This window comes from Crocodylus siamensis, chromosome 6 (assembly GCF_052110815.1).
Source record: "Crocodylus siamensis isolate JL-2025a chromosome 6, ASM5211081v1, whole genome shotgun sequence".
Lineage (NCBI taxonomy): Eukaryota > Metazoa > Chordata > Crocodylia > Crocodylidae > Crocodylus > Crocodylus siamensis.
The window spans coordinates 50,301,536-50,405,804 of record NC_143400.1 but is presented as its reverse complement, the minus strand read 5'-3'; the positions used below and the strand labels follow the sequence as shown (position 1 = coordinate 50,405,804).

The following is a 104,269-nucleotide window of genomic DNA, read 5'->3' as shown; positions in this document are numbered from 1 at the left end:
TGACACCAGCGGAGAAAGGACACAGAAGTCAAATTGCTGGGCTGAAGCCTGGACAATGGAACAATACAATATGCAGGCCCTGACCCAAGCTTAACTACTGCTGGGGAGAGAGGCACAGAGGAGCACAGTTCCAGGAAAGACAATGACCCCAGTCTGCTATTCAGGCCTTGTGCTGGTCTCTAATCCTATCAGGATTTAGAACTGTCAGCGGGGGCAGCCATGTGGTATTTGCTACTGTGTTTCTGTGTGTTCCTGCTTGCAACTTTGTTAAATCAGCCCCTCCTTACTTAAAGAGTAGCATCCCTGTCTAAAAGAAAGCAAAGTACAGCTGGATCCTCTTCCCTCTTCTCTTGTGAAGATTGATACTGTGTGTGAAATACTCAACCGAATGTTTTTTTTTAATGGAGCATTTACCAGTTCTAATGAGCTCAGCCTCTTTGACAAAGAAAAGCCATCAGCTTGCTAGCTAAGCAAATACCCCAGAAACCCTTTAGCTTGTTTCCTTCTCCCTAGATACCATGGGTGTTTGCTTCTGCTCTCCTTGTAAGCTTTTCTGAGGCTGAGGAGACAAGGGGTGAGTGGTGGTGCAGAGCAGAGCTGAACTTTGAAGTACAAGAGAGAGCAGATTGCCACCCAGAAGCTTGAACTTAGACCTAAATGCAACAACTATCTTTAAAGTCACTCAACGGACAAGAGGCCATCAGTTCTGAAACACAGAGTACAAAGCATGACTAGAAAAAAAGGGAAGGGTGGAAATAAACTAATACTTTGACTCCAAGCTCTGAGAAATGCACCACAGATTTAATGATTATCATAGGGTATGTCCATTTTGTAAACTAGATTTCATAAAAATAAACTTCACTGAGGGAAACTGTTGCTGAAGTCTTCTCCCACTCCTGAAGGCACAAGTATATGCCCTTGCTGGGATACTATCCAATAGACCAGTTACCGCAGCTAGATGGCTTCAGCTCAGCCTTGCTATGACAGGTTTGTTCCAATACCGGCTTTAGTAGATATGGCGTTTCTTACTGCTGGGAAGGCCCAGCCATTCCATTTCATTAGCACAAGTAGCAGCAGATACTAATTTCTCTTATTCCTCTTATATTGCTCACTTTTGCCTGAGGACTCCTAGCGAAGCCCTGAGCCAGCCACACAAATTACAAACACAGCAGAGCCTGTTACGCAGGCTAAAAGTATTCAATACGACTACATCAGATGCTCTGAGCATAGGCACAACATGCACGGCCAAGGGGAATGTCATGCGGTTATGAGAACTTGTTTCATCTTATAGTCAGTAGCATCCTTGCAAACCCACTCACAGGTAAAGTGCAGCAGGATACAGAGGTTTTTCCTGTAACCTGAAGTGCATGTAGGCAGCAGCAGGTGCTACTAGTCTGGTTCTGGTGCTGTGAACCCACCAAATGACTACTCTGGAGAGTTCTGCAACAGGCACTATCGTTCTTCCTGAAGCTCCTTCTTCTGTAAGGCTTGAAGTCTCCTTCCCACCGTCTGGTGGACGATTTCCAGTCCCTCTGTGTCCAGTTCTTTCATGAGCAGCAGGATGGCATTCAGGATGTTGTTCTGTTAAGACAGGACACATGTCATTAATTCAATGATATCTGGTCTCACGCCTCATGTCAGGCTGGATTTCCAGAGAACACTGGGCTGTGTTCCGCTGTCTTCTAAATTCCTGCCTCACTTTTTTCAGATATGTGACATAGTGTCCTACTGTAGAGATTATTCCCCACAGCATCAGGATGCACAGGATATTAGAGGGACAGCCACCTGCAGTTCTGTGGACAGCCCCAGTCAAACCCCTGGGGTGAGAGAGTAAGTATTGTGAAGGCAAAGGAGAGAAAGAGATTAATCCATGGAACACACCTAGAATCTAGAACTAAAGTCCTCTGCATTTGCTGTTCCCTGAAAGCCACTGACTGGCTTCTATTTCCTGGTAACCCTTGCAGTGGATCTCTACAGGGAAGAGAAAGTTTTGGCTAAACCAAGCTGGCTCCTATCTCTGCTCTTCTCCCTTAGGCTAATGTGGATGCGTGTTGAGGGGGGAGAGGGTGGCATTAGCAGAAGTCTGGAAGGTGAAAGGTGCTGTGAAAAATGGAAGGGTCTCCTAAAATTCACTTGTTCCCTCCCCCATCATTGGTCCTTTAGGGAATACCTGTATTCCTAGAGTACTCAGCCTCCAACAGCCCTTGAGGTATCACATGAGAACCCTGCCCACTAAAATAAAAGTAATCGGAAAATGCAAACAAACAAAAGGATGGAGAGGGCTTGCTGGAGGGATGAAACAGGAAAAGACTAATCTCAAGTTCATTCCAACCCTCCTTGTTCATCAAGATGAAGGCAGTGAGCCCACGCCACATTGGGAGGCCCATCCTGGCTGGATCCACACTGAGCAAGATTTAATTTCAAATAGTGTTATCACCATCCACTGGCTATAGGTGGTAGGGTGAATTAAGGCAAAGTTTCCTACATAAAGGTGAACTTTTATTATAATACAGGGCAGAAACAGATGTGTGATTGTGCAGTCACATCTGTCCTGACCCCTCTCTCTTACGGAAGGGGTTAAGTAACGAGCTTCTCAAGTGTGTGCACCCCTAGCACTAATGACGGGTGCCATGGACAATCTCAACAGCATCTCTTCCATCAATCCAACAGTCTGCAAAATGCCTATCAGACTCATGGACAGCACCCTGCCCCCCTCATCTGTGAGCTGTGTTGGAGGGATCTGCATTCACCTGCATTCTCCCAATGGTACCAAAATGCACTTTCCAGATCCAAAAGAAAAAAAAGGATTCCTCATCTTTAAATCCAGCCGAGTATTTGGTCGACACACACTGCAAATAGGTGATGTGGTCTTTAAGCACACTCACCTTCTTCTTCCGGCTACTGTCTGCTTCTCTTGGTGAAAAGGAGGAAAATTTATCTCTAGGGACAGGTTTCATGCCAAGCTGCTCTCGGATTTTACTAGGAAGGGGAGGAAAAAAAAAAAAAAGAGCACAATATAAGTAAGGACCAAGTGAGCATCATGCCACAAGATGCCTCTCCCCAGCACCATCAGGATGACAGAATCCAACTCTTACAGCTAAAAAGAAAGGCAAGAGGCTCCCTGGGACCATAGAAGGGCCAAAATTCTCCGTTGCGTGTTTGGGTAACAGGCAGCACACTTAAAAAGGACACGCGACATGGACCTTCGTTTGCAATCCTATGAATGCATTTGCACGTTTATCTTGCTGGGATCCCTGCTGACTTTCTACCCCTGGAGCAGGGGCTGGATTCGATGATCCTCCAGGGTCCCTTCCAGCCCGAATATCTATGAAATCCTATGTATCCTGAAACAGGTAGCTGCCTGTGGAAGGACTGAGTCTGTATGCAGGGAGCTGCTGTAAAACCAGCAGAGCTTTACTGGGGGACAATAGTGCTGCATGGGTTTGCAACCCCTGGAGACCCGGCCCACGGACCTTTGGGGCCAGATGCTGGGAGGATCCCCTGACATCACATACAGGTTTAGCAAAGGCCTCCCAGAGCCAATAGCCTCCCCTCACTTGGTCTCCTCCAGACTGAAGTGCAGAAGTTCATTCTCCGTCTCTGTTGTGGATTCAGTAGCATTGGATTCACTTGACCCTGGGCAGCAGTTCTCTATGGTTTGTTTGGCTGGGGGCGCAGTGATCTCCTCGCCATCTACAAGGGCCTGCGACAGCTCTTCTTCCGTCACAGCTTCAAAGAAACAAACAAGGGCCAGTTATAGGGCTAGTCTGATGCTCTAGGCTAGGGGTTGGGAAGCTTTAAAAAAAAGCAGGCTCTCACTTGTAAGCTAGCCCCCAACCCCTAGGCTGTGATCCCCTCTGTAGTGCAGCAGCTCTCCCCGTTGTGCCCCATTACTGAAGCCTCTCCTTACCCTCACCACCAAATGCCACTGATTCCCATTGCCAAAAGAAATGAGGAGCACAGAATTCAGAGGCAAAAGGGGAAGTGGCGATTGCGGTACTGAGGTAAAAGAGCAGTCCCAGCACAGGGCAGGGAGGCTAGGGTGGCAGCAGGTGGCCTGGGCACTGCAGGGGAGATCAGCAGCACATGGCACAGGGCAGGGAAAGCACACCCACTGCCTATCCCACCTGCTGTATGCCGGATCCAGCCTGTGGGCTGTAGGTGACCAATGCTTGCTCCAGAGAACACAATCCCCATGGAATTAATACAGCAACCCACTGGGAATGTATTACTGCAACAAGCAGACTATCATAACACAGGAGTGCCTAACTTGCAGGATGCTTGCTACAAGTGGCATACGCAGCCTCTGTGGAATACAACAGACAGGGGAGGGGACAGACAGCACAGTGGCAGGTAGGGCAGGGAGCAGAAAGCAGAACAGCAGATTGGACAAGGGAAGGGGATCTGAGTGGCACTTGGGGAGGATGTGAGACTAATTTGTGGCATGCCTGCTAAAGAGCATGGCCTCCCCCCTGCCATAAGGTATGCATGAGCGAGTGTGTACAGACCCCTTATACTGGAGAAGGGAGGAGAATATCCACAGAAGTCCAAGGCATGCTTACAGCTTACTTTTCTTCTGCAGTTGCCTTATGTGGGGAGAGGAGAAAGGCCACTGGCAGCCTAAATAAAGACAGATGCCAGCAAGAGGGAGATCACCACCTTTTTTCCTAGCAGCAAGATGCACAGACAGAAGCCACTACAAGCACAATACCTTGGCGAAAACAGAGAACTGCTCTGTCACATACCAAGGAACAGGCCTTACTTTCTGCACCCGAGCGAGCAGATTCTGTCGTAGCACCTGCATTTTGCCAGAGTAAATGCCAGTATGGTATGTACACTCTAATTAGTGGTACAACATCTGCTCTGACAGCTATTGTACTTTGATAAATGTAGATAGTAATACTCGCCTTATAATGGACAAAGGACCCCTGAACACACAGCTGCTGTGTGACAGGACAGCACAACAGCTAGGAGAGATGTTTAATTAAGTAACCAGGAATCAGCTTTTCTGTTTGAGGAAGTATACTTCAAGTTTTCAGTAAACCCAAACATATTCCTTAAACTGAGTTTGAGCCAATGGGGTGCTCTTGCTGCCAAAAAGTAATAATAAAAAATAGCATACTGGGCTATATTAATAGGAGGGTAATTTGCAAATTGAGGGAACTGATTCTTTGGTTCTATTCAACACAGGCAAGGCCTCATCTAGAGTGCTGTGTCCAAATTTGGGCCCCCCATGTCAGGAAGGGAAGGATGTAGACAAGAAAAAGAAAAGGAGAGTCAAGCGGACAGCAACAAAAATAATCAGAGGTCTGGGAAACAATGACTTACAAGGAAAGGCTGAAAGAACTTGGAATATTTAGTCTGGAGAAGAGAAGACTGAGTTGGGTGGGGGGAAGAGGGGGATATGATACAAGTCTTCATATACCTGAGGTGTGGAGGATGGTGAAAGATTCTTCTCTGTGACTGCAGGGGACGGGACAAACAATGGTCTTAAAAATTACATCAAGAGAAATATAGGTTGAGGATGAAGAGGAACTTTCTGACCCTGAGCGTGGTTAGGCACTGGAACAGGCTACCTAAGAGACTCTGGAATCTCCATCCTTGAAAGTTTAAGAACAGCTTAGACAAACAGTTGGCTGTAACTGCTTAGTAAGGGCTGATTCTGCCTTGAGCAGGAGGCTGAACTCGGTGACTGCCTGAGGTCCCTTTCTAGCCCTGCTTTTCTGGAATTCTAAGACTCTCTTCATAGGTTGGCATATTTCAGACCCTAGTTTCATTCTGAAGCTTTCCTGCCACTGAGTCTATTCTAAGGGACCCACCTTGGTTATCAAGCTTCTGCAGGTTGGGGAGGTTGCGTAGCACCGTCATTCTGTAGCGGTGGGGGTCCGAGCCACAACAAGGATTCTCAGACAACCACAAGACTCTCAGCCGGCGCAGATTTTTCAGGTAGAAGAGTTCAGTCAGGCTGGCAATGCTATTCTTCCTCAGGTACAGCTCACTCAAATTCTGGCACTGACTTAACGGCTCCAGGTCAGAGATAGCATTCACACTGAACGGAGATGATGAATACCAGAAATGAGACCAGAAGCCTAAAATTTATGAACCATCAGCCACCTACCTGCCTTCCCCTCTCCCTCTCCACCAGTAACACAGAGGCAGAAGCAGGACCCCTGCCATTCTGCAGTTCTTCCATCTCACTCTCTGAATCATTTCAACAGCAGACACCTGAAGCCACTCCAAGGGTGCGGTGCAACTAGGTACCTTGTTGCCAAACACAAATTGGTTACTATTTAACAGGTAATGAAATACAGTCTGGACCAGAGAAAAAGGCTTGTTGCGCCCTTTTTTTTTTTTGCGTTTTGGAGTGTCACCCTGCAGTCAGCCACCCAGAGCCAGATGCATATAGCTATGCAGGCCAGGCTACTTAACTTTTGAACTCTCTGCTCCATCTCACTGCCCTCAGAACTTCTCCCTTCCTCTTCCTCCAGTATCTTTAACGTAAGCATTACCACCTACTTACTCACTCTTTCATCTGTGCTGAGCTACAGCCTCTGCCACCTGACTCAGAGGCCTGCGTGGGTTTCAAAGGCTCTTGCTGCCAGGGAACAGGTCAGTGGGAAAAAGAAAACATTTTCCATGAAGGATTCACAGTCATTTTATTTGTTATTGCTCCCCGAGCTGTCACAGCAGGCTCCTCAAGCATCCACAGAACCAATCAAAGCTCACTACAACCTGATAAAATTCTGTAACCTTCTGTGGGGCCAGTGGGCACAGGAGGGAATCCAGTGTCGAGAGTGGAATGGGGTTTCGGAAGCAAGAATGGCAACACACATTACACTCGACCTCTACAAACAGAAATTACTTCCCCTAAAATATGTCATCTCCATACTTACTAAAAATCCAAGTTTAAGTATTACAGGGAAAGACATGGACAGTCTGGGTTGAAAATATATATGCCCTGCATCTCTACTTTCACAGCGCACTCACCTACATTCACAACACTGGATACCATGGTAGGGAAAGCCAGGTGTCATCACAAAAGTAGGAGAGAGCTAAGTACCAAAGAAACAGTCCTAGGTAGTAGCCATCTACAGGATCCAGGACTTCCCCTTCCTATGCTGCTGAGCTGAGGCTGGTAGTCTGATACTCACCTGAATGTGATCACCTCAATGTTGGGCAGCTCTCTGCATATTGAAATCTAGACAGAAAAAAAACAACAAGTTGTATTTCTAGAGATGTCTGGCCATAAACAGGAATTTATAGTTCCAATAGCTACATCCTTTAACAAACCCATCAAGAACAACAGGAGAGCAAGTCTGCATTAATCTAACTCGTCACCCTAACCAAACACATGAAAGAAGGAGCTTCCTGGCTTCACCCACATTTTTGATCACTGAGCACTGTGGTCAATAACTATTTCACTTTTGCCTGGTCATATTGGGAGACCAGAAATTCATCCTGCCCAGGGCAGAAGCAGCTGTACTCCCTCTCCCCACACTGCTCATATTCACTAGTTCCCTATTGTTGTTTACAAGACTCACTCTTCTCAAAACACCTTTTCCAACCAAGAATAGGGGCTGGAGTCCCCAAGCCGTCAACCACACAGAGAAACAGAAGACTAGTGACCTTTGAAATGACACTAAGGAGTTTAAACTGTGTTCCTGAGAGCTCAGAATGAATTTGCAGACTGCCTTAATTTAGTACTTCTTCATTTTCAATGAAGAGCGAAGCCAGTCTAAAAGTCCTTGAACTTCTGCAGCTTGTAAAGTTCAGAAAAGCGTGATACCTGACACACACAAGAGCAGCAGGGCATAGGGCAGGTGCCCTCCTTCTGCAAATGAGGTGAAAAAGTCTGCTTTGCACAAGGACTGTGAATGGGAGCCAGCATAGGTTTAATATATGGAGTTTCATAGATTTCATAGACATCAGGGCTGGAAGGGACCTCGGGAGATCATCGAGTCCAGCCCCTTGCCCAAAGGGCAGGAAGTCAGCTGGGGTCATAGGATCCCAGCAAAATAAGCATCCAATTTACTCTTGAAGGTGTTCAATGTAGGTGCTTGAACCACCTCCGCTGGCAGACTGTTCCAGACCTTGGGGGCTCGGACAGTAAAGAAATTCTTCCTTATGTCCAGCCTGAAACGGTCTTGCAGGAGTTTGTGACCGTTCGACCTCGTCATCCCTTGGGGCGCTCTGGTGAACAGACGTTCCCCCAGATCCTGGTGGTCACCCCTGATAAGCTTATAGGTGGCCATCAGATCACCCCTGAGCCTACGCTTTTCCAGGCTAAAGAGTCCCATGGCTCTCAGCCTGTCATCGTAAGATCTGTTTTCCTGACCTCTGATCATGCGCGTGGCTCTCCTCTGGACTCTCGCAAGCTTCTCCACATCCTTTTTGAATTGTGGAGCCCAAAACTGGATGCAGTACTCCCCTTTCCCATAAACATCCAAAAAACATTGGGTTTCCAGTCCTGTCATCTCATCTGGGGCCCATAAGGATACCTGGCTCTTCCCAGTTCCCAAATGAGACTTCAAAGCCCACACCAGCAGCTGGCAGCAACTTGCTATGCAGTGTACTGATCCCTGCTGTGTCCCTTTTGGGTTCAGCAATGAATGAGGGGTCCTAAAACTAAAGGAATGTGCCGTAAAGCGGGGAAAAAATAAAAGAACAAAGTGAGCAAATGCAGGAAGGATACTTACATCTGTGAGGCGGCTGCCCCTGAAAGACAAGAAGATAAATCACTGTGAAAAGTGGCAAGCAGAGAATTCAATTTTGAGGCATTTTCAATGAGGCCTTACATAAAGTGAAAGAGATGACAAGCCAAGGCTGATGGTGAGCATGAACACCTTTTTAAAATCCACATTATTTAGAAAGCTACAGTCTTGGAGGCGCTTTCCTCTGGTGTAACAGGAAACCCCAGGCATCTGAGCCTGTCCTGTCCTCCTCCCCACAATCCTTAGCCCTTAGGAACTGTGCACCAGAATCTCTGCTTCTTGCAAATGACCTTCCATGATACAAGACTGAAAGCAAAACAATACTTTCTACCAGGAGGCTGGAGTTGCAAATGACCTTCCATGATACAAGACTGAAAGCAAAACAATACTTTCTACCAGGAGGCTGGAGATAAAAATATAGCAACACCACAAGTGGGACAGAGGGTTGTGTTGCTTCTACTCTCTTCTTTCTCAGTCCTATACTTTCCTAAGCCCTATGCTCCCTAAAGCCTGTTCTTCCATGCACTCAGCAGCTACTCTCTCCCCCATTTTGAGCAAATCACAGCTGGGGAGGCAAACAAATACCTTCCAGATTCCTGAGAGAGTTCCAAGCCTTTACTAATACAGAAAGTGCAAAGCCCTATCTGCTCTGACCTTACAGGTATGTTTTAACAGCTCCCTGTAAAGCATTTGATAGGACAGCTTGAGCAGCTGCTGCCATTAGGACTGAGCTGTGAAAGAACGTGTTCTAGGTTTGAACATAGTTTCATAGTTTCTAGGGTCGGAAGGGACCTGAGCAGATCATCTAGTCCGACCCCCTGCCATGGCAGGAAAGATCACTGGGGTCAAACAACCCCAGCAAGGTGGTCATCTAACCTCCTCTTAAAACCTCCCAGGGTAGGGGCCTGCACCACTTCTCTTGGAAGTTGGTTCCAGACCCTAGCCGCCCTGACCGTGAAGTAGTGCCTCCTGATATCTAACCTAAATCTGCCCTCCGCCAGCTTGTGACCATTATTCCTGGTCACTCCTGGCAGTGCTCGGGGAACAGTGACTCCCCCAATGCCTGCTGATCTCCTCCGACTAGTTTGTAACAGGCCACTAGATCCCCCTCAGCCTTCTCTTTTGGAGACTGAACAGGTTCAGGTCCCATAGCCTCTCCTCATAGGGCCTGTCCTGCTGTCCCCTGATCATACAAGTGGCCCTCCTCTGGACCCTCTCAATGCTGTTGACATCCCTCTTGAAGTGTGGCGCCCAGAACTGGACGCAGTACTCCAACTGTGGCCTGACCAGTGCCACATAGAGGAGGAGGATCACCTCTTTGGACCTGCTCGAGATGCATCTGTGGATGCATGACTGCCTCCCCATGTTCATCTTGGAGTCAATGATGACCCCAAGATCCTTTTCCGCCTCCGTGCTGACAAGAGGGGAGTTCCCTAACCTGTAGGTATGGTGCCAGTTGTTCCTCCCCAGGTGCATCACTTTGTACTTGTCTGTGTTGAAACCCATCCTATTCTCATCTGCCCACCCTTGCAACCTGTCCAGGTCTGATTGTAGCCTGTTGCATCCTTCCAGCGTGCCCACATCCCCCCACATCTTAGTGTCATCAGCAAATTTGACCAGGGTGCTTTTCACCCCCTCATCCAAATCACTGATGAAGATGTTGAACAGTGCGGGCCCGAGGACCGAGCCCTGCGGAACCCCACTGCCCACGTCCTTCCAGGTTGAGAAGGACCCATCCACTACCACCCTCTGGGTGCAGCCCTCCAGCCAGTTGGCGACCCATTTGACTGTTTGGGCGTCTACACAACAGCCCCCCAGTTTCTTAATGAGAACGGGGTGAGAGAGTGTCAAAAGCCTTCCGGAAGTCCAGGAAGACTATATCCACTGCTATATGCACTATAACCACATGGCTTGGTTCTCTCCTGAATGCACTTAAATTCACATTTGGGAGGCCTATACAGGAGGTACAATTTCCTCCCAACACACAATAATACACAAGTAGTGCACAAACTCCATCAGGTGTGGTCATGGGTGAAGTAGTATTGGTCACATTAGGCTCCCTCAGCTTGGATGGTAAGTGAGTGCTCTATCAGGATACCAATGGCAATATTATACTACTATTCCCAACAACCTTGTTAGTTGTAATAGAGGCCACAGGCTCTGGTTCTTAGTAACGATGACTCTTCAGAGTTTATCATTCACAAACAGCACTAGACACAAACATCATGCCCCATTCAGGCATGGCACTAGCCACCTGTTGAATGCAGCACCAGCATAAAATACAGCTCCTAGCTCAGCACAAAGAATTCATGGTTTCCAGGCAATCAAAATAACTATGTTTAAAACATGCATCTCCTAATTCTCACCAATCACTAAATGTGCTTATGTGATATCATTCACATCCAGTTTTTGCCAGACATTGCATCTGCTATTGCGACTTTCTCACTGGATAGAAAAGCCTGTTTACCAGGGTGTTTTGGTGTCTTGTGCCCATCTTATCCACTGTTTTCCAGCCACTGACCTTTTGAGATGTCTAAAAGTTAATTCTCCTAACTTTCCCAGCACTTCTGCTTAGGGCATACATGGTCTGCTCTCCAGTCACCACGGTTCATAGCTAAGGCCCACTTTGGTTCATGCTGCTAATGGCCTCTGTATGATTTCTATAGGCACTGAGAAGTGGCTGCACAAATCCATGCTCCAGCAATGCCTACACACGTTTTGCTGAGATCAAGTCCCTTCTTACATGTAGGATAATTTCACAAGGCCAAACAAATTAATATCAAACTCCAATACAGAAACCCAAGAAAGCCACATGCAAAAATTATAAACACCTCTCTAAATATTTAGAGTTTCATCAGACATACAGACGTCAGGAAAACCTTAGGAAGGTCAAGTTGTCCATTACTTTTGCTGATGTGACTGAGTCAGCATTAATGTTTCTGGATTCCTTTGTGGCTGTTAAACTAGAAATGCACATAAATGCATCAATCTCTGCAAACGCAACTTAGACAAGTCAAAATAGCAGACATAAATAGCAGATGTGAACTTATGTTCATTCCACTTGTAAGAATCACCTCTGAACTGCAGCCCCCACGTCACAACGTGCTTCCAGGGAAGTGCATGTATAAATTAACCATATGTACTCTTTCTGCAGTACAGGATAGGATATCTTAGATCTTAAGGGGATTCTTAGTAATGGGTTATGCATGTAGCAAAGCCATTCATTTTTGCTACTTGTTGAATTTCAAGAAAAATAGGGAGAACTACTCTCTCAGCTCACTAACCTTTCTCAGCCTCACTTTTAATCTTATCAAGCTGCCAGGGCACAGAACATTTTTTAAATCACAAATAAGCAGTTGCCATTGCTGGCAGCAAACTGTTTCGTTTCACATATTTGATGCTGGCTTTGCTTGTGTGCAGCGGTAGGCAACAGTTTCCTCGGACTGACTTACATGTACATTGATGAAAGGAATCTATGTATAGTTTATAAACTCTGACTGACATAATGAGGTTATGATGAAGGCTGCTGTATGATGGAATGCCTCTGTATAAAGACGCAACAGAAACATTTAGCTTTAATGACTGTACTTTGAAAAACTGACACGCCAAGGAGGTTGGCTGGATCTGGGAGAAACTACTTTTACCTTTCTACAGGGAGGGGGCTTAAGACCTGGAAACTTCCAAAACAGGACAAGAGGAGATTAAAAAGTGAGACAGGCTAGAAACTTTAGGCTGGGACTGGGGAAGATGAGCATACGTTAATATGAAGAGCAACCCTGAGATGGAAGGATTCCACGGTTCAGAGGACAAAGAGCTCTAAAATGTAGTTCATATAGTTTATGAACACAATGGTATGATGTGGTGCCTGGGACAGCAGAAAAAGGTTCCTGGACAAACCCAAGAAATCCAGGCCTAGACTAATCATGGCAGGAAAACAAATGCCCGGTTTATTATATTTCTGCCTATACTATATTTTTGTGTGGTACTGAATGAAGAGCAGCAGGGCTCTGAAACAATCATCTACTTATACCAACACTGAATGCCCCAAGAGGGCTCAAGAGCCCCTCAAGAACACTCCTTTGACTGATGTTCTGGGAAAAATCGTACTAAAATTGGACAGAAAACTCAGGAGTCAGAGCGAAGCCCACGTACTTGCCTCACAAGTCCCAGCTCTCACACACAGGTTACAGCCAGAGGAGCTACACCGCACAATGTACCCAGAAACCCCAAGCCAGAACAAGTGTCAAAAGCTTGTTCAAACTCAAGAGGTTCAAAACACAATGATTCAATAACCTGGGACCCAGGACAAAAGTCTGGAGAATGAACACACAGAAGATGCTGGACCAGAGCTATGACACAAATTACATTAGAGACAGCCTGAGAAAATGGCTAAATTAACACTGCTACATTTAAAAACTTCTCTTTAACCAATTACATACTTAGGTGTGATACTGAAAAAATACTTGGATGAACACGAGTGTATTTACTGAGTGTGTTTTAGTGCAGATAAATAAGAACATTAGTTTCTGTAGACATACGTGCATCTTTAATCTGTAACACTGGGTACACTGAGAAATGAACTGCCAAAGTAGGACAAGGATGTCATCCTGCACACAACACTAGTCACCCCACCCAGAAAAAAAACAAAACAAAAACCCAGAAGTGCGCAGGTGTTATCGTCACAGGATGCATTTGTTTTGGCAAAAAACCTGAGAGGTGCTCTAAATCAGAACATGCTGGTCTATATACCCGCTAAATGAATGCCAAATATACCGTTCTCTGGAATCACAGCAAAAATGCATGCATGTCTGAGGCTGACAAATCAACCATGTTTCACTGCTGCAGGGAAACATAAGTGCATGGTGTTAGCTTGTTTAGGAGAAATGCATGCAGCTCTTGTTTTTTTTTAAATGAACCATGCTGTAATATTCCTAAGAAAATTTTTAGTGTTCCAACCAGGAAGGGAAGTTGTCAACAATACATTAAAGTTTGTAGCAACAAATGAAGAGAAGCCTGCTGCTTTTTGGAAAGTGTCATAACACTAAACTAGACAAAGCCTTGGCTGGGATGATCTAGTTGGGGCTGGTCCTGCTTTGAGCAGGGGGTTGAACTAGATGTGACCTCCCGAGGTCCCTTCCAACCTTCATCATCAATGATTCTATTAACTGTGGCTTTACATCTCCTCTTATTAATATCGTTTCCATATATGTCTTAAGCAGCACTATGCCCCAGAACCTGACTTACTCATGATGACATTCTCTTGATTGTTGTAGCTAGTTCCAAGAAACCAGGTGCGGAGCAGGGCACTGGGATGATGAGGTAAACGGAGTGTCTACTTTATGGGAAGAGACTAGAAAACCTTGGCTTTGTTTAATCTAACAAAACAAAGGTTGACAGAGGCCATGAATATTGTCTATACATACTTTGCATGATAAACACCAGGTGGGAAGAGCTATGCAAGCTCAAGGACAATTCTGCCACAAAAATAAATAGGCACAAACTTGCTCAACTTTACGGTAAAAATTACGTTTCTAACTATTAAAGCAAAAATGCTCTGGGACCCTCTTCCAAGTGGCACTAGCAGCGGCAACCACCCCCACGTCAAAAAACAACCCTTCCCCTGCAAGCTCTAAAATGTAGTTCATATAGTTTATGAACACAATGGTACGATGTGGTGCCTGGGACAGCAGCAGCTCCATGACACAGGCCTATCTGATGCGCACTGGGAATGTAGGCCAGCCCCCACCAAGTAAAGCTGAAAGCTCCCCTTAATATGGGGTCCTGTAGGTACACATCACATGATTACTGGGAACAACTAAGGCAGAAAATAGGTTAAGGTCAAAGGTTTGGAGCGAGCACACCACAGGAAGACCAGTGGCAGAGCACACTGGACACTGCCCCGCTGGACCTTGGATGAGTCCAAGGAGCCAGCGGACACGGCCCAGTGAAACTCTGCCTGGAAATGGAAGCAGACCATGCAAAGGGAACGGCCCCAGAGGCCTGGTGGATGCAGGCCTATTTGATGCGTAATGTTAACCTGGGCTTACCACTCACAAAGCAACCGTTAGCCCCCGTTGTTTGCGGAAGCTACTGGGTAGCGTCAACTGAATTCAGGGGACAACATAAAACAACACAGGGATGGGAACCAGGACCTGGGCAGAGGGTCATGTCTAAGGTTACCATGGGCTCCATGCCCTGACAGTGCTGAGCCCCAGGGGGCTGGAGGGCGCAGGGCGCTCCTTGGCGGCACGGCGCGCAATGCGGGCAGCACCTCCCAGTCCCGCAAGAGCCGCTCAAGGCAGCCGGCAGCTTTGCTCTGACCTGTAGCCCCGGCTCACACAGGCACTGCCAGGCACGTCTGCTCTTTGCTGGCTGCTGCGACCAGGCGCCAGGCAGTGCTTGTGGCACCTAATCATGGCGTGCCCCCTGACCTCGCACATGTCAGAACCACAGGCAGGTCTGCGCAAGGCTGTTAAGGTGACGGGAAGGAGCCCCGGCTGGCCCCGCCACCCAGAGCACCTGACGTCACAGCCCCCAGCGGTTGCTGCTCTGCTAACGTCAGGGCAGCGCCTATTCTTCAAAGTGGCCCCCGGTTTGCCCCGCCCCCCAAGGGCAGCAAATGGACGTCACACCTGGCGTCACGGCGACGCTGTGACGCGCGCGGGCCGCCTTGGCTGTCTTTCTCTGACGTCAAAGCGACGCCCACCCGCCGCTCACCAGCAGTTGAGTTTGCGGACGGCGTCAAGTTCGGCAGCCTTGGCGCGGGACAGCACCGCCTTGCGGGTCAGCTTCATGGCGGCTCCCTGGGCGGGGCCCAGCGCCGCCGCCATGGCAACGCCGCGCCAGCTTCCGGGGCGGGGTTTTGCGTCTCTCCCGCCAGGAGACCCTGGCCACGGCGGCTGCGGAGGGTCAAATCTCCTCACGCCGCTCTTATTGCTCCTTGGCTCTGCGGTAACGGCTCCGAGTGGACGTGAATGAAATACCACCGCGCGCGCGCGCGCACACACACACACACACACACACACGTAGTGTTTCATTTTAATCACAACAAAATGTGGGTTTTGGGTTACTTTTTTTGATCCAAAAATTACCAAGATCCGGGTCATCACATCACGTATGCCACGAGGAACCAAGACAAAGTGATGGGCCTCCCTGGTTTGGCAAAATGGCAGGCATTAAACCTGAAGTCATCCAGGACGTCGAGGGAAGGGTTATGACCCAGAGGAGAGGGGTTCACAGGGAGCCTGCAGTTTTCCTCCTCTCCCTTTGCGGTCTTTGGGAGCCGTACTGACAATGCACCTGGTCATCTGGAGCTGCAGCACAACTGATGGGAATGGTTCGGGTCTGCACCAGTCTTTCATTACACTTCTTCCTTGCTAAAAAAAAAGAAAAAAAAAAGCAAGCGCCTTTTGGAAGCTGCTTGTTCCCATTTGCTGAAGCTGTGAAGCAGCAGCCTACAGGAGATGACTGGAAGTAACATCAAGCCAGTTCCTACTCCACCTATTAGGCAATTTAAGTGCACATAGGACACGTCTACACATGGGCTTTAATGCAGAGTAGCCTGTTCTGCTTATTAAAGTGTTTGGTCAAAAATAGTGCTGATGCGCATTTAGTTTACTGCACAAAAAGTTTCCACCTGTGGGTGTAATGGCACTTGTGTTCTGGACGCTTGCATTGAGAAGGAAAGTGCTTTAATATGTGCACGGCACTGAGATAACATGATGCAAGCCACGAAAAGGTCTTTAATAAGTAAAACATCTGGAGTGCAATGTATGGCACAGGAGTGTGGCCAAGTTCCCTGGATCATTTCCTGGATAGAGCATCTGCAGGCAGAATTCTGTTTCACTGTTCATGCCCAAATGGCAGGTTTCCACCATTAGTGGCCAGTTTGACATGCACAGTTTGGGAGTCTACTGCCCATGCCATGTGGATAAGCACACATGGTAAATGTAGCACTTTCTAGGCAGGGACATGGCTTTCCATGCGCATACCTGAACATAAGTCCCATAAGATAGAGCTGGGTAGGAGGCACCCTCCCATGGTTTAGCCTAACTTGCTGATTGGCAAGGATACTTGCCTGAGAAGCAACAGACCTGAATCCTGGGTCCTACTTCACCCAGAGGTGGCACTAAACTACTGGCTTCCCAGTGTGATGCACTAAACACTAAGCATCACTAGTCCCCTTTCTAGTCCTCATTTAGACCCTGAGCCACTGCACCTTGCAGTGGATAAAATTTGTGGCAAACAATGCAAAAGTTTCTATCTCTCTGGGAACAGGGGTCCAGGCTAGAAGGTACTTTCTTCTGGAGGAGGCACCAGTATCAGCACCACCTTCACATTCTCCTCACTGAACTAGGTGCCTCTAGCTTGCTTACTTCTTCTTGGCCCTATGAATCTTTCTTTCTTGGCTGTCCAAAGGGTCAGCTTCCAAAGGATGGCTGGAAAAGGTGCTTGCTAACGCCTGACCTTTGGTCTGGTGATTTTACTGTGCTGAGAAATGCAGGTTCAAACCTCTAGATGAGACATTTAACCACTCCATTATTGGGTCCTAAATAAGTGCAGAAATGGTTTGGGGCTGGGGCAGGCACATGACTTCTGAGGACAGGCCGAGGAAACTGAGTGTATTTAGTTTAGAGATGAGAAGACTGAGGGGGGATTTAACAGCAGTCTTTAACCACCCGAAGGGAGGTCCCAAAGAGGATAGAGCTGGACTGTTCTCAGTGGTGACAGATGGCAGAACAAGGAGCAATGTTCTTAAATTGCAGCAAGGAAGTTTTAGGTTAGATATAAGGAAAACACTCTCACATGGAGGATGGTGAAGCACTGGAACAGGTTACCTAGAGAGGTTGTAGAATCTCCATCCTTGGAGGTTTTTAAGACCCGGCTAGACAAAGCGTTGCCTAGGATGATCTAGTTGGGGCTGGTCCTGCTTTGAGCAGGGGGGTGGACTAGATGTGACTTCCTGAGGTCCCTTCCAACCCTCATTTGATAATGCTGCTGCCGTCTATTCCAGCACTTAACACTTTGTATCTGCTAGTTTTTTGCAGTGGAGTTTTGTGACCTATATACACCCAGTATACATGTGTATGTAACTGCTCATCTGCCCAGCCAGTACATAGCCTACTGTGTGCTCAGTTGCTGTGCGAACACTTGCATGTCTGTTGCATGGGCAATAGAAATAAGATGTTCGTGATACCAAGAATGCCACTTATATGGCTGGAAAACCAGTATTTGGAGAGTGAAATGAGATTGAATTCTACGCTATGTTTTTCTAGACAGTCCATGCATGCTGTGAACTATGTGCACACTATGTAATGAGGAGAAAGGGCCAAGTGACTGAGATGATGGATGCCATTTATAAATCAGTAAATAAAATCTACATATGAATTTTTCCAGTTTGGTCACACTGAACTGGGTGTCACCACTTCTACTTGCACTGCAAAGGCATTCCATTATATGACATGTATGATTTACATGGGGCTTTAGACTGTAAGCTCTTTGGGACTTTTTGTTATGTATGCTCACAGCATCTAATGTAATTGGGGCTACTAGGTACAACTGCAATACAAACATAACAGCAGCAGCTAGAACAGGCCTCAACCTTCAGCTTACAGCCATGTGTAATACCTGACGGACTGTGAGAAAGGAAATCTGAGAACTGCAAAAGAGAGAAAACTAAAGTCTACAATGCCAAAGGAGACCTACAGCGAGTGGTGGACAGTCCATGAGCTGTGGCTTTGCAGGGCACTAGGAACAGCAAATAGTTGGGAACTGGATATGATGACATGGCAGAGCAGGGGTGTAGCAGTTCTGTACAAAATCATTCTTTTGATTACAAACAGCATTGACCTACGCCACAAATGAGTCTTTCACCTGCCCCACACACCCCTTTCTGAGACACTGTGCAGCATCCAGCCAGGAAGGACTGCAGTAAGAGCAGGTCTTCCTGCCTAAAGGAACCCTGAGACACATACCACAGCCTTTCCCAATCTGGCTGTGCATGAGGCATGTGGACCATTTTTACTTAGCCATGGTGGAAGCACCCCATTCAGAAGTACTGAGGTCAGATGAGGCAGCACAACAGCGATTCTCAGTTGGGGATGGCACCATATTCAAAGAAACTGGAGCAGGGTGCCCAGACTCTACAACCACTGAACTAAATAAAGGCTTTCCACATTGCAGGCCTGCTGCTCCCGTGCTATCTGGACAGAGCTATGGCAGAAGCGGTGCTTAGTTGGAGACAGACACTGTGCATAGCAGCAGAACAGGGTTCTCTGCTGATTTCCGTACACTGCTTTCCCAGGAGGATAGACGGCCTCTTTTGGTATCAGGGCTGTCTGCCCTAGGGATTTTACCAGCATAGTGAGCCTTTAATATCCCTACCTGACAGCCAGCAAAACCTCACTGCGCAGACCGGAGGTTTGTTCACTAGAGGCAGTTTTCTTCTCAGCTCTTTCCTGTAAGGTCTCTTGTCTTTTAAACCTCCCCCTTCACCATACTTGTTGAAACCTTGCCATATTCTCCAGCCAAATACCTGGTCTGCCACTTTTGTAAATAGGAAAACTCTGCAGTGGAGAGTCTGCAAAGTGCCAGCACGGCGCCCTGAGCTGCAGTGAGCAGGGCTGCTTAGTGTCTGATTAACATTGCTCTGTGCGGGAGCTGGGTCTAGAGCAGTAGCTGGTGCTGCAGTGTACTTTTCCTTGGCTACTTGCCTGCGCTTGGCTCTGCATTTTAGCATGGCTGTTCAATGGAAAAGAAGCTGAGTGCAAGCTTTGAGAAGCTGTGCTTCCTATAAAGCATAAATAGAGAGTCACTTGAGTTGGGGTAGGAAGCATCATGGAAATGCCAAGGAATAGGGATTTAAGACTTAGACTGTTTTTGGTCTAGAGTAGGAAGTGACAGCGAGACTCATTACTCCCTCAGCCTGTAACTGGACATACGTATTCTAAAAAATGTGGACTTTGCGGGTGATAAAGCAGCCACTGATTCAGAGTTGCAGAGAGTTGCTTTCTCAGGCCATTTCTGCCATCAAAATACAAGGCTACGGGGTGGAAATACTGCCTTTGCCACTCAGCAAGGGAATGCTTCTCACCAAGATCTAGCAAACTCTGGATTGATCCTTTATACCTCCACTCCCCAGCAGCTCAATAGACTGCTTTTGCAGTCTCATTTGCTGGAAAGCTGCCAGCAGCTGTGCCGGCGGTCTCCTCCTCCTAACTGCAGTCAGCTCATAGATGCCTCAGCTGATCCTTCTCCTCTTACTTGGTCTCAAGTCATAAAATGATCTGCCTAGAAGATGAAACAAATGTCCTTTTCCCATTTCTGGCCTGGAGCATCTAAGCAAGAGGTACAAAAGGAGGATGTTACAGGGAAGGTACAGACAGCTGCTTTGTTTGGCATGTATTTTTTATGCAGGGGGTTTCATATGGTAGATTTTTTTTGGAGCTCCAAGGCCCTGAAGTCCCTAAGCCAGGGAACTTCAATCTCAGGCAATGTCAGTACAACCTAGAGACCTGCAGAAATAGAGATCTGGAAGAATCTTCCCCAGATGCTATGCAGAATTGTTTGAGTCATGCTAACTGCAACTGTTTCTCTGCAGGGCAGGTCGTAAGGGATCTGATATTCAGAACATGTGCAGATTTCTTAGGAGCCTTCCCCCAGCTGGGTGCATATATGCGTGTGTATGCACAGCGTAAGAGGGTTTTTGTGTTTATGTGCTCCATGTGTGCATGTCCACATATGTAGGTTCCCTTGTGTCTGTGTGTTTTCTTCTGTCTTTGCATGACATGCCCATGGTGGGGCCTGGCAGGACTACCCTTCTGTAGGGCTTATATATGATATGTTTGTTTATTTATGGTATTTTGGTACAGACAGCTGCTTTGCTTGGCATGTATTTTTTATGCAGGGGGTTTCATATGGTAGATTTTTTTTGGAGCTCCAAGGCCCTGAAGTCCCTAAGCCAGGGAACTCTAATCTCAGGCAATGTCAGTACAACCTAGAGACCTGCAGAAATAGAGATCTGGAAGAATCTTCCCCAGATGCTATGCAGAATACCTTATGGTATGTTTATTTCATGGGTCAGATTTTGTTTTATTGGGTTTTTTTTGTTTTATCCCAGCCTCTTTTTCAGCCCGCAGGCTTATAAGAACAAATAATTAAGGGTGGATGTGCTGTAATTTTGCATACTACAAACTGGGTAGGTAGATAGGCAAACAGTAATATTTATACTCATTGTAAACTCCAAAGGAAAGCCGGGCTGTCAGAATTTCACCCTTAAATACTGTGGGAATTGTGCTCCCCAACTAGCTAGGTGCTTGTGTTCCTAAATCCCTTTATAAGTCTCCCCTGTGTTGCTGTGTTCCCTGCACTAATGGTACATTTTGGTAATACCTGGTTTGTTAAAATGGATTTGCACTGTGCTAACTCACCTGTCTTACAACAGCTTGTCTCTTGTGTCCTCCTTTTGCCAGGCACTTATTTTTATGTAGCATCTATAGCATACTGAAATCCTAGCATGATTTAGAAAGGATGCCAGACAGGCACTGAAGAGAAGGGAGTAGATCAACTGTGAGCAAGAAATGGAGGCACTGTCACAGCAATATACAGTGAATCCCACACAGATGAGGCAGCCCAAAGGATAAGGGTTAGTTTTAGCAGTGCAAGGAGCCCAATCCGGGGAAGCAGCAGGGGGGAAGCAGGAGACAAAGGTGATTATATGTGATGGGTACTGTCTACTCTATATAGTGCCTGGGGTACTATATATTCTTGGGGGCAAAGCAGGATGGTGGAGTGAGTCTATGGAGCACTTTATAGGCAAAAGGATGGGGCAGTACTCTGGTGGTTTGCCTGGAAAAGCTAGTTGAACAAATGGTAAATGATCTGTTGCCCTTGTCCCAGTTCTGTAGGCTGCCTCAGGGCCTTCTTGTTATACTGAGAACTGTCCTATCTGCAGTATAAGTGGGTTTCTGGGCTGAGTGGCCCCCTGCTCTTCCCCCGTTGTAGTGCCAAGGAGCTGTATCAGTCGTGTTCCCAGGTGGACACCCCAGTTGCTAATGTCTCTATCCCTCCCCTTTTACTGACATGCACCTCAACCTCTGCTTTATTATCTGCTGTAAATACTCTGTGTGCCCCAAGTCAGCCTTTTATAGATGAATACTTCCGCACACCTCCACTCAGATTCAGGTGAGGTAATTAGGGTTACAGCAGCTTGGGGATGGACTCAGGACATGGTCAAGGCTCAAAACTATTTTGCCTGAAGCTTGCTGGGGGAAATGGCTTGATATGGTTAAACCAACAAAAGACTGTCATAAAACATGATGGTTGATTACTTCCTGTTCCCCACTCCCCTGTTGTTTAAATTTTGTTTGTTTCTTAGACCTCTAACCAGAGGTAACACATGATTTGTAATAGGTCATCAATAAGGCTAAAGAGAGTGGTGGCTTTTTTCAAAGAATAAGAAACAACCCCAGACCTTTCTATGACTTTCTGGTTCCTACAGGTGATTCACATACCTCTTCACTCCTTGGCCACCTCCATTTCCAGTGTACAAAAGAGCTAGTGCCAAGAAATGCAAGGTGGGAGTGCCTTGAGCTATTTAAAGGAGATGCTGAGCAAAATATAGTGTAACCTGGGTGGTACTCCAAGAGGTACCCCCTCTCCAATTGAAGGGATCAAAGCAGGTGCACAAGTGCTGTGGGAGGCGTAGGGACTCTCCTCCCCCTATAGAGCAGAGCCAGATCACCAATGGTGACTTAACCATATACCTTTTAATACTGGGAACATAACAGGCATAAAATCAGAGGGTATAGTGGACACTACAGTGCCCCAAGGGGGTAGGATTCAACAAAGGTTAGACGCTTACAATCACTGACAAAAAAACAGAGTTAACAAAATATAAAAACACAAACAGTAGAACAAACAATACGGGTTGGTGAAATATAAAAAAAGGCACAAAATGTCAAATGACAAAGAAATATAGGGCCTTGGTACCTGGAGGGGGAGAAAACACAATGGCCCCTTTTCACTGCAAGAAAACTTGCTTCTTGTTAGCGCACCCAACAAGTCACCTGACCTGGAGCCTGACCCCAGATTTTCCATGTGGCAGACAGGAACACCACCACGCAGCCACCACTGGTGGCACTACTCCAGCCTGCTAGGGGTCTTGACCTTCCCGGAGCCCCGGCCTCACATCGAGCTGCCTGGCCTCTGATTGGAGGAGCTGGAAGCAGAGCTGGGAGCCTCTCAGGTCACTGCTCAGACCCTGCTGGAGCTGGGGAGCCTCTCCTGCTGGCTGCAGCCTCTCCCAGGGGATCCTGGAGCCCAGCAGGGAGCCTCTCCCACGCTGCTGAGGGTCCAACTAGTGCCTGCAGGTCCCACTCCTTCAGGTGCTTCTGGGGCAACTGCTCCTGCCCCACTGGCCCAGTTCTGTGAAGCTCCTTCCTTGTGGTCCCTCACTGGTTTCTCCTGAGTCAGCCCACGCTGCCCCTTTTATCTCCCTCCAGGTGACCCAAGGGGCCAATCAGGGGACACGGCGGGGGGGAGGGGGGAGTCTCTGGTGCCTGATTGGTGCGGAAAGGGGATCCCAAGTCCTCCAATCATCTTTTACCCCTTTAAAACCCCTGGGCCAGGTCACTGCCAGCCAGCCCATCACAACAGGATTAATTAACTTGATTGTGCTCATCGGACACTTCTGATGGCAGCCAGTGGGCCTTTTCTGGCCCACATACTGCTCTTTCCACAAGGCCTCTGCCTCACTCAGTGCACAAGGCAGGAAATGAAGCCACCATTCAGTATTTCTCTCGCTCCTCGCCATTCGCTGCATAGCCACAGACCTTATTTACTGCATACTAACTCAAACCACTGCTGAATGATGAATTAATTGGTTTTTGGGCCTCCTTGTGGTGCTCTTCACCCTTGAATTGGAGTACCACACTCCCACAGATGAACAGACCTATCTTCCCAGCTCCCCTGCTACATATCGGAATATTATTCCCCATCTTACAAATGGAGAGATAAAAGACCAAAAATTGTAAGCCATGTACACTGATTCTGAGTGCCTCAGCGAAAGGCTGCCCAGTGGGGGACACCACGGGTAACACTTTCAGAAGGGCCTGTGATTCAAGAGTCCAAATCCCATTTTCAAAAGTAATTTAGGTATGCAGGAGCCTCATGGTTTTAGGCTCCTATGCTCCCGAGGTACTTTTAGAACGAGGATTTAGGCTTCTAAGTTACATGGGCAAAACTGATGTCATTTCCTGCACAGCATAATCAAGTGCATGGGTATAACAATGCTCTTTTTCCCAAGGGGCAGTGTCACTAAGTAGCTGAATCTTGGGTTCATTGCATAAGAGATCTGGTTTCTGCTCTCAACTGTAGCAGAAATAATCAAACATTTCAGCAAGGGAAATTGTGACCTGAACAATTACAACTGGAAAAAGTCCTAAGAAGTTATAATAGAGCTTCTAATGAGAAGTGTTAAACAATTTTAGTAATAGAAATGTCAGACAGCTATTATTTTGCTGAGGATCAACCATTCTTCCCCTTGTCTTTTGCCTCTCTTACAGCTAAATCCTATTTTGCTTTATACACCTAAGAGGCAGTTATGTTGCTGTATAACTACTGTTTTTGGCACTTAATCACAAACTGTGCATCAGTTCTGGGCATGCGAGCATGACCCGGCTGGTATAGTGTCCAAGTAAGTCCCAGAATTATAGCTGGACAAAAAACAGAGGGAAGAGAGCATCCCTCCCATTTTTTAGCCTAGTGGTTAGGACATTTGGTCAGGGAGCAGGAGAACTTATGTGTAGGTCCCCCTAACCTAGAGGGTGTCTAATCTGCACCTCTTGCTTCCCAGTACAGTGCTCTAACTACCAGGTTAGGTCTCTCCAGACCTTCTTTTGAAACTGTCCCTGACCAGTCATGAGAGGGAGATATGTGCAGCAATGAGAATGACCACAACCTGGGAGGGAGAGGAGGGGTTCAGTAAGGTATTGCCCAAGTTGGGAGGGGGCCCTTGGTTCTAGCCTGGTTGCTCCCAAAGATCTTCTCTCTTTCTATCCATTGATGGGTAATGTGAGATGCAACGGCTCGGATTCAAGAGGAGGGCTGGTGTAATGTGTGCAAGAGCAGGAGGAACCAGGGGGGCAGTCTGCAGAGCTGGGTTGACTTAATTTGGACTACAACTGTCAGAAACCCCCAAGGTCTGGGGGATATGGTGGGAGGGTTGGCCCCTTGACTTGTGACTCCAACCCCTGTGATTCTCTCTATATCAGTGGGAACTCCCCCTTGCTGCTTGGGCCAGTCACTAGGGCTGCAGGATTGACATGCTGGCTAATCCCTGATCTATAGCTTGGCTGTTTTAGCATTTTGTTGAGGAGCACACAGTCCTGTCCTGTCCCGTCCTCCCCTCAGGTGAGAGAGACCTAGAAGTAGCTCTCCTGCCCCCGAGCATGTACTCCTAACCCGAGACACTGGAGCTAAAATATGAGCAGGTCTCCTCCCTTTTGCTCCCAGCAGGTTCATACACAGGCAGATTCTGCTTTGCTCTGTGGCAGAACAGAATCCAAAATGGCAGGTACGTGGCTAAACCTGCAACTCTGTATTTGTGTAGCTGCCTTGTCACTGCATAAAATGAAAACGGAGTTAGTCCTTAGGGCCCAGTCTGGGTTTTTCCATGTGTCTTCATGAAAGTTTCTTTTTAGACCAGTGGTGCCCAACCTCTGACATCTGACCCAAGGGTCTCCCACTGGTCTGGAAATGTGGTAGCAGGGATAGTATCAATTGCCACTCCCTTGCTGCCAAACTTCTGGACCTGTGGGGAAGCCCCCTAGGCCAAACAGCATAGCCCAGCATGCAAGATCACGCTGGCACACAGGGTCACTCTGTAGTGAGATCCACCATGCAGGGTCACTCTGGCCAAATCCAGCACAGGAGAGTCAAACCAGTGCATGATCTAGGCACCGTCAGGCTGTAGCCTTGAACCTGGATTCTTGACCTGACAGCACAGCTGCTTATCTTGGCCTGTCAGCCCATGGCTGGCCCTCTAGTTCTGTCAAAGCTACTGTGGTAACCTTCAGTAGGGTCTAATCCTCTGCCTAGTCCCTGTCACAGGACTGGCTGTTTGGGGTCAGCTGACCTTCCACTTCCCCCATATATAAAGCCCTGGCCTAGAACAAAAAGCATTTGGGGAACTTGATTTAAGATTGTCCTGTTACTTCCTCTGGCTTGCTCCTTGACTTTACTCTCTATTTGATGTCCTGGGTTCCTGCCTTGGATTTTTATCTTGGGTTGAACTCCTGGCTTTGACTTCAGATCCTATTTACCCAGCCTAGCTCTAGTTGGTGCTTTGATTCCCCAGTGGTCCCAGACCCAGCCACTTGCATCCTGTTGCGAAAAGCGTGTGGACTCAGGCTAGCACACACAGCTGGATCTGGCATGAAGGGCTGGGCAGGCTTGCTGTGCACATGGGCTGACCCTGCACACTGACCCTATGCTGGATCTGGCCTGCAGACTGGCCCTGTGCCACTCATCTGGCCCACGGCTTAGGAAGACTGAGCATTGTGGTCTTAGATGGTCAAATACAAGCAGAAGAGAAGAACCACTTCACCCAGTGCTGACTTGCTGCCATCCTGGGGGAGGAGCATGGACATGTTCAACAGTTCTAAACAACATGAAAAATGTAGTAACCACAAAAGCTCAGGGTTTTTTGATGTCTCTGGCTTATGTTAGAAGGATAAACAGGGAAGATGACATGTCTTCCAAATTGTATTATAGTTGAACACTAGCCCTGTGTGACCCTGGTAGCCATGAAGCTCCTGCTTGGCTCTCACTCTAATATTGCCCTCCCTCAATTGCTTTCCGGCCACGTCTTGATCTTGTTAAAGATTGAATAAGGGAGGCTTCCCCTGGGCCTTAGGGTGAGCCCCAGTCCTGCTAAACCTCTAATGGGGTCCTCTGCATCCCACTAGTCTCAAATGCATGCTCAGGCTCAGTAGGCCCTCTCAGCCTGCCCATGCCTCTGCAGGGCACCTGTAGCCTTAAATGCTAATTGCATGGCTCTGTTCCACCCCTATACCATACCCCAAGCATTGCAGATGTTACTGTACTATCACCATCACTGCATTGCAGGGGTCTCAGCCTTGCTGGCATCCTCCCCTCTTGCTCTCACTGGGCCCTCTTAGCACAGGCCCATGGACCTGGCTTCTAGGCTTCAGCCTCCTTGACTTAAGGTTCCACCAGTGACCCCCTGAACCTATGGCCCTTCCTGGGCCCTGACCCCACTCTTAGGCCAGTCGAGGTCACCAGGCTCACTGGCTCTGGCAGTCCCCAGCTACAGTCCCTCCTGGACCTTGATGCTGTCCTGAGCTCCTGGACCCTCGGGATCTCCCCAAGAAGCTCCTCCCTGAGCTCCTGGGCCCTCAGGGTCTTCCTGGGCTACCAGTTCTTTAAGTCTGCCACAAGTCACCCTCACTGGGGCTCAAAGATAAACCACCAAAATGCAAAGCATCTTACCCAGTTTCACTGTCTGTTCAGGATCTTTGCTGCTGTGTTGCCAGGTAGTCCTACTTTCAAGGCTCAGGTGCTGGGCTTATATGGCTTAAGCCCATCTGGTCAGGTGGATCCTTAATCAGCCCTCTTTGCCACCATGAAGCCCCTCTCAGGCTGCTTGCCCTCCTAGAGGGACAGGCGCACCCCAGTCCCCTGTCACACTCTGCTTCAGGGAAGATGGAGAAGTTCTTACAGCACTCTAAATATAACAATGACCCTATTAAGTGCTGTAACATCAGCATACTTTCTCTTGAAACTTTTGATGTGGCACATGGAGGGAAGGGGGCATAGAGCCAGTAATTCAAATTTAGGATCTGTTAAGCAATGTTTTTTTGTGGGTTTGGGGGGTTTTTTTTGTTTGTTTTTTGTTTGTTTTTTTGGGGGGGGGGGCGGGGGGGATACAGCCCTGTGGAAAAATGCATGTTTCTTAACATCTGCACATCCTACCAGCTTTTCTGGAGTACTGCTGGTCTGAAACCACAGTTGCAGCCATTCCCCAATGGATCTCAGGGCAACATTTATCCTCATTAGTGCAGGGCTCCTACAGCCCTGCTGAAACAAGATTTAAAAAGAGTTGGGCTCTCTGGATTAGCCTAGGCACACATGAAAAGAGACTGGCCAAAAAGGCTTCTAGCCAGGCAGTTTTCCCATGACCTAGCTGGTCTGGGGCAGTCTGCAGTGCTCTTTCAGTCTGCAGTATTCTCCCGCTATTTGTTAGCTTGAACTTCAGCCTCTGTAGAAAGTTGTATGTGTATTGCTATCATCTAGTGTGGGATGTCTTGAAGTGGGAGGAGAATGTAACTCAAGGGCAGATGATAATTCAGAAGCAGCACTGTTTTAAAAAACAAAAATAAAGGACACGGGCCAGTGTTTGCTGGGAGAGGAAGGAGGGTAGAGGGACAGAGTAGCAGAGGTGGGGAGTTTGAGGAGAAGGATAAATAGGGTTGGGTGACAGTGGAGGACTAGGAAACAATGGGCTGGGCTATAGAGGAAGGGAAAGGATTAGGGGTAGAGGGCCTGTCAAAAGCACATCTGCTCCCAATGGTGTATATGTTTGATTCTTGGTGGTCTTGGAGCCCTCCCGTGGGCTCCTCTGTGTCACAGGATTTGGGAGGTCCTGTCTGAGTTCCTTTTTCTGTTTCCCTTCCCCAACCCCATCTGGGGAAGCCTCACCCCTCTGCATGGAGAATAGGAGGGCTGGGAGCATGCACCCAATGGATAAATGGAGTAGGTGACACCTCTCAGAGCTAGTGACCCAGGTGCTGTGCATTTACATGGGATGTTCTTGTTGATTTGAACTACCATAGTGAGGTGAGGTCCACATCAAACCTATCTGACCAAGCCTCCTGTGCTGCAGATGATTTGCTCTGTCCTGCTACACCTCCCTTCTCCCTCCCCACCTGCTGATTTCAGAATCATTGGCAGAAGATTTGGAAATAGTCAGGAAAACTCTGACCATTTTCATTCAAATGCCAGGTCTCCTGTGGGTCAGGTAGAAAAGGCCCAGCCCTTAACAGAATGCTCTAAAATCTCCATGCTTATTTGGATTGTCACCAACTTTATCCTGCTTCATGAGGATGAGAGTTAGGGTTTGTGATTGAAAGTTGGGGTCATTTCATCCAACAGTTCTTGAGATACAGGCCCCCAACCTATAACAGCACTTTATGGAATTAACCGAGTCTGTCTTCTTTGTGCCCAAACAACAAAGCTCACATCAGAGCCCTGTTTGTTGTTCCCCCCACCCCCAGCACTCTCAGCTACTTACCATGTCTGAGCTAGTGCAAGTTGCCTGCCGTTCCATTAAGGAAGAAAGATTGAAATCTGTGTTAAAAGATAAGGTTCTTGCAGATCAGTCAGTGCTGAATTCTCATGTCCCAAAGAGACACTGGCAGATTTTCAGGCTGACTGTGGCTACATGACCTGGGTGGCCCAAAAGACCTGCATTGGCTATTGAACCTGAGTTCTGCCTGGACCTCCTGGTTTGCAGGAGTCTGAGTATCACTGGAGTCAGTCTTCTGGAAGGGCATCAGGGCAGCCTTAACTCTGTGTTAAGGACATTTTTTTCAGCAAATAGAGAGGCGGACTTGGAATTTTCATATTGGATAGGATAATGGTTTGGGGGAAAGGTGCTACTTCTGGTCTGTGTGTGCAAAGTGCTGAGATCTCCTAATGTGAGTAGGGGACGTGGAATCTGTGATTGATGTCCCGAGGCTAATGAGGAGGATGGTAGCATTTATGGCTAATGAGTGGCAGAAGTGGCAGATGGTCTGTGATGGTTTCTGGAGGTCACATGTGAAGGGTGATGAACAGACTAGCAAAACCTCAAGCCATCCATCTGTGGTAGAGAAATGAGCACGTATGTGGGTGTACACCTAGGCAAACATTAATTTATTCCACGTCCGCATGTTCTGCCATGTCTGATGTTCAAGATCTGGCATGTCAGGTTGCACAGTTTTTGGTATCAGGGATAAAATTCCTCAAATCCTGTCATGCAACTGATGGGGCTCGGGGAACCTGGCACTGGGGAGTGACTCCAGGATGCTGGACTGCATGCATGCCCTTTCAACTTGATGGTGTGGGGGGAGTTTGGGATCAGGGAGTTGCTCCATCATGGGCTCCCCACATACCTGGATCTTTAAAAAGCCCATAGGCTACTGTCTGCACACATGCTTTTTAAACATGCTGGTGCTCCTCATCCCAGGAGTCTGTAAGGAAGCAGCAGATGAATTTAGTTCTGTGTAAAAGGTGAGGTAGACCCAGCTCTTAGCTAACCAAAATCTCAAAGCATGCTGAGATGTGAGAGTGAAGACTCAAGGGCATTGACACTACATGGTAGTTTTGTGTTAGAGAGCACCAGTTGGAGTTTCCTGGTATTTCTGATTTGCATTCATCCTATCCTATTGGCTTGTGTTCAGGATGAAGATTTTTAGACTTCTCAGCCTAAAAACATGAGAAACAGCCCTGAGGGTATTGAGATGCTCACCTCGTGGCTGGGAGAGGCAGAACACTCCCCCCAAACTACATAAACCCCACCCAGACCAAGGAGGCAGCTCCACTGTGCAATCTAAGAAAATGAGCGACTTGGACATGGTTGCCAACTTCAGGCACAGCAATAGCGGCCTCTCGAAGGGCAGGAGGAAATCTCCCAGTCCCATGGGCACCAATGAAAAGGTAAGTCCACCCTGCACTGGAGACAGGATGATGATGCTAGCAGAGCGACTCACTATATTTAGGAGCGAGGTTAATGGAGACAGAGCAGAGTGTCACTAGCCCAGGAGTAAGTTATCTGGAAAACAGGTTGGGAGACCCTCAATCTCTCTCTATTCCCAGCCTTGTGATGGCGTTTCTGCTGGACTCTATGCCCTGTGATGCCTCCTGATCCTTTGGGTCTACCTAGCCTTAGCTTTGGGCACCATCTAATCTGTCTGGCATGCAGTGTCCAGTCTTGGAAACCTACCAAAGGGGTGTTGGGTTCCTCTTGGGTCCACTGCTGTCACGACCTATGTTTCTGTATCTGTGAACTAGGAGCTCCTGTGCTTTCTTGCCCTGAGTCAGTGAAGTACCCTGAGTAGTGTCAGTCAAACGTAGGAACATATATTCTCTAGTCTTTGGCCCCTTCCTCTTCCTCCTCTCTATCCCACAGGGGAACCTTGGCATGTGGATCCCTGAAAACATCCGAAAGAAGGAGTGCATATACTTCATTGAAAGCTCCCAAGTGTCGGATTCTGGGTCAGTTAAATGCTTTGCCATTTTCCACCCCTCATATCTGCTTTCTGGTTGCCACTCCCATGGCAGGCAAGTCAAGGCAACATTGATCTAGCATGTGACTGCATTGCAGCCTGCTCACGGGGCAGATGACATGCTCTTAGCTTTTCTCCAGGACACTCAGTACCAGAGCTGGTGGAAAACAGATATTAGCTGATCATCCCTCTGTCCCTATGAGACAGAAGTTTCCTCTGGGAAAATTTTGATTTTTCTGAAACTAAAATCGACATGTCACATTGCTGTGGATTGGGTGCCCTTTCCTATGGTTGCACATTGCCTCATGGGGGTGGTATGTTTAGGTGCCTCCTGCCTGCATTCTTTTCTATGGGCTGGGGTTCACGTCCAGATTACCTGACCACGGATGCTCTGACCTGGGGCACATCTGGGAGAGACTGTCTGGCCAGCCTTGCCATTAGGGAGCAAGGTGGCACAAAGTACTTACAACTGTAATTCCTTTGTGCTGATTTCATATTGGTCTGGCTGGAAAGGAAACATTTTGAATTTTCCAAATCAATATTTGAAACTTTCCATTCCGGAGACATTGTTGCCGTGTTGGTTCTTTAGTTGGATTTGGGATTTAAAACATGTCAGTTTCCCACAGGACGGAAATTCCTTTCTATCATTTCACTCCAGTCTGGACAGTCTTCTCACCCGGGTGACTTCTGGGTTGCAAGTACAACGTTCCCAGGCATTGGTGTTTGCATGTGTAAAGGAAATGCCCCTGCTTCCCGTCCCACATTACCCAAGGTTGCATCCCGGCTTTGCCTGGAAGGCACTCCCCTTCCATGCCTGTTTGTTCTCAGGCAGGTGGTGCTTCTTTTACAGGAAGGTGGTGTGTGAATGTGGCTACCCTAGGGAACAGCACCTGGAAGATGCAATAAAGGCATCCGTTTTACTGGGAAAAGAATGGGACCCCCGGAATCATGTCCAGGAAATGCCAACAGATGCATTTGGTGATATCAGCTTCACAGGCCTGGGACAGAAGGTGGGGAAGGTGGGTGTCCCCTCTGATGTCTAAGGGATTGGGATCCCTTATTTAAACCCTGCTGTCTTGCCTGATGAAATATGCCTCCAGTGAAAGCACTGAGCTGCCTCAAAGGGACCAGAGAAAGGGAGGGCCTGGATGGGAGCACTCATTTCACCTAGTCCTGACCTCACAGGGGCAGGGGAAGAAGCCCAGAGTAAGGTCTCAGACCTGAGGCCTCCTATGAAGCCTCCAGCTGGGCCTCACAGCCTGGAAATCACAGTTTGGTGTGTGACATTCTCCAGTTCCCCTGCCCCATGTTTCTAGGGGTTGAGTCCTACGTTGGTGGGAGAAACCAAGAGCAACCCCCAAAATGGAGTGCGATCATGTGGTGGGAGTTAGAGAGGGAGAATACGAGTGAGCAGGTGAACATTGGAAGGGAAATCTGCTGTGCGCCCCTTCCAGGGGAGCCATTAGAGGGAAGAATCTTAATTGTTCTGAGTCGGGAAGAAAGCACCTGTGCATTCGGCACTGAATCACCAGCCGCACACACTACATGTCATCCCAGCCTCTTCTACAGGAGCTGGGGGCCGGGTACTACATGACTTTTTGGGGGGTAGTTTGAGCTGTCTCTAAGTAGGTGGATAGGATGGAGGGAGAAGTTGCCCTTGGTACCACCTGGGTCTTCTAGGTAAAGGTTTGGGTGGGAAAGGAGGGGGCTCTTCTGCCCTGGTTCCTTGGGTGAAAGGTAAATTTTATTCCTGTGCTGGCTTGGCCAAGCTCCAGGATGGCTTTGCTCCAGGATGGATCTGGTAGTACACACAGGTTTTTGGTCTTTTTTTTTTTTCCCCTCTCTCCTCTCCCTACATGTTTCTTCCCCCACCCACAGTATGTGCGTGTCTCCTCCGACACCCCGCCGCGCATCATCTACCACCTGATGATCCAGCACTGGGGCCTGGACCCTCCCAACCTGTTAATCTCTGTGACAGGCGGAGCTAAAAACTTCAACATGAAGCAGAGACTGAAGAACATCTTCCGGAGGGGCCTTGTCAAAGTGGCCCAGACAACAGGTAAAACAGTCTTCTGGTGCAGAGCCCCTGGGGAAAGGCCCTGATCCTCTCTGCAGCTGGGAGGGTCCGAGGGCACCTGAGACTGACAGAAGGGAGTCTTGTTTTATCCCCTTGGGAAAGCACCAGGGAGAGCCTTTACTTGCCCCCGCCACCCCCTTCCTGGGTCCCAGGGATTCCTCCTTCAAGTCCTTATCTCTCTGCACTAGAGGGCATCTGTTACAAAGATGACATGATGACCTTAACAATATACCACCTCTCTTAGCAGTCTTTTCCAGTGGTTTATTCCCCTTGCTATTAACGATTTATACCTCGTTTCTACTTGAAGGTATCATAGAAAATGAGGGTTGGGAGGAACTTCAGGAGGTCACATTTAGTCCAACCCCAGCTTAAAGCAGGACCAGCTCCAATTAGACCATCCCAGCCAAAGCTTTGTTGAGCCAAACCTTAACAACCTCCAAGGAGGGACTTTCCACCACCTCTCTAGGTAACCTGCTCCAGTGCTTCACCACCCTTCTAGTGAGAGGGTTTTTCCTAATATCCAGCTTAAACTTCCCTTGCTGCAACTTGAGCCCATTGCTCCTTGTTCTGTCATCTGCCATCACTGAGAACAGTCCGGCTCCGTCCTCTTTTGAACTACTCTGCAAGGAGTTGAAGGCTGCTATCAAATCCTCTCTCAGTCTTCTCTTCTGCAGACTAAATATACCCACCTGCCCCAGCCCCCGAACCATTTTGGTTGCCCTCCACAGGACTCTCTCCAACTTGCCCACATCCTTTCTATAGTGGTAGGGACCAAAACTGGACACAGGACTCCATATGTGGCCTCACCAGTGCAGAATAGAGAGGAATAATCACTTCCCTTACTCTGCTGGCAGCGCTTCTGCAAATGCAGCTGCGAATGTCATTAGCTTTGGCAACAAGGATGCACTGTTGACTCGTATCCAGTTTATTGTCCACTGTAATCCCCAGGTCCTTTTCAGCAGAGCTGTTGCCCAGCCAGTCGTCCCCCAGCCTGTACTGATGGGTGGGATTGATCAGTCCTAAGTGCAAGACCTTGCACTTGTTCTTGTTGATCCTCATGAGATTTCTTTTGAGTCAATCCTGCAATGTTAGTTTCTAGCAGGTCTTGTTCTGCATTTGCCTGCTAGATTTTGAGGCTCACTACCAACAACAATCTTCTCCCCATGTAGATGCTTCTACTCCAGTCACCTCTTAGTCCTCTATGAATCTACAAAATATTTAAGCCAGATTCAGAGTGGTTGTTTAGGTGCCTCCCCCTGGATGTTACAACACTTGCATATCATGCTGTTTGCTTTGGACAGTGATTCAGTGTGGCCAGTCAAGGCACCTAAGACTCTTACCCAGTCAAAGGAGAGATTTGAAGGAACCTAAGAGCAGTTCAGGTTTGGGTGCTGAAGTGTTGTGTGCAGAGAATGAGGCACCTCTGAGGTGATCAGAAAGCCCAGGAGGCCCCAGAGATGGGTGAGCTTAGGGCGGTATTTGAACTCCTGCCTCTCAGGAGTGCAGGAGCCGGACCAATGTTGTCCATTAGGTGTCTCCGTTAACTTGCAATTTGGAACATCCAACCTCACTTCTCAGATCAGGAACATGTTGGTGCTGGTGACACTCGCCTTTTGACCAGTAGCCTAGTGATAAGAGCAATTCCTCAGGAAATAGGAGACCTGGGTTCTTGGCCTTCCTCAGTCTGAGGGGGTCTGAACCCAGATCTCATATGTCCCAATGAATGCCTTTGCCATCAGGCACTTTCCTCCCTTTCCAGGGAAGCAGGGCCACTGGGAAGTCACAAATACAAAAGTCATGGGGCTGGAAGGACAGCAAGTGGGAGGGAGCCTGGCTCTGTAGCCTAACCATTACAGCACTCCCCTGGGATCTGATCCTGCTACCAAGAGGGATCCCCTGTGGACCATGGAGAGAGGCTCCAGTGCTTGGATTAGGGAAAGCTCTAAATCCCAGGCTGACAGACTGAGGTCTCTCTGGGTAGAGCATTGTCCTTTCCAACCTTTGCTCTGTCCCTACAGGTGCCTGGATCATAACGGGTGGGTCACACGCTGGTGTCATGAAGCTGGTGGGGGAGGCTGTACGAGACTTCAGCATGAACAGCAGCTACAAAGAAGGCGAGATCATCACCATTGGAATAGCCACCTGGGGGACCGTATACAACCGCGAGAGCCTCATCTGCCCACTGGTGAGGTTGAAGGACTGCTGGAGAGATGGGTGTTGGCCAGGACAGGACGCTGGCCTGAGAGGGGAAGGAAAGATGAATCTTTCTGCCTAAAATGTCTGAATATGCATTTGACTGAAGCCAGCTTTGGGTGTAGCATGTAGTTAGACACACGCTCCGTGGAAAGGACTGTCTTTCCTGCTGTGGGCCTGCCTTTCTACAGTATGACCGTGGTTTCCAAAGGGGCTTGGTGGCTTAGTAAAGTTCAGTGAGACTTAGACATCTGATGCTCTTAGGTGCTGCTGAAAATCTCAACCTTTAAACAGCACCGTACCTAGACTCTTGATGGCCCCGGGCAAACTTTTAGTATCAGGGCCCCCTTCTCCAGATATAATGACGATAATAATCGGAGAATAGAAAAAAATTTACCATTTTCAGGCCTTGTGTCTGGGCCCTGGGCAGCTGCCCATTTTGTCCATGCCCATGTCCAGCTCTGCCTTTAAAAATGCTTGTGTGAAAATCTTTCCAGCCACCTGCTGATTGGCAACCATAATGGTCCAGCAGCTGAATGCACTCCCCTTGCAGATCAGGTCATCTTAGCTCTAACATTTTAAGTTCCTCTCCCTACAGATAAGCCCCTCAGAGGTTTACAAAAATTTGGGATGTACTTTGCTTTTATCACAGAGGGGTATCTCAGGTTTACTTATGGGAATGCCTACTATAGGTCCAGGTCTCCTGAATGAGAGCCTAAAGTTATACAACAATGGGCCTCTCAGTAATTCCTAGGGCCAATGGATTCTAATATAAGACAGTCTGAAGTTGATTAAGGATAAGGTCTCATGGGCATGAGTCTCTTTGAGTTAATCTCCAAAGACCATGTTTAGGTACCTATATATAAGGGGCCTGTCTTACCCTTGGGGTGTCTTTCTACAAGTCCCAGTGATTCATTTGAGTATTGCTGGGTGCTTACCCCTTCTGAAAAGCAGGCCATTTATTTTGACACTTAAATGGGGACTTTGGGGCCTAGCACTAGGCACTCCACCTTGAGATTCCTGATCTCTGTTGCGTGTTCTGTCAGCCTCCAAATTAAACTACCCATCACCCCTATGTGTTTCTGCTGGGAAGATGCTACTCTGGATGTCTTGGAGCTGCATGAAGGCTGAGAGAAGTGTATCTGTAGGATATGGGTAGAAGTCGGTATGAGAAAAGGGTGGGAGGGATTGGATGGCTGCTGTGTCAAAGATTGCTCTCAATGTACTGGCATTCTGGACAGTCCTGCACTCTTATTCTTTCTGGTCCCAGCTCCATAGCCCTGATCCATCCTTACCCAACATCCATCATGCTAACCCAAAGACTACCTGCTTTCTCTCCTCTTATACTTCCCAGAAAAGGTTTCTGCTCAGATTCCTGCCCTGTTCATCACTTCTGCCTGCCACCCCTTTGTCCCCTCATTTCCTTCCCCTAGCCCATTCCTGCTATGTTTGAGCCAGGGATCTACTGTGAATCCTGCTGAAGGAGATGCTCAGGGAGGACAAGGGACTCGGTACAGTGCACCTGCCAGTACATGAGTGTTTCCTTTGCACTTCTTTTTCAGGGTGGCTTCCCAGCTGAGTACATGCTGGATGAGGAGAGCCAAGGGAGCCTGTCCTGCCTGGATAGCAATCACTCCCACTTCATCTTAGTGGATGATGGGACCCATGGCAGATACGGCGTAGAGATCCCCTTGAGGACCAGGCTGGAGAAGTTCATTTCTGAGCAAACCAAGGTGAAAGGAGGTAATGGCAGCCATGGTCAGGGACTGCCTCAGAGCCAAGAAAGGAAAATACATGAGATCCCTAGTCTAATGATCCTAGGGCATGAGGAAGTATTGATGAAGCACAGGGGATCAGAAGATGTTGCAAGCCCCCTCTTAATTAGTTTTCTGAAAGAGTTCCTCAGTGACACAGACTGAGACAGCATTCATTCCTCCTTCAGGTGGAATGACTACAACTACCTCTTCCCTTGCTAATAGCAAATCTCTTCCAAAGCTTTTTTAGAGCCTGGCCTATGATGGAGATAGCCGCAGTTGCCTCTTCCATGCTGGAAGAGGCCATCACAGGCCAGCCTTAGCAGGAGGGTTTAGTATCCACATAGACCTGAATTGACTCTTCTTTCCTGCAGGAGTGGCCATCAGGATCCCAATTGTTTGCGTCGTGCTGGAGGGTGGACCCGGGACTCTTGATGTAAGTATATCTGCCCACTCTTCAGGTGGCTTGAGGAAAGACAGTGCAGTTGCATGGGTTGGGGGACAGTGAACACCATTGTCTCATTGTGTGAAGTCAGCCTTCACCAAACCGATCGCTGGGGCTTAGGCAAGAGATGGAGTTAGTGGAACTGAACGGTGGCTCAGGAGACTGGTCTCCTGCAAGTGGGTGAACAGTGAAGCAGGGTGCAGAGAATTAGTCAGTTGCAACAAGATAATTTCTTGTATGGACATTCATAAAGGAGCCAGCTGAGAACACAATGACTAACAACATACCAAAGCTATGGATGTTTGGGGCCTGATCCAAAAGGCCCTGAAGCAAATGGAAGCCAATGAAAAACTTCCCCTGGGGTTTGGACAAGCCTCTGTATCCTCTCCCATCTGTGTGTTGTAGACTATCTACAATGCAATCAGCCATGGCACCCCGTGCGTGATAGTGGAGGGGTCTGGCCGTGTAGCTGATGTCATTGCTCAGGTGGCCCACCTGCCTGTCCCAGAGATCACCATCTCCTTGATCCAGAAGAAAGTGAGCATCCTTTTCCAGGACACCTATGAGTTCTTCACTGAGGGCAAGCTTGTGGAGTGGACCAAAAAGGTGAGAGGCTGCACCTGCACGGCTATACTTGCTGATGCCACTGAGAGACAAAGGGAGAAGGCGGTAAGTCACCCATTGCAGCGTTTGTGACTTTTTTTCTCTACTCATCAACAAGGAAACAGATGCACACTTCACAAGTGTCACAGCTTTTCCAGCCATACTTCTTCTAGCTATGTACCATGTATGTGCCACTCAGACTAGAGACACACACACACACACCCATGCAAACTGATCTCTGAGTGTGTGAAGCAGGCAAGTGCACCATGCACAGCAAAGCCAGGAGAATTTCTGGTCCACTTCTCATCTGGTCAACCCAGTACTTTCATTTTATCCCAGTCCAATGGGTTTTTTGCCTGGAGTTAATTGCCAGCATTGTTTTCCATCTTGGGTCACTGGATTTTTAATAAGGTGGGAAAATCTGCATGGGGCCAAACCCTAGCCCTGCTGAGGACAAGGGGATTTTCAGATACTGGTCCCCCCTAGTGAGTTTATAGACACTCACCAGGTCCCCTGATTAAAGGAGACTGTTTCAACTGATTTTCTCTCATTCAATATCCATGTTGTCAAGTAGTTAAGTAACTTAAGTAGTTAAGTCAACTGCAGTAGGGCTGGGATTGTGCTGTAGCTGCCAGCCTGTTTGTACGTTGGAAGGATGATGGTGGACAGAGAATCAGCCTATTCTCTTGTGGCTGGGCTGGAAACCACAAAATTAACCTTGAATGGGCTGGGGGATGCTACAGGTATCCAGAGGGGACACCAGATTTAACATCCAGTGTGTATGGAGGAGCTGTGGACACTCAAGGCAGAAGCAGGATATTCATCCTGAATGGGTTAGGAGGTGCAGCTGGGATCTTCAGAGATAGGTCAATTTATCTGACGTGGGCTGGATAGCAGCATGGGAGAGAAGGCTTCTGCCACTGATCAGCTGATTCTCCATCCTCTCCCACAGATCCAAGACATAGTACGGAGCAGGCAACTCCTGACTGTTTTCAGAGAGGGCAAGGACGGCCAGCAGGATGTGGACGTGGCCATTCTCCAGGCACTGCTCAAAGGTGAGTGGCGGCATGGTTCTGCTCTGGTGGGGTGGCTTCTGCAAGGGCACCTAGCAGCAGAGAACCTGACTCTCTGCCGTAGCGTGGGGCTCTCTTGTGTGTGATGGATCCCTGGGGTTCAGGGAGCCCAGCTGGCATCTGGGCTGTGCAGAAGGGCCCCCCAGTACTTGAACAACTGAACAGGCCTTCTTTACTGGTCATGTTGCTGAGTGTGTAGCTCACTGGTCCACAGGTGATGTTTCTGGGAGGTAAACATGGAGGGGTGAGGTATGTCCCAGGGAGAGGCTGGGTCAGGGATTTTATGAGTTCAGTGATCCTACTGGTGCTGACCAATAGATAGCTGTCCCTGCTGTGGGGCTGCTCTGCAGAAGCCCCTCACCTCCTGGTCCTTTCCCACTTGGCTCGTTTTAGCACAGAGCTCCAGCGGCTGCTTCCCTGGCCAGGACAAGCCTTGCTCCAGTTGATGAAGCTCTTTGTTGGGGCTCTGCTACAGATGGCCTCCCGAAATCTCACACATATACCAGCTCCCATAGTCATTTCTCTGCTGTTTCATAGACTGGAAACTCGCTGAGGCAGGGGTAGTTTCACGGCAGCTTCTGGGTCACTGTGAAGTCACAGGCCTGCTTCTCAGAGCTGAGCACCTGGTGTGCTTCTGTTCTGCATGAGCAATGAATTGTCCTGTAGAAATCTCACACCCTAGGGAGGTGCAAGGCAGGTGAAGACGCTGAGTATTGGGTACTGTCCTGTACCCCACAGGCCACGGGGGAGAATTGCAGGAGATATGGGCATTGGAAAAGCCTGGACATTTCCTGGGGTTCCATGGGTGTCCTTTTTCTCCCAGGTTATAAGTTCCCCATAGTCCGCGAGCTCCATTATGTGTTTCATGGGCATCCTGCCGCCTGGAGCTACCTCAGGGCAGTCCTGGCTCCAGATGCAACTGTTTCAGGTCAGGGAGGTAACAATGAGGCCCAGTTTCTTATGCATACCATCACTCCCCTGTATGCCTTTTTGGATACAGCATCCCGAAACCACAGCCACTTTGACCACGAGAGCTGGGACCACCAGCTGAAGCTAGCTGTGGCGTGGAACAGGGTGGATATTGCCCGGAGTGAGATCTTCACAGACGACCATGAATGGAAGGTGAGAGGGGCCTTGAGCCAGGTCAGTGCCACATGTGCCTTCTAGCTGGTGATTGTAGGGGTGGATCCAGGTTTTGCAAAGGAGGTGCATCTCAGCACTGCTCCCTGACTCCTTCTCACTCCAACCCATCAGTGTGGGGAGATTGCACTGTGGGAGCCTCTGGGAATTTTATTTAAAGTTCCCAAAACATCCCTCATGCTCAGAGGCATGTCCCATCCCATACTCTTCCATTCTCTCTTCCTCCAGTCTCTGCTGTCTTCTGCACTGTTCTGGGGGTGGGGGTGTCTTCAGACCTGCACCTACCCACACCAGCCAGGCTGCACAGAAGCTGGGCTTAGCTGGGAACAGTGGTAGTGGGAAGGGGGTGGGTTCCCATATACTGCCTGGTCCTCCCAGGAGCAGGCAAAGAGAAACCACTGCTGCTGTGGCTGCCTTAGGTGAACCTAACCTCCATGCTGCCAAGGACGGGAGCAGCTTGCAAGATTCCCCCACCCCAGGACAGCCAGAAAAGCAGCCATGGCAGGTAGAGGAGGGGATGTGCTGCTGAGCATGGAGGAGAAGGGGGGATTTTCTTCCACTTTGGGGTCTTTTTTTAAAGTCCCCAGAGACTCTGGCAGCACAGTCCAGTCTGAAAGGGGGTGCAGCCATGCCACTGCACCCCCTTTGGATCCACCTGTGGTGGCAGCAGTGGGAGGAGGAGAGCTTAAGGCCCTTTAAGCTGCCTTTGCACTGCCCCCTATTTCAGGGACCTGCAAAGTCTTGCCTGGACCCCATGTGCCTGCTCCAACTTACACTCTGCTTCTTGCGAGCACCACGGGCAGCATAGAACAGTTCTGGTGCAGCCCTGATACAGTACATCCCTGGAACCACCCCCAGCCTGTCCTCTGGGGTAGAGAGAGGAAGGGAGCTGGTTTGAACCCGTTACATTGGCCAAGGTTGACTGCTGCTTGTGGGAAGACAAACTTCCTCAGTGTGCCCCAATGGCATGTGAAAATGTCCCTTGATTCAGTGCTTTTGTAATGACCAGCTTTCCCTCCCATCTAAAGTCAACCTGTGCAGAGCTTTTACATGTTAATTGGGTGGGGAACATGTTCCAGCTTTGAGAAGTGCCTGTCTTCTTTTAAAAATGATTCACCACCTCCCTGGCCAAGAACTCGACAGTGAAGGCTGCTGCTTGGCTGTGCACTGACTGGTTATGTGGATCTCTGGCCGATCAGCTCACTACACGCTTTTCTGCTGATTCACTCAATGATATCAAAATGTTAAGGCAGAAGGAAGCAAAGAAAAACACATTCTGCCCCCTTCTTACTCCTATGCTTGGCAGTCTGATATTACAGAAGCTAGAAATGGGGAAAATCGCCTGTTGTCTCCTCTGTCATTTTTTTATCCCTTCCAACCCTGAAATTTAGCAATAGTGTGCAGAGATCACTCTTTTGGCCCAGGTCGTTTCAAGAGATATTTGGCGGCTGCTAGTTTTGGCCCAGTGGGTTGGCAAAAGATGAGAGTGAGGCTGGCAGGGAAACCAGAACTCCATTGCAGGAGCATTTTTCGAGGTTTCAAAATGCAGGTCCCAGGCTGAAGGGAAACTAAGACCTCTGTGTGTTTTGTTTCATTAAATAAATGAGAGAGAAGTGCCATTTGCTGCCCTAGTCTGGTGGGTCTTGCTCTGCCTCAGGCAGTAGGAGATCCATGGTCAAGGGCAGGAGCTGGGAGTGAAGGCACCTCTCACCTGGGCTCACAGGCTCAGACAAGTGTGGAGGCTGGCATCACAGTCCTTTCCCTTTTCATCCATAGCACACTCGTACCCCTTCCCTGCTGCCCCTGACTTGCCTTTCTGACTAGCAGGTGATTGGTTGGGGAGCTGCCTGTGGTCAGGCTGTTCCCCTGATCCAGTAACCCCTTCAAGGGGCTGCTTCAGTGTATCTTCCTGCTGCCAACTTCCCACCTCCTGGGCTCCATTTTCATCTCCTTGTCCCCACTCCTGAGAAGGAGGGTAGGGGTCTGCTCTACAACAGTGTGCCCCTCACTGCTCTTTCTAGCCTGCAGATCTACACCCGGTGATGGCTGCGGCCCTGATTTCCAACAAGCCTGAGTTTGTGAAATTGTTCCTGGAGCAGGGCGTGCGCCTGAAGGAGTTTGTCACCTGGGACACCCTGCTTTACCTCTATGAGAACCTGGTGCCATCCAGCGTCTTCCACATCAAGCTGCAGAAGGTGCTGGCAGAGGAGAAGGAGCACCTGGCCTGCCCCAGGGCACCACGAGTTCAGCTGCATCACGTCTCCCAGGTGCTGCGGGAGCTATTGGGCGACTCTACACAGATGCTGTATCCGAAGCCCAAGCAGCCAGAGCGACATCGACTCTCCATCCCAGTCCCGCACATCAAGCTCAATGTACGGGATGGCCCTGGGTTCCATGGCTGTGGTATAGCGAGGGGCCAGGGGGTGGGAGCAGGTATAGCTCCTTGGATAGCTTCCACGGACAGGCTAGATCTGGGCCAGTTTTCTAACCAGGCACCTGATGAGCAGGTTGGGTGCTGGCCATCTTGGGCATTTTCCTGGAAGAGAAGCTGCAGGTTAGACTCACTACCCAGCCCCAGCACGAAGGCCTTTGAGAATATTTGTGCCGGTCTAAGTGTAGTGGTGTCCCTCCACCAGTGATTCCTTAATGTTGGCACATGGCACAGGTGCTTGGCAGGGCTTACCCTAACTGGCTCACTGTGTTTCATGAGCAGCTGTGTACACCTATGGCTTGGTGCTAGCCCCGGGGCAGGTATGGCAAGTTGGTATCACCAGTGTGAGTTTTCCCGCACAGAAGAATACCTTCAGTTCTCTTGCTTTCAGTCCAAGTGAAGGACTCTCCAGTTAAAGCATCCAGTCTTAAATTCCTGTCTGGTCCAGTGGGAATCCAGTCTTAAATTCCTCCCCAGAAGATGGCCTGGGGTGGCTGAACCCACACCTTGGACCAGGTGTCCATTGCTGTGCTGCTTGTGTATAGTGGGTGTGCAGCCCTGTCCTTCTGGGTCAGTCCTGTTTCACACCCACATTCAGCTGGCATTCAGACCACGCAAGGTATCAGGCTGGGTAGAGACCCAGGCCACCCCCTGACTCCTTGCCCTGCACTGTAAAGACTCTCCTTCCTGTAGGCTCCAGGCTTTCTTACTCAATGCCCAATGCTGGCCTCATCTTACTCAGGGCCGCCCTCTGTGTTTCTAGGAGAGGTGCAAAGATCCAGTGAAGGGTAGTGTCTGGGGAAGCTCCAGCAGCTACAGAGAAAATGTGCCAGCAGGTGCCCTCACCTAGTTCTCTCTGGTGCCTGGCTTCCCAGCTCCCACGTGTGTGAGCCCTGGAGCTGAGTGAAGCATCCCTCCCTGTGGAGAGGAGCAGTTAGCTAGGTGCCCCAGGACAAGGCCTGGAGATCTGGTTCCCTGCTCACTGGCTGGGTCTCTCCTAACCCCTCTGGGTCAGGAGTGGCCCTTAGTGCTCCCACCAACACACACACACACACACACACACACAGGCTCTGGTGGCTGGAGCTAGGACGTGGGCGGTGTTTTTCTGTACTTAAAACCAGAGTCGGTTCTTTGCCAAGCCTTGGTAATGAGTTGATTTGTCTCACTTGCTCCCCAGGCTCAGGGAGTGAGCCTCAGATCCCTGTACAAGCGCTCAGCTAGTCCAGCCATCTACACCATGGACCCTGTGCGGGACCTTCTCATCTGGGCTGTTGTCCAAAATCGCAGGGAGCTTGCAGAAATCATCTGGACCCAGGTGTGCCAACCACTTCCCCTTCAATCCCAGAGGTTATGGTAACCAGCAGCAGGTCTGAACACTGGTCCCCCCACTGATTACTAGACATCTGTGTCTACCTTTGGCCTGGAGCCAAGAAAGGATTCATTGCCTCTGACACTTACTGGAGAGCTAGAGGAGCCTCATAAGCTGCTCACATGGAGCCACCACTGGATGGGGACCAAGATCCCCTTGTCCAGGTGTGGGTAGTACTGGGGGTGATACTGATTCCTGTAAGCGCAGTAAGTAGAATTGTCCAAAGCCATGAACCATGAGGATTCAAATGCCTTAAGAAGATGTCTCTTTCTAGCAGGAGTCCAGGCTGTGGGGGTGGCAATGACATGTAATGGGCCAGTCAAGATTGCAGTTTGTTCCATTGACAGGGTGGGAGCACTCCAAGATGAGCAAGAAGAGAGGAGATGGAGGAATGCCTTGGATCTCTGTCTTAGCTTAAAGGCCTTGGTTTATGAGACTGGTCTTTCTGAATGGCGCTCAGCCTGGAAGGCTCCAACTCCCTTCCCTTTCGAAGACCCACAGGGGCCTTGGACCTGCAGCCCCAGGGTACCACGCTCCCACTCACATGTCCCCTTTGTTCCAGAGCCAGGACTGCATTGCAGCAGCATTGGCTTCCAGCAAGATCCTCAAGGAGCTCTCCAGGGAGGAGGAGGACACGGACAGCACAGAGGAGATGCTGGCCCTGGCAGAGTGGTTCGAACTCAGAGCTATTGGTGAGCACAAGGGCAGTGGTACACTGAGAGGAGGACATGGGAGGCACTGGCAGGCTCCTCCTGACCCCATGCTCCTTTCTGGAGTCACTGCCTTCCCTCCTGACCCCTCCCCACTGGCAGACATTTATCTGCAGCCTGTCCGGCACACAGCACTCAACTGCAGTGCACCATGTGGTGTGTTTGCAATGCAGGGCCCTGCAAGCTCACAGCATGGTGTTCTGGGCAAGGTCCAAACTGCAGGCCCTACTGCTCTAGGAATGCTGTTTTTTCTGAGCCGAGCAGCCTGCCTGCAACACACCTCTGGGGTGCTCTGGTTGGCCCATGGGGAAGACCTTTGCCCTGTCCCAGGCCTGCCGCCCACACGTGTTTCTGTGCAGGAGTGTTCACGGAGTGCTACCGCAAGGACGAAGAGAGAGCCCAGAAGCTCCTCATCCGCGTCTCTGAAGCCTGGGGAAAAACGACCTGCCTGCAGCTGTCTCTGGAGGCCAAAAACATGAATTTTGTGTCCCATGGGGGCATCCAGGTGCATTTCCAGCAGTGGTGGAGGAGTGAGCTCACATCTCTTCCCCCGCCTGCTTTCCCCCTTCACAAAGGACTTTCCACCAGGAAGAAAGCAGAGTCCTCAGTGTGGCCATACATGCTGAGGCAACAGCCCCCATGCCAGCTCCCACTGCCCAATGGCTCATGGCAGCAGCTTGGCCACAAGTATCTCTACCCACTCAGGGAGCCATGGCACTGGCTAAGCTTGGTGCCCTGTTCCCATGGGTTCTGTGCTGCTCGGAGGGGGACCCACTCCCACCCACTGCATGCACGGGTTGATGCCAGCCAATAAGCCCCTGGCATGCACCGTCTGGCCCCTCTGTGCTGGGTCTGTGCTTTGGCCACTTGACCCTCAGCCCCTTTCCTTTCTCCTGTATAGGCTCCACACCTCAGCCTGGCAGGCCCTATAGAGCCTGAACAGTGAGCTACTTGCCATGTGGAGTGGGTCTAACTTCTGACTTTAAGGACAGGACCATTTCCCCCTCACTGAGCCCTCCATGGTCTTGTCTGAGTGGTTGCTACAGGAGACAATTCTGCTGAGGAATGGAGTAGATCAAGGCAGAACTTCTCTTCCAGAGAGGGGAGGCTGCCCTGTGGGATGGAGGGATATCAGCTGTCAAGGCGTTTCTAAGCCTTCCTTGGAGGTGGTGGGTGTTGGCTGCAGCCCAGGCTGGGGACATTGACTGGGCTTTGCCAGTGCTTCTGCTGGGACTTAAACCTGGAGGGTCCTGACTAGAGGGACTTGTGCCCCCACCCAGGGTCAGACTGATGCCATGTTTGAGATCAGGAAGGAATTTTGCCTTGTGGTCAGATTGGTATGGACTGGCAGGGTTTTGCCTTCCTTTGTAGCCACGGGCCTGGCCTCTGCCTGGGATCTCATGGGCATGTATTGGAAACCTTTTATAGAAGCAGAGCTTTGGTTGCCATGGTCCCCCTGCTTTACCTCTGGCATTTCTGGGCGTGATGCCTGGTGTTATGTCAGGGTTGATGACAGTCTTATGTAGAGTTTAGATGACAGGTTTAACTGGGATGGTTTGGATAGGGCTGATCCTGCCTCAGGCAGAGGTTGGACTAGATGTGATCTCTGAAGGTACCTTCTATTCCCACTTTTTTGTGATGGGCTCTGGCCTCAGTGTGACTGTAAATTCATGCCCTTCCTCTCCCAACTTGCAGGCCTTTCTGACCAAAGTCTGGTGGGGAAAGCTGTGTGTGGACAACGGGCTCTGGAGGGTCATCTTATGTATGCTGTTCTTCCCGCTTCTCTACACTGGCCTCGTCAGCTTCAGGTACTTCCAGGGATCCCTCTCTGGGTAAGCAGCAGCAGAAGTGGCCTGTGGCAGAAAGCCTATGGCAAAGACATTTGCAGTGTGAGCAGGAGCTGGAAGATTCACAGTGACTGGCTGCAGAGGGAGGTGGGGTTCCCAGTGCCACCTCTTTCTATGATAACAGGTCAGACACAGTGGGTGCTAGTGTTATAACCCCCACATTGTCAACAGTGTCCCTGCCACACTGCACAGGGCCTCAGCAACCAGGCCTGTCAGCTCATGCTATAGTCAGCCCAGGCTCTAGCTCTGCAGAAGCAACTCCCCCATGGAAACAGCACATCACATGCCAGAACAGTCACTGCCTACTCCAGGGTCAGCCCCAACCCCAGGACCATTGCTGTCCTATAGTCATGTCTTGGGTCAACAAGGCCTTCTCCAAAGGAAGCAGGCCAAGGATGTGTTGCCAGGGCCTGGAATCAGGTCTGTAGACACTAGTGACCACCTGGGGCTGCCTAACTGAAACATTCAGTGAGTGCTGGGCCCTGTGACTCCCAGCACCCTGGCCTTGGAGCAGGTGCCCAAACAACACCTTGGGCATGGTGTTGCCTGCTCCAGCCAGCAGTTGTGGGGAAAGACCTTCTGGGCCATAGGGTGCAATCTAGTAAGACCCATGATAGTCACAGCAGGCCCAAAGTAAAAAACTGTTCCCTACGTGGATGTGCCGTGCTGTGTCTGCCTGTACTAAAGACTCCCCTGGTTAGAAATCAGGCCTGCCCTAGCACAAGCCAGAAACATTTCCTGAGCCCTGAATCATGCATCCTTTCCTGGTTACTTCCCCCGGTTCAGGGAGAAGAGGCTGCAGCCGATGAACTGCCTGACGCACTTCCGAGCCTTCTTCACGGCCCCCGTCGTCATCTTCCACCTGAACATCCTCTCGTATTTCAGCTTCCTCTTGCTCTATGCCTATGTCCTGATGATCGATTTCCAGGAGACGCCATCCTGGCGAGAGTGCATCATCTATTTTTGGCTCTTCTCCCTGGTGTGTGAGGAGACCCGCCAGGTACTGGACAGGCGAGGCAGGAGCAGGTGGCGGGTAGGCGACATTGGGCTTGATGCAGGTTCAGCTGTGCTGACGACTGGGTTGCCCCCAATGGCATGTGGAAGAGCATCTAGCCATGCTGAAGCGGGCAGCAGCAGTTCCTGTTTCCACATGGGGGTGTGTGTGCTTCCTCTTGTGAGGTGCTTTTTTGGGAGTTGACGTGCACACAATGTCTTGGGTACATCTGCGGATGAGTGAGAATATCACAAGCCAAGATCTTGTGGTATCTCCCAAAAATTCCATAATTTTTATCTGCAACTTGATGAAACCGCATCTCTCAGCCAGACATGCACTCAGGGACATGCTCTCAAGTATGTGCGTTGGTTCCTAGAGTTACAGAGACCATTAGGCTAGCTGGTCTGCCCATAGGGTTTCAACCAGTTAGTGAGCCTCGTAACTTATGTGTAGCTAAAGCAGATCTTTCAGAAAGGCAGCCAAGCCTGATTTGAAGACATCAGGTGTTAGAGAGCCTATTCCTTCTCTTAGAAGTTTGTTTCAGGGGCTAGTTAGCTTTACAGTGAAAAAAATTGTGCCTGATTTCTAATTTTTAGTTTGTCTATCTTCAGGTCCCAAATGCTAGGTCTTCTTCTGTCTTTTCCCTCCAAATTTGAAGAGTTGACACCAAGTGTTTTTGGCCTGGACAGTCAAGGAGTCCATACCATCACCACCAAGAAAATGTGGACAGTCAGGTTTTTTTTTTAACATATGGAACTAGCTTTTTATGTTTGAAATCAGAAGCAAACCTAGGACTTGTTGTCTAAGCCTGTAAACCTACAGGAGGAAGGAGAACTGCTGCCATTTCCCCTGCAGGGACCTCTTGACCCATATCTCATGAAGATGGAATTGCATCTCTGCAGTGACTAGATCTTCAGCTGCTGTAGAGAGGTGTAGCTCTATAAACTCCAGTAGGGACTCTGTGGGACCTCACTGGTGTTGTACCAGTGCACACACAGGCTGGGGATCTGGCCCATTCCTCAGATCTAGGCAGCTTCTGAATCTGGCTAGTATGTTTCCGATGTGTTCCCAAGATGCAATGGTGGTGATTCATCACCTCATCCTTATGCGGATCACTAAATAATGACTTCATGGTTGGTCCAAAGGATGATGATGATGATAATAATATCGCAACAGCCACTGTGCAGGTATCCTACCAGTTCCTGGCAATACCAGTGCATAGATCATCAAATTCCCAATCTCTCCCTATTATACAAAGATGAGTTCTAGTTTAGTGGTAATGAGCTGGCAGATATATTACCTGCCCAGCACTGCTGATGTCTGGGCTCTGCAGCTTTCTCCCTGAGTCACAAGAAGTGGTCCAAAGGAAATAAGCATTTCCAGCAACAAGAACGTCTTTATTATTCCATGAAGATTAAGCACCAGGCAAAGGAAACTTCTGTAAAAAGCTAGATGACCAAGCTTTGCATTGGTGCCTCTCAACCTTTTTAGGCATAAGGCACCCCTCAGAAAATGACAGCTCTGATCTTTCACTCATTTTTATGACTCTAGAAAAATAAAAGAGCAATTTTCTGTTGCAGAGAACTCGAAGACCACACCAGGTCACAACCTCCAGTGCCCCTCAGCAGCCTAAAGTCCTTTTACTGAAATACCTGATCCACTTCTTTTTCCCAACAGCTTTTCTATGACCCAGATGGGTGTGGGTTCCTGAAAATGGCTTCCTTATACATCAGTGATTTCTGGAATAAGCTGGATGTCTGTGCCATCCTGATCTTTATAGCAGGACTGACATGTAGGTAAGTGTGAAGGATTTGGATGAGTAATCTCCTCATGCCATTTGCCAGAGCCAGCTGGAAAGCAGGGAGAAGAATTTGCAAATGTATCCATTGAGATTTTTTTTTCAACGTTTAAAAAGAATGGTAGTGTGAGAGAGATGATGTAGCCATGATGGTCTGCGAATTATGCAAGAGGCAAAGATTTCTTTGGATGGTATCTTTTATTAGACCAACTGCATCACTGGGATAGACTTGAAGGAGCTTTTGAATACAAAATATTCTTCTTCAGATCTGAGGAAAAAACCCAGCACTGTGATTGATAGATTATTACTTTTTCTTCTCAGACCTGAGGAAGCATGTTTTGCATTCAAAAGCTCTTCTAAGTCTACCTCATTCATGCAGTTCACCCCCCCCAAAGATATCATCCAAAGAAATCCTTGCCTTTCCTGCTCAAAAAAATCTAAGTGCAAAATACTAATAAAATTTTCAGTTGGAACATGGATTTTTTTTTACAAGCTTCCCTCTGTTCCCAGCTGCTTTGATGCTAGGCCTGTTGAGTTTTATGCTCTGTCCCACTCTCAGACAGGACTCCAGGGGAAGAGCTATTCTTCTCTGGGAAGGTAAGCTGTGCATTTACAAGAAAAACAACTCCACTTAAGTAAATGCACTGATGTGTTTTCTTTTCTCTTTTCTCTGCCAGGTTAATCCCATCTACTTTATATCCAGGACGGATCATATTGTCCCTGGCTTTTATCATTTTCTGCCTGCGTCTGATGCACATCTTCACAGTCAGTAAAACACTGGGGCCCAAAATTATCATTGTGAAGAGAATGGTAAGAGCTCCTCTTCCTTGGGGGTGACTTATTTGTAGCAGGAGCAGAACAGGACCTACATAAGACTTGTGAATTGGGGCTCATGGAGAGGGTTATAGGATCTGGTAGGGAAGTGGGTGTCACCCAAGCATTTGTTCTATTGAAAGCCAACTGTTCACTCCTGCTGTCTCTCTGTATTTTGCAGATGAAGGATGTCTTCTTCTTCCTCTTTCTTTTGGCTGTTTGGGTTGTGTCTTTTGGCGTGGCCAAGCAGGCCATTCTTATCCACAATGAGGAGCGGGTGGACTGGATCTTCCGGGGTGTCGTCTACCATTCCTATCTGACGATTTTTGGGCAGATCCCTTCCTACATTGATGGTACAGACTCCAGGGCTTCTCACTTGTTTCTGCCTGGGCCTGGTTGATGATGGGCAGGGAAAGATTTCCAAAGCAGGACAAGAACACAAGAGCTTAAGACCTGCTATTAACTGGCTTAGAGCTTGGGTCCACGTAGGCCATGATCCTGCCTCACATAGTGGCAGAGGGTGGATGCAGAGGGGTGGGTGAACAGGATATCTTTGTTACAGCTCATGTTGGCTACCATGCTCATCCAGTTCTTCATGAACTAGTACTGTCAGTGTGCGGGGGACTGTAGCAGCTCAGGAAGGACCTCAGCCATGACAAGATTTTGCAACATGACTGAGACCATCTAGCCCACCCCCCAGCTCAAGGCAGCATCACCCTCATCTAAACTGGCCCAGCCAAGTATTTGTCCAACCTGCTGGAACTCTCTGGCCTCTGTCTGACTGGTTTGAGGGCTGGGTAGAAATGAAATGCAACAGGACTGATGCTCTGTTCCATGACACATGCTTCATTCAGCTGCAGCTCTGAGGAGTCAGCAACGCTGGATCCCCAGCTGCTGCAAAGCAATAGTAGCTGTGCCGGAAGCAGTAGGCCAGGACTCAAGGTGGTGTCAATGGATCAGTTTCCACTGGAGCCAGTGGAAACTGGTGTAAGAGAAGGAAGAGCCTGGCTCAGGGGCTGTGGGGCAGGTGGAGCAACAGGAAGTGGCTCCAAAACCTCTGGGCACAGGACTGGCTGATAATTGCAGTGACTCAAAGAGCCTGATCCTGGGAGGTGCTAGGTGCTGTCTGTCAAGCCCTGTACACCCTCAGCTGTCATTGCGGTCAGAGTCCCCCAGCATTCCCCACTCTCTCCACAAATGCATGCCAAAGAAGTGCCTTGGCCCCTTTGCTGTGGCTAGCAATGAAGCTCTGTCACTCCTGAGACCGTCACTGGTTTCCATGGAAATACTAACAGATCTTGGAGGTTTTGCAGGTCTGACAGGGAAAGGTAGCTTTTGCTATCTGTTCCTTGCTCTTTCCTTCCTAAGGTTAGGCTCACGCTGTCAGACAGCAGAAATAATGCCATGTGGCTGATTGCATGCTGCAAAAAGTGCTTGCAGTACAGTTGCATTGAGTAGTTTGTGAGCCCTCTGTGGCTGTAATCTGTTCATCCAAAATACTGGGCAAATAGAAACAGCCTCCTCCAAAATCAGGAAGGGTTCACAAATGCCTCTTGGCCTAAAGAAAGGCCTGAATTGATTTAATCTGAGGGACTACTCATCCTATTTGGCCAGGTCATCATTAGGAGTCACTAGCCACAGATTAGCTAATACAGCTGAGAGTGCAGAGGTGGGGAGGTGAAGGCTGGACCAACCTATTTTAGTTTCTTAGCAGTGTTTAGCTGAAGAGCCAAGGCCAGTCAGTCAGGGCAACACAACGGGCCCTATTGTTCCTACAGAGGCAGCTGAGTGTCCATGCCTCATGCAGGGCCTGAGCTGATGCTTAGAGAGTGAGAAGCGAGCTAAAGCACAGGCTGCTATGAACCTACCACCATTCAGGCGGTGTACTTTCCATGTCAGCTCTTGGTTTTGGGCAGAGAGGCCCAAATGCCAGTACCTGATGCTACTAGACTAAGGTGTATACAAGAAGCTGGGGTCTCCTATTGTCGAGCTCTTCCCTGTTCTCCTGCAGGAGTGAACTTCAACATCAATCAGTGCAGCCCAAATGGAACTGACCCCTACAAGCCAAAGTGCCCAGAGAGCAGTGAGGAGAACATGAAGCCCATCTTCCCGCAGTGGCTGACAGTTCTCCTACTCTGCATGTACCTGCTCTCTACCAACATCCTCCTCCTCAACCTCCTCATCGCCATGTTCAAGTGAGTCTGTCCTGAGCTTGCTGCGCACACCTAGCTGTGCTTCAGGGAGCAGGTAGTGCTAGGAAATGGTGGACTAAGGCAGGGTGCTGTGGGATGAGCCCATCCTTAGGCGGGAGCTCTGGGCACTCTGATCTGCATGGCAGAGACAGTTTGGGGGCATGGACTAGTATGTGAGCCGGTGCTCTGACACTGGTTTTGGGAGGTTACCTGGTGTTTGTGGGCACATGAGGCCTATGCCCAAAGTCTGAGCATCCTTGTGCATGGGGTTGTGTTGAGCCAGATGGGTACTGTGGTGCAGGCTTGTGTTTCTCTAGCCCCCAGGATGGCATGTATTCACCTCTTCTTTTTGGACCTCTTCCCAGCCCTCTGGCCACACCACAGATAACCCCTCTGCTTTGCCCCTCCCAGCTACACGTTTCAGCAGGTGCAGGCACACACCGATCAGATCTGGAAGTTCCAGCGCCACGACCTCATTGAGGAGTATCACGGCCGGCCTCCAGCCCCGCCACCCTTCATCCTCCTCAACCACCTGCAGCTCTTCATCAGGAGGGTCATTCTGAGAAAGCCAGCCACCCGGCCCAAGCAGCTCAGTAAGGAGCTCCTTTCCCAATGGAGCCAGCTGTAATGATGTGGGGCTTTGTGCTTCCCAAGTCTGACTGGCATTCTGATAATCCTTGTGGCACAAAGGACTAAGCTTTAGACTTGGTACATGGTCTTGTGTGCCATTGTTATGGTGGCCCTGGTGCTCTAAGAGACACTGGGTGACAGTAGTGGCCACTGTGCTAGACTGGGATCTAGAGACTGAGTAGTGAGCTACTACTAAATGGCACTGGGGCTTATATTGGGCTGAATGTAGCCTACACAGTCTGTTTTCAACACGGCCTGCCCTGTGCAGCTTCTCCTCCCTTGCTCAATTCTCATTTCCTCTGCAGAAGAAAAGCTGGAGAAGAATGAGGAAACGGCTCTCCTATCCTGGGAGATGTACCTGAAGGAGAACTACCTGCAGAGTCAGCAATGTCAAGAGAAGCAAAACACAGAGCAGAGGGTCCAAGACATTGCACTCAGGTACTGGCCCCATCCCTTCTCTGAGGCTAGGTTGTGTTTCTGCTTAGAGCCGCTGGTGTGGAGAAGAACAACAGATGTCTCTGCCCTTGGATCACATGTAGGCAACTCTGCTTGACACTGTCCTCTGGGTTTGGGTGGCTGATGCCCCTTGTGCCATGTGCCATAGTTCCAAGGCGAACTGCTCCTTTCTCCCTCTGCTTGTGCATGCCTTGATGTCAGGCCTCATACCTAAACCTCTCCTGGGGGGAATTCCTCTTCAAGGGAGGCCTGGGCCTAAGCACACTGCTTATTAACCATATGTCCAGCTGGTCTTGATGTGTGTAGCTCTCCTGCATGGGCATCTGTGACCTGTGATGCCTCCAGTGACCAGACCACCCTTTTGAACCACAAAGCAGTCTATTTTAATAAAGAAACACAGCATTTCAGGGAAAGGATGTGTTTTAAAACAAAAAATAGTCTACACATGTATCTGTCTTGCCGATTTAGTGTACCAAGCTCTCAAGGAAGCTGAGGCAGGCTGAGGTTTTTCAGACCCTCTCCCCCACCCCCACAGGATCCTGTGTTTCTTTCTCGTTCCTCTGGAAAAAATACTCCTTGCCCTTGGGAGATTCTTCATAGCTCCCAATGCAGCTCTTGATTTCTCGTGGTCCTAAGCTATTTCCTGACCTGGCACCATCTCTCAAGTGTTGTGGAGAAGTGGCTGACCTGCAGTTTCTTTTCTACAGTTGTCTCTTTAGCTGAACCAATATCCTCCTATGTGAGGCCTCTTGGTAGCCAAGTTAGCATGCAGTGTTCAGCTGTTACTGCAGGGCAACTCCAAATCCCTTCTAGTTTGGAGCTGCACTTGCCCTGGGCCATTCTGGCATGACACCTGGATGTGGTTTGCTAAAAGCTGCTGACTCACCACACCACTTTCTGCTGGGATAGTGGATCTGAGGTCCTTTGTCTCAGTCTCTTCCTCTTCCCAGAGCTTTGATAATCCACCTGCCATGTTCCCAATCACCTCACTTCCCAGCCCAGGTTGCCTGGGGCTCCCTTCCAGCTCATCAGTCTGGAAGCCACTCATGACACTACAAACTGAAGCAGCTGCTCTCTTCCCCTGGGCTTGAATGTGCTTCACTGTGGTGTTCACATCTCACTCACCCAAGGAACAAAGGGCTTGAATATGGGATTTGGGGTAGTGGAGAAAAGTGCTATGCTGTAGTTTTGGCCCCACACTCCAGCCCATACTCTTGAATGGCTGCATGAATGTACCCATGCAGCCACAAAGCCTGCCAAGTTTCAAGAATGGTGCAGGGGTTTGGGGACAACTGCCCCTCAAGATGCAGAGAAGCAAAACTCGTGACATTAGTGACGCTGTGTTAAGGCACAGCAGGGTGACAGCTGCAGGGATGGTGGCCCCTTCTGAGGCCACAACACCTGCCAGCTGTCAAGGAGATCAGTGCAGGGGGGTTCTGGGGCCCTGCACCCCTAGCTGCTGACAGACAAAACTCATGACATGCGTGCTTGTAGGACTGACTGTGTCTGTCTTGGGGCAGTTGATTGTCTGTACTGATTATTTCCTCTCCTTAGTCTCTGCTCTTGTAGGTACTAATTGATGGCAATTAACTGGCTAGATTAGCTAGGTCCTGTGTTTCGAGCTCGTCCCTGAGTGAATTATGATTGATTGGTAACTGGTAACACAGTAGCTTAGCAGCCAGGCCTACAGTAGTGTCTCCCAGCCCCAAGACAGACACAGTCAGTCCCAGAAGCACCCATGACATGAGTTTTGTCTGTCAGCAGCTAGGGGTGCAGGGTCCCAGAAGCCCACTGCACCAATCTCCTCGACAGCTGGCAGGCATCGTGGCTGCAGCAGGGGCCACCATCCCTGCAGCTGTCACCCCACTGCACCTTAACACACACAGTGTCACCTGTGGCACAAGTTTTGCTTGTCTGCAGCTTGAGGGGCAGTTCTCCCCAAACCCCTGCACTGATGTTCTTGAAACTTGGCAGGCTTTGTGGCCTCAGCAAGAGCTACCAGCCCTGCAGTCTTGACCCCTCCCCTGTGTTGTAATGCCTAGACATGACAGGAGTTTTGCTTTCAAGAATTTGGGATGCAGTTCCCCACAAGCCCCTGCACTGATCTTCTGGAAACTTGGCAGGATTCATGCTTTCTGCAGAATCTACCACCCTTGAAAAGTTCATCCAAATCAGACAAAAAACAACAAAGTTATAGATATTTTATTGTTTCCCCATTATACCCTATGGCCAGATCTCCGAGGCAGCTCTGAACCACTTTGGGAAGCTGAACAAGGCGGCACTTGGACCCGGATGTGCTGCTTCCCACCCCGAAGCGTCCAAAGCTTCTCCGGAAGCTCTGTCCGAAGCCTCGCACAGCCCTACTAAACAGACCTACTCTGTTGTCCTAGCAGCAGTGGGGAGGGCAAAAGAAACCCCTCTCCTGTTGCAAGTGGAAATACATGGCATGGTTGTGGGTACTCCTGGGTCCACCCCTGCTTCTGTGAGGAAAGTACAGGGAATGATGGAGCTGCCGCTTTAACCAGGAGGCTCTGACACCATTCGCCTACTACCAAGGACCACAGAGACAAAGCATCTGGGCCATGCCCAGGCTTCACTTAGAAGCCATTGAGGACCTTGAAGGACAGTAGAATTTGGTCTGCTCTCTGCAGGCCCCTATCTCCATGCTGTGCCAGCTCTCTACACTGGTGTGGTCCTGGATGGGGGAAATGGGGAGAGAAGGACTGACTGGGTGTATTTGGGTGAGAAGGATTTTATGCCCATGAAAGCAGCTTGGTAGAGGCCAGTGAGCATGGGCAGCTCAGGGGGAGCTGGGGACTTTGGTGCCTGGGTAGACCATTTGTGTGAAGCACCAAATGCCCTAATGAGGGGTTGAGTGAGTTCTGCCAGTGTGTGTGATCAGTGTGCATTGCCCATAACAGCTCTTGCTTACTGTGGCCCTGACTGGCTGTGCTCCTAGGGAGAGAGAGCCACCATCACCTGCAATCCCTGCATCCCACCTGGTGCATGCAGCGGGACAAGGGAGGTGTCCCCTATCACACCAGTCTGGAGAGTTGGACACGCAGCATGCCAGCTGACAGTGTGACACACCTGCTTCACCTCTGCTTCACGTTTCCAGCATTGGCTGAAGCACAGTCCTCTGAGCTTCCCCAGAGGCAGTGCAGCTCTTCACTGCCTCCTGCTCAGGCCTGCACCTCAACCCTGTGTGACTAGTCATGAGACGGTTGCCACCATCACCATGGGGGTTGACACTGTAGGGGCAGAAGTGTCGCACTGTGCTCTCCTTCTGACTGTGAGTGTCAGTGCAGAGAAAGGCTGTCTGTGCTCACAGGTCTAAGTGACCAGACAGCTTATCTGTATCCACTGTTTTGCGGTAGCCCCATTGCTCATTGCATTGCCTGCTTCTATGCAGGTCTTGGTTCTCTAAAGCAGCTTTCGATCTCTCTCTTTGTCTCTGTGCTCCTTCCATTTCAGAGTTGACACACTGGCAGAGCTGCTGGAACTGGACCGAGTGAAGAGGACGGGCATGGTAGAGCAGAGGCTGCTGTGTCTGGAGGAGCAGGTGAGGCAGACTTCCCCACTCAGAGAAAGTCTGTGTGACTAGTGAGGCTTCGGGTAAGCAGCCCAACCAAAAAAAAAGGCAAGGAGGATTAAGTTTGGATGAAACAAAATTGAGATGTTTCATTTTCATGTCAAAATGACCCCCCTATACACATCAGTTAATTTTCATTCAATGGGAAATGTTCTCTTTGACCCAAAGTGGGTCATTTCCTCATGGATGTTTGGGGGAAAAACAAATGCAGTGAGAGGCCCTGTTCACAAGACAGATGGATAAGGGGGGCTGTCTCTTGTACTGTCCACTTGCCCAGTGTCTAGAGCCCTCAGTCAAGATGTGGGTTCAAGTCGTATCACTACCTCAATGGACTTCTACACCCACATCAGCCAAAGGAGTGCTCCAACCCCCGCAAGCCTTTGTGAGGGAGAGGGGGAGACAGGGACCCCTCTCATCAAAGTTGTTCCTCTTTTCATTAATGGATCAAAGATTCACTGAAGCAGGGAGTAGTACCCAGGTGTCCCTCTTGAGACCCTCCTCCTGTCTGTGACATTCAAGTGATTCACACAAAGTGGGACAGCTTCAGCACAAGAAGTGAAGCACATGTCCTTGCAGGATAATGTATAGCCTTTCCTAGGATGTTCAGGATGTGCATCTGAATCTCCTTAGCCTAAGGGATGGGGGTTGGGGGAGTCTGAGCTCAGGCCTCATCCACTTCTGTCTGCACCCTTGTATAAAAGGCGAGGTCCTCGTCCGCCGCCTCTGGCAGCTTTGTGAATCAAGCCCTGAAAATCTGTTTTCCAGCTGAAATCATTTAGTATAATTAACCTAAATTCTCTAAGGTAGGAATTCAGGGAACTCCCTATGGAGTGACTGAGACTTCATTTTTCAGTGAACTCACTCATCACCAAAAAAACATTTCCCAGCTGTAATAGAAAGATGCATCTGGAGCCTTGAAACTGTCACACACCTGAGTGGAATGGACTGTGCCCAAGACTGGGTGGCAGTGTCAGGAGTTTAGGGGACAGGCTGTGTCCAGGACTACCAAGAAATCTGGGAAACCTTTCCAGAATTTTCAGAGAGCTGTAAATGCATCTCAAACTGAATCCCCACCTCTGCTGTCCAGGGAACCTCTTCCACAAGGGAAGCCATGGACCCTCCCTCTCTGCCTCCCCTCCAAACTGGGCACTGGGAAGGAGATCCTGGTAGAAAAGTGGCTTTCGCTGACTGTCTTCAATACTTTGAAACAGATGCTCCAGAGCACCAAGGCCCTGAACTGGATTGTCCAAGCCCTGTACGGGAATGGATATGGGCTGGAGGAGGATGCTCCCCGCATGAGTAAGTTCAACAGGTCTGTTGTTGCACAGGTGCATGAAAGGGAGTGTAAGTATAGAGCATCCTTTGCCTTCTGGGACCTGGTTCTCTTCTGGCTCCTAAAGGATTGACACTGGTGTCACTCCTGTTTTTCTGCTGAGGTCTCTCCTAACCATTCCTGGCAAGTATTGGGAGCTCACATGTGCTAAATAGCCAAAGCAGGCTGCACACTCTTGCATTTCCTTTTCTCTGCAGAAGGATCGTGGATCTGCTTGGAATCCTGGAGCCACAGTGGGAGGGGGAAGATTGTTCTCAAATGGGTTGAGTCAGCTCCCTCAGCACAGTGCAAGTTTCTTCACCAAGAGCATGGATAGCAGCATGATAGCCCCAGAGACGTGGCTTGCCAGCACAGGCTCCATGTCTCCAGTGTGCTTCTTGGCCGGTGTGCAGCCACTCTGAGCTGGCTGCAATGCCTCACTTGCGAGCTTTGGGTGAGGTGGGCTCGGCACAGAGTCTGTGCAGACTTGGCCCCAGGGCTGGAGATCCTCCAGATTGGGCTGGGCGCGCCAGTCACTTTTCCCATCTACCTTTGAAGGTACCTCTTGCCCCTGCTCCAGGCCTCACTCTCTTCTTCCCATCCCCAAATGGACTCTGGTTCTCCTCTGGAGGGTCTTCTCCTCTCTTTTCCCAGCTGCTGGGAAAGCTTAGAGGCAGCTCCCAACCTCCCACCTACCCCCAGCTCTCTGATGTGTTGAATTTGCTCTCAGCACCTGCCTCCACCCTCCAGAGATGTGCAGGCCATATGATGGGGCAGAGCAGGGGCTGCAGTGCCAGGCATCTGGGGCAGTGGCAATAAACAGGGAGTCCGGTGCTGACCTCTCATACAGACTACCTGTAATCACTTGACAGGAAAGATTCTGACTGGAAACCACTGGGTATAATGGGAGTTTGTCCATTGCTTCCAGTGAGCTCTGGGTAGCGAGGAAAGCCACGCTGTTGTGAGGATATCCCCAAATATCCCCATAGCTTTACCTCCTAATGTCTCTTGGGTCTCAGTTCCCTTGCCGCTTTGTGAGACCTTGTCTGTCTGTGCTTGTCTCAGTCCCCAGCAAAATGCCTGAGGTGAAGGACTATGACTCGGAAGAGAAACCTCAGGAGACGAAGTCCCTGTATCACGTGAATGCCCGCAACTTCCTATATCCCAGCTCCTACACCATCCGCTTCCCGGTGCCGGACGAGAAAGTGCCCTGGGAGGTAGGAGTCTTAGCCCACAGGGAGCAGGCCCTGAGCCTGGGAGATGCCACCTTGTAGGAAAGGGGCTCCACTTTTTCATAGGTGTTGAGGTAGGCTGGTGTCGTGGGTTGAGCACTGAGCAAGGAGTCGGAAACCACTGTGTTCAGCGAGACACTGCTGCACTGCATGCTTTCATGCCAGTCACATAGACCAGGGTCAGTGAGCTACAGCCCACAGGCCAAATCCAGCCTAAGAAGCTGGGACATCAGGGGCAATGCAGCATTAGGTCATCCGGCTGGACTTGATGATCTGCAAGGTCCCTTCTAGCCCATAACAATCTATGAATCGGCAACACAGAGGGACAATGTGGTGGCTGCTGGACATAACCGCATTAATTCAGCCTGCTCTTCCTTAAAGGTTGCTTACCCCAGGCTTTTTATTAGACCACCAATATCAGACTTGCAGCTTCCATCCACATTTAGGCCTGTAGATAAGGGGCCCCATTATCAGAAGTCAGGGGGAGCCACAGGGGCCCAGGACCTCAGATTTTAGCTTGAAACCTCATTATGCATGCAGATACCTGTCCTTAGGCACCTCCATCTGAAATGTGGGCCTTGTCCTTGCCTCTGTGTAGAAGACAGCAGCTGCTACTGATCCCCTGCATGGGAGTATAGGTTAGCAGAGAGAGACTCTCAAGAGCACCTAAGTGATTTAACAGCTGGATTTTCATTTTCTAAAGGGATTCAGGTACTTTGGTGCTCAAGATTTAAGGCAAATGGGCTGCAGATTTCTTAGTTAGTTGTGTGCCTTTGCAAGTGTTATCCAGCATGCTCTAGATGAATAACATGGCCTTATTTCATTGTGCATGTGGTACTACCCTTCTCTCAGTCCCACCAGCCACCAAGGGCTCAAGGGTGGGTTCTGGGCATGATTCTGGAGCAGCCTATGGGCACACGCTGGTGCTGGAATATACCAGCAGACTTGGGTAGGTGGTATGCACTCAATCCCGGCCTCTACAAGACCTGCCACTAATGTAGTTTAGGCCTCCTTGCATCTTGCTGGAAGACCAGCATATACCTGATGATCCTGGCCTGAAGTTCTCAGCTAAGGAAACAACTCAGCTGAGAATTTTGGGCTGAGGTGGGACCCAACGCATGACGGGGCGGTGAATATCAAGAGCTATAGGCTGTACAGGAGAGACAGGAGAGGGAGGAAAGATGGGGTTGTGGTGCTCTACATTGAGGAGGAATACACATCCTCACCAGTTAGCAAAGAGTCAGAGGAGGGGCACATGGAAGTGCTCTGGGTTAGAATACAAGGCAGTCGAGGGGAAGGAGATTTAACGGTGGTGGTCTACTACAAACCACCCAACAAAGGGGAAGAGCTAGATCAGGAATTCTTAAGTCAGCTCACAGAGGTAGTTAGGTCAAAGGAGGTGGTCATCATGGGTGACCTGAACTTTCCAGACATCTGCTGGGAAGAGCAGTCAGCCAGGTCTGACCGCTCATGTAGGTTCCCAGCCAGAATGCAGGACCTCCATCTAACCCAGGAGGTGCACAGCCCCACCAGGGGAGACGCCTTGTTGGACCTGGTGCTGGCCACCGGCGACGACCTGGTGAGGGGGGCTGCGAGTGCTCGACCACCTGGGCGACAGCAATCATCGCCTGCTGGAATTCACCATCCAGCGCAAGGTGGCAAAGGCCTGCAGCAAGGCAGCAGCCCTAGATTTCAGGAGGGCGGACTTCAATGAGCTAAGGAAAATAGTCGGGGAAGCACTGAGGTCCCGTAGGGGAGGGGAGCCAGGTGTCCAAGAAGAGTGGCCACTCCTAAAGGAGACGATCCTCCAAGCCCAAAGGGAAGTAATCCCAACACGGGTCAAAGGGAGCAGGAGGGTGCAAAAACCCCCATGGCTCACCAAAAGCATCCAGGAATGTCTCCTAGCTAAAAGGGAGGTGCACACCCAATGGAAGGGAGGGGCCATCACCAGGGAGGACTATACTGCAGTTGCTTGGGGATGCGGGGTGGGGGGTCAGGAAGGCCAAGGCAGAGGTGGGATTGGGACTAGCTACCGAGATCAAGGATAACAAGAAATCCTTTTTTAAATACATAGGGGGCAAAAAGAAGGTACCGGGTAACGTGGGGACCCTGCAAGACACGCTAGGAAATTTGGTTGTCACACCAGATGAGAAAGCCAACATATTTAAGGATTTCTTTGCCTCCATTTTCCTGAGCAGGGACCGGATCAGCTCCCACCACCGGGCCCCCGCTCAGGCCCCAGGGGAGGCGCACCCAGGCCAAGGGTTAGTGAGGATCTAGTCAGGGAACTGCTGGAGGGACTGGACATATTCAAATCAGCTGGTCCAGATGATCTCTACCCCAGAGTAGTGAGGGAATTAGCTGCGGTCATTGCGGGACCCCTGGCACAGCTTTACGAGCACTCGTGGTGCTCTGCTGTGGTGCCAGAGGACTGGAAGAGGGCCAATGTGGTTCCCATCTTCAAAAAGGGGAGGAAGGAGGACCCAGGAAACTATAGGCCAGTTAGTCTTACCTCGATCCTGGGCAAGCTTTTTGAGAGAATTTTTCTGGCACATGTCCACAAGGGGCCAGCAGGGGAGATTATGCTTAGGGGTAACCAACACGGGTTCATTAGAGGCAGGTCCTGTCAGACCAACCTGGTGGCCTTCTATGACCAGGTCACCAAATCCTTAGATGCAGGGGTAGCAGTGGACATAGTCTTCCTGGACTTTCGGAAGGCCTTTGACACTGTTTCGCACCCCATTCTCAGTAAAACACTAGGGGACTGTGGTGTCGACACCCACACAGTCAGATGTGTTGCCAACTGGCTGGAGGGCCGCACCCAGAGAGTGGTGGTGGACGGGTCATTTCCGACCTGGAGGGATGTGGGCAGTGGGGTCCCCCAGGGCTCGGTCCTCGGGCCCGCACTGCTCAACATCTTCATCAGTGACTTGGACGAGGGGGTAAAAAGCACCCTGTTCAAATTTGCTGATGACACTAAGATGTGGGGGGATGTGGGCATGCTAGAAGGGAGGAATAGGCTGCAATTGGACCTAGACAGGTTACAGGGTGGGGGGATGAGAATAGGATGGGATTCAACACTGACAAGTGCGAGGTGCTGCACCTGGGGAGGAAGAACCAGCAGCATACCTGCTGGCTGACGAACTCCCTTCTCAGCAGTGCAGAGGCAGAAAAGGATCCTGGAGTCACGGGCCGGCAGTATGGGGATGCAGTCAGGAAGGCTGACCGCATCTTGTCATGCATCCACAGGTGCATCTCAAGCAGGTCCAAGGAGGTGATCCTCCCCCTCTGTGCGGCACTGGTCAGGCCACAGCTGGAGTACTGCATCCGGCTCTGGGTGCCGCACTTCAAGAGGGATGTGGACAACATGGAGAGGGTCCAGAGGAGGGCCACTCCCATGATCAGGGGACAGCAGGGCTGGCCCTACGCGGAGAGGCTACGGGACCTGAACGTGTTCAGCCTCCACAAGAGAAGGCTGAGGGGGATCTAGTGGCCTGTTACAAACTAGTCAGTGGGGATCAGCAGGCACTGGGGGAGTCCCTGTTCCCCCAAGCACTGCCAGGAGTGACTAGGAATAACGGTCACAAGCTGGCAGAGGGTAAATTCAGACTAGACATCAGGAGGCGCTACTTCACAGTCAGGGTGGCTAGGATCTGGAACTAACTTCCAAGAGAAGTTGTGCTGGACCCTACTCTGGGGGCCTTTAAGACAAGGCTCGACAATCACCTTGCTGGGGTCGTTTGACCCCAGTACTCTTTCCTGCCATGGCAGGGGGTCGGACTTGATGATCTGCTCAGGTCCCTTCTGCCCCTACCAACTAGGAAACTAGGAAACTATGCAACTCTGTCTGGGCCACATCCTGTCTGTCTGGGAACAGGGCTCTGGCTGCACACTCGCAATCCCCATGCCCCAACTCAGCCATTACTCAGTCCCCAGGGGTAGGACCGGAGGATTTGGTCCACGTTACCTTCCTGAGTCAGAGTGTTGTTAACAGTGGAGGGCCAAAGTCTCTGCTTCACAGAGTTAATGCAGAGTGTGGCAGAAGTAGAGGGTCCAGCTGGTACTTGGTGGCAGCTCCCTCATTTCCAACCTGGTCTCCAACCCAGGGTGCAGGTCAGAGCAGCTAGGGGTGCCCATGCTGTCTCTGGCACTTCCTGCTGCACTGGTAGACAGAGGGAAGAGGTCCAATGACACCAAAGCCATGTGTGCTGGGGCCTCAACTTTCTGTGCTACTGGAGAGGAGCAAAGCAGGCTGAGAACTTGCCTGAGTGTCTGTGCCATGAGCCAGGACATAGGAGGCACGTGGCTTTCAGCTGTCACCTAGGCATTTGGCTGTTTCAGGACGGTGGGTTTCATTTGGTGTCAGCGCAGTGCTCCCAAGGTCAGCACTGGGCACAAGCTGGGGTCCCCATAGGGAGTTTTTCTCCAGCCCTGCAGCTCTCACCTGGAGCCCAGTCCCTTTCAGAGAGCCTCCGGCTTGACAGGACTGGGCTCCAATGCAGCACCAAGCAGTGGAGGTGCCCGTCCTGTGTCCCATCAGGGGCTGGTTCCCCAGGACCAACTCAGAAGAGACCAGGGGGCAGTGAGCTGGGCTGTGCTGGAGCCATGCCCAGCTTCAGGTGCCATCAGCCCCTGGGAGGCTGAAGGGAGCTTTGTGCACTGCAGGTGGAGTTCCAGATCTATCAGCCGCCCTTCTTCACTGCAGACAGGAAGGACAAGGCTGCCTGTGACCCTCTGGGACAGTGAGTGTCAGGTCTGCTTGCCGCCTCCTCTTCAGTCCCTCCCCACCCCCCTTAACCGCTCCCTCTTGGTCCCCCTCTGCCACCCCACGCTCTGTTTTTCAGCTCTGTGGAGTCTCTGCTGAAGATCAGCTTCAACGCGATGGATGGACTGGTCAACCGGCAGAGCTTCCATGGCACCTATGACATCCAGGAGGGGCTGCCGCTGTGAGTGAGCTGGGCAGGGTGGGGAGCGAGGGTGCTTCACAAGCAAAGGTCTCAAGAGAAAAGCCCGCCTGGGTCATTGCCGCTTTATGCTTCAGTTTCAGTGCTCCCCTGGAGAGAGGCGGAGAGGGGAAGCCATACCCGTCACAGCCCAGTGTGACCCCTAAATCCCACAATGCAGTGCACTGCCCAGCTGTGCTCCCTTTGTGTCCCCGAGCCTGGCTGTTGTCACAGTCCTGGCAGGCTCCCAACCTGGCCCTTGCTGAGGCAGGAGTCTTTGCCCCTGAGCAAAGTTTGCAGGTTCCTTTGGAGAATAACAGGAAAATGAGGAAGTTCCTGTGCTGGAAATGAGGCCTTTGCTCCCCACAGGGAGAATTGTACCCCAAAGCACCTGCTCTCTAGTCAGCCAAGGCCCCACAGCTGGTCACGGCATGGAGAGCTGAGGCTGGTTGGCTCTGGTGGCCGGATTAGGTTTCCTGGAAAACTCAGCATTGGCTGTTTGCCATGCAAAAGTTGCCTCTCGGTGACAGATGTGGGACAGGCACTTGGTGGTGGCTTTTCATTGCCTGCACAAACTCAGAGCAAAGTCGGGGTGGTATGTACCACAGCTGGGACTGAGTTCACTGACTGGCACAGTGAGGGGTGAAAGGATTCAGAACAGACAGCAGTCGGGTCTTTTCAGGCTAAGCTGGCGAGCAGGCCCAAAGAGCACCAGGGGACAGGGCACAGCTACACCACTCTCCCGAGGAACAAACGGGGGGTTGCGGAAGCAGACACTGAACACCTCCTCTTTCTCCTGTACTGTTCTCCTTCTGCTCCTCGCAGCCAATATAGCTTAGGGTAGTCTTTCCGCTTCTACTGCCTTAAAGGGACTGCACCAGTCAGGAGGGAAGGAGAGGAAAAAATAACCCTCCCTAGAAAAAGCAGTGTTATCCACTATGGCAATCTGCTCGGTGCAGGGCAGACTTGTTATCCAATGTGCTTGGGAGTTTTTGCTCTCCTTAAGTTTTCTGAATGACTGAGTCCATCTCAGGGCAGGCTCTGGCTACCCAGTTCAGAGCTAAATTTTGTGGCAAGTTTGTCTGTGTAAACATACTCTAGAAAATTAATTTGAATGAATTCTTAAAGGAGACTAGGTAAACTGCATTAAACTTCTTCGTGGACTCTCTTTGGAATTAAAGAGGCCTTAATATAAGTCAATTTATTTAATTTCCAAGATGAGCAAAATGAAAGCAGCTTTAATTGTGACTAAGACCATCGCACAGGGGGTTTAACTAGTTTGGATCATGTCTTCAGTTAATTCTTATTGATTTTCTTGAATGCTTTTGTGGAGGCAAGCCTCAGTGCTGGGTTATGGAGTACTGAATGAAAATGGTGTTACTACACTGGATTCTTTTTTCCCCTTGAGTTAATGTATTGCCAGTGAATTGGGGGTGGTCGATACGTTTGTAAAGGCCAGACTGGATATTACCCATGTTGTGAAGCAGGAATAATGAGGCTGTTCATACCAGCCTTTACAAACATGAACTCCTGGGAAATCACTGGTTATCCTTTAATGTGGGGTCAAAAAATCCAGTTTAAACAACCCCATGAACGTCACAGCTGATTTGACACTTGGAAATATTTCTGCCTAGTGCCCACTTTCACTTTGTGACCTTCTCTGTGTGAAAGCAGAACTTCTCCAGGGCCTGGGGCTGTGTTTGATATTGTGGAAAATACCCCAACTGCTCCTAATGTGACCGACTTTGTGTCACTGTGCCCTAGAAACCTCAGCACCAAGAAAGAAAAAACTGCTGCAGAGTTTTCCACGGGGAAATGGGTTATAGCATAAGTATTGATGAGAGACTCAGTTAGCCATGTTAATCTGAAGTCAGACACAAGGCAGGGTAAATTTTGTATCTTATGTGGTGGAACAGTAGGGGGTACTCCTGCGTTGAGCAACCCAACTTACTGTGGCCGACCAAGAACCATGCTTCAAGTGCCTCCCCTGAGTTGCCTATGTCCAACCATCCCCCTTCCTGGAGCACACCCACAAGCCTTGGGTAACCACTGCCAGCACCAGAGGTCTGGTCTTTGTTGGAGCTCTGTGCCCCCCAGGATACACAGACCTTGTGAACCTTGAACCCTCTGTGAGATTTTGGGGTGCTTCTTTTAGCCTGAAGCATTCACAAGCTGCCCTGCATACAGGAGGAGTGGTCCCTCAAGGCTGATCCCTCCCTCTTAAGCACACACTGCAAGGGGTGCTTAGACAGATAGATTCATTTTAAAGAGGGATGGGGTGGGGAAGGAATATAAACCACAGGTTATTCAAAGGGGAACTACCTTGAGCAAATCGGTATGGGCTTGTTTAGCCCTTTTGATACACATCTAGAACACTCAATCCTAAATTACTAGCTAGGTTTCCGGTAGTTTGCTCACAATTCCAGCCAGAGACTCTGGAGGCCACATGGCTCGCGGCTGTGCCCCCAGAACATGTCTGCCCCTTCTTCAGGAAGAAGGGACCTTATAATACTTGTTGTGACCTTAACATTAAGTTCCAACCAGCAGCAGACCCATTGGCTGCTGACCGGTGCTTCCAAAAGACATCACCTTCCCAGGTGAGAGGACTAATCGCATGACCTGCAGTGGCGGGACCTCTTAAACAAAGAGAGAGCTCCCCGCTCCCTATGGAATTAACAACCCTGTTACTTAGGAGACCAGGTGAATCCAGGAGCCAGAGTTTGTAACCAGGGAGGGAGGGTTTGGGCTGAGACCCTACAGCAGTGAGACTTTGGGCAGTGAGGTTGATTTCTCCACACTTTATAGACTAACTAAATCAGAGCTGTTGTGACTCCTTTATTGACAGAGTAGAAAACAAGAGAAAAAATGCTGTCTGATGTGGCGGAAGTATTCCCACCTGCTAACACGCAGCCCGTTGCTCAGGACACCACCACTCTGAACCCTTGTCTAGAAAGCACCATGTCATATACTTTCCAACTGGAAAAAGTTGTAAAGTTTTATTAGTTGATTTTCCAGGAGTTGTTTTGAGGAATTGGTCTTTGCTTCCTGGACTCTTAAGAGGTTCCAAGAAGCTAAAAAAAGGAGCGGAAACAACATGCGTCTTTGTACCAAACTATTCTCAGCATCTTTGGCACTAGGCAATGTATGCATGTAGTGCTTGTGAAATGTGCTGTTAGGGTTGAGGGAAAAAGCTCTGCGTCATATGACAAGGCAGGAGAGCCATCAGAGGGATCTCAACACCTCTCTCTGGCTTCTTCTGTGCTAGGAATCCCATGGGAAGGACAGGCCTACGAGGCCGAGGGAGCCTGTGCTACTTTGGGCCCAATCATGCAATGCACCCTATTGTGACTCGGTGAGTGAAATGGAGGCTTGCACATCCAGGCATCATTCTTCAAGTGAGTTGAATGGAGCAGCACCCTCCCCCAGTGAGGCAGGAAAATCAGCACCCTAACTCACTGACCAGAAGCTGTTTATATATGGCAGGGAAAGCAGTGTGTCAGGGGTTCCTGACCCTGGTGCCCTCGTGTAGCAATTTTATCTGGCCCATTTAAAGATCTGGTGCTGCTTTTACACCAACTTTACCATAAGGCAAGGGAGGAGCTAGCTAGCATAATAAATTCCCACTTGTCCTTGTGATTTTTGCCCTGCAAATGCATCTTCAAAGCACTTTACAGTCATTACCTCTCACCATGCTCTAATAGGATAAGTATCACATCCCATTCTATCAATGGGGAAAGAGGGATGTAGGGACATGAAGGGATTTGCTGAAGACCACAGCGAGTCAGGGGCTGAGGAAAGGTTTGCGCTCAGGTGTCCCTGCTGCTAGCTAGCCTGTGCTCAGATATAGGGACCAGGCTTAACTCCTTAGTATGGGCAGCTTGTTTTGTCTTTGTCGCCCTGAAGGCTGACCCTGGAAACCATCTTACCTTCCCTCATAGGCAAGAGAGAAGGCTGGAAGTGTGAGACCTCCGCAGGGACAATCCCAGAGAGGGGAGGTGGGGTGCTGTTAGTGGGTGGGTCTCTGAACTCTCTTTATCTGCTGGCTTTCCCTGATGGGCGGCTGAGGTGATGGAGCAGGGTCCTAGCGTGGTGCAATGTATCTCTCTCTCACAGCTGGAGAAGGAACACAGATGGGCTGATTTACAGGAAGAATTTGAAGAAAATGTTGGAAGTCCTTGTTGTCCTGTTTCCCTTGTCAGACCACTGGGCTCTGCCTGGGGTAAGAGTCAATGAGACAACCAGCTGGATGGGGACTAGAACAATGTGCTGTCCACCTTCCTCCCAACCTGGCTGGGATCCTGAGGGGTAGGGTCTGACAGTCCTTTTTCCTTTTATCTGTACTAGTTTTACCACAACTTCTACCCTTGTTCATGGTGCCTAGTCCTTTGGAAAGCCTTGGCAAGCCAATGGCCTTAGTAAATTGTGGGGGCAGTAAGTTCCAGAGGTTCATGAGCTTACGGGCAGGGATGTGATTTCATGCATGTTTTCACTCTGTGGGACAGTGCATGCTCACTCTCCAGACCAGTGTCACACCTGGTTCGGTAACATCTACTGTCCTTACAGTGGTCACGAGGTCTGTTTCCATGCTGCGGTCAGGGAGGAGTCCCAGCTGATAGGGCCCAGTTTTGACAACTTGGTCTTGTACAGGGGTCGCTGGAGCCAGGCGAGTCACTGCCGCTGAAGCTGAAGCATGTGCTGAGACGGGAGTTCTGGACCCAGTTCCAGAACCTGCTGAACCAGGGCACCGAGGTAAGTGGGTTGCTTCGATGGGGCATGGAGCCTGGGTGCTCCTGCAGGGCTGGTGTCAAGGGGTTGTGATTACAGCATCTGTAGACATACCTGGCACATGGTGGCACATGCCAATGACTTGGTGACATCTCTGGAGCCCCCAGTAGACTTGGGTGGCACAGACCTAGACCAGTGCACTATGACTGCTGTTGTGCCCTGTGTTAGTGCTGACCAGTGCTGCAGTCACACCTCTCACTGCAGGGTCGACCCAGCCTAAGATGGAGGTGTCAAACACATAGCCCGCAGGCTGCATCCAGTCCACAGAGCTGTGTCATCTGGGCTGTGGGGCTTCTGGAAAGGCCAGGAGTTTGGGGGCAAGGTGGGTTTGGGCAAGGCTCACTGCCAAAATGCAGGGTATGGAGCACCAATGGGAAAAACCCATTGATTCTCCTGCAGCCCCCCCCCAAAGGCACAGATACTCTACCATGGAATTAGCATTCTTGGGCAGCACTCAAGGAAGACCACAGTCTTCAGATAGGGTCAGAGATAGGGAAGTTGGGGCCTGCAGTTACCTTTGCCTTGGCTGCTATCCATGGGCTATGTAGGTCTGAGAAGGTTTATCCCTATCAGAATGACTTATGGCTCTGGGCGCTGCTGTCCTGTATTATGCTCTGGAAGTCAATCCAGCTAACCTCAGGCCTGACGTCAAGCCCAGAGCAGCCAGTGGGCAGGCTCCTATGACTCCAGCAGGCTCTGGATCGCTCAGTCCTTTTTCCAGCCACGCAGCTGTCAGGCAGCTCCATCCTGTTAACCCATTCACAGCTGCAGGAGTCATATTTGCTCCCTAAGAGAGTCAAGCCTTACAGAGAGGTGACCAGGGAGCAGAAGCCACGTGACAGCTGACACCCTCCTAACTCAGGGAAACCTCTCTCCTGCCTTGAGGGGCCCTTCCCAGCTGTCCTCTCTCCCTTTACAGATATATAAGGGCTACATTGATGACCCTAGAAACACGGACAATGCCTGGATTGAGACTGTTGCTGTCAATGTGCACTTTGAAGATAAGAACGACATAGAGATGAAGCGGATGAACTCGGTAAAAACTCTTGCTTTCTGGCTTCCAGGTGAAAGGGCCTTACTCCCAGCACTGTTCAGAGAAGGAGACTATTGAAGACTGTAGCCTTGGCCCAGCAGAGACAGTGAAACCTCAGAGTTCAGTGCATGACCTCGCTGTCCCTAGTCTGTGTTGATGTAGCCACGATCCCTGCCTCGGCACTTGTGGTCTCAGAATGATGGTGAGGTCCACTCTGGTTTTCTCTCTGTGGGTCGAGGGGGAACCCAGCTATGAGGGGAACCAGCCAGGAGAATAGGCAGGTATGAGAGGTCTCCTGGCTGGGGTTTCTAAGGCTATTAAATGCCACATGGGTGCCTCCAGTCTGCCTTGTGGTAGGGCAGCTGCCCCTTGGTGAAGGCCACTGCAGTTGATTATGGAAATGTAGAGCCAGGGTTTTATCCAACAGCCCCCAGTAGCTGTGGTGCCCTAAAATCCCATGGTGAATGGTGTTGAGAATGATGGGTAACAGGGGTTCGGAGAAAGCATCTCGTCCATATCTGAGCTGTCCCATGCCAGGCTCTACTGTTTTCCCTTTGCAGTTTCTCCAGGGGCTGGACCCAGAGGTCTGCATCCGCTGGCAAGTGGTGGATAAGAGGATCCCCCTGTACGCGAACCACAAGGAACTCCTGCAGAAGGCATCTGCCCTCCTGGGTGCCTATTACTGACGTAATTGCCATTGCCATCAGGGACAGTTTTCTGGATCCAGGAGATGAGCTACTCTTGCCTCAGTCTCCAGGTTGGGCCTTCCAGCTTGTCACTTGGCCTGACCCTCTGGGCCTAGCGAGATGGTGGGTAATGTGACTCTTGCTTAATTACCTGGCAAGAGAGACTGTCCTCCAGGCCAAACTGCCTCACACTGCTCTGCTGAGGCACAACAAACCTGGCCAGTAACTTCCCCTGCTCTCCCAGGCTTGGTGCTTTCCTGAGTAGAAACATATGCTTTGGCTAAGTGGCTTTGTTTTGTGCTCCAAAACATTCATTCATTTGCCTTTTGAGAGGTGGGCCAGGTTCTCCACCCAAGCCTCTTGAGATAACAAGCCAATGTCTTGACTCACAGTGGGCACGTCTACATGTGCAGTTAATGCGACTGGATAAACTCCAGTGCAATCTGAGTTGGACTAAAGTAATCTGGATGTCACCATCTACATGTGTTTAAGCACAGTAACTTATTCCACCATCATACCTGTGTCTGATGGGACTATCTGACGGCACAGTAAATTAATCTACACAGGCCTAATTGCTGCGCGCGTGGCAATGGTATTGGTTTATTGTGTAGCAAATTAGTCTACTGTGTACTAAAGCATACATATAGATGTATTCAGTGTTAGGCAGGGGCCCTGGTTTCTGTTACCTCCTCTATCACAGACATTTTAAGTAAAGGTGGGAGCAAGGCTTCTAAATGCCTTTAGAGATTTGGGCCTTGGTCTCTCTGGGCCTCAGTTTCTCCTCTGCAAAACTTGGGTAAGTCTTGTAAACTCCCTGGGGCAGAGACAGCCTCTCATCATTTGTTTGCACAGCACCTAGCAGGGCCTTCATATCCACAAGGGCCTCTGTTTTCTCCTGTCACACAAATGACAATGACAGCGAATGTGAACAAGGCCCTTTTTGCTTGTAACTCAATCCCTCTCCCTGCCTCCATTTTCCTCAGAAATGAGCATCCCCATCTATCCACACACATTTTCCTGAGCTGAAATGCTGGTTCAAACATCTCCTCACAGTATTTGAATCCATCCAGCCCTTTCATTCTCAGCACCATTAATCTTTCCCTCAAACTTTTGCTGCTGCTGCCACCTGTGACAGCTAGGGTCACGCTTCCCTGGGGCCTAGAAGGGCATGCCAGGCTGGAAGTGCAAACAGCAGGCCCCTACCTTCTCTGGATGCCCAGTTGTTCAGCTCCTCCTGGATAACATGTAGCTGTGAGTTGGCCAGGGTTTCACAAAGCTCCTGCCATTTCTCTGGTCTGCCCAAGGCACCACACTAGACATTTAGAGCCCTCCATTTCACTTGATTATGCCCACAGGGTTCACCTCTGACTCACAGAGGCCAAGGCTACAATGACTTCTGTGTAGATACCTTTGTAAAACACTTTGGGATCTCTTGGACTGAAAGCCTCTTTAGTGTTCATGTGAGCCAGTAAATCTGCTTCTGCCCACCCAGGCTTGTTGCCATCTCTGATTTTGACCTGGGAATATAGACTGGGTTATGCCTCGTCATGTGTTATAAAGGCATTAATCCCAAACAACTTTGAGTGTCTATGGCTGCTATTCATCTATTTATTGCTATATACCTCTGTTCAGATACCTAAGAACCCTTTGAAGGCCCAGCATCCTAACTAGCTTTGGTTAAGAGCCGTGTTGTAGCTGAGCCTGATCTTTGGTGTAATGCAAGCCACCTTCTTCAGATGCTGAATGCCACTTTTTTGGGTAGACAGAGCTCAACCATCATTCCTGAAGCTATGATTGAAAGCGTGCACCGCTCCATGCACGCAGGCATCCATGCACATCCCTATGTGCATGCGTGCCCCTGAGCAGTAGAAAGTGGCTGGCAGTGGAATAAATGTTCTATGGCTTAGGAAATCCAACTTCAGGGGCAGAGGCTGCAGCTTCTGGTTTTGAAATCTCAGCTGTCAAAGGGTCAAAGTTGGAGACATGCATGTGTATAAGAGTGACATCTGGAGTGGGAGGGTTAGGCCATGAGTGACCCTCCCAATGGACTTTATTGGGAGTCCTTTCTGTGAACTCATCTCAACAGAAGGTCCTGTTCCTGATGAAACTGTTGGGAATTAATCTTGGATCCTGCAGGTCCTATATAGGAGTGACTCCTTTGTTCACACCCTTTCACCATCCCAGCTCTTCCAGGGCAGTCATTCTGAATGGGCTTTTTACCAGAGCCGAACAAGCTATCCTCATTAAAACATGGTTGAAACAAACCCCTGAACAGTTTATCTATAAATGTGTGGCAAGAATGTCTGTAAAACCCTTTCAGCCAGTCAGCTCCCTGCGGTTCATGAAGACTTCCAGTGTATACTTTTTTTACGACTATGGCAGTTCTTCGCCGGATTCGTATTTCTATCCCTTAGTCTCTGACTGGAAAGAAACTCTTCTTTTCCCATTGGTCCACTGATCAATAGAAACGGAGAACAAACATGAAACGTGGAGTCTGGATTTTAGCATTTGCCAAAGGTGCCGGAATGATGATTTATTTAATGCATCATCTAACTCAATAAATACACTATTAACGAAAACCAGCAGTTCATTATGCTTGTTTATTAACTGATTGTTCCTGAATTTCTTCAGTTTCTGAACTTCTTTCCAACAGAGCTAGGTGTCCCCACTTCAGCAATTACTCATAATTCTACACTTTAAATGTTGGTATTTATTTAGACAGCTGCAAAGAATAAAAATACCATCTAATAGAGCTGGTTGTTAATGGAATCAGTCAGCGTCCCATTTTGGTCTGCAGCTTCCAAAATAAATGGCTCTGTTTCACCTCACCTCTTAGGTGTCAGCAACTTGGATCCCATTAACATTATTACTAGCATTGTGAATAGTCATGCTGTCTCTGCATAGTTACTAGGGTAGGAGCTTTCTTCTCAGAATAACGCCTAATTTAAACACTTGCACACCCTCAGCTTCACCAATACCACACCAGCTTGCTTTCAAATTCATACATGACAGTCTACTACAGAATGCGCAAACTTGTTGTAACAAGTTTGGAGCAAATCTGAGAAGCCTTTTAGAAAAGAGAGGAGTTCCCAAACTGCAGATTTTTCTTTATTTTTTTTCATTTTATTTGTTTGGTTACATCTCAGGCAGGTTTTTCCATGGAAAATGTCGTTTGAGTTTGCTTCTTCCTTTCCATCTGGAACGGTGCCTTTCAGTGTTGTCTGGTCTTTTGGAGGGTTTTGAGCTGATAGTGTCAGTCTGGCCGAGGATACAGAAAATTGTGCAGGTGTCCCATGAAACAACAGGCCCAGGGATGTCGGTGAATACATGGGTCTGTGCAAAAATGAGTCCTTAGTAGCTACCTGGCCACTGCGAGCTACAGTGGCAGCTTTTTCCAGATAATGTAGCTTGGGCCTCCTCCTCTGTTGAAGGAAATCTATGCTGCATCATTGATGGTTCCTGCCACATCAGGATCTGGCCTGCTGTTTGTCATATACGCCTGAGGAGGAGGCATCCTGGTGATACAGTACTGCCCCCAAGTGCTGCCCACCAACCTCTTCAGGACTCACTGCCTGAGCACCCAGAGTGCCTGGGAACTCATGTCTGGATTAGGACAAAAAAGAAAGAGCTGCCTTCATTGGCCACAGCAGGGTGCCTGGCAGCCCTCCCGTGGTGCATTCGAGCAGCCTACAAGACGGAGCCAGGTTGTGCTGAAACTGAGCACTCATTTTAAGACACCCATATGTTTCTAGCCCTTAGGGTTGTGAAGCAAAAAATTTAAATATGAATCAAGTATAAGTTAATGGCATGAGTCTGCAGTGAGCCTAAAATAATGGCACTGAGCTATGAACCCCCAGCCCCTGCCTGCTTTTAGCCCAGCAATGATGCTTTATGTTATTGATGATTTCACAGATGGTCCTTGGTGTCTGCAGTATAGCCAAGACGTGACTTTTTCACCAAAATAAGGGCACTGTGGTGCATGGCAGTGTAAACACTCAAGATGGGAGAAAAAGCCTCTGTCCCATACAGCTCAGCTCAGATTTTGTCATTCAGGGTCAGGATGCTGGGCAGGAAAGAGGAATGCCATGTTCAGTCACAGCCCAGGGGCAGTGAAAGGCCAGTACATCTCCCAGTTGCCTATCTATGGGTGTGAGGAGAGGGGCTCTCCTCAGGCAGTAAGTCTCAGTGAACCAAGTGCTGGAGTGATGTTCAGGAGACCTGGCTTCTAGTCCTGTCCCTGCCACTGGCCTAGTGGGTAACCTTGGGAAAGTCACTTCACCCACCTGTGCCTCAGGGTTGCCACCTATGAAAAGGGTATAGAGAGGCAGAGCCCTTCTGTGACATGCTTTGAGGCCTGCTGATAGAGCGCACTAGGTAAAAGTGAGAGGGAAGCTCAGTCTCCATGGCACATTAAAGGGGTGGTTGGGGTCATTCCTTGGCTGTAGAGGAGTAAGAGAAAAGCCATTTGAAGAGCTCTGATCACACTCCTAGTCCTGGACAGGACTAAGGAGAGAGCCCTTCCCCACAACCTGGAGGGATTATTGTGCCTATTTTACAGGTGGGGAACAGAAACCCAAAAAGTCAGCGAGTAACACCAGTGGATCTGTGCCTGGAACTGGGAATGGGCCTTGCATTCCCAGCCCCAGTCCTCTGACCATAAGCCCATGCTACCTCTCACTGCACAGAGATTGATTGCTGCCACCCTGAGATGCTCTTCTGTTCATTTCCTTGTCATACTTGGCAGTACCTGATGCAGAGGAAAGATGGGAAGTGTAAGAGACCAACATGGATGAAACAGGGGCTCCTTAATGACCTGAAACTTGAGAAGAAGCAGTATAGAAACCTTGTAGGAGTAAAAGCAGAAAGGGCACAGCACAAAAGGAGATACAATTAGCAAGCAATGCAAAGGGCACAAGGAAGGTTTTTCTAAGTACATGAGCAATTAGAGGAAAGAGTGAGTCTAGTAACTAATGGGAAAAGAAAGTTAAAACCATATGCTGCCAAGAGGTTTGGAGTAGGGCTGTGTGAAATTTCGCCAGGAGTTCCATTTTGATGCTGTTTTGAATCACTTTGAGCTCGAAACAGTGAAATTGAAACAAAATGAAAAGCTTCAGAACAGCCTCGAAACGAAATGAGGGCACTCAAAACATTTTGAAAGTTTCAAAACATTTCAAGTTTTGACGCTGGGCTTGCTTGCAGGGAAACAAAAACTAAGGAGAGGGAGGGGGAAGAGGGGAGAAGGACTACTCATATTGACATGCCTAGCTGGCCAGTGACTGTCATCCTTCCCTGAGGTCCCTTCCAATCCCAGTGCTCTGAGGGAGGGATGGAAAAACAGCTGCGCTTTAGCGCACACACACAGTCACACGTCACGAATTGTGCTTGTCAGCAGTTTGAGGTGCAGTTTCCCAGAACCCCCTTCCCCTGTCTCCTTGAAACTTGGCAGGCTTTGTGGCCTCAGAAGGGGATACCATCCCTGCAAGTTTCATCTGAATCAGGCAAGAAATGACAAAGTTATAGGCTGTTTTGTGCATCCCCATTATAGCTGATGGGTGAAACAGAGAAACAGTTTCAACTAAATTAAATGGAACAGTGTTTTTAAAATGAAATGAAACTTGAAACAAAACACTGTCCCATCCAAATGGCGAAACGGAAGTTGAAACAAAATGGTACTGTTTTGCACAGCCCTAGTTTGGAGTACTTAATGCCTTTTTTGCTTCAGTTTTCAGTTAAAAGGTTAACTGTGATTAAATGGCTAATAACATAATGGGCACCAGTGACAAGAGGGTACATCCTCATGTTACCTGAATTCCAATTTATCAAATCAAGAGCAAGACCTTATAAAGGGGGATAAGGCAAAATGCCACATTTATTGATTACATGAATTAGACATAGAGGTTCGGACACACCACTCATATAGGCATACACACACATTATACAGTACTTCATTACACACAGACACCCACAAACACAAAACATTCTCTCAGGAATTATAGTTACCAGCAGTAATTGTTCAATAATAGCACTGGGTGGCCAGCCCAGTCCTACTGAGAGAAGATGCAGATAGCAGGCAGGGTGGTTATTATGAGAGAGATCCTGAAGATAGCAGCTTGAAGAGGGGTGAACAGACGCATCTGTGCTCTGAAGAAACAGAAGTTGAGAGAGAGACTCACCCAACCTGGCATTTTTCAGCGTCCTCTTGTATAGGGATTACCATTCTTTGTTTCAGCACTTTGGGGTTTTTCCATATCCAATTTCTGTTTTTGCAGTTGTCCCTCATCCATCTTCTGCTTATCTCAGCCCAAGGTTAGTTTGGTCTTAAAAGTTGGTATCCCAGTCTTGGAGTGTCCTTGCTGCCCATCTGGCAAGATGTGTGCATTCCTCCTCCTCCTCATTATTTCCTTGGCACCCTAGGCCTCAAAGGTATTCTTCAGGTATCTATTAATGAGTTTACTGACTGGTAACTTACACATTTGGCACTTCGTTGCTTATAAACACAGTTAAGTCTTCTTTTCCTGTCTCTATGCCATTCTGTCACCATTCACCTTTTCACATACACTCATACATAAAGGGCATGGAGAGTTCATTCACTTATGTCAAGCAAAAGAATACAAAATGGAGCTTTCAAGTTACTTACAGGCCAAGACTAACATGGTTATAGTTCACTACTATTACACTCTATGTTAACATCAGCTACACTAGTTTACTTCATGCCACACTCGGGCCAGAACAGGCTTGCAATCAGTTCTCCAAGTTAGCTGTTTTCAAATCATCTGGGCCTGAAGAACTTCATCCCAGACTACTTAGACAACTGATGAAAGCAATCTCAAATGAATTGTCTTTGAGAACTCATGCAGGATGGGAAAGGCTCTTGAAGATCAGAATAGGGCAGCTTAGTGGTACCGCTTAATATCTTTAAAAAGGGGGCAAAGGTTGCTTACAGACCAGTCAGCCGAACTTCAGCTTCAAGAAACCTAACAGAATAAGCAAGCAAGCAATCTTTTCATATGCACCTAGAAGACAACTAGGTGCTAAGCAAAAGCTAAGGTGGACTGGTCAAGAACAGATGAACTTTTATTAGTAAATGTTTAGGATTGGGAATCCAGAAAAAAAGATGGCAAAGCTGATAGGGAAATACAGATTGCCCGAGCGAGGGACTAACACTAGAGGGGTGGGGATGAGGAGGGGAACACAACTAGGTTACAGAAGATACAATGTTAGCCAACTAAGCCCGGGGGGGGGGGGGGGGGGGGGCGGGATCAGGGATGAGGAAAAGGGAGGGAGGGGGTTCATGATGCTAAGAGAGGAAGGAGACAGATACACACAAAACCGTTACAACGGTCCGCAAGGGTGGAGGAAGTGGTTCGGAGGAAGTGCCTCAGTCCATATAGAGTCGTGGGGGTCCTCTTTGGGTGGAGTGGGGTCGTCTGTGGTCAAGGAATCCTCTCAGAGTGAAGGTCCGTCTGGCATGGGGGTGGGGGGGAGGGGCGGTTCAGGCAGTTCCCTCCGGGTCCGGTCCGGCGGTGGCTCGTCTGGTGGGCTCTGAGTACTGGCAGCGGTCCATGATGTGTTCCATGTAGATGTCACGGGACCAACGGATGGTGTCGGACACCATGAGGCAGCACATCAGCTTGGAGTAGCAGAGGGATACGCGGCAGGCATTAAACCAACCCCGTTTCCTTTTATGATAGCACAACAGGCTTTGGAGAGAGAGAGAGAGAGCAGTGGGCACTGTGTAGCTTGACTTTAATAAGTCTTTTAACACTATCCATCTGGCATTCTCCTAAGCAAGATAAGGGAGGCGGACTAGAGGTAATCACCATCCTCCTGATACACAACTGGTTGAAGAAAATAGGTCTCAAACAGTGGTTTTCAATTGTCTCCTATCCTAATGCGAAGGCATCTCATGTGAGGTCCCACAGGGTCAGGCCTGGACCCAGTTCTATCCAATATTTTAATTAGTGACTGAGATGATAGCATAGAGAAAAACCTTTATTAAATTTCCAGATGATATCAAGCAGAGAGGGTTTCCAAGCACTTCGTAGGGCGAGATCTGGAGGACAAAATGATCTTGACAAATTGGAGAAATGGCATGAAATAAAGACGATGCCATAGGGACAAATGCAATGTACTACATTTAGGTAGGATTAATCAGCTGCACAAATACGAGATAGGGAATGAGTGGCCAGTCAGCAGCTCTGCAGCACAGGATCGAAGGTTATAGCTGATCACAAATTGAACATGAGTCAGCAAAGTTATGGTACCATTGCAAGAGCAGCTAACCTTGTTCTGGGAGGAATACATGGAGGTATCATACGTATGAAGTATGCAGTAATTCTTCCGCTCTATTAAGCTTTGGCAGGGCCTCAGCTGGGGTTCTGGTCTGGACACTGCACTGCACTCTGCAACTGGGGAGAGTCCAGAAAAGTGCCACAGAACTAGTCAGAGGTGCAGAGACTGTGACCTGTGAGAAGGGACTGAAAGGCCTGGGCAGGTTTGTTCTAGCAAAGAGAAGCCTGAGGGGAGACATGATAACACTCTTCAAGTATGTAAATGGCTGCAGCACAGAGGAAGGTCATAAATCGTTCTCTGTGTCCACAAGGGTTGGACAAGAAGTAATAGGCTTAAACTGCAGCAAAGGAGATTTAGGTTAGACATGAGGCAGTGGTCTCACTAGGGCAGGATGAACAGGGCAACTGCCCTGGCACTGATCTGAGGAAGGGGTGAAAACTAGCGGCTGCTATCAGCAGCCACATAATCTTAAATGCAAGGCAACCAGGTGTCACTGCTGTCCCTGCACCCTGAGTGCCCCGCAGCTCCCCAATCCTACTAACAAGGAAGCACTTTCTAGGGAGAAGCGTAATCAAGCACTGGAATAGGGCACCCAAGGAGGGGTCTTCATCCTTGAAGGTGCTTATGAGCAGGTTACAATGTCAAGCATATCACATTTACGCAACGAACCTTGTCTGTCTATGTCCTTAGACCAACACGGCTACAACCAACATCCCTGAGGCATTGGTGACATGTAGGGGGTGCACGCTGGTGCACATGCACCCTCTGAGATTGGTTGTGCACCCCCTGAGAGAAGCACTGCTGACGCTGCTAGTGGTGCCTGCGGGCAGTTGTTGCTTGCCACTTCCCTCCCCTCACCATCAACACCGCCGCAGCCACCTGTGGGAGCTCCCCGCTCACCACCACCACACCCACACCGCTGCTACCCCTGCTGCTGCCTACACGTGGTTGCTGTGTCCCTCCAGTTTTTGGGGGCACACGTCGTTCATGGTACAGTTACAGGTTTAAACAGATTGCCAGTCACTGATACCATTGGCAATGTATAGGGGTGCACACAGGTACACATACACCCCCTGAGATTGGCCGTGTACCCTGTGGAAGCACCAGCCATGAAACTGGAAGTGCCAGCAGAAGTGCACCTTCAGGTTCACCAGTTTCACTGCTGGCTTGATGGGCCACTGGAGGACCCCCGCACCCCTCGACCCCCCATCAGTGATCTGGTGCCCCCCCAGACTTGGGAGGTACCAGTTGCCTATGCCCCAAGGTATGTCTTAGCTATCACTGGCCTTGCCTTGGGCCCAGGGAATGAACTCAGTCTCTTCCAGCCCTATCTTCCACCCATATGTCTTGTTTTCCCCCTGCTCATGTGACAGAGGCCAATAGGATGGGACTTAACACAGGCAACTCAACAAGGGGCAATGACTGGAGCAGGTTGAGAGAGGGGTGTTTGGTCTGAAGTCAGGCAGAAGGCAGGGTAGATTTGCACCTTGTAGACAAGTCAATAAGATATCCATAGTGCCTAAGCTTCCATGAACTCAAGCTTGTTGCATCTGATGCTGGAACGAGACAAGCCACAGCAAACTCCCCGGCTTGTTAACAGGGCTGTTGATTGTAGCCATGTTGGTCTAAGGACATAGGCAGACAAGGTTCTTTGGGTAGGTGTGATATCTTTGTCTAATAAAAGATATCACATCTAGCCAAAGAACCTTGTCCAGCTTGTTTATAGCTGCTACCCTGGAGGCTGCTTCAATCCTTCTTGTCAGCAGGAAATGACAGCAGAGTGAGGACAGCAATTCTGATGGCAGCTGCAAGCATGAGAGAGGGGGTTTGCTAGCCCAGAAGATCCCTCTGAACACGAATTGCGCTTAATTGCTCTCACGTTCACTTTCATCACAGACATGACACTGTTGCCTGGGGGAATCTGGTTGTTTGCAAGGACAGGGAGCAACATGTGTTCTTGCTTGACTGTCCCTTTAAAAAAATCCAAGGATGTGCCACTAGGATGTCAGTGACAGGCAGATGCTATCCAATTACATCCCATCTGCATGGGGAATGGCTTGTGTGTGTGCACTAGGGCGAAGGAAGGGAAGCCCAGGGATGGGGCAAGGCAGGCAGAGCAGGCAGCAACAAGTGGTGGCCTGGGTTTAAGTCCCCTCCAGCAGCATTGTTGGATCCCAAGCACAGGCAGGTAGAGCAGGCTGCAGGGGCAGCACTGCCTCTGCACTCGCGAGCTGAGGAAGGAGAATAGCAAACTCTGAGACAGCAAGCAAATGGAGACAGACACTCCTCACCTCAACTCAGGTATTGTGCCTTTTAGTTTCTGATTTAAAAGAGTTACGTGCAAATAACAGGTCAACAAAGTAGCCGGCTGGTGCTGGGGAGGGGAGGGGGAGGGAGAGCAAGGAGATTTGCAAGCAGATCCCTTCCATAATTATTCTCTGCAAAGTGCCCCTTTCCAGCCTAAGCAACTGAGCATATTGCAGGCGGGTATATTTGGAAACCGGCGCTGCTCTGACATGAGCCGTAACTAGATTAACTCTTGAGCCAAACGGTTTAAGGCAGCTCTGGAAAACGCAGACACAATTGTTCTTCCCAGCAAAACAGGGTGAGGCGGAACAATCAGTCCGTGCCGCCTCGGCCAACAAACACGCCCCTGAGCCCCCTGTATAATCAAACTTCCAGCTCTCCGTGCTGAAGTCCTTGCTGATTTAAGAACGCGTGTGCTTCAGTGTTTGACTGGCTAAGGGCCAGGCCCAGGAAAGAGCTGACATGCCCAAGCAGGACTTAGGTAGAATTGAGAGCAGTCCTGGGATCCCCAGATCCCCTTGGCTGCTGTCGAAGCCCAGAAGCACCTCTGCTGCAGAGGCACCTTTGAAGTCCTCCAGGTGCCCGGACTCCCAGTCGGAGCAGTTCAGCATCTGCCATGTGCTACCTAACCACCCTGAGGAGCCCAGTAACACAGGGCTTTTCAGAACACAGGATCCCCCTGTGAAGACCCAAAAGGCAGTCGTGGCCACTTTGAAAAGCTAGCCAGCAGGGAGGGTATTCACCTTTCATATAAGGTCCCCCTGGCTAGAGGGGCCACCCAGAGGGTTGAGTTCCCTCCTTGGTTTGAAGGGATACAAATCCACTTCTCCCACCTCCACGGAAAGTGCCGCAACTACCAAGGTAAAGGCTAGTCCTTGGGACGAGGCACCCTCCACCCCTCCGGTAGACGCTGCTCCACAATGCAGCAAAGAATGCAAGGTCCATTGTGCCAGAGAAAGGCACAATGTTCACGTGTGTCTGTTTGCTGGTGCTCAGAGCACTCATTTCAGGGGAGGGCAGAAGGCCTGGTTCCTGCCCCCAGGACTGTCAGGCCCTTTATTCACTGCTGGTTAATATAAAATACACAAACTGTATCAGGAGCAGGGCCCAGAACCCAGGCCTCCCTGGCAGGTAGAAACAACAGCCTGGTGCTCCTGGTCTCACCGGGAAGGTCCGGCAGGGTGAGTACAGAATTCATGGCAGCTGCTTCCATAGACGAGCTTCCAGCTTTTGCTCTGTATGCTAAGACTGAGCTTGGAAATTGTGCACTGGACAGTGGTGAGTAAGGAAACTGCCCCCGCCCAGAGCAGTGTTGGGAGGCCCAGGGACCAGGAGACACCTCTGTGAAGCACGAGCCCTGCCCTGCATCTCATCTTGTGCCAGGCGCTACAGGCATGTTGGCTGCAGCATTGCCAGCTCGCTCCGACCGTGAGACTGGTAATAAGGAGGGAACAATACACACCATAACTCTGGTGTGGCCCGACAGGGGTGCTCTCATGCACGCCGTGTCCACCTGTTCCTGCTCTCACCCCTCTGCCCCCACAAACCTGGAAGTGTGGGGGCTAAGCTGCACTGAGGGTGCCCGCTATGGCAACTCTGAGATCACGTGGGGGATACTCGCACACCAGGTTCACCAATACACCTCTGGGTTTGATGGAGATGAGGGGCAGGGCATGCATGAGGGCAGCCCCCTCAAGATGCATGTAGAACGTATTTTTTCTTAAAGCGGCACCTCCTGGAGTCCCGCTGCCAGAACGGCAGCCTTCAGTTTTAAATGGCCACTTCCTCGATGCAGAGGGAACCTGGAGGCTCCCACATGAGAAGGCAGCTCCAGAGAGCCCCACCTCTTGTTATCTTTTGCCATGTTTCAGCCTGTCTTGCAATTTTCCAGCATTTGACCAGTGACTTTTTTTTTTTTAACCACGTGGAGGCTGGCAGGGAATTTCCCATCCCCTGCCCCCTTGCCATCCTTTTCTACCTGAAGGGAGGGCTCTGGTTCTGGGTGGGCTGTGCAGAAGGATGAATGTTGCTTCTGGGTATCTGCACCCCCACCCCCCAACTCCAGCCTGGAAGAATGAGCCCCATTTGTTTGAAAATCTGAGAAAGGCAAAGACAAAGCAAACGCCAGCTTGAAATGGGGAGAGCAGAGGCTGTCAGGATGTGGCCTCGTCTTTCCATGTTAGAGCTTTATAGCTAAACAGCCACTTGCTGTGCAAATGTAGGTCACACAGAGACGTTTAAGCGTTGAACCGCGTTCAAGAAAAGTGATGTCTGTTCCCCCCCACCCTCTCTTCTTTTCCCCACCGTCAGATAGGAAAGAATACCCTTTGAAAGACAAGTAAAGCGAGTGAAAGACTTGGTTTCAAGCAATCCATTTACAGACCGTATCCTTGGTGCCCAGGGATGAGAGCGGTGGAATTCAGATTCAAATGAGCTCCCACCAGGATTAAAGTTCACCCAGCAGCCATGCAGAGGCATCAGCTAGGGACACAGTGATCAGTATGTTGCTGACACGCCTGTCCTCCCCCTTTGCACAACTCCTGGCTACAAACGTGTTCTTCTCTCTCCTCCTGGGTGTCCCTCTGAGTGTCTCTTGCCCACAACGGTGTCAGTGCACGGACCACTCTGGAGCAATGGCTGTCCTGTGCAGCTCCAGGCATCTGGAAGAAATTCCACAGGATATCCCTAAAGACGCCGTGTACTTGAAGCTTGACGCTAACAAAATCACTAAAATACCCAATAATGCTTTCAAGCACCTGAATCACTTGGAAGAGCTGGACCTGTCCAGAAACGCCATTGAGAAGATAGACATGGCAGCTTTCAAAGGGGTGGCAGATGGGCTACAGATGCTGGACCTTTCCAACAACCATATCCAGAGCATTCCCAAGGAGGCCCTGGTCAAACTGAATGCCAAGATTCGCCTGTCCAACAACCCCTGGCATTGTGAGTGCACTCTGCAGGAGGTGCTGTGGGAAGTGAAACTGGACCCAGAGTCAGTGAACGAGATTACCTGCCAAACATCTGTGCGAGAGGAATACATCGGGAAGCCGCTGGTCCAGATCCTGGACTCTGGGGTTAATTTCTGTAACATACGCCAGAAGACCACAGACATCGCCATGTTCATCACCATGTTTGGCTGGTTCACCATGGTGATCACCTACGTTGTGTATTATGTCCGGCACAATCAGGAAGATGCCAGGAAGCACCTGGAATACCTGAAATCGCTGCCTAGCACCCAGGTCCCCAAAGAGACCATCAGCACCATCCTGTAGCAACAAACACCAGGCCCCTCACGCAACACAGCTCTAGGATAGAAACCATGTTGGGGGTGGGGGGCGGGAGAAGCCATCTGTTTCCTACCTGATTGCTAAAGCTTTTCTACCAGGTTTGTATGAGCTGTTTGATAGAAGGGTGAAATTGTATTTTGTAATAAGCTAAGTTATGACCAACAGCTTCTATAAAAAAACCTCAGGTCTCTTATTTACCCGATATCACTCACTATCCCATTCTACCGGTTGCCAAATGAGACCCCACAAAGTACATTCTGGTCTCTGCGGAAAGCAGGACAGCAAAACCAAATACCGGTAGTGCTATGATATGAATGTCCCTGCTGTCTCTGGAGGTGGCTTTCCAGAGAACAGCACATGTGTTCAGAGATCAAAGGCATTCAGCATTGGCAGGAAGCACAGCAATGCCAAATACAACAGCCAGGTCAGCTCACATCCGGCGCTTTCACCACGTGACTGGCACAGGGGCCTTCCTCTCGCTCCTATCCTGCGGTCACCGCCATGGCCTGAGCTGGGAGCAGGAGCAAAGAAACAGGCCCATCTCTCCAAGCCCACCAGAAGCAGAAAGCTGGTGAGTGGGGAGATTGTGGGGTGGGTGGACTGGGCCCAGTGGGGCAGAGCTAGGATGTGGCCAGGGCTTTGGTGTTTAACAGCAGTGAAGACATGGGGTGAATGCAAGGGGTGTGTTGCTTCTGCTACCAGCATGCACGGGGATCAGTTGAAATTTGCCTGGGAAGAAATGGAGATCAGAGGCCAGCAATCAAACAGGAGCAGGCACATAGAGCTGGAGAAGCTGGTGTGCATGTGCCCCATGGCATGGCTGAGACAGGGAGCACGGCTGGAAACTGCTGTGGGCTGCATCCCACCCGGAGTGAGACAGGCTCTCCCTGAGCAGCTGCCAGCAGCTGGGGTGGGTGGGGGGAAAGGGGGGCTCGGCTAGCTCTGAAACAGCTAGTAATGAAAGCATTCACGCCCACACTCACCCACATGCTCGCAGGCCCGTCTGGCTCAGGCATGCCATGCGCCCAGGGAGAGAGAAGCAGGATCTTTCCCACCCCGTCTCCCTCCACCAGTGCCAGCCCCAGAGCTCCGAAGCCTGAGTCAGGCCTTGAGCATCAGGAGGCTTTTCTTTCACCCGTACCCTAGACTGGGACAGGGCTGCTGGCTTTAGTATGGCCCCAGCATATGGGAGTCCGTGGCGGTCACCACTCCTCCTGCAGTACACACCGAGGTGATTGCTGGGACCATGGCAGGAAGCCTCGGAGCCACTGAGGCTAGGGGAGCTCCCTGTCTGTCTGTCTTCAGGAATTGGCTAATTTCTCCCCATACAGCTTCTCTGAATGTGTCATGCAGGACTGGCACCATCCATTTTCAATTTCTCTTGCTACCATGGCGTGTGTGCACCCACGTGAACACATATCCAGCCATGAGGACAGGTGACCCTGCTTCTACCTGCTGTTGATGATTCCTATGCCTTCTTCTGCAGCAGGCAGGTGCCGGTAGAGACAGGATCCTGGATGAGATGCACCCTGGATGGGACAGTCCTGAGGGTAGATGAGTGATGCCCTGAGATCCTGGCCTCATGGTGGAAGGCAGCGCCCTGATGGTCTGTGAGGTAAGCTCCCGTCCTCACTGAGTCTTAGAGAAGTGGGGCTGGAAGGGACCTCCAGCAGTCACATCTCATCCCACCCCTTGCCTGAGTCAGGATTAGCCCTGTCCAAACCATCTTGGACAATCCATAATCTGAAACCCCACATAAGATGGTCATTAACCCTGACCCAGCACAGACCTAACATCCAAACCTGCCACAGAGAAAGCAGGGGGACCACGGCAGCCAGTGTCCTGCTGCTATGAAATGCAGACAATATACGCTTGAGAGATCCTAGGTAGAGGGCCATCCCTTCCTCTACAGAGGAAGACAAACCCTTTCCCCAGCCCCTACCAATCTGACCATGGGCTAAAACTCCTTCCTGATCCCAAATACGGCATCGGTTAGACCCCGAGCAGAGGGGCAAGACCCTCTAGCCAGGAATGTCTGGCTTTGATGTCATCAGGAGCATTGGCACAGCCCAGTCAGTCCCCAGCCTTGGCTGTAGGCAACACGCAGTGCCTCTGAGGAAGGTTTTTAAACACCCTGACATATGTAGCAGAAAGGGTGCAGGGAGGTGTGGGAGCAAGCAGCAAAGCCCAGAAGCCTGGAAAATCCCCATGGTAGAACATAGGCATCTCTACGCCTAGGTCATCCCCACTAGTGGCTTGTTCAGGCTCTCCTTGAACACCTCCAGTGACAGAGTCCACAGCTTCCCTGGGCACCTATTGCACTGCCTCCCTGCTCTTACCATGCAGAAGTTTTTCCAGATATCCAATCTAAACCTACTTTGCTGCAGCTTCAAGCCATGGGTCTGCATCCTCCTCTCTTCAGCAAGAGAGAAAAGGCGCTTTCCCTCTCCTTTATCATGGTGGTCAGACCCAGTGGCCACCCTCCTGGCTCTCCCTGCATGAGTTGTTGCTGTAGCTTTGCTCTCTGCCATGCATGGCGTATAATGACATGTGTGTCAGGAACATGTTGTAGCTCAGCGAGCTCCCAGCAGAGATTAGAGCCTCAGCTGTACAGCCCCCCAGAACGCTCCTGGGTCCTGCTGTCCCCCTGGCTCTCCTCCCTACACCTCCCCAGTCATCTGCCTCCAGTCCCATGTCTTCTTGTCCAGCTCCACAGCTCCTACCCCCTCCCCTGATGCCCAGCTCCACCTCATCTCCTCCTGCCGAGGACCAGAAACCTTCCTCCCCTCCAGGGCCCTTCAGAGGCACATCACCACTGTCTGAGATGTGAGCTCACAAGTACAGGAGCTGCTACAATGGCAGGCCTCCTTTTTCCATATCCCCCAGCTGTTCACACCACACAGGTCATCAAGTAGCTAGGCCTAAGCTCTCTGCAGCAACTCATGGCTCAGGAAGACTTTGCAGAAGCACTGAGCACCCGTGTCTGCAGATGTGGCTTCTTTTTTGGCATAAACTGTTCCACCCACAACCATTTGTGCCTCTTGAACAGGCAGGCTCTGGGTTCACAAATCACCCTCTTTTTGACATGTGCATTTCCCCTCCTTCTACTGTCCTCCAGGCCCAAGGTCACCACCACTGCAGTTCCAAGTAACAAAAATGCACGGAGCACTGAAGCCAGGGCCCAGCCTTACTCCTGCTTCTTGTTCTCCTGGCTGCAGATACATCATCGATTAAATAACAGCATGAAACCACCGTGGGCGCGCATGTCATGGAAGCAGGACCCAGCTCCCCTGGCGAGGCTCCTGTAGAGGGAAGGGCATGTGCTCACGCTCCATTTCAGGAATGGATAACTTTTATTAACAAGAAAGCAGGATGTAATTGTGCAATTTAACTCAAGTGCCTCCTCTGCCCAGCTGCCGTGCCTCTGTCTGGCCCCCAAACACTGTTGATTTTCTAACCTCCACATTTTCAATAAAGTCCTATCCAAATACATAATTCCTCTGGCTCTTCAGACCTTTTCTGCCCGAGTCTGGATACACCCTGGGAAAGCCTAGCATGTGTCCATCAGGCAGAGGCCCCAGCACCTATCCTAGGTTGAGCAGAGGAGCAGGGCTTCTCACAGCAGCCCTAGCGAGGGTGAAGCTTGTGGAGGACCCAGAGAGAAGGGGCTGTCACCTGGTTTGTCAGCCAGGCATTATAGGCCTTGTAAGGAGTGGCCCTTTGCATTTCCCCCTGCCCTCCCCACTTCTCTGGGGCTAAAGGGTGACAGGTGGGATAGAAGGAAAAGGAGCCCAGCCTGTGCCTCCCCACGTGCTGGCCTGAGCATCGGGGAACATGCCCACCTCACGCTGCCTGTGGGGCAGTGTCCCCAGAGGGTACTGGCTCAGCTTTCCCCTATTGCTATGGATGTCCAAGGGCACGTGTATACCCTGTCAGGCTCACGTGCTCACTTCAGGTCAGCAGGCTGGAATGCTCCCCCATACATCTCTCTGCATTTCACCCCAAGGATCCCTTCTTTGGGCTCAGCATGTCTCTACTCACCATTCAGGTCTATGATCTCAAGTAGCTGGAGATACCTCCTTGCAGCTATGACTGAGAAGCCAAGGTGGTGGAAATGGCTGGGGTTTGAGATGGACCCTGTTCCCAGCTTGCTGGCTGTTGTGGACTCCAATTTGAGGCAACATGCCCTGTGTATGGAGCCTCGTTTCCATACCAAGGACTACACTGGCACCTAGCTCCTTCTCTGGTTGGGGTATGTGCCTCAGTTCCCCATCTGCACACGAGGGATGATAACACTCCCTATATTATCTGTCCCACCAAGGGCATAAAATCTTTGGGGCAGGCTGTCTGTGTAGGGAGGGCCCCATGTCAAAGAGGGTCAAGATAAATGCCACTAGCAGAGATGAAACAATGAGGTAGCAATAACAGTAGGGATGGCCAAGCATTTTCGAAAGGAGCTGGGGTCTCAACAGCCAAGGATACCACTACAAAGTAAAGAAGCCTGAAAGCAATGGGCAGCGTTTGTATACGGCTCTTTGCAAATTCGGCTGTGGCTGGCTGGGTGGCGGGGTGGAGCAGGAAAGACAAACTCCACTAATTCAGTTAAAAGCAGAGGATCGCTTGGGGGCCGCTCACCAGGAGAGGGAACGAGAAACGCTGCCGAGAGGATTCTGTTCTGTCGAATGTTGTGCATTTGTAACCTAGGCAACAGATGCTTGCAGCAATATTTAGCACCAGGTTAGTGTGCACAGGGACCTTCTGGAGTCGGGCTGCAGGCATGCCGGTGCCTTGGTTTCACAGAAAAATAACCACATTTGTTACATCTTGTGGAGCCCAGAGGGAAAGGATTCTCAAGTCTCGGCTCGAGTGCCTTGAAAAGGCACAGGGCAAGGAATCACCCTTGCTCTCCTAGACACAGTGCTGGGAAAGAAGAAGACCGAAGCCTAGAGGTGATTGAACGAAGGCATAAAGCAGGGGAGGAAAACAGCATGAGAACAGAACTGAAAAGAAAGGAAACCCCCATGGAAAGAAAAACAGAAGACACATGGGTGGTAAAATAAAGCCCTTGGAAATATGGCACTTTCCCATGCAGTGAGGTAGAGCTTCTGAGGTCAGGACACCTGTTGATTGTAACTGTCATCATCACCAATACTATTAGCCTGATACTAGTTCATAGAGGCTCCAAGCCAGGGACAGGAGGCCAGTGTGTTATATGCTGTACACACATAGCAGAAATGAGCCCTGCCCCAAACATTTGTAGGAGCTCACAAGCAAAAGCAATAGCCACTGTCTCACAAACTGCCTCCCTTCACCCCACAGCTGTAGGCTAGCTGCATTTTGGATCGTTCTTTACCTCTTGTGTGTCTGAGTGACACCTCACATTGCAGGACACTTAACAGAAAATACAGCCAAAAATCATCAGAACCAACCAGCATACTCCTAACCTTCAACTGCATATTTTGTTATGGAAATTATGGCTGAATAATCTGACCCTCTCCGTAAGTCTGATCCAAAACCCATGGGCGTCTTTCTATTGACTTCATGGGGCTTTAGAACTGGCAATAAAAGTTGCCCTCCTCTCAAATACTCAACAAGTCAGGAATTTTTCAACAAAACTTGTTTTCCATTGGGAAACACTAGATCTTTTAATTTTTTTTTCCAAGGGGAAAAAACGGTTGATTCGAATGAGGTTTTCATACTAAATCTCTCTTCTTCTTTTTTGGAAGAGTTCCAAAATTGTCAAAACATCTTGTCACAAGATTTTTTAAACAGAAAAATCTTTTTTGTTGTTGTTATTTTCAGATTTGTTCATTTCTAATGAGACATGCACAAAACCCAGGCAAAATCCAAACAAAATGCTTTGAAACAACTGAAACAAAATGTTTTGCTTCACCCAAAACATTGGCACAGATTGTTTTTTTAAGAGAGAGTTCCCCTTTTCATCCTAATTATAGCAGGAACATCTTCCCAAGCCTTGAAAAGTGCTCTGGCCCTGGGAAAACTGTTTATTGCCCAGCCATGCCCATTATATCAGATGTGCAGGGTGGTGAGACACAAAGGAGCATGTTTCTGTGCATTACGGGCCAGGCGTGACAAGACTCAGGTGGAGGGTCCCTCGGCCCCACTGCAGTCAGACCTGCCATCCCAGACCCACGCAGAAACCTCCCAACCCCTTCACCTGCCATGGCTTGCTGGAAAAAAGAGAGAGGTAATTGAGGAGGCATCTTGCCTATGCTCAAAGAAGAGGGAGGAGGAATGAAACCTACGGCAAGGTCTTAGTGCCTGGCAGGACTCTTAGCATCTACTGGGTCATGAGCGTCATATTGGACCTGGCCTGTTCCAGGCCCTGGTCACTCTCACCTAAACACCATCTCACTTCTTCCTCAGTCTGTCCCTAGCTCTGTGCTGCTCCCAGCTTTCTGGCCCTTCATGGACTAGAGCCCAGGACCTTGGGCTTTGAAGCTATATTGCCCAAACCCTTAAGGCACCAGAGCTGGTCTTTTGGACCTGACCCCAGTTTGGTTCCTGTCCTCAGACTGTCCTGCCTATGGCCCTAGCATTCACTTTGGGAAGGGTATCAGTCAGGATGTTGGGGCACCCTGTTATGCTGCCTCCACCTCTCCTCTTACGGCCACTCCCATCCCACCAGGTATGCATTACACATCAAAAAAGGGGAAAACCTCCACTTTAAATTTCTCCCTGCCTAAACAGACACTGTCTTCACTCAGGGCTTTGCCCACTGGCTTGCTGCCCAAAAGTAAAGAGCAAAGGAGACCCCTCAATAGAAACTTACTCCCCCTCTGGGGTTACTCACAGTGTTCAGCAAGGCCTCCCGTCCATCAGGCAGGATCAGTCCAGCCTTGTCCACATCCAGGGCTTGACTGCCCCTCACTCACTCCTGGGGCAGACTTTTATCTCTCCTAGCCATGCCGCCTTCCAGTCATGGGACCTATTCAGGGGCACCTGGCCCTTACTGGCTCAATAGGGTCTTTCCTCTCCAATCCTCATAACAGGGGCTTGACGCCCTGTTGAGCAGGGGTGCTTGTCCCTGACATTATTATTAACAATGCATAACCCCTCTGCTAGAATCAACTGAAAATATTGCAGAACTTCCCATGTGTTGGCTGAAATTTTCCATGCCAGATGTCTGCTTTTTTGGGCGGGGGGGGGGGTGTAGGAAATGTCAGCCAATTCAGTTCAGCTTTCCTAAGGATGAACTGGGGGAGGGGGGGGGAAGTGGGGGTGGAAATATGTTATTTTACCCAGGTGAAAAAAATAGTCCTGCTGGCCTTTTCTTTGGAAAGTTCCAGGTGCCCCCAAACTCTGTAGGCTTGGAATTTGGCAGGGACGTGGCCTTGGTGTCAGAGACACTCTTTCACTGTCTCTGGGAAAAACTCAACCAGTCTGGCCAAGTTATAAAGTTCTGAAAAATTACAATCCACCGTGCTTGGTGGTAACTTCTTAGTTGGCTAGCTCAAATTGCTGAAACTCCATCCCCAGTGAGTATGCTTCATCCCCTTGTGGCATCTATATTTGATTTCATAGATTTCATAGACATTTGGGCTGGAAGGGGCCACGGAAGATCATCGAGTCCAACCCCCCATCCAAAGGGCAGGAAGTCAGCTGGGGTCATAGGATCCCAGCAAGATAAGCATCCAATTTACTCCTGAAGGTGCTCAATGTAGGTGCTTGAACCACGTCCGATGGCAGGCTGTTCCAGACCTTGGGGGCTCGGACAGTAAAGAAATTCTTCCTTATGTCCAGCCTGAAATGGTCTTGTAGTAGTTTATGACTGTTCGACCTCGTCATCCCTTGAGGTGCTATCATGAACAAATGTTCCCCCAGATCCTGGTGGTCACCCCTGATAAGCTTATAGGTGGCCATCAGATCACCCCTGAGCCTGCGCTTTTCCAGGCTAAAGAGCCCCATGGCTTCCAGCCTCTCATCATAAGGTCTGTTTTCCTGACCTCTGATCATGTGTGGCTTTTCTCTGCACTCTCTCAAGCTTCTCCACATCCTTTTTGAATTGTGGAGCCCAAAACTGGACGCAGTACTCCAGCTGCGGCCTCACCAAGGCCAAGTACAAGGGGAGAATGGTGTTCTGGGATTTGCTTGAGAAGCACCTATGGATGCAAGCCAGCGTTTTGGTTGCTTTAGTAGCTGCAGCATCGCATTGCAGGCTTATGTTCACCCTGTGGTCAATGATGACCCCCAAGTCTCTTTCTTCCGTAGTGCTAGCCAGCATATCACAGCTGAGCCTATAAGGATGCTGCAGGTTTTTCCCCCCAAGGTGAAGAACCTTGCATTGTTCGGTGTTAAACACCATCAGGTTCTCATCTGCCCATTTGCTGAGCCTGTCAGTCAGCCTGGATTACCCGCCTGTCTTCTGGCATGGATGCTTTGCCCCAAAGTTTGGTGTCATCAGTGAACTTGGCTAGTCCGCTCCTGACTCCAATGTCCACATCATTAATGAAGATGTTGAACAATATGGGTCCAAGGACAGAGCCTTGGGGGACTCCACTGGTCACAGGGCACCATGATGAGTGACTTCCATCTATTACTACCCCCTGGGTCTGACCACAGAGCCAATTTCCCAGGCAGTGGATTGTGGTGGACCCAAGGCCACAATTGGCCAGTTTTGCCAAGAGGTGATCATGGGATACCAGATCGAAGGCTTTTTTGAAGTCAAGATATATGACATCAATCCCTTCTCCCTTGTCCAGGTGATCACCTGGTCATAGAAGGAAATGAGATTGATCAAGCAAGACCTACCCGCAACAAACCCTTGCTGGCTATCCCTTAGGATGTTGGCATCCGCCAGTCCATTAAGGACGGCCTCTTTAATAAACTTTTCTAAGATCTTCCCCGGGATAGAAGTCAGGCTGATGGGCCTATAGTTAGCCGGCTTCACTTTCCTCCCTTTCTTGAAGATCGGCACCACATTGGCCTTCTTCCAGTCTTCAGGCACTTCACCAGAGCGCCAGGAGTTTTCAAAGATCCATGCCAGGGGCTGGGCTGTGACGCTCGCCAGCTCCTTGAGTACCCTGGGGCATAGATTGTCAGGGCCAGCTGACTTGAAGGTATCCAGCTTCTCAAGATGTTCCTTCACGAGGTCAGCATTAATGGAGGGCAGGGGATCTCCCTCACCCGGACCTCCCTGTCCTGTAGTGGGCATGGGCATCCCATGGGACTGATGAAAGACCGATGCAAAGTACCCATTTAATAGGTTGGCTTTTTCCCAGGAGTCAGTTGTCAGTTGTCCCATCTGGTTCAGCAGGGGCCCAATGTTGCCTTTGCTTTTTCTCTGGCTCCCCACATATCTGAAAAAGGACTTTTTATTGTCCTTGATGCTCAAAGCTAGTTGGAGTTCAGTTGCAGCCTTGGCTTTCCTGGTTTGCTCCCTGCAGGACCGGACCAGTGCAGAATAATTTTCCTTGGAGGTGAATCCTGTTCCCCATCCTTTGTAGGCCTTTCTTTTTAGCCTTAGGAAGTCTGCTAGGTCCCTGGAGAGCCAGGGGGGCTGCTGTGCCCTCTTGCTGCCTTTCCTCCAAGATGGAATAGACTTAGCTTGTGCATTGAGGCTCGCTCCCTTGAGGAGCAACCACTCTTCTTGAACTCCCCTCTCCCTGGGGTCATGGTCCCTTAGGGCCTCACTGACAAGCCTCCTGAGCTTGTCAAAGTCAGCTTTCCTGAAGTCAAGGACTTCTGTGTTGCTGACTGACTTGCCAGCTTTATGGCAGATGGTGAAGGTGATCAGCTCGTGGTCGCTGTCACCCAACTTCCCATCAATCATTAGGTCACCGACTGCATATAGGGCAGCCTTCGGAAATGATGGACCACGCTCCACCTCACTACTATGGGGGCTAAGATGGGTTAAGAAAAAAGTGATAAAAAAAACTGTAAGAGTTGCTCCAAGTCATGGTAGGGCCAGGCACCAGAACTGAGAGCAGGGAGCCTGTCCTCCTCTCCTCTCAATGGTATCTGCTGAACTAGGGAAGGTGCTTGGATCATAGTCAGAGGAGACAAAAGCTGACTCCAGGGTAGAGGAAGGGAAGGAGTAGACTTGGACAAGGACCTGGCAATGGAAGGGGGAGAGAAACAGAGATTATGACTGGCGGGAAAGGTGATGGGGACTGGGTTTTGGTGAAGGAGGGCAGGCTGGGACTGGTTAAACTTCTTGAACTAGGAGCCAGAGAGTCAGTTGGCTCGCGGAGGGAGGTGCAGAGATACTGAGATCAGATGAGGACATGCAGGAAAAGGGAGACTGTGATTGGCTCCAGAAAACTAAAAATAATGGGGGTTGGGGGATGGAGGCAGAGGAAGGGGAGACAGAGCGAACAAAGAGATAAGGTACATAGGAAGAACTGAGCAAAAGGCCTGGGTCAAGGGGCCAAAAAGATAGGAAACCCAGAGAAAGCGCCAGGGAAAGTGCAAGAGCGAGAAGCAGAGGCTGGGACTTGCTAGGTAAAGAGACTGCCAATAAGGCAGAGGGACAGGGAAAGCTTGAACCCACTGTGAGGATGGGTTGGTGGTACACAAGGGGTCAAGTTTTGGTGGGGGGAAAGACAGAAGTGTGCATTTATTACAGCATGCGCTCTTCCAGGGACTGGAGCGTGATGCAGGATTCACCACCCCTCTGCCGTCAGCATCTGTCTGCACACCCCTTTGGCAATGTGTGCATTGCATCTCCACATGCTGCCTTTTCCCATGGAGGATGACAACCTCCTGCTGCCATCAGTTCCTGTATTAGTTCTGGTGGCAGACTACTCTGGGTCTTAAGTTTTCAGCCCTGCGGCTGACCCATGCAGCTGTCAGTACAGCTCAGCACTATGGAACTGCTTGATTTAAACACTTAGGACAATACACACAAACGCACGATCAAGGTTGCTAAGTCAACTGCTCAGAAGCTAAGAAATACCAGGGTTTGGGTTGCCTGTGCCTTTTTGGTCATTCCAAGTCATTGTGGTCACAAGACACCAGCCCACAAGGGAGTGATGTGCCTGGCTTCACATACAGCCACGTGGACTGTGCCAGCCAAATGGTCGTGTAACCACTGAGTGCTGGGGACAAGGCCCACCCACGAATACAGGAGCCGCTGTGACTAGTTTCCATGGAGACCCCAGCTGTGGCAGGACTATAGTTTCATAGTTTCTAGGGTCGGAAGGGACCTGAGCAGATCATCTAGTCCGACCCGCTGCCATGGCAGGAAAGAGTACTGGGGTCAAATGACCCCAGCAACATGTTCATCCAACCTCCTCTTAAAGACCCCCAGGGTAGGAGCCTGCACCACTTCTCTTGGAAGTTGGTTCCAGACCCTAGCCACCCTGACCATGAAGTAGCGCCTCCTGATATCTAACCTAAACCTACCCTCTGCCAGCTTGTGACCGTTACTCCTGGTCACTCCTGGCAGTGCTCGGGGGAACAGTGACTCCCCCAGTGCCTGCTGGTCCCTCTGACTAGTTTGTAACAGGCCACTAGATCCCCCCTCAGCCTTCTCTTGTGGAGGCTGAACAGGTTCAGGTCCCGCAGCCTCTCCTCGTAAGGCCTGCCCTGCTGCCCCCCGATCATATGAGTGGCCCTCCTCTGGACCCTCTCCATGTTGTCCACATCCCTCTTGAAGCGCGGTGCCCAGACCAGTGCCGCATAGAGGGGGAGGATCACCTCTTTTGACCTGCTTGAAATGCATCTGTGGATGCATGCCAAGGTGTGGTTGGCCTTCCTAACTGCCTCCCCACACTGCCGGCCCATGTTCATCTTGGAGTCAATGATGACCCCCAGATCCTTTTCCGCCTCCGTGCTGACAAGAGGGGAGTTCCCTAAACTGTAGGTATGGTGCCGGTTGTTCCTCCTGGGGTGCATCACCTTGCACTTGTCTGTGTTGAAGCCCATCCTATTCTCATCCGCCCACCCCTGTAACCTGTCTAGGTCTGATTGTATCCTGTTGTTTCCTTCTAGCATGCCCATGTCCCCCCACATCTTAGTGTCATCAGCAAATTTGACCAGGGTGCTTTTTACCCCTCGTCCAAATCGCTGCTGAAGATGTTGAACAGTGCGGGCCCGAGGACCGAGCCCTGGGGAACCCCACTGCCCACGTCCTTCCAGGTTGAGAAGGCCCCATCCACTACCACTCTCTGGGTGCGGCCCTCTATGACAGTGACTTTGACAGTGGGGGCCAAGGTTTCCATGGAGACTGGTCCCAGCAGCACGGGCAGGAGGTGTGGCACGGAACAGAGCTGCTCCAGGGCCAGGATCCTGTGGCGGTGACAGTGTGGTCCAGAGCAGGGGCAAAGCTGCAATCCACTGCCCATGCACGCTGGGCAGGGACATGCAGGCAGCAGATCACAGCTTTGCTCTGGCTCCAGACCATGCTCTCACCACCGCAAGATCCCAACCCCAGCCATGGAGCAGCCCCCTCACCCAGCCACACTGCCAGTGCTGCTGGGACCGGTCTCCATGGAAACCCTGGCCCGCTGTCAAGGTGCAACTGCTTCTGTGGTCTCCATGGAAACCAGCCCCAGCAATGCAGGCAGGGGCTGCTGGGAAATGGAGTCCGGCCCCCGGCCAGATCTGCCATTTTGTCCACCCCTACACTAACAGCTTGAAGCCATAGCAGGAGAGCTCAAAGGCTCTGCCACCACACTGCTTTGCAGCAAAGTGCTCTAACCACCAGGCCACATGCTAGGTCATTCCCATTGTGGTCTTCAGCTCTCCCCTTCTAGCTGACCCACTGGGCAGTCAAAAGGGAAGGATACCTGTGGTTAGGAGGAGATGCATAAGCCAGAGGGCGTGAGAGTGAACAAGATGGCTGCCCCCCTGGAAGAGAGGGGTCTCTGAGTTCAGGGCCTGGCCCAGCGTCAACCCCCAGTAGGAGGGAACCTGTTCTGCTGCTGCTCACCCATTTTATCAAATACAAGGTGTAGTGGGGCAGCTTCAGAGGATGGGTTGGGGGTGCCCTTAGTATTGCCTAGCCCATAGCTTAGGGTTGGAGCAAGAGACCCAGGATCAAACCTCCTCTGGGTGAAGAGGGCCCAGAACGCATGTCTCCTACTCTCAGGGCAAGTGTCCTGGCTACAGGGCTAAAAGGTGCCCATGTCCCCTTCCATTCCTGTCCTCTGGCAGGTATGCACAAGCCTATTCCAACACAGGTGCAAGCTGAATCCAACCTAGGTTAATCTCCAAACACTACATACAGGGGTATGTGTGAAGGAGTCTGGTTTCTGTAGGGTTTCATTTGTTGCAGAAGTTGCACAGGAGGCTGTGAATGAACCAGAGAGCTCCTGCTGCTGAATCCCGCTCTGGAGACCTGGATTCTATCCCAGCCTCTGACACAGGGATGCTGAGATCCAGGCTGCTCAGAGATGGTCACTAATTGCTGCTCCTTGTTATCCAATTTGCAAAAGTGCTAATCCCTGGCAGCTACAGCTGCAGTCCACGGGAGGTGTGCTCTGAACATATATTTCTGTGTGTATTCATGTATCCTTCCCCCAAAATCAGGCCTTTAAAATGGGTTTATGTCTTAAGCAGGGAATCTGATTTTTCATCACAAGGATAGAAGCTTTATTATTTACATGAACTTATATAAAGAACTATTCACTGTACAGATGTGACAGGCTTGCTACTGCCCTTGCAAGGGTCTGGAGCCTAACCTTATTGCTGTCCTGCCACATCAGGAAGCTCTTGCTGCCTCACCTGGACTGTCTCCTGGGGTGCCACACTACCTGGACACTCTGTGTTTCCAGGAGGACTTACTTCATATCACAGAGTCAGCCAGGACTCTTGAAAGCTCTTTTTTCCCCGCTACATTCAGCCTTCCTAAAACAAAGGGGATGTCTTATTTGGATGCATTTAGTATGTGGAAAAATGCAGCATGTAGAATCATAGAAAATGAGGGTTGGTAGGGACCTCAGGAGGTCACATCTAGTCCAAATGTCTGCTCAAAGCAGGACCAGCCCCAACTAGGTCATCCCAGCCACGGCTTTGTCGAGCTGAGCCTTAAAAACCTCTAAGGATGGAGAGTCCACAATCTCTCTGGGTAACCTGTTTCAGTGCTTCACCACCCTCCTAGTGAGAAAGTTTATCTTAATATCCAACCTAAACTTCCCTTGCTTCAACTTGAGACCATTGCTTCTTGTTCTGTCATCTGCCACCACTGAGAACAGTCTGGCTCCGTCCTCTTCGGCAGCACTCTGCAGGGAGCTGAAGGCTTCTGTCAAATCCCCACTCAGTCTTCTCTTCTGCAGACTAAATAAACTCAGTTCCCTTGGCATCTCCTCATAAGTCATGTGCCCCAACCCCTGGACTATTTTCATTGCTCTCAGCTAGACTCTCTCCAATTTGTCCACATCCTTTCTATACTGAGGGGCCCAAAACTGGACACAGGACTCCAGATGTGCCCTCATCAGTGCTGAATAAAGGGGAAGAATCACTTCCCTTGACCTGCTGGCAATGCTCCTAACCAAAGCAGCCCAGGATGCCCTTAACTTTCTTGGCGACAAGGGCACACTGCCGACTAGTATTAGTCTTACTGTCCACTGTAACCCCCAAATCCTTTTCTGCAGAGCTGCCATGCTGTGAAATACTTTGAAAAAATCAGGCATTTTCAACAGAGGGTTCAAAATTAGTGCCAACTTTTGTCTGCGATCTCTGTGTCCTCCAGAAAAAAGTCTGTACAACCATCACCATTCCCTTCCTCCCTCAGGATGCAGAAAAGAGCAAACCAGCCCCCTTCCCCTAGCTGTATTTCTGTGGGATGGCCAGGATTACCCAAATGGGTAAAGCCAGAGGTCTTGCCTCATGAGGAAGCAGGTCTGGACTGACCACTTCCAGCCCACCGTGTTCTTGTGCAGGCCTTAACACATGGTGTGAACCTAGAGAAAAATGGCAATAGCTCTTCTGTAGCACTTTTCTTCAGTAGATCTTTAAGCAACTTTACAAAGTAGGTCAGAGGAGGTCTCCTGGGGATGTTGTGAAGATCAAATAATTACAGCCTGCGAAGTGCTCAGATTTTATAGCGATGAGCTCCACAGAAAAGCCCACAAGGAAATGAGGAATTCTGTAGTCAGAGCAAGGCTCAAGCAGTGCTTAATAAACAAGGCCTGGGGCCGGAGATTGAACGATGAGAAGAAAGCAAACTATTGACTTGCTGCTCATTAAGTGAACACCGTCCCTCCCCTGCACTGAGTGAGGCAGGTGTCCTATGGAACAAAAATCATATGCCATTGTGTTATTAAAGATTGTATCGCAAGGCCTACACATAAGCAGGGTGAATTAAGGTCACACAGTCAGATCTTGACTTCTGATGGCTTGGCTTTGCAACCTTAATAATATTCTTTTAACCTGGGTGGGGGGTGCTTGGGAGGAGGCACGGATTGCACTAACTCAGGGACTGGGGAGCAGACCATTGCATTTGCCAGCCAGCCACAGAAGGAGTCTTGCATAGTGCACGGTGCTCTTTAGCACTTTGTCCGGTCACATTTTGACTTTCTCAGGGGATCAGTCTTAATGGGGCAGCTCAGTCTCGGCTCTCCTGCTGTGGATGGTTGTCTCAGGTAGAAAGCATTCTGATAAATGCTCTGCTCATCCTTATTGGTTTCAGTAGCACTTAGCCACGGATGAGACAGCCATGAAACGAATCATTGCCATCTGAAAGTACTTAAGAACTCTGGAGTCAGGCCATCAATAAATAGTTTGATTGCCTTACAAATCCTGGAATTGCTTCAAAATACTGTCTGGGGGGCTTTGTCCTTGCTTTCTAGCTTCTGTGCCTTCAGGGTGCACTTGCTTCTCATTTCCATGCTTTTTCCTACATCCAGGAGGGCTAGAAACCACCTTTTTAAAAAGGAAATCTGTGAATCACACACCAATGCATGATTCCTGGAACTGGGGCTTGGAAAAGAAACACCAGGGCTTGTGACACTGGTGATGAAGTCAGAAGATTTGACAGCCCCTGTGTATTATATCTGCAGGGTCATGAAGGAGAGGACTGTACTTCCTCCCCAGGTACCATATTCATCTGTGAGATGAAGTTAAACTGAGCCCCAGTTTGGGTTTCTAGGGGGGGAAAGGGGATTTTACATTTGCCACTGAGTATAGTTGTCTCAGTCAGTTATAGGATTTTACCACCCAGCCACCAAGGAAGGACTTGAATCCACTAGTTTTCTTGAAAGACAGATCAGTGTTGGGCAAAGATCAGTTCAGGGCACAGAGGATATCATTGTAATGGAGATATCAGATCCCTTAAGACACCAGTTCCCAAACTCTGACAGACTGCACACCACTAATTTAAAAAGATACAACCTTACATGCCACCAGCAAATCTGTCAGTTCAACCTTAAGTACCACCAGCAATTTTTTGTCATGTAAAGTAATGATAATAATCAATTTGTTAATGTCTACCACTGACAGGTTGTCTGCATACCACTGGTGCTACGTGTCCCACAGATTGGGAACCGCTGCCTTAAGAGAGAAATTTGAGCACGTACATGCAGGTATGGAAGAAGAGCTGTTACAGCGGGCAGCATGCGCATTTCTGTGCCAACGGCTACTCAGGGGCCAGGCTGGAGAACGAGCATGTACATTGGGTCCCCCCACCTGTGCTCGCTGGTCACAACTTTGATGTTATATTAAATTTGGGAGGCTGCCCCAGTGACTCCCCCAGAGTGATTCCTTGGCCCCTCAGCTCCATCCCCCTGGGTCTTTGACCCCTCAGGGTCCATCCAGTTCACTATCCTCGCACCCCTGGGCTTAGCATCAGTCTCTAACATGCCCCTGCGGACTGCAGCGCCTCCCCAGGCGCCCTTGTTGGCTGCCTTCCACCCCTTCAGCCGCTCCCAGGCTTCATGGCTCAAAGTGCAGTGGGTAAAACTCCACCACAATTAACTTGCATCTAGAGGAGACTTTCTGAAAATGTTCCCCAGGCTCCAACTCAGCCCTGCTGGCTTCTGCCAGCTCTGGCCCTTCTGGGCCTCCTCATGGCTCCTTCCATCGCCTGTTTCTCAGCTCAATGCAAGGGACTCCTCCTGCTTGCAGGGCCTGATCCAGACCCTGGGCCCCAGCACTGCCTCCCTCAGCTCCTCACAGGGAGCTCCTGCCTCTAGCCCTGCCCAGGTCAGGGTTTCCCTCTGCCTCCGGTGCAGGTTTTATGGAGGCCCTGGCTCCACCTCCTCCTGGTCACCCAACTGGCCCTTACCTCATTAGCTGCCAACCACTTATTGTCTGTGGCTCTGCAGCTTTCGAACTCTGCTGCCTAGCCCTCCACCCAGTACCCGGTCCCCACTACAAACACATCAGGGAGCTTGGACACCCAAATGAGATTCTTTTCTACCCTGACTGATGCCCTGAATTACAGTTAATGCATCCACATTTGTAATGGACCTTCCTCCTAATCTTAAGACTGAGTCGCAAGAAGCAGTGAAGGGAAGAGCCCACCTGCCTCATGTTAATGGTTTTTCACAAGCTGGGTGGACCAGGATCACAATTCCATGACCTCAAGGCTGGAGGATCTGGGCCCTGTGGTTTTCTGAACACCTCTTCAGACTGCGCCCAGCCTGGACCAATACTTATTCTAACCAGCTGAGACGAATAGAAATAACCCTGTGGCAAAGCACTGAACTCTGGCCTGGATGGAGAAGTGGTGAAGCCAGAGGTCCCCAAATCATGGCTCCCAGGGCCCTGTGCACTGGCCATTAGACTTCAGCCCCAAGCCTGGCCACTGAGCAGTTGTGGTGCTCGACAGAGACGCTGCAGGGTAGCTACTGGGGAAGAATTGGCCCCACCATCCAGAGTGGGGGGACAGATAGCCATGAGACCATCTCCCCCTTCAACCATGGCCCACTCTATGCAATCATCTGAGGTTAAATAGTAAGAACTCACCATGAGGAAGGATTATCCTTCATCGTGGAAAGGCCGGATACATCAGATACATTCACTAGTGCCCAGCAGGGGAGGGAGCAGAGCTGCTGCCATAGTGGTGGAGGGGGGGAGTGGGAGAGGGGGACAAGGAAGGAGTATGCTTTAGCCCCATGGCCAAGTTGAGGAGAGTGAAGAGACAGAGGTAGGCTGCGGGAGTTATATCCTTACCACCTCATGCAGTGACTGGGCCAGGACAATTCCACTTCATCTTCTGATGAAGTTCAGAGCAAAAAAGCTCACCACTACCTCCCTGCTCCCTGCTCTCCATACTCAATGAAAGGGAAGGGCTGGGGTGTTGAGTGGAGAGAGGCCTCCCTCGGGCATAGGGGCTGTTGCAGGAGGGAAGGTGAGATGCTCTGGAGATGAGTCACAGAGCAGGTGGGTTGAATATCATCTCGCATCCTCTTGCCACCATGCTCCAGCTGCTCTTACTCTGTAACTATAGCTGGTGCCAGAGCTACTAAACCATATGTCTGAAACAGACCCTGGGCCTGGTGTTTCTGCCTCTCTCTCTGATATCAGCTGCTCAGATCACTGGTAGATTGTATTCCCTTGCAGCTCCCAGAGCAGATTTCTGCCTGGCGTCATTCTTTGAGAGCGTAGGCCGGAGGCCGCAAATCCAAAGCCCTGATCCAGTGCCAGCCTGCCTGGCTTGGGAAGTGCCGTGCCTGACAGGAAATACATCCTCCTCCTCTCTGGATCCATAACGGAGCAGAGCAGCCAGCAGGAGGGGGCAGAGACATCCCATCTCGCCTCTACACTGAGATGCTGGGCCAAGGAGCATGGTACTGAATACAAAAGGTCACTTAAAAGGTCTTTCAGAAATTTTCAGTGGGCCAGATGCTCTCTTGCCAAGCTCCTAGGGATTGATAGCAATTAAAAGTGGCAAATGATCAGATGATAGTTGTTTGTCAATCAGCATTGTTGTGCCTTGTGGGCTAAACATGAATGACAGCTGCTTGGTGGGCATTGCTATGGAAGCCCAGAACAAAAACAGTCCTTGCCCCAAGTATGTCCAAGCTGAGTAAGGGGAAAGAGCCAGGGCAGAGCTCCATGCATTGTTTGTGGGAGGGTGATGTCCTGGGAGGAGACCAAGGCTGGCACCAGGTGATGCATAAGGGTACCAGAGCAGAGAAGCAGACTTGGTGTTACACAGGTCGCTTTGCAAGCCGCCTCCAGCAGAGGTAGGTTCCACAAGCAACACTATTCAGATCTGCTGATGGCAAAAGAGTGCTGAAGATGGGTCAAAGATCCCTCTGGACCTCTCTCTCTACCTCCTCTCTGAGGTGCTGCAGGGCTGAACTGCTGGCTTTTCCTCCTGCATCAGCAATAGTCACCCACTAGCATGTCTGACAGTAGCAAACAGAG

General features: G+C 49.9%; 3 protein-coding genes across 5 annotated transcripts; 2 read left to right on the top strand and 1 right to left on the bottom strand.

The window, feature by feature from the left end:
• Positions 1-780: 780 nt before the first annotated feature.
• On the bottom strand, positions 781-15,563 carry CFAP410 (cilia and flagella associated protein 410). Of its 2 annotated transcripts, none has more exons than XM_090055249.1 (7): positions 15,429-15,563; positions 8,697-8,715; positions 7,152-7,198; positions 5,820-6,049; positions 3,558-3,729; positions 2,886-2,979; positions 781-1,581 (listed from the first exon to the last, which is right to left on the bottom strand). In XM_090055249.1, exons 1-7 carry the CDS (start codon positions 15,539-15,541, stop codon positions 1,453-1,455), a joined length of 804 nt encoding a protein of 267 aa, XP_089911375.1. In that variant the 5' UTR covers positions 15,542-15,563; the 3' UTR covers positions 781-1,452. The 2 variants fall into 2 exon arrangements, with proteins under 2 accessions (XP_089911375.1, XP_089911376.1); XM_090055250.1 differs by lacking the exon at positions 15,429-15,563 and adding an exon at positions 15,033-15,278.
• A 4,439-nt stretch (positions 15,564-20,002) lies between these two features.
• On the top strand, positions 20,003-73,663 carry TRPM2 (transient receptor potential cation channel subfamily M member 2). The gene is made up of 33 exons (XM_090053289.1): positions 20,003-20,085; positions 30,173-30,428; positions 30,901-30,986; positions 31,848-32,016; positions 32,876-33,056; positions 35,093-35,259; positions 36,830-37,010; positions 37,396-37,457; positions 37,872-38,072; positions 39,022-39,124; positions 40,143-40,264; positions 42,304-42,654; positions 43,891-44,028; positions 44,645-44,774; positions 45,152-45,297; positions 46,488-46,600; positions 47,426-47,639; positions 49,311-49,429; positions 50,109-50,241; positions 50,426-50,597; positions 52,256-52,439; positions 52,848-53,029; positions 53,372-53,504; positions 56,997-57,084; positions 58,326-58,413; positions 59,492-59,643; positions 64,324-64,400; positions 64,503-64,604; positions 67,867-67,953; positions 68,715-68,820; positions 69,249-69,350; positions 70,306-70,422; positions 70,980-73,663. The coding sequence occupies exons 2-33, from the start codon at positions 30,330-30,332 to the stop codon at positions 71,103-71,105; spliced, it is 4,431 nt and encodes a 1,476-aa protein (XP_089909415.1). The 5' UTR covers positions 20,003-20,085; positions 30,173-30,329; the 3' UTR covers positions 71,106-73,663.
• A 7,846-nt stretch (positions 73,664-81,509) lies between these two features.
• LRRC3 (leucine rich repeat containing 3) lies at positions 81,510-88,474 on the top strand. Of its 2 annotated transcripts, none has more exons than XM_090051903.1 (4): positions 81,510-81,698; positions 84,015-85,562; positions 86,478-86,606; positions 88,210-88,474. In XM_090051903.1, exon 2 carries the CDS (start codon positions 84,206-84,208, stop codon positions 84,974-84,976), a length of 771 nt encoding a protein of 256 aa, XP_089908029.1. In that variant the 5' UTR covers positions 81,510-81,698; positions 84,015-84,205; the 3' UTR covers positions 84,977-85,562; positions 86,478-86,606; positions 88,210-88,474. The 2 variants fall into 2 exon arrangements, with proteins under 2 accessions (XP_089908029.1, XP_089908028.1); XM_090051902.1 differs by having other exon boundaries at positions 88,110-88,474.
• Positions 88,475-104,269: the final 15,795 nt, after the last annotated feature.

Excerpts from the sequence above, each read along its gene's own strand:
- CFAP410 (XM_090055250.1), bottom strand. The coding sequence starts at position 15,151 with ATGTGCGAGGTCAGGGGGCACGCCATGATTAGGTGCCACAAGCACTGC. Across the intron at positions 6,050-7,151 it reads ATTGAGGTGATCACATTCAG|TGTGAATGCTATCTCTGACC; the intron begins GTGAGTATCAGA and ends ATCTCCGTTCAG. Across the intron at positions 3,730-5,819 it reads GCAGAAGCTTGATAACCAAG|CTGTGACGGAAGAAGAGCTG; the intron begins GTGGGTCCCTTA and ends GTTTCTTTGAAG.
- TRPM2 (XM_090053289.1), top strand. The coding sequence starts at position 30,330 with ATGAGCGACTTGGACATGGTTGCCAACTTCAGGCACAGCAATAGCGGC. Across the intron at positions 50,598-52,255 it reads GATCCCTTCCTACATTGATG|GAGTGAACTTCAACATCAAT; the intron begins GTACAGACTCCA and ends GTTCTCCTGCAG. Across the intron at positions 57,085-58,325 it reads TGCTGTGTCTGGAGGAGCAG|ATGCTCCAGAGCACCAAGGC; the intron begins GTGAGGCAGACT and ends ACTTTGAAACAG.
- LRRC3 (XM_090051903.1), top strand. The coding sequence starts at position 84,206 with ATGTTGCTGACACGCCTGTCCTCCCCCTTTGCACAACTCCTGGCTACA.